At 53.0% G+C, this 115252-nt stretch overlaps 6 protein-coding genes and 2 long non-coding RNA genes across 16 annotated transcripts; 5 read left to right on the forward strand and 3 right to left on the reverse strand.

The window, feature by feature from the left end:
• The first annotated feature begins 1833 nt into the window (after window positions 1-1833).
• On the forward strand, window positions 1834-9533 carry HOMER3 (homer scaffold protein 3). 3 transcript variants are annotated; one of them, XM_038566783.1, is made up of 10 exons: window positions 1834-1969; window positions 3645-3726; window positions 3806-3962; window positions 4214-4345; window positions 5630-5737; window positions 6591-6712; window positions 7254-7410; window positions 7733-7846; window positions 7942-8028; window positions 9065-9533. In XM_038566783.1, the coding sequence occupies exons 2-10, from the start codon at window positions 3713-3715 to the stop codon at window positions 9254-9256; spliced, it is 1083 nt and encodes a 360-aa protein (XP_038422711.1). In that variant the 5' UTR covers window positions 1834-1969; window positions 3645-3712; the 3' UTR covers window positions 9257-9533. The 3 variants fall into 3 exon arrangements, with proteins under 3 accessions (XP_038422711.1, XP_038422712.1, XP_038422713.1); XM_038566784.1 differs by lacking the exon at window positions 1834-1969 and adding an exon at window positions 2076-2605; XM_038566785.1 differs by lacking the exon at window positions 1834-1969 and having other exon boundaries at window positions 2951-3726; window positions 3846-3962.
• A 592-nt stretch (window positions 9534-10125) lies between these two features.
• Window positions 10126-17797, reverse strand: DDX49 (DEAD-box helicase 49). 2 transcript variants are annotated; one of them, XM_038566781.1, is made up of 13 exons: window positions 17480-17790; window positions 16127-16250; window positions 14997-15082; window positions 14787-14908; window positions 14300-14487; window positions 14003-14143; window positions 13206-13281; window positions 12857-12933; window positions 12605-12702; window positions 11832-11906; window positions 10926-11014; window positions 10774-10845; window positions 10126-10676 (listed from the first exon to the last, which is right to left on the reverse strand). In XM_038566781.1, exons 1-13 carry the CDS (start codon window positions 17655-17657, stop codon window positions 10473-10475), a joined length of 1530 nt encoding a protein of 509 aa, XP_038422709.1. In that variant the 5' UTR covers window positions 17658-17790; the 3' UTR covers window positions 10126-10472. The 2 variants fall into 2 exon arrangements, with proteins under 2 accessions (XP_038422709.1, XP_038422710.1); XM_038566782.1 differs by lacking the exon at window positions 11832-11906 and having other exon boundaries at window positions 17480-17797.
• Window positions 17798-17907: 110 nt separating this feature from the next.
• On the forward strand, window positions 17908-34336 carry COPE (COPI coat complex subunit epsilon). 2 transcript variants are annotated; one of them, XM_038566786.1, is made up of 10 exons: window positions 17908-18085; window positions 23612-23674; window positions 24997-25097; window positions 27697-27849; window positions 29304-29357; window positions 29772-29853; window positions 30778-30933; window positions 32755-32823; window positions 33914-33988; window positions 34124-34336. In XM_038566786.1, exons 1-10 carry the CDS (start codon window positions 17960-17962, stop codon window positions 34169-34171), a joined length of 927 nt encoding a protein of 308 aa, XP_038422714.1. In that variant the 5' UTR covers window positions 17908-17959; the 3' UTR covers window positions 34172-34336. The 2 variants fall into 2 exon arrangements, with proteins under 2 accessions (XP_038422714.1, XP_038422715.1); XM_038566787.1 differs by lacking the exon at window positions 27697-27849.
• On the reverse strand, window positions 30323-37080 carry LOC119877327. 2 transcript variants are annotated; one of them, XR_005375000.1, is made up of 3 exons: window positions 36841-37080; window positions 31926-32455; window positions 30323-31700 (listed from the first exon to the last, which is right to left on the reverse strand). It is a non-coding gene; the product is annotated as an uncharacterized LOC119877327 (long non-coding RNA). The 2 variants fall into 2 exon arrangements; XR_005374999.1 differs by lacking the exon at window positions 36841-37080 and adding an exon at window positions 34076-35475.
• A 1659-nt stretch (window positions 37081-38739) lies between these two features.
• On the forward strand, window positions 38740-48056 carry CERS1 (ceramide synthase 1). The gene is made up of 7 exons (XM_038566791.1): window positions 38740-38912; window positions 39499-39550; window positions 39911-40070; window positions 44049-44229; window positions 45845-46006; window positions 46319-46466; window positions 46710-48056. Exons 1-7 carry the CDS (start codon window positions 38755-38757, stop codon window positions 46821-46823), a joined length of 975 nt encoding a protein of 324 aa, XP_038422719.1. The 5' UTR covers window positions 38740-38754; the 3' UTR covers window positions 46824-48056.
• Window positions 48057-54419: 6363 nt separating this feature from the next.
• Window positions 54420-56198, forward strand: GDF1 (growth differentiation factor 1). The gene is made up of 2 exons (XM_038566790.1): window positions 54420-54763; window positions 55370-56198. Exons 1-2 carry the CDS (start codon window positions 54439-54441, stop codon window positions 56152-56154), a joined length of 1110 nt encoding a protein of 369 aa, XP_038422718.1. The 5' UTR covers window positions 54420-54438; the 3' UTR covers window positions 56155-56198.
• Window positions 56199-56537: 339 nt separating this feature from the next.
• Window positions 56538-93157, reverse strand: UPF1 (UPF1 RNA helicase and ATPase). Of its 2 annotated transcripts, none has more exons than XM_038566788.1 (24): window positions 92812-93157; window positions 79187-79329; window positions 77472-77561; window positions 75084-75251; window positions 74545-74725; window positions 72796-72957; window positions 72024-72141; window positions 71774-71872; window positions 71176-71284; window positions 70849-71008; window positions 70615-70733; window positions 69963-70127; window positions 69747-69861; window positions 69159-69302; window positions 68131-68344; window positions 64915-65032; window positions 64372-64528; window positions 63517-63659; window positions 62188-62362; window positions 61540-61621; window positions 59791-59952; window positions 59439-59656; window positions 59021-59143; window positions 56538-58428 (listed from the first exon to the last, which is right to left on the reverse strand). In XM_038566788.1, the coding sequence occupies exons 1-23, from the start codon at window positions 93040-93042 to the stop codon at window positions 59024-59026; spliced, it is 3393 nt and encodes a 1130-aa protein (XP_038422716.1). In that variant the 5' UTR covers window positions 93043-93157; the 3' UTR covers window positions 56538-58428; window positions 59021-59023. The 2 variants fall into 2 exon arrangements, with proteins under 2 accessions (XP_038422716.1, XP_038422717.1); XM_038566789.1 differs by having other exon boundaries at window positions 72057-72141; window positions 92812-93140.
• A 332-nt stretch (window positions 93158-93489) lies between these two features.
• LOC111091353 lies at window positions 93490-114985 on the forward strand. Of its 3 annotated transcripts, XR_005375002.1 has the most exons (6): window positions 93490-94192; window positions 105759-106003; window positions 108605-108725; window positions 109102-109699; window positions 113210-113463; window positions 113948-114985. It is a non-coding gene; the product is annotated as an uncharacterized LOC111091353 (long non-coding RNA). The 3 variants fall into 3 exon arrangements; XR_005375003.1 differs by lacking the exon at window positions 108605-108725; XR_005375001.1 differs by lacking the exons at window positions 93490-94192; window positions 105759-106003 and having other exon boundaries at window positions 108048-108725.
• The last annotated feature ends 267 nt before the right edge of the window (window positions 114986-115252 follow it).

A 115252-nucleotide genomic window follows, 5' to 3' on the forward strand; every position in this document is an offset into this window, starting at 1 on the left:
GTTCCCCACAATGTTCAAAGCGTTTTGTGGCTTCAGGCCTGAAAGTGAAGCCAAATCCTTTGCTTGTGCAGATGCCTTGTGAAGTTAGAAGCAGCTGGGGAAACTGAGCCTGAGCCTCAGTTTCCCCAGCAGGGGTGAGCGGTTCCTCTCATACTGGGTGAGACTGGGGCTCCAGGATGGGCTAGTCCTCCAAAGACTGCTCAGACCTGGCCACGATGGAAGTAATACACAGATAATACACATCAGGGAAGGGACGCCTGGGTGGCTCAGTGGTTGAGTGTCTGCTTTTGGCTCAGGGCGTGATCCCGGGGTCCTGGGATTGGGCTCCCCATAGGGAGCCTGCTTCTCCTTCTGTCTGTCTCTGTCTTTCTTTCTGTGTCTCTCATGAATAAATAAAATCTTAAAAAAAAAATACGGATGAAGGGTCCCAGAGAAAGTGATGGGGTCCTGGTGCAGTACACAGCGAGATCCCTTCCAAGCCCCAGATAGAGTAGCTTCTAGGGCAAGAGGGGCCAGTGGAGCAGAGCCTGGAAGGACAAGGCCAAATATACACCAGCAGAAATGGCATTCCAGGTGTAGGGGAGAGTTTGGGCAAAGGCCTGAAGCAAGGTAAACTCCATCTTGGTCTGGAAATAAGTCTTCAGAAACGACGCGACCTGGAATTCACCTAAAGGTAATTAGAAGATAGCTACCAGCCCAGATGATTCTGGTCAGGGGAAAACAGAAATAAAAACAGGGAAATGAGACGGGGCGGAGAAGGCAAAAAGCAAAATCTCTGAGATTGTTGGAAAGCTCAAGCATGAGGTTTAGGGCTTTAGGGAACTGTAGGCCTCGGTTTGAGGGAGCTGCAGTGCCTCTGTCCACGAACCCGATGGCACTGTGTGACTTTGGAGGAGTCCAGAGAAAGGGCAGCCACTGGACTGCCAAGTAAGTGGGTCCCACAGGCAGACCCTGGCCTGGGGAGGCTGATCCTGGCTCATCTCCAGTTGGACCCTCTCCTGGCAAGTGCCTGAAGGGTTCCCCCTGACCAGTGATGGCAAACCCAGGCCTGAGGACCTCCAGGAGATTTGCACAATTGGTGGGAGCTGGGCCCCAATATTCGCTCTACCCTGGCTTCTGAGACCCTATAACATAGCAATACTGATAATTCGACCATGTTGGCATTGTTACCTTCCTCTCCTGGGAGACAAGGTGGATAGAAGCCTCTCCCCAACAGGGGATTGGAGCTGGGGGGGGAGTCAGGCAGGAACGATTCCTAACGGGGCACCCCTGATCAAGTCTCATTAAGTGCCTACTGTTTGCCTCTCTCAGCCTCTTCTAGCTTTCGCCCAGCCTGTGTCTGTTTCATTTCCAGGCTACACCCACTGAGCACCTACTGTGTGCAAGCACCCAGCTCCGTGCGATAGAGGAGCCCCGGCCTCTAGATCCCTGTCAGGTGGAGAGGGACTCCCATCAAAGGCAGAAGGTCATGACCTCAGGCAGTGCCCCGAGGGCCAGGGCCGCCCCGACAGGACGATCAAGCCCCATCCTCCATCTGTCTGCCTCCTGTGTCTCTCCCTCATGTCTCTGCCTCTGGGTCTGGGTCTCTGTCCCCATCCGCCCCGGCCCTCTTCCCCGCTCTTCACCCCGCCCCCCGCCCCCAGGGAGTCCCGTCCCGCCCCGCTCCCGGCTTCCGCCCCTCCCTTCCCCCCCCCGCCGCGGAGGGCCGGCAGGGGGCGCTGCGGGGCGGCCTCGGCGGCCCGGGGAGGCGGGGCGGGCGGCGGCCGCGTCGGGACCGGCCGCGATGGGACCGGAGGCGGCGCGGGCGGCGGCGGAGGCGCAGACAAAGGCGCGGGCGGCGCGGAGGGCGGCGCGGAGGGCGCGGGCCCCGGAGCCAGCGAGCGAGCGGGGCGCCCGGCTGCGGGGAGTCGGCGCCGCGGGGCAGCACCCGACTCGCGCCCGGACACTCGCGGGGCGCCGAGCCCGCAGGGTGAGCCCGGCTGTCCGAGCCTGCGCGGGGGACGCGGGGGCCCCCAGGTGCCAGGGCCGGGGCGAGGGCGCGGGGGTCCCCGAAGTTCCGGGCCGGGAGGCTGGGGGCGGCCGGGGAGCCCCGAAGTTCCAGGGCTTGAGAGGGCGCAGGGGCCCCGAAGTTCCGGAGCCGGGGTCGGAGAGGGCACGGGGCGAGGGGTTCCCAAAGTTCCGGACCCGGCGTTGGAGGAGGCTGCGCTGTCCCCGACGTTCCCGGCCTGGGGTTGGGAGGCGGCACGAGAGGATCCCGAAATCACCGACCCGGGGCTGGAGAGCTGGCAGGGAGTCCCCGGAATTTAGAAGTCGGAGGTGGTGCGAGGGATCCCCGAAGTTCTGGACCCGGAGTCGGGGGGCATCGCGCGAATCTCGGAAGTTCCCGGGTCGAGGGTGGCACTTCCCGAAGTCGGGGAGCGCACTGGGCGCCCCGATTCTGACGCGGATGGGAATTCTTTCCTTACTGAATACCAGGCCCCCCAGCCCGGGGCGCATGGGGTGGGGCTTCGCCCCCACACGCAACTGGGGATCCTGGCACCGGGCGGGGTCCGGGCCTCCTCCGGGAGCCCCGCGGCCGGCGGCGACCGAGGCACATGACTAGTTGGTGAGTAACTTTCCCCAAAGCTGCAAGTCGCGGCAGGACCGTCAGGGCCGGCAGGGCCTGGGTTTCTGGGACCCCTGCACCCTGGAACCCTGCTTCGACCCAGGACTTGCTCCCAACCCGGGCCAGCGCTGCCGCCCCTCCCCCACACAGGGGCTCCGGTTTCAGACCCTGTGACCCGGGCAGCAGCTGCCCAGGACAGGGTGGGGGGGCAACCCTCCTCTGACCAGGGAGGCCGCTCCGCGGGGGGCCTCCCTTCCCCCACTGGCCACCTCCCTTCCCCAGGTCCCTCCTGGTCCCCTGCAGATCCCCCAGATGCAGGTTTTGGAGGCACAGAGGTGAGGTTAAGGAATTCTCCAGGGCAGCCATTCCTGGTATCTGTGAGGTCGTGGCTGGAGGCAGCAAGAGGGGCTGGGGATCTCCCAATCCTTGATGCCACCCAGCCCTGCATGGTATTGGGATAGAGTGGTCATGGGCAATCGGTTAGTGGGTACCAGGGTAAATTTGTTTGACTACATCTTCTTAACTAGGCTGGCAGCTCCCTGGGGATTTGGACTCTGCCTCCAAGTGTGCCTCTGCCCTAGAGTGGAAGCTGAGGGGTCCCTCTGTGGGATCTAGGAGGAACTGGTCTCCCAGGAGGCATCTGGTGATGGCCACATTTTGATGGAGATCCTGGTTTGGGGAGTGATGAGTGAATGTGGCAGAAAATACCAAGTAGGAGTTCACCTTGGCCTTCTCTATCTAGCACCAGTATTGAGGGGGTGTCACTCTGGGTTCAGTAACCAGCATGCTGACAAGTTTATGCTGGGAGATCCAGGGCCACCTGGCTCCTCTCGGAGAGTCATCTCCTGCTCAGGGTGTGTGGGGGCTTCCTCCCAAAGGAGAGGGACAGGGTGTTTTTGCTGAATGATCTGCTGATTCCTTTACCTTTCTAATTGAGGTTCTATGAATGGTGTGGCTGGTGGTGGGTCCTGAGGTTGGACCCGCTTGGTTTCCTTAAGCCTGTCCTGGGGAGACACTCACAATCCCTCTCTCCCCCCAGAGGCTGAACCCGCAGCTCCTGCCATCCCTCTGGCTGCCTCTTGGAGCCCACCCAACCCAACCTGACCAATGTCCACAGCCAGGTGAGCCCCTGCCTCCCCAGCTTGGCCCTGAGCCCCCTGGGGGATGCCTAGCCCCACTGAGAACCGTCTCCCCACGCAGGGAGCAGCCCATCTTCAGCACACGGGCACATGTGTTCCAGATTGACCCGGCCACCAAGCGGAACTGGATCCCCGCGGGCAAGCACGCACTCACGGTCTCCTACTTCTATGATGCCACCCGAAATGTCTACCGAATCATCAGCATTGGGGGTGCCAAGGTCCTGGCAGGGCCTGGGTGGGGGTGGCAGGCTCCTGAGGTCTCAGAGGCAGGTTTGGGTCTAGTCATTACCCTGCTGTGTGCCTGGGGGCTGGGGGTTGGGAGGAGCCCTTAAATCAGTCTCTGTCTTGAGATGGCTCACACCTAGAACCTCCCAAGAGCTAATACAAAGTGACACCCTGGGGGTCTCATGTTCATTATTGTCAGTCTCATCAAGCTTGAATTGTGTTCCCCCCTCTTCCCTCTTCCCAGGCCATCATCAACAGCACCGTCACCCCCAACATGACCTTTACCAAAACCTCCCAGAAGTTTGGGCAGTGGGCAGACAGTCGTGCCAACACCGTCTATGGCCTTGGCTTTGCTTCTGAGCAGCATCTGACCCAGGTGGGCTTGCAGGATTACATGGCGGGAAGGACAGGGCTGGCCCTGGGGTTCCTCTTAGGGCCCTGGGGGCCTCTGGGCAGGTGCTGTAGAATAGGCATGAGAATTAGACAACCCTTCCTGGTTCCCTGGCTCATGTCTCAGCTCTGCTGGCCATCTGCTCCAATTTTGGACACACCCCGCCCTTCTCTGGGTGCCTGGGATGAGCTGGGAGTTCCCTCACACACCCTAGCACTACCTTCATCATTGCCTCCCTCCACCCTCTGCTGTCTTCAGACTTCAATATTGTCTCATCCCATTGTTCCCCTGGATGAGTAGTGCTTTCTGATTCCTAATGAGATCGTGAGGATTCTCTTTGCTTCTAGAAGCTTTCATTTTCCTTTCAAATTTAGGTCTTGAATTAATTTCTGTGGGTGGTATAAAGCAGGAGTATTTTTTCTCACTGAGTATTTAGTTGCTCTTCAACCGTTTTTTGAGATGATTTCCCTCCAACGACTTGCACTGGTCTCTTCCCCCCAATCGAGTGACCGTCTGTGTGTAAACATTTTCTTTAAAAAATTATTTTCAAACTAAAGAAGTTTATTTTAAAATGAAAACCAGTGTATCCTACCCTAACTGGAAAATCGGTATAGGTAGAGTAGGAATGAGAAGAGGGTGATTTACTTTTTCACTGAGTACAGGTGCCTCTCAGAGGCTCTGAGCCCAAGACCTGCTTTCTCTGTGTTATAAAAAGATATTCACAAGTGTCCGGGGCATTAAAGACAGCACCCACCTGAGGCTCTCCTTGCTGAAATAAGCCTGACTGAGAGGAAGGGGATCCCTTTCTTTCTTTCTTTTTTTTTTTTTTCAAGATTTTATTTATTTATTCATGAGAGACACACAGAGAAAGAGGCAGAGACATAGGCAGAGGGAGAAGCAGGCTCCACAAAGGAAGCCCGATTCAGGACTCGACCCCTGTACTCTGGGATCACACCCTGAGCCGAAGGCAAATGCCCAACCGCTGAGCCACTCAGGCGTTCCAGGGGATCCCTTTCTCAAGGTGGCTCCATGGAATTCACGTCCACCTAAATCCTACCTCCACCATGATACTCAGTCTGCTCACTGGAACAACTTATTCCAAGCCTCCTGACCACTCTTCCAGTTCATGAGACCAGAGGATATGCATGACTCCTAAAGTCCCTTTCAAAGTGACAAGGGTGGTGCTGGGTGGGGGTGACCAAGTGAGGCCCTGGGAGAGGGGGCTGGGTTGGCTTTGACTGTTTGTTCTGCTCCCCTCCCCACCCCCAGTTTGCTGAGAAGTTCCAGGAAGTAAAGGAAGCAGCGAGGCTGGCGAGGGAGAAATCTCAGGATGGGGGGGAGCTCACCAGTCCAGCCCTGGCGCTCGCTGCCCACCAGGTCAGTATTTCCTGTCCCATGCCTGCCAGTCACTCAGCTGATACTGAGGGTCCAGGTACTGTGCTGGTGCCCAGGACCAAATGCTCACAGATCCCATAAAACTCCACCTACAGCAGGAGCCTTGGAAGAAAAGGCTCAGGAGCACATCCTGGGGGTCCGGCCTAGCCTTGGATCACCGAAGGCCTGGAAACCAGCTTAGATGGCGGAGTAAAAACCCGGAGGTTGAAATAGCTAATGGGGGTGGTGGGGGGGGGGTGGCCAAGTGAGAAACTGTCCCGGGAGCTTTCCCCCACTAATTTATTCAGCATAATTTACTGACCACCTACTGTGTGCCAGGCCCAGGGCTGGGAAAGAGGGTGACAGAGATGAAAAAGCAGGCTGCTCCGGACCCTCAGAGCCCGCGGGCCAGGCAGTGAGGGGGATACATAATGAATTCGGCCTGGTGGAGGGCTTCCTGTCTGAATCTTAAAAGCAGGTGGAAATTTGGCCCCAGGGAAGGACATAGCTATGAAGGAATAGCACAGAGGTTTCACATTGCTCCCCCCACCTTTGCAGATTTTGAGTATCTCAGTGGTTTATTTAGACCAGCCTGAATCAGGTGTGCCTGGGGCCTTGGTGAGAGCCCAGGGAGGCTAAGTGGGGGCACAGTGCCTGGAACTCTGGCCCAGGGGCCATGGGGAGCCACAGAGGGTAGATGAGGAGAGGGGCGCGCTTGCATCCCAGGGCTGGAAAGGACCCTGGCCTTCAGTCACAATACCGGTGACATCAGCGCTGACCCCAACCATGACCTTACCGGTCCTTGGCCGAAGCCACACCCCAGTGTGACCCCTCTTCTGCCCACGCACGCCCTTAGGTGCCCCCAAGTCCCCTCGTCAGCGCCAATGGCCCCGGCGACGAGAAACTGTTCCGTAGCCAGAGCGCCGACGTCCCCGGCCCCGCCGAGCGCGAGCGGCTCAAGAAGATGCTGTCCGAGGGGTGAGGCGGGTAGGGCGAGCAGAGGGGGGTGGCAGGACGCCAGGCACCCGGAGTTGCTCCTCAGAAGCCCTTGGGGCGCGACGGGCCGCGGGATCGGACTGTACCCAAGGCCCGGGAAGGGGAGGAGACTGGCTCGCTTCCGCCCCTCCTGGAGCCGACCTCGCCCCTGCAACGCGCTCCTCCTTCGAGCACGCCTTCTCGGGCCGCCCCTGCCCGACCTCATCCTTCCCGGGGACTAACCCTGTCTCGGTCACGCCTCCCCGAGCGAATTCTAAACCCACGATGTCTCCAACCCGCGCCCGGTTCGGAGCACGCCCCGAGGGGCTGACGCCGCTGCCCCTTCCGTGCGTCTCCCTGGGCGGGCACCCGGCCCCTACTTTGACCCCGCCCCGGCCAAGGCCCCGCCCAGATGGCCCCGCCCCTGCCAAGGCCCCGCCCAGGTGGCCCCGCCCCTGCCAGGGCCCCGCCCACGGCCCCGCCCCGCCGCTGCCCCTACCCTTTGGGGCCGGGTCTCGCGCCGCCAACCCTTGCACCCCTGCAGCTCCGTGGGCGAGGTGCAGTGGGAGGCGGAATTCTTCGCGCTGCAGGACAGCAACAACAAGTTGGCGGGCGCCCTGCGAGAAGCCAACGCCGCCGCCGCCCAGTGGAGGCAGCAGCTGGAGGCCCAGCGTGCCGAGGCCGAGAGGCTGCGGCAGCGGGTGAGAGGATCCCTTCCTCCCAGAGACTCCGAGTGGCCCCAGCAGCTGGGGAGTCCGGGCCTCCGCAGGTCCTATCCGTCCTTGGGTTCACTGCCTGGCTGTGTGATCTCTGCAGGTCATTTCTCTGAGCCTCAGTTTCTTGTTCTGTATTATGGGTCTGAGATAATGCCAACCATTGTCAAACCCTAAAGTCCTACCTGCTGCATGTTGGTGGCCCCAATCAGAGGGGATGAGTGCCTAGTCATGGGTGTGACCGAGCAAGGGCAGATTCCCCAGGAGAGTTCAGGCTGGGTGTCAGGGGCTGACTTTCCTATCCACACAGGTGGCTGAGCTGGAGGCCCAGGCAGCGGTGGCGGAGCCACCCTCGGTCAGTGAGAAGGAAGGGCCAGGCCAGTCACTGGAGCAGCTGGAGGCTCTAGTGCAAACCAAGGACCAGGTGAGCACTGAGTGTGTGTCCCTGGGCTTCATCTTCCCTGACATCCCACAAGGGAGCCAGGACCCCCAGAATAGACCCTGGGAACTCTTCTCTAGGAGATCCAGACACTGAAGAGCCAAACTGGTGGAACCCGTGAGGCCCTGGATGCCACGGAGCGTGAGGAGGCACAGCAGAAAGTGCAGGTGTGTGTCGTGGGGTGGGGTGACAACACAGGGGCAGGCGGCTCCTGGTGTGGGACAGACCTGGGATCTTTCTTTCCTATTGGGTCCTGGGCAGCTGTGTGCGTATCCAAGCCTGTTTCTTAACCTGTAAGGGGTGAGGAAGAGATTTGCCTAAGGTTGTGAAGGATTGGGAAGACCGGGTACATGGAAAGCCTGAGTTGCAGCCAGTGTTTTGTAAAGGACAACTGTTATTAGGACAATGTTTCCTATTCTTTGATTCAAAAGCAATTAACAAATATTTTATTTATTTGAGATAGAGCTTGGGCGGGGAGGGGTAGAAGGAAAAAGAGAAGCAGGTTCCCCACTGAGCAGGGAGCCTGACACGGGGCTGGATCCCAGGACCCTGAGATCATGACTGAAGTCAAAGGCAGACGCTTAACTGACTGAGCCACCCAGGAGCCCCTCAACAATTTTTGAGTCCCTGCTGAATTCCCATCCTTAACCCCATCAAGTCCTCAGGTCAGGAGCCTGCATTTGAACCCAGGTCTGAGTGGCCTGGCTTTCACTGAAGACTTTATCGGAAAAATGTTGATGGGGTATGTCCCGTGAGTCCAGCAGGTGAAGATGTTAAAGGATCTGGGGACCCAAGAGAAGTTGGGGAGATGCTCCCTCTGGTCTCCTGCACAGCGTGCACAGCCTATGCAAAGGCCCTGAAGTGGAAAGAAACTCAACATTGTGGTTCAAAGAACCACAAGGAAGCTGGCAAGGCTGAGTTGGAAAGGACAAGGAGAGGAGGGAGTGATGTGGGTTTTGTTCCCAGCCTAATGGGTCACAGAAGGGTTTTGAGCAGAAGGGGGATGTGTGTTCTATGACCTTTAAATTGGCCAAGGGCTCAGGGAGTGTCTCTTATCCCTTCAAGGAGGATGAGACTAAAAGGCTTGGCAGGGCCCAGAGTGGAGTTTGATGGGATGGTACTCAGATGCTGAATGCCCCAAGCAGGGCTGGTGACCCTAGAGACTTGTTGGGGCTCCAAAACCTGCCTGCTCTCTCCCTGCAGGACCTGGAGACTCGCAATGCTGAGCTAGAGCATCAGCTGCGGGCAACGGAGCGCAGCCTGGAGGAGGCCCGGGCCGAGCGGGAACGGGCACGGGCTGAGGTGGGCCGAGCTGCACAGCTGCTGGACGTCAGGCTGTTTGAGCTGAGCGAGCTGCGAGAGGGCCTCGCCCGCCTGGCAGAGGGCACACCCTGAGCCTGGCTGCAGGGTCTGCGTGGGAGCCGGGGCCTGTGGCAGCTGGTTTTATACGCAGGATTCCCGCCTGGGGCACGAGCCGGGCTGCGGGCAGCACAATGGGCCATTCACCCTGGCAGGGACTGGGGGCCCAACCCAGCCTGGGGAGGGCCTGGCCGTAGTGCCCCAGCTGGCCCTGGCCGCTCACAGCTCAAGGGGTGTTCTGGGGCTTTTCATTGTGTAGATTTCTAGAATCCCCAGGGCGCGTGCTGGTGCCCAGATTACATTTCTAAGAGTGGCTGTGCCTGTGTGTGTGTTATGTGGGCACCCAGGCATCTGACCGCCGTCACTGCACCCCTCTTCCTGCTTCCTCTTCCATGTACCTCAGCTGCTCTGTCTTTGTAGGGCTTAGTAAACCACTTGCAGGTGAGAAGAATGAGTTTCAGAGCCTGAGAAGCACACCCAGGCCACACAGCCAGGAGCTCAGCTCTGTACAGCATAGCTCTGTCCACCCCCTGGGGCTCAACTCATGTGGTCTGGACCACTTTGCCTTTAGGTGGCCCTTGGTTAAGCATCCCCTCCCTCTACTCTGGCTACAAATCCCAAATTCCACCAGGCGTCATTTCACTGAACCTGATGGCCACGTTTGGAGGGTGATGCCCTTGCTGTGCCCATTTTTCAGACAAGGAAAGAGAGGCCCAGATGGGGCTTCTCAAACTCAAGGTCACTTGGCCAAAATGGCCAGCACTATAGTTCAAAGCTTTGGGCCTGGCCCGATGGAAATGAAGAATGAGTGGTGGGTGGGGGTGACATGATGTCCTGGGGGGCTTGGGAAGCACCAGTAGCTGAACCCTCCTCCCTTGCCCCTACTGCCACAGAGTCAGACCAAGGAAGCTGAGAGACCCATTTATTAAGTGACTCCTGGCAAGCAACATGCCTTTGCTCTGGGGCCCTGTAGCATCCCCCTGCCCTCCCAACCGAGGTGACCAGCGTCACTGTGTATGGAGTTGGGTCCAAACTTGTAGTCAGTGTTCTTTCCTTCTCTGTAGCCTGATGCTTGGCAGAGGCTCTGAGAAGGGGCCAGCTGGGAGCTGCAGGGTGGAAGAGCTGTGCAGTGCACAACATGGGTGTCTTGGGTCCCACTGACAGCGACTGTGCAGGTCCAGGGGAGTGGAGGGGCCCTCCGACTGTCCGTTCTGGGGAGGAATCCCAGGCTAGGCACATGACCATGTGGCGCTCAGGGCTGGCCGTGGATGGGCGCTGGGGCTGAGTGAGCTTCAGGTGGGGCCCTGGGTGGACGCCCCCCGGGTGGACGCCCCCCATGGCCAGCCCTGCTGGCTTTCTGCCGCTGTAGCGCCTGCTCCACCTTCTCCTTGAAGCGCCGGTTCTTCTGCTTGATCTTGGCCAGCTCAGCCTTGCGTTTGGCTTCTAGATCAGGGTCCTGGTGGGAGGACCCGCAGGTGGCCAAGCTGGGCAATCTGCCCCCTGGAAGCCCTCCCTTTACCCCCCACACCCCGACCAGCCCACTCAGCCCTCACCTTCCCCTCCAAGATCAGCTGCTTCCGCTTGTTGATCTCCTTCTTTTCGTCAAAGTTGGCCGCCTCCAGTTTCTGGGGAGAGAAGGAGAGGCTGTCATAGGGGCCCTCATCACAAATGGAGCACCCTGGGCCCCAAGGCCTCCCATACTCACAATTTCACACTCCCTCCGCACCACATTGACCTGCGTGAGGATCTGCAGCACCTTGGCCTCCTCCACTGAGAGCTCCTCCAGCTGCTTCTCTGAGAGAGGGCAGACAAGAGGAGGGATCCTGGCTTAGGAGTGAGCTCCCCATGCAGTGGGGTATACAAGCTTGGGGTCATATCATATAAAGGTCAGATGGGCAAGATCTGGAATTGTAGACCTGAAGAAGATAGGCTGTCCTTTTTTATTGCTATTAGCAATACTATGAATTTGACTGGAAGTTTGTTGTTGTTTTTATAAACTCCTTTAGAGGCACCTGGCTGACTCAGAAGAGTATGTGACTCTTGATCTCGGGACTCTTGACTCTTGAGCCCTACGTTGGGTGTAGAGATTATTTTAACACTCTCCTTTAGGGATGCCTGGCTGGCTTAGTCAGAACAGTGTGTGACTTTTGATCTTGGGGTCATGAGTTTGAGCCCCATGTTGCGTATAGAAATTACTCAAACACTGTCCTTTGAAGTCCAGAGGCTTCTGAATTTTAGGACAGTCTGTGCAATGATTACAGATTTTCCAGTAGTTCTTGGTCTGGGCACTTGCTAAACCACCCAAGGGGGGTTTTAAACACACCCAGACCCTGTCCCTGAGGCCTCTGACTTAACCACAGGGACCATCCATACATCCCTGTCTAAGAAACCAAAATCCCTTCCCATTGGATGTGGCTTTCAGTGGCTGAGGGCACTGTGGGAAGCTTGTTTTGCTAATTGGGCTAAAAGCCTTCATTTGGGATTGCACAGAAAGGAAAGTGGAGTTTAAGCCTGCTCGTGAGTAGCCCAGCAGGTGTCAGAGAGGGGTGAGTGGGCATCTTACCCAGAGGCATCCGGCTCCCCCCAGCCCCTCTCCCACCCTACCACTCACTGATCTGCTCCTCGATGGCATGTACAAGGTGGATGTCATACTGCGTTACCAGTGTGATGGCCTGTCCCTGCCGCCCTGCAAGGACACACCATAGTTACCTGCTGTGAGCTAGGGGCCAAATAGGCTGTGACCACTAGGCGGCTCAGGGCTCCTCCTGGTGGGAACAGTAAGGGCTCAGTGAACGGGGCTAGGGCAGGTCCATCCCAGAGGAGACACAGGACACCAGCAGCGGTGGCTCCGCTGCCAGGCCGGCATTACACGGTGCTGGTGATGTGGCTGATCTCCCTTTGGGGTCTGGCTATCAGCATTTTGTCAGTGATAAGGCTCAATGGGCCTCAGCCCAGATCTGCCACACTACTTTCTCCATTCCCTGTTTCCATGAGGGTGACTGGTGCATGACAGCCGCTGAGGCCCGTGACCTCTGGAGCAGCACCAAACAGGCATCGTTCTCATTACTTGTCCTTTGATGAGGAGATGGGCCCAGAGAGCTGATGGAACCTGCCCGAGGCCACAGGACAGGAGAGAAGGGCCAGGCCTGGTCTGGCTCCAGAATCCATGTTTCTCCCCACTGCTGGCATGAGAGGATCTCATAAACCAGAGCATTCACCGCCTCTGCTTTCAAAAGGATGATTCCCCAAACTTCTGGACACTCCTTCTCACCAGCAGGCTATACCCCCATATCTTCTCTCACCGACTCCTGACTTTGGTTCCTCATGGTGAGGGGAAGGCAGGAGGGACATGGGTCCAACGGCCATCCCGCCCTGTCCACTTACCTGCACGGGCTGTCCGGCCAACTCGGTGTATGTAGATCTTCGGCAGCCCAGGCGTGTTGTGGTTGATAACCACCTGCACTGTGGGAATGTCCAGGCCCCTAGAGGCAGAGGCCAGTCAGTGCTACTGTCCATGTGGGGAAACTGAGGCGGGGACTCATCCAAGGTCACTCAGCCACCCCAATTCTTGCCCTGGTCCCACTGTGGGGGTGCCACTGGGCAGCACAGAAGACGGAACACCCTGGGGCTGCTCACCGGGAGGCCACGTCTGTTGCAATCAGGATCCTGTAGATGCTGGACTTGAATTTGGCCAGGGCAGCAAAGCGTTCTTTCTGTTGCCAAGTTGGGGAGAGAATTGGGAAGATAGGGGTCAGGGAGCATCTCAGCAAACATTTGAGCACTTACTGTGTGAGGCCTGGGAACAGGGTAGAGTCTAGGATAGGCCCACCCTCACAGGGTTCATCCATGGAAAGGATGGACCAAGGCAAATGGGTGGCAGGAAGTGTTCAAGGCAGAGGAAAGAGCGTGGTCCTGAGGCTGGAATCAGTTGCCAGGGCAAGGCTAGGGATGGCAGGTGGGTTTCTGGGGCAGTTTCATCCCATACCTGTTTCATCATGGAATGCAGAGCCACAGTGGGGAAGTTGAATTTACGCAGCATCATGCACAGGATCTGGCAGGTCCTGGTGGGAAGGACACACTGTCAACCTCTCGTCAACCTCTCCAGGGCCAGGGTCTTGGGAAGGCACTCCCATCCCAGCACACCCCAAGATCGAAAGTAGGTGGCTCTGCACCACCGGTAAAGGAGAAGCAGGGGTGTGCAGTATCCTGCCTGCTGACCCCTTCCGTGGCTAGGCCAATGATAGTCAGACCTACATCCAGATTTTCTTCTGGAAGCCAATAAATTTTCGGAGGGCAAGAACCAGTTAGGGGGTCTCCTCCAGGGGATGTAGGCTGCATATCTACTCTGACTCATGCTACCGCTTCCTAATAATCTCCTCTAAGACCTTCAAAAGATTTTGAAGGCCCCTGGGACTATAGAGAGGACAGACCTGGGTCTTGGAGCTGATGTGCCGGGGCCTAGCAACACACTGAGACACAGTGAAAAGGCCTTCCCAGCTATTGCTGGGGAATTCTGGGTACAGCCAGAGGCCCCTGGACCTTCTGGGTAAGAGTGGGCCTGAGGAACCCCAAATCCTGGCTCTGCCTTCAGGAGGGGTAACCTCAGCAAACTGCTTGACCTCCCAGAGCTTCCTTGAATGAATCCTCTAGAACCTTTGGTCTGAGCAGAGGCCCTGGAGTGCAAAGACTGGCTGTGTGTCTCGTACCTTGGGCCTTCATAAAGGGTTATGGGGACAGGGGATTGGGGGATCTGAGGGAAGAGAGAGGCAGGCCCATGCTCACTTGCACGTGTTGGTAAAGATGATGATGGACCAGTCCTCGTGCTCATCCTGGAAGTTCTGAATCAGGTGGACCAGATAGGCGTCCTTGACCTTCTCAGGCACCAACAGGTAGCGCTGGTCCAGCTGCTCCACTGTACGCACCCTGGGGATGCGCAGGGCTCAGTTTCCCCCCGCTGAATGGAGCCAATGCCCCACACTGGCCACGGGCCTTAACTTCTTCTGGGTGTGTCTCCCCTCCCCTCACCCACACCACCCACCTGCCCCTGCCTTGCCCCTCTGCACCGGGCTGTGGACTCACGGGGCCTGAGCCTCCCAAAAGAAGGGCTGGTTGGTGGCCAGTCCCTGAAGCTCTTTGAGTGTGTCAGTCAGTGTGGCACTGAAGAGCAGTGTCTGCCTACGAGTGGGCACGGCTGCCAGGATGGCCTCCAGGTCCACGGTGAAATCCGTGCAGCCCTGCTCCAGCAGCCGGTCAGCCTCATCCATCACCTGCAGCACCAGGGGTAGGGGGTAGGAGGTCTGGGGTGAGAGCCCTGTCCAGGGCCTGAGCACATGCCCAGCCCAGCCTAGCTCAGCCAGTCTCCCTCACACACCTCCTGCCCAGCCTTGGACACATGCCCTGGAGCCTTCTCCCTCTAGGTCTCTGACATCTGCTCCTCAGAGAGGCCCTGCCCCCAACCTCCATTGATCTCTCAGCTGTCCTATCACTTCTCCTAATGCTCTCCTGGATGGCCTGTGGGACACGTGTCCTGAACGGATCAATCAATTGGTGCCCCAGGCTGACTCACCAGGAAACGGATCTTCTTTATGCTAAAAGTGTTGGAGCTCCGGAGGTGGTCAGCCAGGCGCCCTGGTGTGGCAATGACCACGTGTGGTTTCCGGGAGAGCTCCAGGGCCTGGGCCACCATATCTGTAGGTGGAGTGTGAGAGGTGGGTCTGGGTGGGTGGCCTGAGGCCACGGGGGAGCCCTACCCAGAGCCTCCCCGGGCCCCCTGTACCCATGCCGCCGACAATGATGCAGTCTTTCAGGCCCAAAGGCTTCCCCAGGACCCGGAACTGCTCTGCAATCTGGTAGGCCAGCTCCCTGTGGGTGTGAAGGGGCCAGGCTGGGTTAGATAGGGGTTCTGTGCCTGCCTCTCAATCCCATGCCCATCCCTCAGACCTCCCGACTGGCCCTCTCCTGCTTATACACACACCACAACTTCCAGTTCCCTCTGGATAAGGGCTCGGTCGGATACTGAGCACCGGAGCCCTGTTTTGGCCCCTGTCCCCTTACAAGGCTGGGATCCAGACATCCCACAGCCCCTCGCCCACCAGACCCACCCAAACTGGCCTCTCCTCCTCAGTTGTGACCTCAACACCATAGTCACCAAAGTCCAAGATCTAAGCCCACAGTCACCAAAGCTCAAGATCTAAGCCCCCTCCCTTGGGGCTGGTCAGTGTCCAAGCTCTGTCTTCCCTACCCTTCAGCCCCAGCTCTGCCCAGGCCTCTCCCTGGCCCATGTGTCCACTTCTTGTCCTCTTGTTTTGCCCTCTCCTGCTCACGTGCCCCCAGAATTGATCTAACTCTCTTCCTGGCATTCTAGGCTTTTCTCAAGTTGGCTCTAACCTGCCTGGCCCCAAGTACCCTTTCTGTGCCTTGCCTCTCTCTCACACCTCTGCTCAAATGCACTAGCAGTTCCCTCTGCCTAGAATAAATATCTTTCCCCAAATTTGTCCCTTTGAGAGATCCTTGTCATTCTTTAAGGAACCCCTTGAATGAAATATTCCCCAACTCCCTCCTCCCCAGGCCACACCCTCACAGCATACAGTGCCTACCTTTCCTCCTGCTGCTATAGGACTTACCATGTCAACTGCCATATTTGTCTGCCCAAGAACAGGAGATGTGTCTCTATCTTGGGCTACAAAACTCTTGATAGCTCCTGCCTAGCTGGAACTTGCCATGAGACAGACCCTGTGCTCAGCACTTCTCACACACTATCCTGGTTAATTTTCTACCTCCCTTAAGAGGCCGGAATGATTTTTGTCCCCATTTTAAAAAGAGGGAAAGTGAGCTTAGAGAGGTAAAGGTGCTTGCCTAAGAAAACACAGATGGTTAACTCACCCGGAAAGCCTGTGGGGAGCTCACCTGGTGGGTGTCAGGACAAGGCAGAAGATGCCATAGGGATCCTCAGACAGCTTCTGCAAGATGGGCAGGACAAATGCTGCTGTCTTGCCACTGCCTGTCTTGGCACAGCCCAAGCAGTCCCGACCTGGGCAGAGGGCAAAGGAGCATCAACACACTTCAAGTATACACAAGTGTTCTACTGAGCACAGTTTACAATAGCTAATGTTTAATGAGCAGTTACTATGTATCCAATACTGGCCTATGTCATTTACATCTGGGCACACTGACAAATTCTAGGAGTGTATGATCATTACTGTCTACACCCAACAAAAAGGGAAACTGAGTCTCAGAGATGTGCCCAGGACACACAGCCAGTGAGCAGCAGGCTGGAATGGAACCCACATCCATCTGACCCAAGATGTTACTACTCACTATCTCATTTTGAAGCCCTTACAGCACATCCCAGTGTGGGGAAACCTGAATGCCCCCCCCAATCTGCATCCTAGGATCCCTACTGATTTCTTCATCTTCATTTATTCAACCCTCAACCTGTTATTTCCTAGGTTTCCTAAGGGCATCTCTGCCTATCTTTTTTTTTTTTTTTTTTTAAGAGAGAGAGAGAGAGAGTGTGGGGAAGGGTTGGAGCAAAGAGAGAGGGAGAGAGAGAATTCCAAACAGGCTCTACACCCAGCGCGCAGCCCAATGCGGGGCTTGAGCTCAACCCTGAGATCATGATCTGAGCGGAAATCAAGAGTCACAAGCTCTGCGGACTAAGCCACCCAGGCGCCCCCAAGAGCATCTTTTTTTTTTTTTTAAGATTTATTTATTTATTTATTTATGATAGACAGAGAGAGGGAGAGAGAGAGGCAGAGACATAGGAGGTGGGAGAAGCAGGCCCCATGCACCGGGAGCCCGACGTGGAACTCGATCCCGGGACTCCAGGACCGCGCCCTGGGCCAAAGGCAGGCGCTAAACCGCTGAGCCACCCAGGGATCCCAAGAGCATCTTTTTAATGGCAAACCGGGTTGGGCCATTAGAGTAGAGAGTAGAGTCCTCTACTCTCGGGACCAGAGTCCTGCATTTACCAGTAATCCTGACAACTTCAGTTTCCATTTGTAAAATTCAGATAGTAGTGCTGTGCTCTGAGACCACGAGTTTCTCGGATTACATCACTTATGTGCGGACACACAGGGAGTCAGCTGTGAATCCCAAACGCCAACACTGCCCAGTCTACCTTTGGGACCCAGGCTCGTCCATAACGCCCAAGCGTACCCCTCGCCTCGCAGAAGTGGGTTAGGCAAAGGCTAAGGCGCGAAGGCAAGGGAGCCGACAGAGTGGGGAGGCTTCCTGGGGAAGAGGCCGGGCCACACTTACCCTCCAGGATGGCGGGGATGCAGCCGAGCTGTACAGGCGTGGGCTGCTTCAAACCCAGCTGCCGACATTGTTCCACAAGCCACGATGACAGCCCAAGCTCCGCGAAGCCGGCCATCCTCCCCGCCAGCTCCGGGCGTGCACCGTGTGAGCCCTGCTTTCCGGCGCACGCCGATGACATCACGGAAACCTCGGTTACTGGATCGCCTGCTGCGCGGTCCCACCCCGGTCTAGCTCACACTGCCATTCCCGGGTTCCACCGTATGCTGACCATGTTTCCCCGATTTCCATTGGCTCGCGCGATCAAATTAAACTACAATTCCCGAGATGCCCAGCGAGTCGCACTTGCGACTCCCGTCCAATTTGGCTCATCTTTAGGCAGGAACGAGTAAACTACAATTCCCAGCGTGCCTTGCGGCGACGGACTCCCAACTTCCGGCCGACGTGTCCCTCCGGAAGAGGAGCGACTGGGACCGTAGTGATATGGCGCCTCCGGCTCCCGGGCCGGCCTCCGGCGGCTCCGGGGAAGTGGACGAGCTGTTCGACGTGAAGAACGCCTTCTACATTGGCAGCTATCAGCAGTGCATTAACGAGGCGCAGCGAGTGAAGGTGCGGCCGCTCGGGGGCGAGGGGACAGTGGTGGTTCCGAAAGGCGTTTCTTCCTGGTGGCCACTGGTCGTGCTTTGATTTTTAAAATCTTCCTTCTCCTCGAGGTGTTTTTTCCCCAACGTATCTCTTCAGAGCGTTGTAAGGAGTTACCCTTGTCTTATGACCAAACTCAGAGCCGTGACAGTTTTTGTTATTTCTCACTCTAAGAGCTCGTTCTGCGCCGTGGAAGGCATTTGAGTAACGGATGCGTTTTACGCCACTATAGTGATAATAATAGTGATTTTCACTTGTGGAGGGCCCACGTGTGCCACCATACATACCCACAATACCCCTGAAGTAGGGATTTCATTTCATTTCATTCACTCCTCGTTGAGTTTCTCTTTGGGCCAGGCAGTGTATTCGTGCTGGGCTCAAAGCAGTGATAAAACAGACAAAACTCCGAACTCTTTTAGAAACTTCAAGCTCCCAAGGGAGACAGTCAAGCGGTTAATAAGAAGTCGGGGGTGGTGTGATGGATAGTGGTGGGAATGAGTTTGGCCATCTGAGAGTTAGAAATAACCCTGCTAGGCAGGGCCCAGCCAGTGGATGACGAGAGAGGGTGGCAGGTCCTTTAGCAGAAACTTTTAGGGAGGGACGTGGACGTACATTATAGACAATTTGGGAGTGAGAGAATCGTTAAGAGCAGTGAACCTGACAGGGTCTTGCCTGCCCTGGTTGTTAACCTTCAAAAAAAAAAACCTGTCAGTTATTTTACCAGCAAAATGGGTTTGCTGGGGATTAACGGATAATTGCAATCTGAGACATGTAACCTATGGCAAAACTGTAGGCAAGTCCAGAGAGCAGAGGAGAGGACTGCTGTCTTTCACAGGTGAAAGGGGGAGTTGAGAGGGCTCGTTATGAACAAAAAAATCCATTGAAGTAAACTGAGCTCCGAGTGTTGCGGCTTCTCATTACCTGAGCTGTGACAGTGTCTCCTTGGCTCCGCAATTGCCAGACAAGGAGAACATCTCTCATCTTCCTGTGGGGGTGGTAAAGTATAGGCTTCTTCCTCTGGGGAATGCGTGGTACCTCTCTTTTGTTGGGGTCTGCCACTAACCTGGAGTGTCAGGGCTTGAAAGCTCCCCCTTCTGGTCTCCTGACTCTCTTTTCTTTTTCTTTTTCTTTTTTTTTTAAGAGATTTTATTTATTTATTTATGATAGAGAGAGAGAAAGAGGCAGAGACACAGGCAGAGGGAGAAGTAGGCGCCATGCAAGGAGCCCAACACGGGACTCGATCCAGGATCTCCAGGATCACGCCCTGGGATGAAGGTGGCGCTAAACCGCTGAGCCACCCAGGCTGCCCCTGACTCTCTTTTCAACAGGCTGGTGTCCTAAAGAGATTAGACAAGTAGAGAAATGTGTGAATATATCATAACTTGACTGCTTAAGGGGACAAGGTGAGATAAAAAGTGCTGAGTTGGAGGGGCACCTGGATGGTCAGTCAGAAGAGCATAGGACTCTTGATCATGGTGGTGTGAGTTCGAGTCCCACGTTGGGTGTAGAGATGAGTAAAAATAAATATATCAACTTAAAAAAAAAAGACAACACACATACCACTCTTATTTTATCTTGTATATATTTTTTATTGGAGTTCGATTTGCCAACATATAGTCTAACAGCCAGTGCTCATCCCGTCAAGCACCCCCATCAGTACTAGTCACCCAGTGACCCCATCCCCCCACCCACCTCCCCTTCCACTACCCCTTGTTCGTTTCCCAGAGTTAGGAGTCTCTCATGTTCTGTCACCCTCTCTGATATTTCCCACTCTCTCTCTTTTTTTTTTTTATCACTATTAATAAAAAAGAAAAGATGCTGAGTTGGAGAATAGGCAGGGGGCAGGGAGGAGGGTGCTTCCTCTGGGAATGGTCAGGTAAGCCCCAGCCGCTCTATCACTTGAACCCAAGGCTGAATCTTAAGAAGCATCAAACCCCATAAATTGCTGCAAAGGTCCTAAGGCAGAGATGAGCTCCAGGGAGTCAGAGCATAAAAGACCAGTGTAGCAGAAGTGGGGTGAGTGGCCGGGTGTGTGTGTGTGTGTGTGTGTGTGTGTATGTGTGTAGGATGGAGAATGAAGTGGGCAGGGCCACAGGCAGGGCCTCACAGGAGCCACAGTAAGAGTTTGGATTTTATTCCTAAGATGTAGGGGGCCACTGGAGCACCAAGCAAAGGAAGAGCTAACTATTTCACCCGGGCAGCCAGAGGCTTGGGAGGACTTTGTACTCTGAAGTAGAGAAGGCTTACTTGTTCATGCTTCTGGCCTTTGACACTGTACCTGGTTTCCCTGAGCATCATGGGTATAAAGCCTAAAATGGACTTCAGGAGACTGTCACACTTGGAATAGTACTTGTGCAATTGTATTCGTTTTCTGATTCTCTTATGACAAACAACCACAAATGACAACTTGCAGCCACACAAATTTATTTTCTCTCAGTTTCTGTAGGTCAGAAGTCCTACATGGCTTGCACCAGGCTAAAATCAAGGTGTTGGGAAGGCTGTATCTCTTCTGGAAATTCTAAGGAAAAATATGCTTCCAGACTCAAATGGTTGATAGCTCTGAGCCAGGGGCCAGCCTTGCCTCCTAGAGGCTTCTCTCCAATCCTCAGTCTTGAATATGGTCTCTCCATGTCAGAACCAGCCACAGGGTGTCAGATTGAATATTCCTCTCTTGGGCTCACTTGGCTTTCTCCTGCTGGTACTTTATTTCTGACTATTCTCAGCTATAAAAACTCTTGCTATTAAGGGCTTCTGTGATTAGGGTGGGTCCTCTCCCATAACCGGGCACACCGTCCCCATTTTAGGATCCATAACCTTCATCACATCCTCGAGGCCCCTTTTGTGACAGAATGGAAGCTGTTCACAGATTCTAGGGCCTTGGATGGACATCGCAGGTTGAGTGCCTTATTCAGGTTGCCACCACAGTTGTGTGTGTCCTTCCTGGGTAACAGACGGTGAGAAGATCAAGACAGTCCTGTGGTCAGACTCTGGCTCTGTGATGGTCTTTCTGCAGCCAGGGCTGAGTCATTGTACTTCTGTGCGCCTGTCTTCCCTCTGGTCCAATGGGAACAGTGGTACCTGTTTCACCAAGGTCACTGTGAGATTCGGCGTCACACTCACACTCTGCCATCTGGCTTCTCTTGTCTGTCTTTTCTGCTTACATCATAGCGATATGTCTTTTGAGTCTTCTCTTGTCATAATGTGCAGACTTCCCGTCACTGCTGAAAGGGAGAACCATCATGACCTGCTGTACTTAGAGAGGGACGAGAAACATTCATGGAAGCCAGACTGGTGGTCCCTGTGGGTGGAGGCACACTGCAGCCTGGCCTCTGAGCTAGGGAACTGCTCCCTCTTTGGTGATGTGGAAACATACACTGGCACGAAATCTGACATTCTTCCTGATGCATCCAGAAGGGCATACTGTCCCCACTGAGCCACTTGATGTGCCTTAATTCTGGTCTTTGTGCTGCCTAAACCCTCTTGGGCAGCCTATACTGGGTTGAACGGTGTTTCCTAAAAGATATGTTTACCCAGAACCTGTGAATGTGACTTATTTGGGAAAAGAATCATCGCAGATATAATTCCATAAAGGATCTCTGGATGTGATCAGCTGGGATTTAGGATAGGCCCTAAATCCAATGACTGGTGCTCTTTTAAGAGAAAGGCAAAGAGAGGTTTGAAGCAGATGGAGGAGGAGAAGGAGGCAGAGATTGGGGTGATGGGGCCACAAGCCAAGGAGTTCTTGGAGAACCTGGAAGAGGCCAGGAAGGATCCTTCTAAAAATTTTTTTTTAATTTTTTATTTATTTATGATAGTCACACAGAGAGAGAGAGAGAGAGGCAGAGACATAGGCAGAGGGAGAAGCAGGCTCCATGCACCGGGAGCCCGACGTGGGATTCGATCCCGGCTCTCCAGGATCGCGCCCTGGGCCAAAGGCAGGCGCTAAACCACTGCGCCACCCAGGGATCCCCAGGAAGGATCCTTCTATAGAGCCTTTGATAGTATGGTCCTACTGACACTTTGATTTTGAACTCCTAATCTCCAGGACTGTGAGAGAATAATTTTTTTTTTAAGGTTTTATTTATTAGAGAGAATGCGAGCATGCGAGCAGGGGCAGGAACAGAGGGAGAAGGAGTCTGTTTCTCTTTGAGCAGGGAGCCTGAGCAGGACTTGATCCTGCGATGCTGGGATCATGACCTGAACCAAAGGCAGACACATAACTGAGCAACCCAGGTGCCCCAATTTTCTGTTCTTTCTAACCACCCAGTTTATGGCAATTCATTACAGTGGCCCCAGCAATCTCTGACAGGCATGATCTGAGGTGGCCCCAAGTGGAACACCTGGTACATCATTGCTTTTTATCAGATGTAGTGCTCTGTCACCATGTCATCATGATGTTTGTTTGTCAGACATTTCTTAAGTATCCACAAGATGGTAGGTACCACCCAAATGCTGGGGATAAAGCAGTGAAGAAAGCCTCAAGAAGCTGAAGGCCCAGCGTGGCCATCCTCACAGGGGCCCCCACCCCATCACTAGACCCACTTCTCCCCCCACAAAGGTACTCACTGTCCTCAGGACTGGCTGCACCTCTGAGCTGCCTAGGGGCAGTCAGAGGCCACTCTGGGATCGGCCATCATTGATGGGTATGAACCTCCTGGCTTTGTTCTCAGGTAATTCTGGTGAGCTATCCCCAAGCAGCAAATGGCTGAGAAGCATTTGTTCAGAAAGATGCCATTCCTGTTTACTTAGATCTGGAGATCTGCCTAGCACTCAGCACACAGCTTCTGCCCGAGGCCTTATGAGCCTTCTTCCGTTCTTGGCTCTGAGGCCCTCCCAGGGCCTTATGGCCTGGCCAGGGCTCAGGGGGCTTTCCCCACAGTCCCAGAGTGACCAGTGTGTGATGTCCCCTCTCCAGGGCTCCCCAGCTCTGTGGTGGCAGGCTTGAGCGGCACGGCCCAGGCTGGACACAGATGTCACTGAGCCAGGGCAGCCCAGCTGAGCTCTCTCAGAAAGGCCCTCTGAGTGGGCAACCTTCGTCTCTTCTTCCATGTTTAAAAAAGTGTTTTGGAACAAAAACAGGACAGGAACACATTGCATAGAAGTACAAAAAGTAAAGTCCCCTGCGCATGTCTCCTGGGTCCCATCTGTTCTGCAGAATTACCCATCCACCTTTGGATAGGAATGCTCCCAGGCCTGTTTTCTCTACTTTTACAAACCCAAGCACTGGGGTATTTTCCCTCAACAACTCGGACCACCTGTACCATTGAGAAGCTTCTGTTTTGACCCGCTGCACCCTGGGAGCCCCTGTCAGTATGAGTGGCCGCATGTCCAGTGGTGAGAGGCGTGGGCTCTACCCTGCTCCCTTCCCTGGGTAGTAGTAGTAGGGGACAAGGTCAGAGCTGGAACCCAGTCCTGGGGAAGCTGCTTGCTCCTGGTCTCTGCCAAGGACCTGCCTGTGGCTCCAAGTGTCCTTACGTGCTTCTGTCTCCACAGCCCTCAAGCCCGGAGAGAGACGTGGAAAGGGATGTCTTCCTGTACAGAGCGTACCTTGCACAGGTGAGTGTGGGCCTGTGACCTCCAGTGTTCCTGGGACAGGAGAGTAAGGAACAGAGTGCTGGGTGGCGACAGGGGCTGGGACAGCAGACAAAGGAGGTCAGAGTCCAGCAACTTCCCATGGCTGGTGTGGCCTCCACAAGTAGGTGGCCATGTCCCCAAGGTTGTGGACTCACCAGGCCCAAGGACCAGTATGGGGATTTCTCCCTTTTCTTCTGTCATCAGTAGATTGTGTTTGTTTAATACAGCTTCGGGTTTGCAGAATAGGATAGAGATAGATAGGAAAGAGAATCCCACCCCCAGTAGATAAGAAAGAGATAGGAAAGAGAATCCCACCCCCCACCCCTAGTCTGCAGGCAGGTTTTCTTCCTACTCACATCTGGGGTTGGTGGGATGCTTTCATTGGTGGATGTACCAGTGTTGGCACTGCTGTTAAGTCAAGGCCATAGTTTATTCCAGGCTCTAGGAACATTACCCTGGGAGTGCAAGCAGTCCAGATGGTGCTTGCATGGACAGGACTGAGTCGTGCCCTGCCCTGGTTTTCCCCGCCAGGGCCCACTGGCAGCCAGCCTCCCACCTGCCTTCTCCCCTCAGCCTCAGCCTTAGACTGTGGTCTGTCCTGGGCACTTGGCTCCACAGCTGCCCTCATCTCACCTCACCTCAGGCCTTGAGTGGCTTCCTGGTTCTGTTCACATCTTTCCCTCTGTGGAGTGTTCTGGAGCCTGATGGGACCCCACCCTCCCATTGACCAAGCCTCTCCTGCCCCCTTACCTTGAGGGTGAACAGTATGTGGGTGGCCTCTACAGAGGAGCTGCCCTGATGTATGTGGAATCTCCTTGCAATGTATACTTTTTTTTTTTAAGAACACCTATATATGGCAGTAAAAACATCAGAATCACTCCAGTTCCCTCCCAGCAGTTACCACCACCACCAGTTCTGAATGTCAGCAGGGAGGGGGTGAATGTCCTGATTTATAGAAGTGCATTCCCTGCCTGCCTGCCCCCTGCCCCTGAGCATTCCCCCCAGAGCTGGCAGGCCCCTCACCCTGTCACCTCAGCCCTGGGAACTGGACACTGAGCAGCTGGGGTCTCCATTGTGGCCTGACAGGTGACAAGTGACACTGTGCTGCCTCGCAGCAGGTTCTGTAGTAGAACTGGCAGCTGGCAGGCTGAGGGGTCCCTGGGGGTGGTGGGCCTGGTTCCAGGTGCTAGGGCTCTGCCAGGGTGATGCTAGAGCCCTAAAAAGCTCTCATGTATTCTGGGGTCTGAGGTATAAGCCCCACGGGGGAGAGCAGGTCAGTGACAGTGTGCTTGTCTTGACTGCAGAGGAAGTATGGTGTAGTCCTGGATGAGATCAAGCCCTCCTCAGCCCCCGAGCTCCAGGCCGTGCGCATGTTCGCTGAGTACCTGGCCAACGACAGCCAGAGGTGAGGATGGGAGGGTACGGGTGGGCATCTCTCCCCACCTTCTCACCTCCCTGAGCCTCAGTGAAAGCACATTCCATGGGATGCCTGAGTGGTTCAGTGGTTGAGCGTCTGCCTTCCGCTTAGGGCGTGATCCCGAAGTTTGAGGATCGAGTCCTACATCGAGCTTCTTGCATGGAGCCTGCTTCTCCTCTGTCTGCCTATGTCTCTGTCTCTCTCTGTCTCTCATGAATAAGTAAATAAAATCTTAAAAAAAAAAAGAAAGAAAGAAAGCACGTTCCTATCCTGCTTGGACATTTATGTAAGCCATTCATTCTGTTGCTGGCCAGGATACTTGCCCAGGTGCTTATGAGCTCTGCCTCTGCCTCTGCAGGTGGAAGCTGTGTGACCCTGCCTTGTCCGTGCATAGGGGACCAGCATGACCTGGCAGGCTCCATGGCTCCAGTGCACCTCAGTTCCCCCCACCCCAGGAATGGCTGGTTGTGAGGCCCCCTAGGATTAGGAACGTAAAATGTTCCCCACAGGGTACCTGGGATAGGGCAACAGCCTAGCCCATGACATGGAGACACTCTGCTCTGTAGATCTTCCCTTGCCCCCCTGCCCAGCCCTGAGATCCCACCACCACCCTGGAGCATCCCTCATAGTGGCAAGGAGCCTCACAGAAAGGCCTTCCCCAAGCTCTGCCTAGTGGAACTTCTTAGACCAGGACTTGATTGTGACTTGTTGATACTGTGCTACTCTTGTGGGCCACTGAGGTTGACTTTGGGTCCCAGGTGTGGGTGAGACCACCTGCTGTGATCCCTGCCACTGCTCTTATAGAGCACAGTGTTTTGTGCCCTGTCTGCTGACTGGGCTCCTTCACCTTTGAAGCTTGAGGCTCAGGGAGATTTACTTGTCAGCGATGACAGCTGAATGGGGACCCAGATTCTGACCCCCAGAACCCATGAATGCAATACCATTGGAAATGAGGTCTTTGCAGATGCAATTAGTTAAGGATCTTGAGATTGTCCTAGATATAGGATGGACCCTGGTATCCTCATAAGAGACCAAAGAAGAGAAGACAGAGAGGGTACAGAGGGGTGGGCTGTGTGAAGATGGAGGCAGAATTGGGATGAGACAGAAGCCAAGGGGTGCCGAGGACTGTGGGCAGCCAGCTGAAGCCAGGGGAGAGGCTTGGGATGGATTCACCCTCAGGAGCCTCAGAAGGTACTCACCCTGCCCATACTTGGATATCGAGCTTCTGTCTCCTAGAACTTCTTTTCTGTGAGTCTGTTCCTATTGCTTGCATCTTTCTGGTTTGTGATGCCTTGTGATGGCAGCCCCAGGGCACCAAGACAGGCAGCCTCCTGAGGCTATCATTTCTTCCTCTCCACGCTTCATGAGCCTTATTCTTTCAGAAGAAGACGGGCCCTGGGACCATCTAGGAGCAGGGGCTTAGGAAGGCAGAGTGGTTCGGGGTGCATCTGTCCTGCCAGCACAAACTGCTGCCCCCTAGCCAGCCCAGCAGGCTGGCTATGGAGAAAGTCCCAGGACCTGCAGGTAAACGATGATATGTTACAGTAACGGCATACGACACCGAGGTCACATTAGCAGCAGCATGTAGCATGTCTACTCTCAGTGTGGGGTGGCCCCAAGTGCTCCATGACAACTCTGTGTCACACCGTGTATATGGTCTAGGTGTGCAGAGTGGGAAATAGTATCAGATTTGAAGTCCTTTGTCCATCAGGCTCTTTGGTGGGCCTGAGGACAGTGACAGTTGTGTCCCCGTCCTCCAGGACCTTAAGACACAGATCCTTGGGCAACTTGGGGCCTGGCCTTTGCTTCCCTTCTCCTATCAGCTATTCAGCAGATCCCAGAGTGGCCTCTGACTGCCCCTAGGCAGCTCAGAGGTGCAGCCAGTCCTGAGGACAGTGAGTACCTTTGTGGGGGGAGAAGTGGGTCTAGTGATGGGGTGGGGGCCCCTGTCAGGATGGCCACGTTGGGCCTTCAGCTTCTTGAGGCTTTCTTCACTGCTTTATCAGCCTTTTGAAACAAGGGGTCTTGACTCTGTTTAGTTAAGCAGAGCTTGGTTCAGGTGTCCTGTGGCCCGTGGAGAAACTGATTGATCCTTGGTGGAGCCCTGACTTCAGCCTGGCCCCCAGCCCAGCATGTCACCCACCTGCCAGGAGCAGCCGGCCTCCTTGGCAAGGCAGCGACGTCACTGGTGTGAGATTCATCTGTGTAGCTTCCTGTCTCCAGAGAGGCACCCCTGGCGAGTCAGCTTGTACCTCTGTGTCCAGGGTGGTGTGGACACTATGGCCCCCTAGCTCTGAGGGCCAGGAGGTCTTTAAGCTTAGGCAATCATTTGTGCCACTTTATAGACATGGCCCCTCCTGCACCACATCTCCTCATGAGGCCTGAGACCACCCAGCCTCAGTTTCTCTGTGTAAGGGTGAGAAGTGCCACATGGGAAGGTGGTGGGACTTAACAGAGAGCCTCTTCTGACTGCAGCTGCTGTGTTCCCCTGGGGGCCCTCTCACCCTTTCCGGACCTGTCTGCTCCCACAAGGGTGAGGCTGGCTTCCCACTCCTGGCTGCAGGCCCCCAACAGCCTCGTCTTGCAGGGACTCGATCGTTGTCGAGCTGGACCGGGAGATGAGCAGGAGCGTGGACGTGACGAACACCACCTTCCTGCTGATGGCTGCCTCCATCTACTTCCACGACCAGAACCCAGATGCAGCCCTGCGTACTCTGCACCAGGGGGACAGCCTGGAGTGGTGGGTGTCCTCCCTGTTTCAGGGGGAAGGCCTGGAGGCCTGAGGTGCCCCTCTGGTCTCCAGGCTGCCCATGGCCCCATTGGCCATTGTCATGGGAACAGTGTGGGGCTGCCCAGAGAGACTGGTGGGGCCCAGGCTTTCCCATTCAGGCTGCAGCTCCCATTCTTGGGCCAGGAGACACTCCTTTCTGTTCGGCTGGGCTGCTGTTCCCAAGGACACGGCTCCCAGGGCTGGAAATCCTCTTTTCCCAGTGGCAGAGTTGAAAGCACCTTTGTTTCTGCCTGTGGTTTCTACACCCCCACCCCCACCACGGAGCTCTGTGTCCCTGGGCTCTGGTCTTTCCAAGGTCCTCCCCATGTTCCCCCAGGCCCTCCCTTGAGGCTAGCCCTCATTCATGGGACTCCAGGGCTGGGGTGCTGGAGCCCCTTGTGGCGCACCGTATGCTCTACGCACCACCTCAGGAAGTGACCCTGGGCCGGCGCTGCATTGAGGGCACTGTGTCCAGGGCTCCAACCCAGAGGGTGTGACAGCCCTGCCCTGTGAACTCTCTGGTGCATGCTGTGCCTTGGTGGGTGGGTCACCACAGATTCATTATTGTATCTGTTTACATTCCCCCTTCAGTCCAGAAAGGGATTTGTGGCAGCCTAGATATAGGTCTGGCAAACAGTTTACAAGACAATAGACTGTTTTTTTGTTTTGTTTTGTTTTTAAGATTTATTTATTTATTTATGATGGACATAGAGAGAGAGGGAGGCAGAGACACAGGCAGAGGGAGAAGCAGGCTCCATGCAGGAAGCCCGATGTGGGACTTGATCCCAGGACTCCAGGATCGCGCCCCGGGCCAAAGGCAGGCGCCAAACCACTGAGCCACCCAGGAATCCCCCGGCAGTAGACTGTTTTTCAGATTCCTACACAGGTTGATCTGGATGGGAAAATGTGGAAACTAGTGACTATATATATATCATTGGTGGTCACAGCTGTCAGGCAGAGAGGGAAGCCATGGGTGTGGGACCCACCTGTCCCATGGAGCACCCCTGTGACTGGAAGAGCCACCTTCTCTGGTGGCTGACCCTTTGCTTGGCTGCTCAGCTTGCTCCCTGGGCTCTTGGTACTGGGTGGTGGCTGGTGTCCCCCTCATACCAGGAGTGGGGTGCAGGTATGGTGCCTAGCCTTGGGGTAGTCAGTGGGATGACTTGAGAACCCATGAAAGCTCCAGCCCCAAGTGCTTAGTGGTGAAATGGGGGAGCCAGGGTCCCGGGAAGCAGTGGGAGGTTTGGCCCAGTGTACAGTGCCTGGGTCTGAGTCCAGTGCTGTTCAGCATTGCCCTCTACAAGGCAAGGCCGGCAGCCCCAGCTCTCCTAGGAATGTTCCTGGAGGTGGCACCCACACAGAGTGAGCCCTGATAGGCAGCAGGGTGATGAGGATGCCTGCTGACTGCCTGCTCTGTCCCGCAGCATGGCCATGACTGTGCAGATCCTACTGAAGCTGGACCGCCTGGATCTTGCTAGGTAAGTCTCTCCCATGCATGCCCACCTGTGGCTCCTGAGCTGGGACCCATGCGTCAGGGCTGTCTTTGCCCACTAGGGGGCACTCACCCTGGGGACCTTCCCTGAGCCCCTTCCAAAGCCTAGAGCATTAGTGGTACTATTGCTTCTCCGGTCACTTCATTCTAGCCCACTGGGATGACTCACTGTGGTTTACCTGCCCTTCCCTGCAGGGTGTTGCCTGGGATGAGGAATGGTGCTGTCCATGCCTTAGTTTCCTTCTGTGACTTGGGGGGTAGGGCCTGCAGAGTTAGGGTGGGCTTCCCAAGTGTGTGGTGGCAGCGGCTGGGCTGGGTCCATGAGCTGGCACCCGTGGCTACTTTGTGAGTAGGAATGGGGTGGGGGTGGGGGCTCCCTTCAACCCTTCTGTGTCCCCAGGAAGGAGCTGAAGAAAATGCAGGACCAGGACGAGGATGCGACCCTCACTCAGCTGGCCACTGCGTGGGTCAATCTGGCTGTGGTGAGCTCCTGGGCTGTGCTGAGGGAAGGAGGGAGCCCCTGCCTCCAGAGCTGGCCGGTCCTATGGGGAGAGTGCCAGTATGGGCTTCTGTGGACACATTGGACCTGCTTCTTCTTTGGGGCCAGGGCACATCCCCCAGGGGAGCCCCCAGCCTGGTGCGCCCTGGCACATTTCCTACTTTACTCAGAACCAACCCAATTCCTCCCTCCTCAGAGCTGAGCAGCTTGGCCAGAACCAGAGTGAATGAGCTGGGGGAGGGCTCTGGAACCATACTTGATGGACTGAGTGGGCCAGCCTGGCAGTGCAGCCTCCTCCCAGGGCTGACCCTGGACTTGGCTCCCACTCAGTTTGTTCCCTGGGCTTTTGGCACTGTGCAGTGGTCAGTGTCCTCCTAACACCTTCCCCTGCACCCAGCCCCTATCTCCCCCCTGCCTGGGCAGCGTCCCCCATCTTGGCAGTGGCCCCTTTTCTGGCTTTTGGCACTGGACTTTCTCTAAGCCTTTTTTTTTTTTTTTTTTTTTTTTGGTATGGGCTGCTTAAGATGTGTTCCCCGTCTGCGTGTGCCTACACTGCCCTTGGGGGGCTGAGGCCTCACACAAGCTTGTTTCTAGTGTCTAGTTTAGCCGATGAACCCTGCCCACACTTCACCAGCTCTGCATTTTCCCACAAGCTTTCACGTCTTGGTCTCGGGGTCCCCTGTAAGAGTGATGTTACTACATCTTTAGCAGGCAGACAGAACCTTTCATTCAGAACCCAGGTGGTCGAGGTCAGGACTGCTGGTGACAGGGGTGTCCAGGGACTGCCTGCCACGCGCTGGCCATGCCAGGATCACCTCAGCAAAGTGATCTGCTCTGTGAGGGAGCGGGCAGTGGCAGGGCTGGGAAGCAGGGTGACAAACTGGTGATGTTGGAACTGTCCCCGCAGGGTGGCGAGAAGCTGCAGGATGCCTACTACATCTTTCAGGAAATGGCTGACAAGTGCTCATCCACCCTGCTGCTGCTCAACGGGCAGGCGGCCTGCCACATGGCCCAGGGCCGATGGGAGGCTGCCGAAGGGGTGCTCCAGGAGGCTCTGGACAAGGTATGGCAGGCCCAGCCTGCACCGCGGCTCCCAGTGGGGGCAGCAGGTGATGCAGGGCTTGGGCTTGCTTCAGAAGGAGACCCCCACAGGCCTGATGTGTGATCACATGGGAATTTATATTAATACCAAACCAGCTAAGAATCAGGATTGCAAATAGAAATGTTGAGTGTAGTTTCTCTTAGAAGTAGGAGGATCCCATCAGCCTGGGCTTCTGTTGGCCTGAGCTGAGCAAAAGTTCTTGCCATCATGTTGGCTGGGGCCTCTTGATGTGATTCCTCACCTGAGTCCGCACTTGGAAGAGATGCCCGCTGTTCATCACCAAGGGGAGAGTGGGCTGCAAACGTGAGGTGTTGCCTGGGCCTGTCCTGGCCTAAAAGAGGGACCTTGAGTGAGGCCCTGTGGGGAAGCCCCAGCTGTTGTCTTCCCCGGACCAACATGTGAGGTCTTGTGTGTTATTTTTATAATCAGAGGACATGTCAAAGTTTCTTTCCATCTTTGGAAAACATTTCTTGATACAATGAGAAACAGACACCAGTAGGAAGCTTTCTCCCTGTATCTCTGTGAGGGGTCGAGTTACCATCAGAAGTTTGTTTGCAGATCAGGGGCGGGCCAGGGCCATTAGTCAGGTGCTCCTCAGGCTGCTTACTTGGAGCTGCCTTGCCCTGCCAGGCAGCCACCATGCCTCCTTGACAGGGTCTGACTCAACTGGACTGCTGTATGCCTGCAGGGCTGGTCAGGAAAGCCTGGCCTGGTGGGGTGTCTCTGCCCTAGAAGGAGAGGGCAGTGGGGTCCCCAGTTAAATAACACCCATCTGTCCTCATTCTCTGAGACACCACCTGGGCTGGCTTGCTGCCCTGTGGCCCTGTCCCTGCCACGCCATGCCCCCCCCCCCCCCCCCCGGCAGCCTGAGGCATGCCGTGGCCTCATTCATCCTGGTGCCTGCGTGCCACCCCATGCTTTTCACTGTCCTTCCCATTCCTTTTTGTGTTCACCTCGTTTTGCTTCTGTGAGTACATGCCACTGTGCCCTATGACAACAGCTGAGGAGACTAAGGTGGAGAGAAGTTGAGTTTCCCCAGAGAAGGGCAGCCCTGGCATGGAGCTGGGTCTGGGCAGGAGGCTGGGGTCCATACAGCTCCTTGAACCTGCAACACCACGAGTCTGGGTTGCTGTTCTCTGCTCCAGGTGCCCAGTTAGGGCTCCCTGCAGTGTCCCTGCTTCAGAGCCCTGTGTGGGTGGGTAGAGTGAGGTCATCCGCTTGGATGTTCTGGTAATTTCCCAGCAGTTTCTTGTCAAGGCCCCTGGAGAGCAGGAGGGGCAGGCGGGGTCTGCCCTGTGGTCTCAGACCTCATTTTTGCAGCAAGAGGGACAGCTTGCCAGCGATGGTATTCAGGCCATCTTGGGTTGGGCTCTGTTACTTTGAGGTTGGTATAATAAATACACCCCTCCCAAATCACAGCAAGCAAGGGGGCTCTTTTGCATCCTGGTCCGCAGATGAGACACTGGGCTTAGAGGGGAAGCAGCTGTTGGGGAAAAGAAAGGTAGTCAGAAGGTGGGTTGGGGTTGGGGCTGGGCTGGGGCCCCCTCGTCACTTAGGTAGAAAGGAGGGTCCTGAGGTCACCACCTCGCAGAATGGCCAGTAGGCACGTTTTGGGTCTTGCAGCCCCCACCTGCTCCACCTCTGAGGGTATGACCTTGTATGGGTCATGTCTTCACCTTGGGTCAGTGGGAGGCATTTTCCCACCTGAGATGGGGATGGGCAGGCCAAGTCGGGGGCCTAGGGGAGCTGACCCTGCTCGCCTGGTGTTCCCTGTGTTTCCAGGACAGTGGCCACCCAGAGACACTGATCAACCTCATCGTCCTGTCACAGCACCTGGGCAAGCCACCCGAGGTAGGGTCCCCTGGTGCAGGGGAAGTGTTCTGGCCCTCAGGGTGCCAGCGTGTGGTGGGCAGGGGTCTGTGATACGGCTCCAGCCCCAGATGAAGCTCAGCATCTTGAGCGGAAACGCATTCCTTTTGGGGGCAGGGGTGGTGGTGGTGGTGAGTGCAGTTGCATTGGCGCGAGGGGCCCTGGGAAGTTGGTGTTGCAGGTGATCCTCTAGGGCCCCACCCTGGCCCAGGCTGTAGGCCAGCTGCTCCATGGGCCCTATGAACTATGAGCTGTGTCTCAGAGGGCCAGCTGAGCTGGGATCCCCATCTGTGCCATCTCTTGGTGGAGAGAAAAGGGGCCCAGGGGAGCAATCTCTGTGAGCCCATGTTGTCTAAGGGTGGGGAGGGAGGGAGAACTCTGGGGCACCGCTCTCTGTAGGTGACTGACTGGCACAGTTGGCCAAGGACCGACCCCAGGACTTCCTGACAGTCGGTCACCCATCCCTTATAGAAGCCCCCCCCCCCCCCCCCGGCAGCTTCAGGGCTGGGGCAGAACAGCATAGACAGGACAGCTGTCCCACTCACCCCAGAAATAGCACTGGACCCCTAGTCTCAGGGAGACAGGTGCCCCACCCCCTGAGTCTGAGCTGGGCCTGGGGAGGTGAGGGGAGCTGGGAGCAAGGGCTCTTCCTGGGGTCCAGGTTCTAATACTGAGATCTCTGGGGTTTCTCTGTATAGTGTGCCCAGAACAAATTCACCTCCCCTCCCAACTCTCTTCCCCCTGACCTGCCCTCTGCTCCTCCTAGTCCTAGTCCTCTCCTAAGGTCCCTCCCAGCCTACTCCCCTGAATCCGGTGATGCATCCTCCAACCGTGCACTAGCATGGGCTCTGTGCCAGGTGCCCCCTCTTCCCTCCCCAGCCCTGGGGGTCCTCTGTCATCAGCCTGATTTCACAGTGGGGTGATGGACGTGATGGGAGACCAGGGCCCTTGCTTGGGAGACCAGGGTCATCTGGGCAGCCCTCACTTCACCCCTCCTCTCGCTCTGCATGTGCAAGCCACCTGGGTGCCCCCTATTCAACTAACCTGGCCTCTGGCCTCATTTCCCTTGCAGGTGACAAACCGCTACCTGTCCCAGCTGAAGGACGCACACAGGTCCCACCCCTTTATCAAGGAGTACCAGGCCAAGGTGAGCCTGAGCTGGCGATCTGTCCCACATCCCCAGACCCCCCATAGGCGGGGCCAGGGAAGGCCTGTGACTGAGGTCTTGACTCACGTTCTCTGTTTCTCTTTCTGCTCCCACTGTCCCCAATCCACATTGCAGGAGAACGACTTTGACCGGCTGGTGCTGCAGTATGCTCCCAGCGCCTGAGGCCGGCTGCAGGCTGGTTCCCAAGCCCGGGAACAGCGAGGCTGGGCATGCTGCCCCCACTGCCAGGCACCCATCCTCTTGTGCTCTTGGTTGCTCTGGCTAGAGGTGAAGGCTCGAGGCTCAGCCTGACCAGGGCCCCTTCTGTCAATAAATATCTCCACCTGATCCATGTCTGCCACTCTGGGAGGGACATGTGTGAACCACGACTCAGAAGGGAGGGTCCCAGGCACTGTCCCCCAGGGCTTTTCCTGGGAGGGAAGCCTTGGAGACCAGGGCCTGTGAACAGGAGCTGCACAGACTCCCCACCCCGGAAACAGCTGCCCCATGATGCTGAGCTACGGCGGCACTGCTATGTCTCCCAAGTCCACTTGACATCCAGAGAAACTGAGATAGTGACAGCCATCATGAGGAGCATCAGGACTCAAAACCAGTATCCTGGGGTGGCAAGGGAGGTAGGAAGTACTCAGGCCTCTCAGTTGAGTCACATGTGTGCAAGGAACACATGCACCCCCACCCCACCCCATCCGACCATCCCCTGCTCCTGGTTGTTGTGGCCGAGGCACTCAGCTCTCTACCTGGAGAGAGGAACCCATGGTGAGTGCCCTTCCATAAGAGAAAGCCAGGGCAGTAGCTGGCATCTGTTGTCTGGAGAGAGGGTGGTACCCAAGCAGTGGGGACTTGTTGGCTGGGCCTCTCAGATGAGGTCACCACTGATCTGTCTCCACCCAAATAACTAGAAGGATCTGCCAGGCCAGGTTCTGGGGGGGCGAGCAGTCATTCAAGGCAGCATGGACAGCCCATGCAAAGCGCCTGAGGCTCCGTGAGCAGGACAAGGCTTTGTGGCCTTTGGCCCTAGGTCGTCAGTGTCTGGGCCTCTTCCAGGAAGGAGGTAAGACCTGGGTTGCCAGAGTGTGGCCTCATCTGCCTGAACCTAGGGCTCGGTTGCCAGGACAGGATATAGAGCACAGGATTCCCAGCTGCAGGACCCACCTGTGTCCCCTCCCTGCCTGGTGAGGAGCTCAGCAAGGGGGAGAGGTGACGGAGGCATCTGTCAGGGGTGGGGATCAGGGATCTGGGGATGAGCTCCCCGGGTTCCTCAGGTGGAATGAGGAAGGGGCACCTTTTGACCTTTGCAGCCCCTTGCCAGGTCACTGGCAGCTGGCAGCACCAGGAACCACATTCCACTTCTGCGCTGCACCCACCCATTGGTGGCCTCCCAGCTGGCCCCATCAAGATGAAACTCAACACAGCTGGGGCCGGACTGGTGGGTGGGGGTGCCTCTCCCGTTACTGATGGCTGCCATGGCGACCAGATAGTGACAGATAGTGCTGGGTGGGAGGGTGGGGGTGGGGGAGTTGGAAAGTCCAGGGCTGCACCACATGCCTGGCCAGATCTCTGGGGGCATGGCTAGCCAGTTGAGGACCCTCAAGTCCCCCTCTGCCTGCTAGGCAAGCTGCATCAATCCTGTCTCTGGCCTCTGGTTGAGCCTTAATACTTGACCAGGCCAGGCAGCCAGGCCTCATACCCTGCAACATGCTGGGCCTGTCACTTATTGGCCTGGGTGGCCAGATGGACCCCTGCCCACAGAGTGCAGGTTCAAGAATAATGAGTAGGAGGTACGGTGAGCAGATGACAACAACAGCGAAGAAGACTAATGGGAAAGTCAGGGGTGCACTGAGCAGGTGATATTTGTAGATAAAGTCTGAAGGAAGTGAGCGAGGGTCCCCATTAGCACCTGGGAGAACAGCATTCTAGGCCAAAGGCCCTGAGGCAGGACTGTGCCAGGGTGCTAGAGGAACAGTGAGGTGGCCAGTGTGGCATATGGGGAGCAAGGTGGAGAGGAGAGCATGAGTAGGTCGTGAATCAGTGAGGAGTTGGCCTTTACTCTGCATGGTGGGAGCCATGGGGGGCTGTGAGCGAGGAAGGACAGCAAGCAGGCTCCCTCTGGCCTCTGGGATGAGGAGGAAGCCTGGGTACTAAGCAAGAGGCACTAGGGGGACCCAGGGGCCACAGGAGGCTGTATAGGTGCAGGGAAGTGGCTGAATTTGTGAACATTCCGAGCTAGGGCCAACTGAATGTGTTGCTCAACTGGATGAAGGAAGGGAAGGGCCGAGGTAGGGCCAACTGAATGTGTTGCTCAACTGGATGAAGGAAGGGAAGGATGTGTGACTCCTCAGTCTGCCTGCGGGTTTTCCCCCAAGCACCTGAAGGTCAGGAGAGGCCTCCTACAAGTCCCATACTGATTTTCATTCTGCATCTTAAAGGTTTTGGGATGATGCCCTAGGTGGGAGGAAGGAAGAACACAGGAATGTGGGAGTTCCTGGGAGAGGGGCTATCAGTGTCAGGGAAGGCACTATCCCCAACAGGTGACCACAGGCCTTGATCATGGCTGTTGGGGGCTTCAGACACAGGGCCTGGTCACTGGACTGTAGAGTATCACCCAGGGTGGTTGGTCCCAATGGAGCCAGCATCTTGATCCAGCCTCTGAGTCCCAGCAGGTGGGTCCCTGCTCAGTCCCTCTGCCTCAGCCCCCCACTCCCCCACCCCCGCAAGCCTGTGTTAACCTGGTGCAGAGGAGGCCTGCCAGGTGCTCAGGGTCACGGATAGCAGGTGGCCCTGAGGACAGGGAATGGTGAGGTCCGAGGGTGGAGGGCCGGGGAAAGAGTTACCGGTGTAGGGGAATGCCTGTTGGTGCTCACCAAGCCCCACGCCGCGGGGGGCTGGGGAAGCCCAGGTGGGCACGGCACTCCCGGCGCGGACGGGTGCAGACGACTGACAGATGCCATTCCCCGCTGCCTCGCGCCTCGATTTCCTCCACTGGAAAATGGGCAGGAGCGCGGGCCCGTCTCCTGGACGCGTCGCCGGGTCTCGTCCTCCCGCGGTCGCCGCCGCTGCCTCCGGGAGACCCAGCCCCCGCGCGCCCTCAGGGTCTCGGTCGCCGCGACCGGCCCCGAGTCCCCGCCGCCCGCGCCCCCGCCGGGGCGGAGCTTGCGCCGGTCCCGCCCCCCCGGCCCCAGCTCCCGCCGGCGCGCCCCCGGCCCAGCTGCGGCGCGTGACGCGGGGCGCGCGGCTCCGGAGGCCACCGCGGGCGGGCGCAAGCGGCGGCGGGGACGGCGAGCGGACGGCATGGCGGCGGCGGGGACGGCGGCGGGGACGGCGGCGGGGACGGCGGGGCCCGAGCCCATGCCGAGCTACGCGCAGCTGGTGCAGCGGGGCTGGGGCAGCGCGCTGGCGGCGGCGCGGGGCTGCGCGGACTGCGGCTGGGGGCTGGCGCGCCGCGGCCTGGCCGAGCACGCGCACCTGGCGCCGCCCGAGCTGCTGCTGCTGGCGCTCGGCGCGCTCGGCTGGACGGCGCTGCGCTCCGCGGCCACCGCGCGCCTCTTTCGGGTCAGTGCCGCGGGGGTCCGGGACGTGGGGCCGCGGGCTGGGGCGGGGGCTGGGGCTGGGGCGGGGGCCGGGCCGTCGGGAGGGCCCGGGACCCGGAGCCCGGCCCTCGCCTACCCCGTTCTGCCTCCCAGGGCCGGGTCGCTGGGACGTGGGGCCGCGGGCTGGAGGAGCTCGTCCCTCCCGGGCGGGGGGGGATGCGGGGGTGTGGCCGAGCTAGAGGAAGCCCGGGACGTGGGGTCCTCCCCGCGGATGGGGCGTGCGAGAGGTGGGGGAACCGGGCCGACTTGGCGGGTCAGGGCGGGACGAGGCGGCCCCGGCCGGTGGGAGGGCCCGGTCCGCCGCGCGCCCTCTCGGGCAGGCCGAGCCGGGCCCGGGGGGCGGAGGGCGCGGCGGGGTAGGCTCGGGCCACAGAAGCCGCCTGCGCCTCGCGCCTCAGGGCGCTGCGGGGCGCGCTCGGAACCGGAGCGGGGCCCGAGGTCCGTGCGGCTGCGGAGCCGACTTGTCCGCCGCTCCCGGGAAGAGGCGGGAGCTGCCCGGCCCCTGCCTGGCGCATGTCTGCAGTCAGCGCCACCCTCCGACCCGGGGAGGCAACGGCCTGGGCTCCCCGGCCACGCCGGTGGTCGCAGGCTTGGGAGGTGGCACGGCCTGGGCCTTCAGAACGGCTGCCTCCGAGTTGCCCAGTTTCTAGCGAGTCTGGGAGACTACCGCCCCGACTGGAGAGTGACCCTGGGAGTGACATTGGCGCCTGGCCTCCCTCCCATCCTTAGGGAGGGGTCGCTGCTATGGGAGCTGCTGGGAAGGCATTTGGGCCCCTAGCTTGGCCGCGACTCCCCCAGGGACTGACGGGGGTCACTCCGCCCAATCTGGCTGGAGGTGGCAGGGGCTGCAGGGACAGAGAGCCCAGCGTCAACAAAGGGGCCTTTCTCTGCTGGCCGGGAAGAGGCTGGCCCTTGTTAAGTCAAGGGTAGGGTGTTGTTTGGCGGCCGCTGTCCCCACCACCATCTCGTATCACCCACATGGCGAGGAGACGCCGGCCACCGCCCTGCTCCCAGGAGTGGGGAGGCAGGCACGAGGGCCCCTCCACAAGTCCGCCTTGGTCCCCATCAGGCTTTGTTGGTCCCCCCGACTCTCCCAGTTTCTGGCTGGGGAATGGGGGGCGGGGTCCAGGAGGCTGAGACTCCGAGCCTGGGAGGGGGATGTGGTCGCTCTGGGACAACCAGAGTGGAGCCGGCTGCCTCCTGGAGGAGGAGGCCTGGCGATGGGGGAGCCTGGCGGTGGTGGAGGTGGGGGGAACGGCAAGATCCTGTGCACCCTCCCTGTTGAAATCCACAGAGCTCTGGCCGGTCGGGGCGGGGTGAGAGCAGTTCGAGGCTCGCCCTTCCCAAGAAACGGGTGGAGGGGCTGCTTTTTCCTCCAAAGCTCATCTTCTTGGCAGCCGCCTGGTTGCCAGGGGTGACTGGAACTGGCTCTGGCTGTCTCCATGGCAACTCCTGGTGCTCCGGCCCCCTCAAGCCTCTCCTCCGCGGAAGGGGGCGGGCTTGACCCAGCAGCTCTTAGCCCCACCCCCAGGGAGAGGGAACCTGGGCTCCTGGAATCCAGGGGAGCTGTGCCCCTCAGATCCCTCCCTGACAGTTGCATGACCTCTCTTCCTTCCAGTGTCCCTGATGTGTCCCTAGGTGGCTGGGTTCATGTCTCCTATCATTGTACATCCTTTCCCTGCCCTGCCCCACTCTGTCCTCCATTGTCCCCCCACGTTCTCATGCTCTCTCTCACCTACTCACTCCCTGCTTCCCCACCCTCTCTGTCTAGCCAACCCCCAGTCTCCCTCTGAGGTACCCCTTCCCCAAGGTGCCATGATTCCCCATGGGGATCACTTGGGGTTCCAGCCTCTCCACATTCACCCCGATGCCCCCATACTCACCTCTGTGCTCTCTTCACAGGCTCACCCCTACGGGCCCCTCACATCTTCTCTTTAATCCTGCCTCCTCCATGGTATAGCCCCAGCTCCCTCTGGGACCCCCAAGCCCCCCAACTCCACTGAGCTGGCCCCATTGGTCTCCCTTGCTTGTACTCACGTGCCCCCTCCTCGGCGTCCCGGCTTCCCTTACGTTTCCCTCACGTCCTCCCCCCCATTCCCCTCCCCACACAGCACTGGACAGCTGGGCACTAAGTTTAGCCCTTGGCTGGCACATGTGGGCTCTGGTTACCCTCCAAGCGGCAGTGGGTACCAGGGCCCCCCCGCCCAACACAGCCCAGCCTGGAGAGCCCCTGAGCCTGGCTTTGCCCACCCTGGAGGAGTGGGCCCTGGCCCTTGGCCCCAGTATTGATGGCCACCCACCTTCTCACCCACAGCCCCTGGCCAAGCGGTGTCGCCTCCAGCCTAGAGATGCCGCCAAGATGCCTGAGAGCGCCTGGAAGTTTCTTTTCTATCTGGGCGCCTGGAGCTACAGTGCCTACCTGCTATTTGGCACCGACTACCCGTTCTTTCACGACCCACCCTCCGTCTTCTACGGTAGGGGCCCTACCAGACAGAGCTGGGTGGGGGAGAGTTCTGCTCTCCATGGGGGAGCTGGGCACTCATCACACATCTCATGCTGGATGTCCAGCTCCAACGTAGCTCCAGGACAAGGGTGCTCAAAGGGCTCTGAGGACAGGGAAGGGTCCTGTTTAGGACTTGTTGCTATCAGGGCTCAGGGAGGTATTATCCTGATGAGGTGATTTCCAAATTATGGTAAGAGCCCAAATGTCCTTGTGTGGACCCAGGTGGGCACTCCAGGTGTCTGGAACAGCATATGCAAAGGCCCTGGGGCCTGTATGTGCTTGGTGCGTGAGAATAAGAGGAAGGCAGGAGGAATCTGAGTTTGAGTTTCATTCTAAATGGGATGGGTTTGTGGATACTAAAAAGCTGCTTCTGGCTGCCATGTGCAGGTAGGAGAGATTTGGATAAGGAAGAAAGTGGCCCAGTGGGGAAGTGAGGGGCTACTGTGTCTTGGACCAGCTTGGCAAAGAGATAAAGATGGTGAGAAATGGCCGCATCCACTGATTGTGCTGGATATGGGGGCCGTCAAGGCCTGAGCCTGGTGGGATAGGCAGGAAGGTGACTGCAGTGTCCTTTATCACCTGCAGGCAGGCTGTTATAGAAAACCTGATCTGTGATGGGAGTGTCAGGATTTCTCTATTCCTGTGCTGAGCACCCAGGCTGTGTACCAGGGACACACATGGAAGTGTTTTCTGCCATGTGACGTAAACAGTTTCAGAAGGCTCTTGGTGGCACCAAGCCCCACGTCCCCATCTGAGGACTGGGCACAGAGCTTCTGTGTTTTGGTGTCCCAGTGACGAGCACTGCGTTTGCCGGGCACCTGTCTGTCTCTGTGGGACCATGTCGCCCACATGGCCCCTCTCCCCACGTGCATTGCCCTTGTTGTAAATCCTAGAGGGCAGGGTTTAGCTGTCATTCAGTTTCCCTTTGCGGGAATGAACCACGATGGATCTCTGTTCAGTTTCAGGTATGGAGTTGCTTCTGGTTTTTTCTTATTATAAGTTATGCTGTGATAACTTGCTTGCAGGTGAGCTGCTGCTTTGCATGTGCACTTACTGGGTACCTACTGTGTACCAGGCACTGCCCTGACACGGCTGAGTGCTTCAGAGAAAGCTCCCCCCACCTCGATCCCTTGTGGTGACAATGAAGTCTGGAATCTGTTAACAGCTATGAGAAAACTCTAGGGGGCGGGGAATGTTCTACGGAAATGGATGTTCACACCAGAAGTGACTTTTGCGTGTGGACCTGGAGGTGCCTGGAACAGATAGGAAATCCAAAGGCCACTGTGGGACAGGCACACTCAGTGCAGATCAGAGGCAGCGAGGAGCCCCTCCAGGATAGTGGGTATCTACTGGGGCACTGTGAGCAGAGGAGGAATGTTGCTGGGCCCAACTGAGTAGGGGGCTGAGGGCAGGAGCCAGGGCATGAGGGGGGCTCTTCCCAGGACGGAGCCCAGAACAGGAGAGAAGTGGCTGGTTTGAGAAATGTTTTGAAAGGAGAACTGATAGGATTCATTGCCAAGTCAGAAGCAGGGGTGAGCAGGGACCGTAGGGATGACACTGGGGGCTGGGATCCGGGGCTGGGGAGGAGGAGGTTTCGGGGAGAGCTGGAGCTGGGTTTGGGACACCTGGGCACTGATTCCAGAGGCCAGGGAGGGGGATGCAGTGGGGGTGACATGGAGCGTCCAGAGCAGCAGGTAGGTTGTGCATGTGGAGGGCAGGCCAGCGGTCCCTGGGTGGAGTCCAGCCTCCGCATGCAGGGAGGTACAGATGGAGTCCGAATGGTGAGCCCTATGTGGGCCACACTGCCCCTGTCCCACCCCAGATCTGGGGCCTGAGGCTGGAGGGGGACACTTGCCCAATGGTAAAAGACTTGTCAGTGCAATTGGTGGAAAATTCGGTGTCCTGTTTCCACAGCAGGTTCTGTGCATTGAGGTGCCTCTATGTCTCTTCCTTCTAAAGTGGGGTAGAAGCACTCAGCAGGAGTTGGAGGGGTGGCTCTACTGGCTACAGCATTCCCACCTAGCTGAGGACAGAACTCAGAGGAAGGGCCCTGCCAGAAGTGTGCGTTTTGCTGTCAAACTTCGGGGAGCCCATGGACCTGATAAAGTGGTGGGTGGAGATCTAATCCACTGGGGGGGATGCATTTTTTTTATTATTAATCAGGTAAAATATACTTAACATAAAGTTAACCATAATTTACCAGTCGCAGGTTCTGCATGAGTCCACTTGTGTCAGGTCCTTGGAATAGCCAGATTCATGGAGACAGGAGCCAGGGCTTGGGGTGGGGGTGGAGGGCCATGGGGAGCTGGTGTTTAATGGGCACAGAGTTTCAGCCATACAGCGTGAGAAGAGCTCTGGAGATGGCTGCACAACCATGTGAACATGATAATGCTCCTGAACGTATGGCTGAGATGACAGGGTGTGCGTGGTATGTGTTTTACTATAGTTTTTAAATATTCACTGTTCTAAAGTGAGTTCAGTGGCATGTAGCACATTCACAGTGACGTGCAACCATTACCTGTGCCTAGTTCCAGAACATCTCCATCCCCCCAGAAGGAGACCCCATCCCTACGAGCAGTGATGCCTTCTCCCCTAACCCCTGGCAGCCACAAATCTGCTTTCTGTCTCTACGGCTTTACCTGTCCTGGATGTTTCATATACTTGGGATCATGCAGCGTGTCACCTTTTGTGTCTGGCTTCTTTCGTTCAGCATCTTGTTTTTGAGCTTAATCCATGCGGAAGCGTGAACCAGCACAGCGCTCCTTTTCACGGCTGGGTAATATTCTGTTGTGTGGCTGGATCACATTTTCACCCACACACGAGTTGATGGGCACTCGGGCTGCTTTTGGTGATGGCCAGCAGTGCTGCTGGGGATGTGCGGGTACAAGGAGCCCTGGTTTTAGCTCCCTTGAGCACATTACTAGGAGTGGACTTGCTGGGTCATGGGCTCACGTGTTCTTGGCCATTGAGGCCACAGAGGGGAGAGTGGACAGTCGGGAACAGCTCTGGAAGGCCAGGAAGAGCTGGGACAAAACTGAGCGGGAGACAGTGGTGCCAGGACCCGGGTCAGGGTAGCGAGGGCAGGGGAAGTGAGCAGAGGCATGGATGGAGAGGAGCCCCCACATGGGGGTCCATGTGGATCCCTGTTGCATGAGGTGTCAAGGCGCAGATGAAGAATTGTCACTGAGGTGAGGCACTGGGGCTTTTGAGGGGATAGCCAGGCTCCAGGGGACATGGGGGTCTGGCTCCAGCTCTCTGAGGCTGGAGGTGGGAGGCCCTAGATGGAGCTCAGGGAGGCCATTCTTGGGGGCAAGCAGAGAAGGAGTGGCCAGAGAAGTCCAGGTTGATGCAGGCAGAGCCCTCTTGGTGATAGTCCTAAGAGAGGAAGCAGAGGCGACTGGGAGAGTTGGGGGTCTGTGTCGCCTGGAGGGGTTGAAGCCTGAATGTGGGTGGGCACAGGTGCCAAGAGGAACGTGGTGGCTGCAAGAGCAGGCGAAGGGGAGCCACACCCCACTTGGTGGGACAACCCATACCCAACAGCATTGGCAGGTTTGATTTCTGCCTCAGCTGCCCCACCCGGCACAGTGAGGCCAGTGGCAACCTCCATCCAGTGGAGGGACTAGCCGGGATGGGAGAGCCAGGACGAGGGCATCGAAGCTGCTTCCAGAGAGCCTGAGGAGTAAGACAAGAAGGGGAGCCAATCCAGAGTTGGAACGCCTGCAGGGGACAGATTACAGGGATAGGAGTACTTTTTTCTATAAATCTAGAACCATTCCAAAAAAGAACACCTATTCATAAAAAATAATGGGTAGAGAATGAGAACAGACAACCGGTGGCCAGTACACCTGCAGAAGTGGGTGGCACACCGTGGCTTGTGGAGGATGCATCCCAGCTTGAGGGGTCCTGGAGGCCCTGGCGGTCCCTGACAACACAGTCCTGCTCTCTCCAGACTGGACGCCGGGCATGGCGGTACCACGGGACATCGCAGCCGCCTACCTGCTGCAGGGAAGCTTTTATGGCCACTCCATCTACGCCACGTTGTACATGGACGCCTGGCGCAAGGACTCGGTGGTCATGCTCATCCACCATGTCGTCACCCTGGTCCTCATCGTCTCCTCCTATGCCTTCCGGTGAGTCTCGGAGAGGGCAGGAGGGTGTAGGGCACAGCATGAGCAAAGAAGGGACGCTGGCATGGGGCAGAGAGAGGGGGCCATGGTGGGTATCCAGGGAGGTAGGTTCTGGGGAGAGATCCCAGAGGGATGGGGTATATCAGGTGCAGAGAACCCCCACCACACTCATACCCCATCCATCCCCCTCTAAGCCCTCCAACCTTGTCACACAGCCTTGGTCGAGTCACGTAGCAGGTGTTTACTGCCCGGGTGCTGCGAGAGTGCAGCTAGGAACACCCACTGTGACATTCTAGAGCCCCCTACAGCCACCACACATGGCCCCTGACGGCCTCAGATGCAGCCTGTCCACCCCTCAGTGTGCCATATGTGTAAGATCCAGTCTGATTTCAGAGGCATTGGAGGGTGAATATGTCTTGCCAATCCTTTTGTTGCATCAACTACATGTTAAGATGACAATAAAGGACTTACTGAGTTGATTAGAATTAGAATATAACATTAAAATTAGCTGGACGTCTTTTTTACCTCTTTTTTTTAAAGTGACTGATAGAGAATCTAAAATATCATATGCAGTTCACAGTCTGCTTCTGCTGGACGGGCTGCCCTGGCTGCACCTCCAGTATAATAGCTGAGGGGCCACTGGTGCCTATTTCAGCTTTAGCTAAACTGAAGTAAAGTTGCATATTTGTTCTTCAGCCACACTGGCCACATTTTAGCTGCTCAGTGGTCACATGTGGCTGCTGGCTGTCATACTGGACAATGCAGGTTTAGAACATTCCTATCATTCTAGAAAGTTCTATAAGATAGCACTGTTCTAGTGTAGAATCAGATGACAAACCCAAACAAACAGACAAGAAAGATACTAATGGTTTGTTTGAAGGTGATAACTACGGAAAAAAATCAAGTGGGAGGATAAGGACTGTAGGGGTGGTGAGGTGTGGGTGGTTGGGTGATAAGAGCGAAGACTGAAAGGTGAGGGAAGGCTCCATGAACACTGGGGAGGTGCATGTTAGGCAATGGAAACAGCATGTGCAAAGGGCCTGTGGCACGTGAGCTGTCAGGAGTGCAGAGAGTGGTGTCCAGCCATGTCCAGGTTGAATTCAGGTCCAGTGGCCCAAGCAGCTGTTGGGTGTGAAATGCTGGGGAGGGATGGGGGGATGGCCTTCAGGCTGTAGAGCCTCATGGGGACTCGGCCTTTCCTAGGAGGGTCTGCAGATTGCAGCAATGTTTGGGTTAAATGAACTGAGCTAGGAGGGTCAGTGTGGCAATGATGTGCTGTTCAAGGGGACGGATAAACTTGTGGGGGATCTGGATACAAAATGGATACAATCTGGATACCAGGCCACTGAGGGTCAGGGGTCACAGAGACCAGGAGGGGCAGACAAGGAACTTCCAGGGAGGCTCCTGGGTCACCCGGGGAGAGTGAGGCAGGGAAGGGGAGGGTGCAGGTGGGGCTGCCCAGGGGGCCGTACAGCTCCCCCACTCGGCCTGGTGAGGAAATGGGCAGGTCACGTGGGCCCACAGGAAGCTTGGGGTACAGCCTTGGTGCAGGGTAAGGGTCCCCGGTGTAACTCGCCCTCTGTGCTCTCCTGTCCCACTCCTCCCCTGCCCCCACCAGGTATCACAACGTGGGCATCCTCGTGCTCTTCCTGCACGACATTAGCGACGTGCAGCTGGAGTTTACCAAGCTCAATGTCTACTTCAAGTCCCGCGGAGGATCCCACCACCGCCTCCACGCCCTGGCGGCGGACCTTGGCTGCCTCAGCTTCAGCGTCAGCTGGTGAGGGGGCAGGGAGGGAGCTGGGGCTGGGGCGGGGCACACTGAGGGGTGGGGCTTGAGGGGGCAGTGCCTGGGAGGACGGAAGAGCCCCAGGGGGGCAGAGGCAGGGTCCGGCAGGAAAGGACAGGCGGGAGACAGATGGACTGGGGTGAGCAAGGCTGGGGCAGGGGGACAGGGATGGGTGGGGATGTGCAGGACAAGATGGATGAGTCCAGATGAGACTGTCGGGGGGCGGGGGGAAGAGGGGGCAGCCCTCCCCCTTCCCCTCCCCCTGGCAGCTTCCTCAGCTCCCACTGTCCTACCTCCCCGCAGGTTCTGGTTCCGCCTCTACTGGTTTCCGCTCAAGGTTCTGTACGCCACGTGCCACTGCAGCCTGCGCTCAGTGCCCGACATCCCCTTCTACTTCTTCTTCAATGCACTCCTCCTGTTGCTCACCCTCATGAACCTCTACTGGTTTCTGGTGAGTTGGCAGCCCACAGCTCCTCGCCCCCGCCCCCATCCTCAGCTGGCAGTCCTGTCCTAGTTCCTGTCCTGAGCAGCGGTCCGGGGGCAGGGCCCCCTTCCCAGGCAGGCCCAGAGAGGGGCATGTTCACACCAGGAACAGCACGTGCAAAGGGCTGGTGGCAGGAGCACACAGCCATCTGGAGGGCGGCAGGGTCAGGGAAGTGGCACTTGCTCACCTGTGCCTCCCCGCCTCCCACAGTACATCGTGGCTTTTGCCGCCAAGGTGCTGACCGGCCAGGTGCGTGAACTGAAGGACGTGCGGGAATACGATGCAGCAGAGGCCCAGAGCCCCAAGCCCGGCAAAGCTGAGTGAGTGTGGAGGGGCCACCGCCCCGGTTCATTCCTTTAGCCACGCCTGGCCTGCCGCACGCACTCTGGGGGCCCTGGAGACGAGGCAGCGGATGACCCGCCCCGGACGCTGCCCCCTGGAGCCTCCATCCCAAAGAGACTGCAATAAAGCCGTGGAAGATTAGCCACAGAGTTAGATGCTGTCAGGCCAGACAGGACGTGGGTAGAGTGGCCTGGGGGTGGGGGCAGCCTGGTGGGGGCGGAGAATCGGTCTCCGTGGTAGGAGCAGTGAGGGCCAAGCTAGTAGCTGGTTCGGTGCACCAGCAGCTGGGAGCCAGGCCAGAGGGGAATCCGTAAGCAGGTGGCAGTGGGGGTGGGGAGGAGGGGGAGCGGGCAGCCCACTGGTCAGTTGAGCAGGAGGAGGGGCTGGGGGCTCAGACCCAGTCTGGCCCAGGTGGGAGTCCAGGGAAGGAGGGGAGAAGGCCCAACTGAGCACCGCAGAGGTAGGACACCCGGGACTCGCCAGCTCTAGGTTGTAAGCCAGATGATGTCCAATGCCCCCAGCCTGGAGGGGCCCCAGGAATGAATGGAGGCAGGTTTGGGTGACCAGTGGAGTCTAGGGTATCCAGTGCTCCAGAGACAACACGAGGAGTGTTTGAGCAGCAGCAAGGTGGGAGCCCGCTGATGGCTCACGAGGCACCGAGTCAGTAGAACCTATGATTTGGCTTCTGGGGGGCTCATCGGTGACCAGCCTGGGAAAGGTGGTCTCAGGGAAGCTTTGTGCTCAGAGCTCGATGAGGTGGGTCAGAATGGGCCATGAGGAGGAGGAGAGAAGCAGAGATTTTAAAAATCTTCTTGAAATACAGAAGAAGAGCAGGGAACTGGGGGTTGCCAGAGTGGAGAGCTGAGGGCTCTGTGGCCAGTTCGCATAAATAAAGGCACTTTATACCCTCCAAGCCTGGAACTACAGGTGAGGGGTGCTAAGACCAAAATCCAGCACCCAGGCCAGAGGGGGACCAGAGAGGTGAGCAGGGATCACTGATATGAGAGGGCTGGGCAGCAGGTGGGGTCTCCCCAGCTGGATCATATGTGGGCATGTTGGCCCAGGTGACTGATCACCACGAGGCCGTCACTGTCATCGGGGCATGAGGGCACAGGGGCCGTAGCCAGGAGGAATGTGGTCAGATCCCAACTCTGCTGTAGAACCAACCAGACTTGTTTTAGGTGAAACAAAAATAAAAGAAAAGACAATCCAAGACTTCTGGCTCAAGCTGCCATTTACCGAGATGGAAATTGGGGCTGAGTTGGGGTAGGGCTGTGCACACTGGCGGTGGCGGGGGGCGGTGGGGGTGGATCAGGCATCTGGTTTGGGGGCTATGAGATTGGCCGATGTCCAGGGAACGTGAGCTGGGAGTTCATGACATCAGTGAGGTCTCACCAAGGAAGTCTGACCAACCCTCAGAGGCTTCCAGCACAAGCAACGGCTAAAGCAGTGGGTGGGAGAGGGCAGTGCCTGCTTGGCCAAAACTAAAAATCTGAAAGATCTTCCTGCTGTACACCAGTGCATGCCCCACTCTGCACGCCTCCCTAGTCTGTCTGCCCTGAGAAGGCCTAGCCAGGATGTTGGTGGGGGGCTGGCACCTGGCCAGCATTTCTGGTAGGATGAAGGCGTGAACTCCAAATGTAAATGACAGGGCCTACACCAGGGAGCACACTGCCATGATCCACCTGTGCGGGCGTCACTGGTGGAACTCAGTTCCCCGCGGATGGCCAGAGTTAGTGCAGTTGGGTATAAAATGGGATAAAAAAGGAGAATGTGGATCAAGCTACACAAGAGTGGTCAGGATGCTTCCAAACCATCAGGTCATGGAAAACGAAGCAGCTGAGGAACTGTCCCCGATCAGAGGATACGAAGAAGACATGGTGACTGAATGCTGTGTGGGCTCATGGGCCAGAAAAAGGACATCCAGTGGAAAAACTGGTGAAGTCATATAAGGTCTCCGTTTCATTCAGAGCACTGTCCCAGAACCTTGGTTTCCTAGTTGTGACAAATGCACTAGGATTTGCAGAGATGTAAGATGATAACATTCGGGGAGGCCAACCGAGGGCTACACTGCAGCTCCCTGTACTGCCTTTGCAACATCTCTGCAAATCGACGATTACTCTCAAATAAAAGTCTTAATAAAAAAAAAAAAGCGAAAAGCATGAAAGACTGTCAGAAATGACACTGGATGTTATGCTGCATTGGGAGTTCTGAGTTCTGTTGTAACAAAGTATCATGAGTTGGGGGCCTTTAAAACAACAGAAATTTGTCTCTCCCAGTTCTGGAGACCAGGAATCTCACGTTGTCAGCAGGGCTGTGCTCCCTCCGAAGTCCCTAGCAAATGACACTTCCTTGTCTCTTCTAGCTTCTGGGGCTCCACACGTCCCTTAGCCTGTGGCTGTGTCACTCTGGCATCTGTTCTGTGTCTTCACATGGCCTTCTCCTCTCTGGCTCTACTCTCTTACAAGGACATTTGTCTTTGGATTTAGGGCCCACCCTAAATCCAGTCTGATCTCAGCCCAGATTCCTTCACTTTGTCACATCTGCAGAGACTTTTTTTTCCTAAAAAAGTCACATTCACAGTTGCAAGAGATTAGGAGGTGGACACACCTCTTTGGGGACCACCCTTCGTCCCGAGGTGGATGTTAAGGTCCAGACAGTTAGATGCTGCTGAAGAGAGAATCAGGAAGTTGAAAGCTGCGAAGAAGTGACCCAGATTACAGTGAATGCAGCTGGAAGCGATGATAGCTAGACTTCTAAGAATGACCTGGCTTCACTGAGTTCTGATAGGAGGCAGAGACAACATGAAGATGCAGTGCTCAGAATTTTCCAGATGTAAAGATGTAAATCATAAAGAGGATGAATAAAAAGGCATCCATACCCCAAACACGTAGCAAGAAATGTAAAACAGCCACAAGAATGATGGCCTACGCGACAATGACACTAACAGCAGCGAGGGACACTGGATAACTGTGGAGGGAGCTGTCCTGTGCTGAAAAGAAGGAACCAGCAACTGGGAATTTCATAGACAATTTTGAAAACATTTACCTGACGGCGCCTGGCTGGCTTAATCGGTAGAGCACCTCAACTCTCGATCTTGGGGTCCTGTGTTTGAGCCCCACATTGGGTGTAGAGTTTGTTTTAAAGAAATAAAATCTTTAAAACTAAACAAATGACTACTCAAGTGACAAGACACCCACAGAAACAAAAACTAGGAAAGTTTACCACCCACAGATCTCGACGGGTATATTTCAAAACACAGGAAAGCTATCCCAAGAGGTAGACCAGCAGGTGAAATGACACATATCTGGGTAAAAAAACTTAAATGCCTAGTTTGAGATTTTTTAAAAAATGACAAGTGAAGTAGTAAATACTGAAGTGGGATTGGCACTCGGCAGGAGGGTGGGGATTACATTTAGGCTACATTAGAGACCTCTATGACTGCTAGTGGGGTGTAGAGGGAAACCCGGAACAAAGAACAAAATAAGGGGCAGCCCCGGTGGCGCAGCGGTTTGGCGCCGCCTGCAGCCCAGGGCGTAATCCTGGAGACCTGGGATCGAGTCCCGCGTCGGGCTTCCTGCACGGAGCTTGCTTCTCCCTCTGCCTGTGTCTTTGCCTCTCTCTGTGTGTGTGTCTCTAAGAATAAATAAATAAATAAGTCTTAAAAAAAAAAAAAAACAAAGAACAAAATAAATGCAAAAAAGGAAGGTTAGTAAAGGTAGGATAAGTAATGCAAAACGAGAGGGTAGGTTCTCAAATATTACACATCCAAATAAGCATTCATGGAATAATCAGTTGCAGAATTGGTTTATTTAATTTATTTTTTATTTTTTATTTTTAAAAGATTTTATTTATTTATTCATGATAGTCACGCAGAGAGAGACAGAGAGGCAGAGACACAGGCAGAGGGAGAAGCAGGCTCCATGCACCGGGAGCCCGATGTGGGATTCGATCCCGGGTCTCCAGGATCGCGCCCCGGGCCAAAGGCAGGCGCCAAACCGCTGCGCCACCCAGGGATCCCTGGTTTATTTAATTTATTGTTTAAAGATTTTACTTATCTATTTAGAGAGAGTGCAGGGGGGAGGGGCAGAGGGAGAGAGGGAATCTCATGCAGACTCCCTGCTGTGTGGACCACCAACTCCCCCCCCCCCACACACACACACACACACACACGAGGCTGGACCCCAGAACCCTGAGATCATAACCTGAACCAACAAGAGTCGGTCGCTTAACCAACTGAGCCACCCAGCTGCCCCACAAGATTGTGTTTGTTTTTAAATCCACCTCTCTACTGGTTAAAAGACTTCAAGTCTAGGGTATGTGAAAGTTGCAAATAAAAGGACAAGACAAGAAATTCAGATGTAATCCTTGATCTGGAACGTTCCACATGATACAAGCCCTAAATCTCAGCTTGACGGAGCATCAAGCAGCTCAGAAGCAGCGTGAACAGATACTCTTTTTAAGCACAGGACGTTTCTCAAAATTGACCGAGCCTGGCCATGGGGGAAATCTCCGGGACTCAGAACCAGGATCCCGCAGGCCGTGTAGACGAAACTTCAGCGAGGTTTGAGGACAGTAAGGAAATGATGACTGAGACCCCTGGGACGTGATTCAGGAGCTGGGAGACAGAGTGTGTGACAAGTAAGCAGCACCCCTCTCTCCCTCCCAGAACAGACCACCCTCAGGGACTGCCCCCTGGAGGGACCCCCAGGACCTGACCCAGCCCCTCAGCCTGACCCAGCCCCTCAGGCTGGAGCCCCCCCCCTTGTCGCCTCAGGGGCTGCTGGTCCCAGCAGCCATCGAGGGCCCACACCTCACTCCGTCTGCTGACCTGCCCTGAGTTACCTGCCGCTTCCCCCCGGGGATCCTCTTCCCGCAGCCCCCTCATTTAACTCACCCAACTTCCAGCTTTCTCTCCCAGCTCCTGGGGCTCCCCAGCGTGCCGTTCTCCGTCTCCGGGTCTGCCTGATGTTTCTAGCATCTCTGAAAAATGCCTGGAATCGGCCCCCCTTCTCACCCCAAACTATCTCCCTGGAACATTTGCCCATTGCAATTGATGGAAACTCAGGGTGAAAACCGTGCCAAACTCTAGGGAGCCCCCTCGCTCCCTCTCCTTACGCCTGAGGAAACGTCCAGAATCCCCCTGAGACGCCGCCTGTCCTCATCTCCGTCCAGCTCCCACCCTCGTTCTGCTTCTCTTTACCCGTAGCAGTGCAATGGAACTGAGAAGCCACCTCCCCCCCACCCCAGATACTAACACGGGTTTTGAGCCCCACTGGGAGGGGCGCTTGGAGGCTTGTACAGAAAAATAAACCAGCATCATCGGGAAAGTTCTGATAAAAGGCTTGTGGTGAGGTATGAATCCTTGAATGTATTAAACCTACTAATGAAAGCACAGGAACGGAAACCTTGGAAGAGAGCCGAATCCATAAATAGTCCTAAAGATCACTGGGAGGGACGAGCTGTCAGAGTACTTGGTAATCATCTGGAGAAAAAGAGCAAACGTGTGTATCTCGAATCAGCCTGAGGGCAAACTCCCGATGGAGCAGATGTTGAGGCAGAAGCAGAAGCTGTGAAATGAAACCAGAGGCCAAAAGGGAAATGGTGGCATCTAGCAGCTGAACTCTAAGGGTCAGAAGCCAGGAGCCCCACCTAGGCTCCGTCTAGAGAACCAACGGGCGAAAACGGATGACAAAGGACCCACAGGAGGCCCCCATGGGGCTTATCTGTAACCTCACAGATCAAGGGCCCCTGCCGGTGGGAGAGAAAGAGCCACGGAAGAGGGGGCAGAGGATGCGATGCGCGCTCCCAGGAAGGGACACGCGTGGCTCCAGCCCAAGGGAAGAATGAATTGAAGTGACTGAGGTCATCTCCTGGGAAGTAGGTTCTTCTATGAAAGGGTCTCTGAGCCAGAGTGCTCCGCAAAGTGAGGGGACCCGGGGTGGGGGGATGGTAGCACCCCAAGTGCTAGGATCCGTGTGAGATACCAGCAAGATTTGTGTGAAATTCGACACAGAAGCAAGAAACCCAGGTTGATTTCCAGGAGTGGCTCAGGGAAATGGGAGTTCTCCGTGCTTTCTGAGGTCTAGACCGTGAGAATATAGTACCAGTCCAGGAAATACGTTTGTGCGGAAGCTAGACCATAGAACCCACTCCTGCAAAGGCACCGAAAGACCGATGTGCAAAGGCATGAGGGGCTCCCCGAAGCGGGAACGGGAATAGCCAGGGCCTTGGCCAGTAAGCCGCAGTAAGTAAGTAAGCAGGTGCTGACAAAGGCACCAAGGAGCAGGGGTGGAGCCCTTTGTCGGAGCTGGTGAGGTGGCCCCGGGCACACCCCCCAGTCAGAACCCGAGCGCCGCCACTGTTGCAGGCAGTGAAAATGGAATTTATGGAGAGTGGTAGTGCACACAGGAGCAAGGTCAGTGTTGCCTTTTTGGAACATTTGGGTGCAGAAGACGTGTGTGTGTGTATTATATATTGATTTTACTGGGGAGAGTGGGAGAGGGAGAAAACAGGGAGAAGAGAGAGGGAGAAGCAGACTCCCCACCCCTCCCCCCTGAGCAGGGGGCCCGACACCAGACGCTGGATCCCAGGACCCCAACATATGATCTGAGCCCAAGGCAGACGCCTAACCCACTGGACCACTCAGGCACCCCCAGAAGACATCTTTATGCAAACCATACGTTATCTAGAAATTAGGGGCCTTTCTCTGGACTTAACCTGGACACTATATTAGAGTTTTAAAACTGCTTAAGTTGTTTTAGGAACATGGAAAGAAAGTAGGGGCTGTGGCGGATGCAGAGGGCAGTGGCGGGAGAATCACAGGGCGACCAGAGCCAGGGGAGGAGCTCTCCCTGGCTGGAGGGTCAGGGAGCGCGGCCCCTTGTGCGCAGCGCCTGGAAGGGAGGAGTATGGAGTGCAGGGTTTATCCAGACCCAAGTGGCGGGGGGGCGGTTAGATCAGGCTTTTGCCCTCTACCGGCCGTGGGTAGCGCAGGAGGGAGGAGAGAGGAGGGTGTAATTGGGAGGGGCAGGGACGCCGAGCCCGCCAGGCGGGAGGCAAAGGTCTGATGGCCGTGCGGGTAGGAAGGAAGGAGCCAGGTCGGTCTCCGTCTGGCAGGAAAGAGGGATGTGGAGGGCGATGCAGGCGAGGCAGGGTGGCACGCGGGGCATGGGGCCCGGGGCTAACCTGGGCCCGGTTCTGGCCCCCAGGAAGCCGCTGCGGAACGGCCTGGTGAAGGACAAGCGCTTCTGAGCTCCCTGATCGCCCGCCCACCCCTCAGCACCCTCCCCGCCCGGCCCCGCCCCCTCGGAACCGACCCCGCCCCTCCCCGGGACTGCGGCTCTGTCCAGCTCCGCCCCGCCTGGGCCCGGCCACTCCCGGTCACCTCCCCCTGGACCCGCACCCCGAGACCCCGCCCCCGGGGTCTACCCCCGTCCGGCTTCTGGACCGCGGCCACGTCCCCTGGGGACCCTGACCCCGCCCAGCCCCAGCCCTCCGTCCTGGCCCCTCGGGGACCTCGGCCCCGCCCCCAGCCTGCAAGTCGAGGGTGCCCGGCGGCCCCTGAGCACTCGTCCGGCCGCCGCCAGCGAGGAAGATGCCCGCGCTGCGCCGCCCTCCTGGCCGCCGCGTCCTCTTCCTCCTCCTGGCCCTGCTGCTGCCCTCACCGCCCCCAGCCCGCGCCCCCGCGCCCCCGGGCCCCGCCGCCGCCCTGCTGCAGGCTCTCGGGCTGCCCGACGTGCACCGGGGCGCCCCCAAGCCCCGGCCCGTACCCCCCGTCATGTGGCGCCTCTTCCGCCACCGGGACCCCCAGGAGGCCAGGGTGGGCCCGCGGCGGACGCCCCAGGGGACCACCCTGAGACCGTGCCACGTGGAGGAGCTGGGGGTCGCCGGAAACATCGTGCGCCACATCCCGGACCGCGGTGAGTGGGGTCTGCGCTGGGGGCGTGTGTCGAGGAGGCGGAGACCCCGCTGTGCGCCCCTCCACGAGTGGGGGAGGCCAGAGCAGCTCCGAACGTCCCACCCGCCCAGTCCGGCCCACGAGCAACCGGAGCCTCCGCACTCCATCCGCTCCTCCCCGTGGGCACCTGCAGGGACCGGTCGGAGTGGCCCGAAGGCCAGGCTCCTTGCACCGGGCAAGGCCCCTAGCTTGCAGCCGAAGCCCTGCCCCCCTCTCCCCTCCGTCCCCCGCTGTTTCACGCCATTTGATGCCTTTCCTGCAGATACCACCTCTCCGGCATCACTTCCCCACGGGCCCCAGGCATCCGTTCATCTCTCACCCTGCCCGGGGCCCGCCGCAGGCCGCCGTGCCTGGCGCTGGGCCTCCTCTTCCTTGCAAGCGACGCCCTGCCCCCCACCCATCACTCCCCGCCCCCCGCGCGCCGCTTCACACCATTTGACGCCTTCTAGCGGCGCCCGCAGCCCCAGGCGCTCCACCTCTCCCTGGTCCGGTCCGCGATCGAGACCCTTGGCGGTTGGGGCAGGGCACGGGGCGCAGCGCGAGCCCAGCCCTCTCCCTGCCTCCCCAGGTGCGCCCACCCGGCCCCCGGAGCCCGCATGGGCCGCGGGACAGTGCCCTGAATGGACCGTCGTCTTCGATCTGTCGGCCGTGGAAGCCGCCGAGCGCCCGAGCCGGGCCCGCCTGGAGCTGCGCTTTGCGGCGGCGGAGACGGCGGCCGGCTGGGAGCTGAGCTTGGCGCGGGCGGCGGAGGGCGAGGCCGGCGGCGCCAGGCCGGTGCTGCTCCGCCAGGCGGTGCCCACCCTGGGAACGCCGGTGCGCGCCGAGCTGCTGGGCGCCGCCTGGGCCCGCAACGCGTCGGCGCCGCGCAGCCTCCGCCTGGCGCTGGCGCTGCGTCCCCGGGCCCCCGCCGCCTGCGCGCGCCTGGCCGAGGCCTCGCTGCTGCTGGTGACCCTTGACCCGCGCCTGTGCCACCCACTGGCCCGGCCGCGGCGCGAAGCCGAGCCCGCCCTGGGCGGCAGCCCCGGGGGCGCGTGTCGCACGAGGCGGCTCTACGTGAGCTTCCGCGAGGTGGGCTGGCACCGCTGGGTCATTGCGCCGCGCGGCTTCCTGGCCAACTACTGCCAGGGCCAGTGCTCGCTGCCCGCCACGCTGTCGGGACCCGGCGGGACGCCCCCGCTCAACCACGCCGTGCTGCGCGCACTCATGCACGCGGCTGCCCCCGGCGCCGCCGGCCTGCCCTGCTGCGTGCCCGCGCGCCTGTCGCCCATCTCAGTGCTCTTCTTTGACAACAGCGACAACGTGGTACTGCGGCACTACGAGGACATGGTGGTGGACGAGTGTGGCTGCCGCTGACGGAGCCAGGCGGGGCCCAAACAATAAACACTGCGTGGTCCGCTCCCCTGTCTCCAGTCTGGTGACCTGAGGGTGGGAGAGGAGGCAGTGGCATCCACTACGACCTGCTGCCAGGGTGATGGGACGACCCACAGTGACACCACCTACCCTGTGCTCCCAGGGCTGGGTTCCTAGATCCTCATCTCCAGGAAGCGGCATGTCTAACCTGCCCACGAGGGTGGGAGCTGCCCACAGCACCCCTAGGTACTACCCACCAGGGGCTGCCCGTCCCTGTGCTGGCACAGCTGGCCGTTCTAGCCTGGCCATCCAGGTGCCCCCAAAGCTCCCAACCAGCCAGACCCCAGATCAAGTGCTCTGCCATCTGCAGTTTATCTGCCGCAGTGTGAACACAACAGCTGTTTATTAAGATTTTATTGGTGACAATAGAGCTTAAAACAAATCGACCCAAAATCAAAAGTTACATTAAGCTGGTACAGATGCTCCATTTGGAAAACAGAATAACTGCTGCTATGAAGGTGGAGAACAAAGCGAACAGCACAAAGCAGAGGCAAAGCGTTCCAAGGAACAGAACAGGGCAGGCGGGTGGGCACAAGGTGTGGCCCACGGGGTGTGTCGCACAAGGGGTCATAGCGGAAACCTATCCAAACTCTATGCCTCTATGTGGCCTATCAAAAGAAGGGGGAAACCGAAAGCCCTACAGCAATGGTAATAAATAAGAGGCCTTGCCAGAAGGAAGGTGGCCTGTGTGTCCCCATCTCCCAAGTACAAGCTGGAATCTGGAGGCTTTGATAAGGGCGTCAGCCTCACAGGGACAGGGACACTGGGGAAGGGGATCAGGGTCACCAGGGCCCAGGTAGGCAAGGGATGGTCCCCAAAGAGGTGGTTGCCAGGGAGACTACCTCACCGTGGTGTGCAAGGAGCTGGGGGTGGCTCTCCCAGCTACAGCTCCTTCTTGAGTCGTGGCCCAGACCCAACCAGACAAAAGCCCCCTGTGCTAGCTGATGTGACAAGCCCCTCCCAGCCCCTTCGGCACAGAACCAACTTATTTTTGAAACTTACTCCTTTTCCCAAAAAAAAAAAAAAAAAAAAAAGCAGAAATCACCCCACCCCACCACAGCTGTACCCACAGGTAGAGGGGTTCCCAGCTTGGAGGGTGGGGTAGAGAACAAGGCAGGTGGGGCGCTCAGCATGTCTAAGCAGCCACAGGTACTGTGGGTGCCTCCCTGGGGATGGGTCCTCTCGGCTGCTGTCTTCCACCAAATCCTCAGGAAGGACCCCTGGGGAAGAAGCCACTGGCCGGGGAACAGCCACCTCCCCACCCTCTGGCCTCACAGCCAGTCCTGCCCAAGGCCCGTCCCGGGGTGGGTGGGCACTAGTCCACCGCATGTAGGAAGCACTTTGCTTCTCAGAGTCCAGCGGAGACTGTGGGGCTGCCTGGCCCGGGACGACACGGTGCTCTCTCACCACCCTGACGTGCAGGGAGAAGCCGCTGGAAGCTAAAACTGAAAACAAAAATCCTCCTCGTGATCCCGTCACAGGTGTTGATCTTAATCTTGAGATGTGTTGGTTTGTTTAAACTTCGTTTCTGGAAGCTTCTCGCATCTCCCAGGTCCGCCGCTAAGATTTGAGAGACAAACTCAGGAAAGTAGATTTTTCAGTACTCCTTTGAAAGAATCTTTTAAAAAACAAACAAAAACCCAAAACACCGTGTTTTCTTTAAATGAAACGCTCTTAGAACACAGGCAGCGTGACCAGGGCAGTTTCAGAGCTGGTGTGGACAGAACCCACACCTCCGCGGGGCTTTCCCGGCACGGCTGCCCCGCAAGGAGCCTGCTCGGCACAGAAATGCGAAGTTTTTCCTGCTAAAACGTAGTCCCCTTTCAATAAAAGAGAAACAGAAAGAAAAGAACAGAGGAAAGGGCTACTCTGAGATGAGGGTCTTCCTCCCTCCGCCCTGGTCGCAGACCCAGGTGTGGACGCGGCGAGCGCTGGGCCTCCTTGGCGAGCGGGGCTGGCAGGGCTCGCTGGCGGGCGGTCCTCCGAGGCCGCCCGCCTCCCGCTCTCCCTTCTCCTTCTCCTCGCCGCCGCGGGCCAGCAGTGGGCGCTCGCTCTGTCTCGGGCTCCTCCCTCGGGTGCTCCTCTCCCTCTCCTGTTGCTCACAGTGGTGCTTCAGTTTTAGCAGTGGAAAACAGGTATCCATTTATTTTTATTTTTTATTACCCAGAATAAGATGCTGATGGACTAAGCCACATAGCTTAGCTCTTCCGCTGCCACCTGCAGGGAGGGAGGGAGGGAGGACAAGGGGCCATCAGAGAAGGCAGAGGCCCACACAGCACCCACCACCAAGGGTACAGGGCTTTCCCCCCCACCCCACGGTGCGCCTGGGAAATGGGACCTCAGAGGCTGGCTGGGTGCCCAGACTAGTGCTCCCCAGCTGAAAAGGAAGCCGAGAGTTAAGGGGCTCCTTCTGCCAGTGGCACCAGCACCCCACTTAGCCAGCACACACCATGTGTGGGGAAGGGGACCCAGGCCCATGCTCATCCAACTCTGGCCACACTATGTTCAGGGGAACCAGAGGTGAGGGCCTGAACACCGCCCAGAAGTCCTCTTGCAGAGGTGCCCAGTGTATCTGGGGCCGGGACTCCCACATCCACCCTTCCTCACGGAGCTCTAGGACTCTTTCAGGGAAGGAGCACCATGCATGAAGCTCACATCCCCCTGCCACCATGAGCAGATGAACAGGGCGCTGAAATGACTGGCCACAGGAAGAGCTGGCTTCAGGGGACCTGAGACCCCTACTACACATTTCCCAAATTTCCCATCAAGTCCAGGTCCTGGTGAAGACCTCCTGCAGGGGTCAGCTTGCCTTCTAGTACTGGGACAGCCCTGTCACTCCGCCGTGCTGGTATGCCCGCTCCCCTTGGTACGTGGAGTCTTGCGACAGTGCCACATCAATCTGTGACTTAAACTCATCGCCAAGGTAACTGTCCTGAAAAACAAAGTTGGGAGCTAAGATGTGCATGTATTGTTCCAGCCTCAAGAACCTGCTCCAGAGAAGATTCTGGAAAACCTGGTGAAGCCTAAGTGGCAGGAGATCCACACTGGTTACCTCACCAAAGAACATACGTAACCCAGGCCAACTGCCTAAGACAGTGTAGAGAACGACAGGTTTTAGAGCTTACACCCACATGGTGTACCTACGGAGGGTGCTGTGCGGAGCCATGCTCAGGTCCTTGTGTGGAGGGCCCCCCCAGGCCATCCTGACTTCCCTGCTGCTGGCTCACCTGGGACAACTCGGGCTGGGAGAGGCCAGGCTGGCTCATCTGGGAGGGCTGGCTCATGGAGATGTAGCCCTGTGTCAGGGCGCCCTGGGAGAAGGGCTGCGATGCCACATCCTGGCTGGCCTGGCTGTTGGGGAGATTCGTCTGGCTGGGTCCAGGGAGCCCAAAGCGGTTCTTCTGGCGCCCCCCACGACCAGTCTTGCCTTTTGGGGTACCCCGGCCTGAAAGACAGAAGTCCAGGGTTCCTTGAAGGAGGTCAGCATCCAACCAACAAACCCAACTGTCCAAAGCCCAGATGTGCACAAACTCCAACACCAACGTGCTTTTTGCCTACATGCTGCCACCTGGCACTCACCTGCGGCTGGCCCATTTGCTTGTCCAAAATATCCTGGTGGTGGCATGGGGGGCATGACCAGGTTGAAGGGGATGGGAATGTTCATGGCAGCCACGTGGCTGGGGCCTGCACTAATCATGCCGATCTGGTCGTGGGTCTGGAAGTACATGTTTGAGGGCCGGCCTGCAAGACACAAGGTGGACAGCAGGTGTCACCCACCACATGCCAATGAGCCAATTGCCCACCCCACAAATGGCAGCTTGAACAGTTGGAATGTCAATCTCATCTTGTCACTGCTCTGAGTGCCATGGTGTTTCTTGGTGTACCCCTACAGCAAAGCCACCTGATAGAGAATCTCACAATTCAATCCCCACTCTTGACAGCCTCTCTGGGGCTGGCTCCTGGGAACAAGCCTTTTTTCCAAGGGGACTTAGGAGAATCACGGCCTACCAGCATCCAAAAGACTAAAGCTAAGTTGCATTTCCAACTGAAAAAATAAAAGGGAAAATTTTATATTCGTGTAACCTGCACCCCACTCTCCACCACCACCCAAAAGCAAGAAAAAACCCGAGTGAACAGACCAGTGAATGGCACTGAAGATGAAGGCCCCAAGGTAGCCCCAGAGCTAGGCATATCTCCATCTGCACGCAGCTGCTCCAGGGGCTGGGAAGCCAAAGGGAGCCAAGGCATGACAGCAAAGCCTTATGATCTGCTCCCCGCCACCCCCCACCACCCCCAAGGCTGAAAGTGCCTTATCTGGGCCCATGGTAAGCTCAAGGATGAAGGATGGGCCCAGAGCACCCTACCTAGCAACTCACTGGATGTAGCAATGACATCCGTCACTTGAGCTCAGCAACCAGAATACTAGGCAAGGAAAGGGGGTTTTCCTACTTCACACAAGAGAGGAAATGTTGGGGTGTACCTGGCCCCAGGATGGCCAGTGAGCCCAGGTGGAGATGAAGCTCAGTGTAAAATGCAGGCTGTGGCACCAAGCACCTGGGTGAGCCAGTCACCCTCTGTAGAGGCTAGGGCAGGGAAAGGCCTTAGGAGACAGGGACCTGGGAGATGAATGGGAACCGTCTAGACACTGGCTCAGGCAAGAGGAGGTGTTCCATACAGCAGGGGTTAAGGCTCAGCCTCAGGACAGAGACCCCACCCAGAAGTGTGGTCTCAGAGAGTACACAGAAACAAGAAGGACCATGCAACCAGAACTGAGGCTATGGGTGGCCTGGAGGAGCTGCAGGAGTGCCCACCCCCCCACTGAGTGGAGGCACAAAGGGCAAGGTAGGCAGGGAGCACTATGGCATGGGGCACAGGGGCAAACAGGCAGGGCTGCAGTATGTGCCTGCAAACCTCCATAAGCAGAGCTCTGGTATTAAAAAAAAAAAAAAAAAAAAGGTTTATGGGACACCTGGGTGGCTCAGCAGTTGAGAGGCTGCCTTTGGCCCAGTGTGTGATCCTCGAGACCTGGAACCGAGTCCCACATCGGGCCCCCTGCGTGGAGCCTGCTTCTCTGCCTATATCTCTGCCTCTCGTGAATAAATAAACTCTTAAAAAGAAAAAAATTTGTATTCAGAAACTGACAACCAATTCTCTGATTTCAGACAAGGGAAGGCAACAAAGAGCTTTGTGAGGCAGTTTCTGCGGACTGAGGCTTGGGAGGTCACCCCAGGAGTGATAGGGCCAAAAGCTGCAGGCGTGGGAATGATCAACATGCACAGGGCCAGTGTGGTCCCACCCCACCCACCCCTCCTCCTGCAGCAGACTCACCCTGGCTGCTCCGATCATAGACTGACCCTGGGATAATAGCCTCCCGGGCATCATACATGGCTGTCGTCATGAAGCGGGCTCCCTGCAGAGGGTTTAGATAGGTGAGGAATTTATCACCTTGACACAAGATGAACTCTCTTAAGATCTGAGGGCCCGGCCACCTCCCAGGCCATGCCTAGGCCAACCCTGAGGGGCTTGCTGACCAGTGGGCTCTGGGCCTCACCCACCCTACTCCACAGACCTGGCCTTTTTTTTTTTTTTTTTTTTACAGACCTGACCTTTGATGCTGAACATAGATACGTTCAGGCTTCACCTCAAGCAACATCATGGCTTCTAAGTCCCCTAGAGCACCCTGGGTTCACTATGTCCAACTCCTAAACACCACTCATGACTTTGTGTCCTAAAAGGCCAGGTCTGAGAGCGCCTTATAACACTTGAGAGACCTGGGGTGGGGGAGCTCTGTGACAACAGGCCAGCTCCATCACTCTCGTGCACATGGACATGCATGTCTAGCCTCAGCTCACACCGGTCGCTGGTTACACCTGCTACTGCTCACAGCCACGTGCTAGGAACACCAGTCTGAGGGAGAAGAGGGTTCCTGACCCTGTCTTCCTCCATGCCCCTCTGCCAGCCTACACTGGTACTCACCGGGTTGATGGTATTGACCAGCTTCCTGGGCTTGCTAAACTGCATAAGGCTCTCCCGCAGGTTGTTCAGGGGCCCCTCCACCAGCACCTTTTGCTCCTTGTAATAGTTCAGCAGGTGGTTCCAGAGGGGCTGCTTGGACAGGGCCTTTGGGTTGCCCACAATAATAACCCCATACCTGCAAGGTATGGGCATGAAAATATGGTGTTTAGGGCTCTACATGATGAGTGGAACACCACGTAGAACAATGAGGAAAGACTGAACAGACTCAAAATCCACATCCAAGGTGACAGAAGTTAAGCCCAGGCTGCTCTCCCGGCATCCTCTCCCTCCCTGCCTAGACACCTGGCCTGCTGGGGGCAGACAGGTACACTGCTGGTCACAGGGATGGAGCTGGCACTGAAGCCCACTGTGCGAACTGCCAACAGCACACCGGGTATATCTGAAAACAATTTCTGAGGAGCCCAGGTATCAAATGCTTCCATGAGCAGATGAGCTCAGAGGAGTCTCCTTGTTTTCAGCCATGAATCGGCCTCCTGGGAGATCATCACCAGTCCCAGCAGGCTCTGTGCCTCGGGAACCCCAAAAGCCCAGGGCACAGAACTCAATGACCAAGCTGGGGACTGGCTTCTCTGGTGGATGCTCACCCTACCCAGCTGTCTCAGGATCCCCATATGCCCCAGTATTGGCCACCAAACAAGAGAGCACCCTAGAAAGGGGTAGGAGGTAACAGATAACCACCAAAATGCCCTGAGAGGGGAAAAAACCAACGTGTGAAGTGAGCCTAACTTCCAGCTGATACAGGGCAGCTGAGGACTGGTTTTACTCAAGGTGACAAGGGGCCTCCTTATTTTCTGGGTCTCCTTTGCTATCATCATTATTTCAAGACAGGTTACATTCTAGGGTCAAAGAAGCATACAAGACCAAAAGATTAGATTCATGGATTCAATTCTCTGCAGGAACACAACCTGAACTATTGCATTTTGATCTTAGGTCAAAAGGGCCTAGATGACCCTTGCCGCAAAACTGAGGCCACAGAAACCCACCAGGACAGGAAACAAAGGTGTCTCATAGGAATGCATTCTTTCTAAATTGCTGCTTGGGAACATTCTACCCTCTGGTGCTGTCAAAGTCCAGTCCTGCCCTGTATGCAGCCCAAGGTTCAGCTGTGATGCAAGAACAACCAGACAAAGAGGAGAACCAGGCAGGGAAGCGGCTCCTGGGTGGACCCTCCCAGCTCCAGATTCTGAGGGAAAATCCCTCCAAGAACTCCTGTGTCAGGAGGGAGGCACCTGCCACCAGCAAAGCCTAATGGGACTCAGGCCTCCATACCTTGCTCTGGTCAGGGCCACATTAAGCCGCCTGGGGTCGTTTAAAAATCCAATGCCTTGGTGCTCGTTGGCTCGCACGCAGGAAAGAATGATGAAGTCCTTCTCTCGCCCCTGGAATGCGTCCACGCTGGCAATCTCTACCTCCTACAAGGGACACATGGTCACAGTCAGCCAGCTGGCTGCCTTCGAGGACCCTCTAACTGTGTGAACTGTGTTGAGATGCACTGTCCAATCCTACCAAAGAGCCTGGCACCTGAAGCCTGCAGAGCCCTGGCACCAGCCACCTGCTTGCTGTGCCTGTGAGGAAGCAAGGAGGGAACCCCTTTGACTGAGCCTGCTCCCACCGGGCCTTCATGGTCCCCCGACCCACTTTCCTGGCCTTCCTGGGTTCTGGTTGCTTTTTAACCTTGGCAATCTGTTTCCCAATGATAAACACATACATGCTTGGCACAAAAAACCTTAGACTGTACTCAAGTTAACAAAACAGAGACCAACTGCCATCGTCACTCAGTCATTACTTTACATTTTGGTCCATTTCTGCAGAGAGAAATAATTACGTTGTCCTGCATCCTGAAAGGATATACATCCTGGACATTTTATCCAGGTGTTGATACAGGAGTGAACAGCGTTTTCACAACTATGTAACATCCACTGTAAGGCCGGCACATAATCATGCCATATGTTTCAACTTGGAATTACTTTAAGTTTTGCTCTGAAAACTATCCTGAGAAAAACCTGAAGGAACATGCACCCCCCCGCCCCCCAAACTGTGCCGGTTCACAGGCCACAGGCCTGGAGGTCAGGTCAAGGTCCGCTTCTGTGGTGGGACCCAGCAGGCCCGATTGGGTGCGCGCACCTGGTAGAGCTTGGTGTGCAGAGAGCCGCTGAACTGCATGTACTGCACCAGGTAGGAGCGCTGGCCCTCGTAAGGTGTGATGATGCCAATCTGGTCAGGCTTGGCACCCGCCTTTAGCAGCTTCGTGGTGATCTTCTCCACATTTGCAGCTTCCGTCCTAAGAAAACCCGCCGTTCAGTTCCTAGGCGGCACCCGTGGGCTCCTGAGACTGAGGCTAGAGACCATGGGAGGTGTGGGGCCGGCTCCACCTCCAGGGCAGCCCTGTGAAGGCCCGCTGCACGGACAGCTGGGCTCCCCATCATTTACCAAGGGAGTCACGAGGGACAGAAAAGCTTCACACGTGGGCTTAGCAACTTTTGCTCAATAGAAAAACACACTGAAGATGGAAGGTGGAAATATGCTGTTGGTTTAGGTGTCCACAAAAAATGGGGATAAGGAAGTAAAGGAAAAGCTTCAGAAGAAAGAACACCTTAGTGGTGGTTAGTGGCTATCTGCCAAGCTGCCACTGAAGCCTGGAGATGTCAAGGGCGAGTCTCTGCTTACCTGTTCAGGTAGGAGGTGCCTGAGCTAGCAATCTCCTCTTGGCCCTGGGTCACGTAGAAGAACATCGGCTTATCAGGTTGGGGCCACTGGAAGTCAAATCCCTTCTTCACTCGATCAGCTGTCATGGGAGGGAAAAGAGGTAACACTTCACATTAGAGGAAAAAGCCACAGCATATTTTGACTGAGTACAGACGGAGCAATGCAGAGACCACACCATTACAAATAGAGGCACATGTGAGAGCAGCTGACAGCAGGCTCTGGGCAAGAGACCCTGGTCGATGGGGCCGTGAGGTGGCCATCCGGACAGGTCTATGGCCCCCAAACACCCTGGATGAAGTGAAACTCAGTTGCCTGGTGCACAATGCTGGCTCACTCACTGAACATCTCACTGGTTGATGCTTTCTCTGGCCTGTTTATGGAACCTTTCTCTGGCCTGCCTACCCTCGGGTCATGACGTCCCTACAATTGGCTTTTATGGATGACACTGTTGAGTCAATTTGATCCTGTCATAGACCAAAGACTATGGACAGATGGGTCTGCCTCTTAGGCACTGTCCCCAGAGTATCCTGGCAACTGCAGTTTTATAGTAACTCGTGACACCTGGTAGTGTAAGAGAACACCTCCATTGGGCTCTTCATGTTCACCTTGGCTACTGTGGGCCCTGTGCATTTCCTTATAACTTAAAAATCAGTTTGTCCATTCACACACCCCACTCACCCCTTTGGGAATTATGGAGTTGCACCTACTCAACAGAGCAGCCTGAGAAAAATGGCATTTTTGCCATCAAAACACAAAAATCGGGGCACCTGGGTGGCTCAGCTAAACATCTGCCTTTGGTTCAGGTCATGATCCCAGAGTCCTGGGATGGAGCCCCGTCAGGATCCCTACTCAGGGGTGAGCTGGTTTCTCCCTCTCCTCACTCATGTTCTCTCTTCCTATCTCTGTCCCTCTCTCAAATAAATAAAATTTTAGAAAACCCACAAAAATCAATGATCCATTTTATGTCAAGCTGAGAAAGAGGCCTTGTCCATTTCTATCCTTCTAGCAAAGGCAGAAGCCAAGGCTAGCTCTGTGGCGCATTAGCTCAGGGGTTTCTGGCAAATGTTTAGCCACTGGAGTAGTGGTGGCAGGGGCTGATCTATTAATGCCCGCCAATTTTTGTAGTGCAAATGCTCCTCCTACAGCTAAGGCCCAGCCACCCCAAGAGTGGGTCTGGGTGGGCACCAGCATTGCCTTGAACAGAGGTCACCTCAGGACACAAGGGGGCTCCTGTATGCTTGGTCAGGTTGTGTTTTGGAGTTCAGATACTAATTATACAGGTGTGTTTACTTAAAGAAGACTCGCTAAGCTGAACACTTAGGATTTGGGCACTTCTTTATACTCTGATGAAGAATTAAAAAAATATGTACTTGGGGTACCAGGGTGGTACCATTAGTTACGCATCCAACTCTTGGTTTTTGACTCAGGTCATGATCTCAGGGTCCTGAGATCGAGCCTGGAGTTGGGCTCTGCATTCGGCAGGGAAGTGCTTCAGATTCTTTCTTCTCTCTCCCTGTCTTACAGAGCAGGACCGGCAAAGGTGAGAATCAGTGCTAAGTGGTGGCTTTCCCAACTAGCATCCAATAGCAAACAAGTTCCCTGTGGCCTGGCTCTTCCTAGCCCTACCACCCAATGGACCAGCAATGTTCTAAGCATCACAGTGATGGTAACAGTCCCATCAACTCCCAGGACTGCACCACATGGCAGCTTCGTGGCCGGGCCGGGCACGCACTCTCAGCCTCCATCTCACCTAGACAGCAGGCCAGACAAGGCTGACATGGCAGGCTGCTGGCATGAACCAAACATTAAGAACGCCAGTCTCAGGACTCTTTCATACTCTGAAAAGTTGAGGAATCCCAATAGCTACCATTTCCATAATTTTACTCTACTGAAGTTTACTGTATTTAAAAACCTAGAAACACAAAATATGTATGAATTCCTCTAAAAATAAACATCAGCAAAATCCTTTTTTATGAAAAACAACATTTCCCACTAAAGTATATTATCTATTGAGTTTCTGCAACTCCGTTCCCGAACGGTGGACTCTGCTCCTGCAGCCAGTCTCTGTCAGCCCTGCCAGTAGCATGACCGGGACTCACAGATGCATGTGGCTGGAAAAGGGAAGAGTGTTTCATGACCTTCCCCACAATTATGAGATCCTGCCTGATTCCAGACCAACACTGGATAGAAGGTCACCCTGCAGGCTCGCGATGATGGTGGCCCTCCTCGGCCCTGCCCTGGAGACAGCCTCAGACTTTGTACCATCCTTGCTGGCCATCAGCATGGGAAGTACTTGCTCACCAAGTCAAGCAGAGCTTCCAGAGACTCCACACTCCACAGACATTTGTCCACCACAGATCTCATCAGAAAAGCCACTCAGCATTAGAAAGACTTGATCAGCTGAGTTTTCCAAAATTCTGATTTTCATCTGAATTCTCAAGGTTTTACCACTGGTGATAAATACTGTCAACTATTTTCCTTGAAGCCACAGGCTGGCTCTCTTTGATCATTTCTGGGAAAGCACCTGTTGAACACCCCAGGCTGAAGGACAGCCCACAAACGTATCCCTGTGTCCTTTTCCAAGCACCTACCACAACTGCCAAGTGTCTTAGTCACGCACAGGGTCCCAAGGATGTGCACCCAAGGGGTTAGTAAAGTGAGTACTCTTTGTTGATTGGGGCCTTGCCTGCTGCAAGCATGTGGCAATGAGAACACACGGGCACTCTAAAAGCACTGTCCCCACTCATGCCGCAGCAACAGCCAGCCTTCCAGGGACGCTTCTGCACCTTCAGCATAACCATACACATGGCAAAAGGGCACACGATGCCTCAGTGTTACTACAAGAGTAGTTCTGACCTCAGTTCTGTGAACCCCCAGGGCCTGGGCTCTGAGAACAACAGGGTCAGGAGTGGGAGGAACTGTCAATTCTGCCACCTCCTGCTCTGCATGCTGTGTGATATGCCCCTGCTGAGAATTCTCACGTACTGACTCTGCATTTTATAAGGATAAGCTCCCCTAGCCCACCCCACAGAGTGGACATTGCGTCCTGTACACCACTGGAGCTGAGGTGACCCCTACACATAAGTGATCGCCACGTGAGGCCGCCTGGGCAGCGACAGCAGGTTTCATTCCCAGGCTGCGTTCCCTCTAGGCCCCCCACTCTGGGTTAAGCACTACCTGCAGTGACGCCATTCTGAAGAGAGCCCTCGTAGAATATGTTGGATGGGAAGGCACTGAGCGCAGGGTGCATCCGATACTGGACCTGGAGGCGGATGGGACGGATGCCCAGCACCACCAGGCGCTCAAAGAGCGACTGAGATAGTCCAGCCTTGGCTGCTTTCTTGCACATCACCACAGGGCCCAGCTGGCAGTGGTCACCCACGAGGATGAGCTGTGGGGAGAGGCCCACACAGGTGAGGAACCTGAGTATGAAACGGCACAGACACCCGCTCATGGGGGCACTAACCCGGGTGCTATACGACCACCTGGCCATGTGGATTCAAGTAGTAAGCGTTGACCAGGCACAGGACCACCCACCACATACAAGTATCCTGATTTTCCTAACAAAGTTCACCTTATGGGCAGCCAGGGGGGCTCAGCGGTTTAAGCGCCTGCCTTTGGCCCAGGGCGTGATCCCGGAGTCCCAGGATCGAGTCTCACATCAGACTCCCTGCATGGAGCCTGCTCCTCTCTCTGCCTGTGTCTCTCTCTATCATGAATAAATAAAATCTTAAAAAAAAAAGTTCACCTTATGCCACTTCTCTTTTACAAAAGACCTGTATTAATATGCTTATGGCTTTCATCGTAAAAGCAAAAATCCCCTTCAGATTTCTTTCAGTTGTCAAGAACAGGTACTAATGTTGGCTTTTGCAAAAGCCAAGTGGCATGATGTGAACTTTCGGAAAGCACAGATATTCCTCACTTTATTTCATTTTGGCTTATGAGAGGTTTCAAAGCAATGTTTTACTTGTGGATAGCGGGGAAACCCACATATGAAACACACAGATGTGCACTCAGGACCCAAAAGAGGTGCTGGGTAGGGCACTCATCCTTCCAAGAACCCCTCAACTGTGCATCCCTCTGCTCTGTCAGGATATCATGGTACATAAAGCATTATCAAAAACAAACCCCAGCACTGAGAATCACACAGAACTGGAACAAGAGAACACACACATTTTCAAACAGGACTACAGTGAATGGCCCACCTGCTTGGCACCAAGGACCACAGGGACCATGCATTCTGGCTCAGTGGCCTGGGTGCTCTCGTCAATTAAAATGGAGCGGAACTGCATCTTGGCAAGCCTTGGGTCCCCTGCACCCACACATGTGCAGCAGATGACATCTGCATTCTGGAGACAAGAGTAGGTGAGGCATCAGGGCACCTGCATGGTAAATGTTACCAGGCCCCAAAGGGCAGACAGGACAGGACACAGATTCACACTCTCCCCGACACTTATGGAAACAGGCTGCTATCCCACCTGGACAACATCTACGTCCAGGCTCTAAGTGATCGTACTTTATCACAAAAATCTCTCAGCACAGACATGGTTCTGTGCCTAAAACAGCCTCTGAGAGGCAGTGTTGAGCTGAGGAAACCTTGGTTGGTTTGTTATAAAAGAGCAGGAGAGTGTTCCAGACCCACCTCCAGACCAAGATGTGCAACCACTGAGAAGACAAATATGGGAGGGATCGAAGTTCTTTCCCAAAAGCAAAATAAACTGATCTACAGCTCCACATACTGGGACAGTCCCACAGCCAAACAGAACAAAACAGTGCTGAGGCTAAGAGCTCACCATGAGCAGCTCCCTCTCAGCGGTACGCTTCAGAGCCCGGTACCGCTTCTCATCAGCAGATGACAGCTCCCCCGTCTCATCCTTCAGCTGCTGCAGCTTCTGTAGCTCTGGCATGCTGGAAGCATGGTGACATGTCAGCAGGCACGGGAGGCATGTGTCATCAGGGACCGCGCACGGGAGATGTGCTGTGCTTAAGGTGGGCTATCCAACACCCACCTGTCCATGTTCCTGATCTGGTTGTGCAGGGCCAAGAATGACACTGGGGAGTCGATGGCCTCACGGCTCTTGGCACAAAGCCGTACAACTTTCAGCCCAGTCTGGTGGATCTTCTCAGTCAGCTGATCCACAGCTATGTTACTCGGAGCACAGACGAGCACAGGCCTTCAACACAATGTGAATGAACGTCTCAGAGCTCACCCAGAGGAAATTCAGGAAATGCTAACTGCCAGGACTGTTGTTCTGAATCACAGGCAACAGAGCCCCACTCGTGATCTAAGACTAAAGCCAGGAATGAACAAAGCTGAAGGAGCTAAAACCCAACTGGTCTGGCGCTTCCTATTCCCACCTAGTTTTCACATTTCTCATGTGCAGCAATACTACTAACAGGATCCTGCATCCTCACCCTCCTGTCTGCACCCTAAAGACTTTCAAAGCTCTAAGGTGCACACAAGTACAAAAGTCAAGATGCGCTAACACACTGACCCACTGTGGCCTCTACCAGAGCAGCACGCTTGCTTATTAAAAGCAACCACAAAGATCAGAACTCACACAGATAATGTAAAACACAGAGTGCCAGGTAAGAGGGGCCCCCAGGCATCCCAGCAGACAGGTCTCCCCCACCCCCACCTTGGGTGGTGTTGAGCCCTACCCATTGCCCTGCCGAGCAAGGTGATAGACGATGGTGGCAGAGGTCACTGTCTTCCCTGTGCCTGGTGGTCCCTGGATCAGGCTCAGCGGTCTTTGCAGCACAGTCTTCACAGCATAAACCTTCAGATAACAGATAAGTGCTAGGCTGCACCCAACCCTGGGGAATGAGGGGGGCTGCCCATCCAAGCAGGCTCTGCCAGCCAGGCCCCTTCTAGTCCCCAGAATGGGTGAGAACCTGAGAATGGTTGAGGTCGGGGAGCCCCTGTGCCGTAAAGCGTTTTGGCAGCTGGCACTTAATGATCACATCCTCCACCTCATGCCCGAGCAGTTTGTGGTAGATGTAGCCCGACACAGAGGTCTCATCCACGGCGAACGTTTTCAACGCACTCTGCATCCTGGAAGGAAAACTCAGGGTCAGGGACCCGCACGACCATGGAGTGTTTGGTGTGAGGCCTGGCAACTGCAGATGAGAATCATCCAGATGGTGGAGGCGGCAGCTGTGCCACCAGCAGAGCACTGCAAAACAGATGCAGTAGTACCTGCAGGGGTAAGGTGGACATACCTATCAAAGGAGGTTGACTTCCATACGAAATCCACCTGGAAGTTATGAGTCACCTCCACAGGTGCACCCACACTGCTCCGAAGCTCAATGGCGATCTCATCGCCATAATCTGTGCCACTGAGTTAAGTTTCATCATTGTCAAAAGCTGGGTTTACCTTTCTGAGGAGCCTTCATTCAGCTACTGAGAAAAAAGACCCTCCCCTGTGCCCAGCACAGAAAACCCAGCCCACCTGGCCCATGTTCTCACTGACAGTCACCACCATGGTGTCTGCGCCCCCCTACTGCCAGCTCCTGCAATCCTGTGAGCACTGGGGCAGCACCCAGCATGGAGCAGGCCAGGATTCTGGTGGAGCCTCCAGAGCCCCAGGGCACAGAGCTGGGCAGGCCCTGGCCTCAGGCCAGGCAGCTCTTTGATCAGTTTGATACACATGGTGCACCCTCAGAGTACAACTGAAGAAAAGACTCAGTGGCAAACCCCATCACTCAGAGGGACTCCCACCGCCCCCAGCCACCCGCGGAGCCCTTTCCTCCCCGAGGCGACCCCCACACAGGCCACCTGTGCTCAGGATGAACTCGTCCTTCTTTACACAAAGGATACTATCAGGGACCTTGATGACGTGGCCGATCCCTTTCCAGAGGGGTGCCAGATCCCCTTTGTACCTCAGGCATATCTCATCCCCCTGCATGAGCCGCATGTCTTACAGAGAAAACACAGCAAGAAAGTTAGCGTTTTCAACATGTGCCAAGGCTGCCACCATGAAGAGTTCAAATTAAGGGACACTTTACAAGGGTGAAACTAGGAATTTTATGCTACTTATGGTCACAAATATTTTAAAACTTAAAATCACCTCTTAACCAAATTATGACTAAATCCTCATTACCAGAGTCAGTCTTGGGCAAAGTGAAGTAGGCGATTCTCTTCTTGTTAAGGCCCAGGTCCCACCTGACCGTGATGTTATCTTGAGTCTGAGCACATGAAAAATAAGAGCCCTGTTAGCCTGAGACACAGACACGGGCCTGGACTCCTCGTGTCTGGGTTTCCACAGGTGTGTGCCCTATGGCGACCTTACAAGCCATGATGTCAGGGTGCAGCACACAGCACCCAACAGCCTGCAACACCAACAAGGGCACATCCGGGAGAGAAGCCATTAGGACCCCCAGAACCCGCTCAAGATGACCAGGAGACCCCCACACGACGTCTGCTCTCAGAGGTGGCTTTTCTGTGAACCGTGGAGGGAGAAGGAAGCTGGTGGCCGATCCTCAGAGCTCCCGCTTCCTACATGTGTTCTTCAGGAGACTGGTACAAGGAGTGCCCTCAGCGTGCCATGGGCTCCTCAGCTCCGACTCTCATAGCCGTGGGCAAAGGCTGTGACCCCAACTGAGAGGGGGGATTTTTGTTGGATTTTAAATCAGAAAACACTCGGTGTTTAGCTCTGAGCAACCGGGCGTCTGCCCAAGGGTCACTCCCTTGCCTGCCCTCAATCCACCATTCCGTCTCTCAGAGCACTGCGCCTCTGCCCATGTCAGCGTCCGCAGTTTGCAGAGAAAACCGCCCTCCCCAGACCTTAGGAGAGACGCTGGGTTAAAATGACCGAAACCCTCCTGCACACACCACATCACCTGGGACTCTTTCAGTTTCTTATCGTAGTCGGCCTCCAGCTTGACCAGAGGGCCGAATATGTTCTGGTACTGGTAGGCATCCTCGTACCGCAGGAGGACATGCTGCGGCTCCTCGTCCACGCCTGGCTTCTCCAGGTCCTCCAAAGTGGCAGAAGGATTTTCCTAGAAGACAAGCACCACAACTGTTCTTCCCCATTTTCACCTACATACAAAAGGAAGTACACACGGGCTCACTAGTCATTAGAAGAACAGGCCATAGCCACCACCTATCAGAACAAGCCAATGTCAGCCTGTCATTCAGAGAGCACTGGTGGCTGGTGGTGTCCACCCCACGAAGAGAGCCCTCATGTGATAAAGTGTATGTGGCACAGGGAGGTGGACACGGGTCTGGGTCTTTGCTCCCCCTTCAGCTGTCACCCCTATTCTTCCCTTGCCCAGGGCTACACCAACAGGGTGAATACTAGCAAAGACACCCCAGGTACACAGCCTGACACACCTGTATCAGCAAGTGACTATATTCTCCAACAAATGCCTAGTCCCTGAACTGGGAGAGAGAATACCTCTTTTGGGCTGCCAGAAAGACCACTAGTCCTCTGGCTGTGTAAACAGAAGAGGAGGCCCAACTTTTCCCCCCACCCCAATTTCCTCCTGACCCTGATTAGGGGCGATACACTCGTCCCTGGCAGGGACAGAACAATATCTAGGCTGTGTGGCTATAAACAGAAAAGGTGAAATAGTTCTGGCCATCTGAAAACTGAAGTAGAAAGGTACCTTGCTAGATGACAGTTGAGAACTATTCTGACTTGCACTCAAAGTAAAAATAAATTCACATTTAAGATTTTGGATTATTGGGGGCAGCCCTAGTGGCTCAGCGGTTTAGCACCACCTTTGGCCCAGGGGCAGATCCTGGAGACCCGGGATCGAGTCCCACGTCGGGCTCTGTCTCTGCATGGAGCCTGCTTCTCCCCCTGCCTGTGTCTCTGCCTCTCTCTCTCTCTCTCTCTCTCTGTCTCTCATGAATAAAATCTTAAAAAAAAAAAAAAAAAAAAAAAGATTTTGGATTATATGGGCTCCTAATTAAAGTTTCTAGCCCAATTACAAAAACTTTATCACAAAAGCTGAACCAAAAAAACAAAACAAACAAACGAAACAAAACAAAACAAAAACAAAAAAACAAAAACAAAAACCCACCAAACCAAAAGCTGAACCAGAACCAGAGAAGGGCTTTCCTGGAGAACTAGGTCTGTCACATGGGGTTGGCACTGAACCACCCAAGCTGGAAGCCCCTCCTCTTCACTCATCCAGCTGCTGTGGGCCCTGCCTCTCTGACCTTTGTGACCTAGATCCCTTCTTCCCTGAACATTCACCCCTGGCTTCAGACACGTCACAGGGCCAACGAGATCTTAAAGAATCCTCACAGTCCTGTCTCCCCAGGACTACCTCCTCTTGCCATGTCCACCCACAGCCGCCCATAGCCGTCCACAGCCAGTTCTGGTCTTCCTCCTTCCCACCACCCACCCTCACCCTCTGCAACAAGAGAAAAATTCCAGCAACCGGAGCTATCCGTTCCCAGAGGCCTGGCAGGAGGTGCCTGTGGGATTCCACCACGGGGCCATTCCAGGTAGAGATGGCAGTCTCTCCCTGGAGTTCCTTCCAGAATCTCTCCCGTTGTGAAGCTAGTCACTCCCAGCAGCTCTCCTTGGACAAGAACAGTGCTGAGGCAGATTTGCATTCTCAGCAGGCCCTCACCTTCCAGAGCTCCTCCAGCTTGTTGATCTGCTGGGCGGTGATCTGCCGAGCCCGCAGCTGCTCCTGCTCAGAAGGGATCTTGACCAGCCAAGAGAGGAAGCAGCGGTCCTGGATGAGGGGCTGCCACTGGGAGCTATCCCAGTTGATGTCCTTCAGGCTGCTCTGACTGGCGCAGGGCTGCCTACAGAAACCAAGGGCAGGGGAAGCCAGGGTGAGGGTGATTGCCACCCCCAAGGCTTACCTTTTATCCCAAAGTGACGTTCCTTGCATTTTATTATGTGATCATATTACCTTTAAATTGCTAGTAATCACTGCCTCTCCCCATGCACTTGAGCTCTGAACTCTTAAAACTCCTTACACTGTTTTTACAGAATTCTTTTTATGATTTAACCAGAACACACCCCAAAAGTTATTCAACATTCCCAGTTCTCTTAACTAGCCCCAGCCCCCAAATATCCTCACACCTCTCTAATGGGCAGAACAGGGCCTACTGGGGCCAAGTGCCTCCACCCCCTCTGAATGGGGGGCTCCGCCCTCACCTGCACAGCAGCACCACTACTGAGTCAGCCTTGGCAGGGATGAAGCCAAGGAGGAAGACATTGCGGCAGCCACAGTTGTAACATTCCAGGACTGTCTCCCCCAGGGGCCCATCCTTGTGCAGAGTCACCTCTTTGCATTTTGCCCTCACGAGGTGATTTACAATGTGGCTGAAACCAGGAAATGATAAATAGTTAACACCCAAAGTTTGGCTTTTCACCACTTCCAATTTTCGAGCCCCCCGTTAAAAGTTCCGGTACCGTTCACAGTCCATTAGCAGGGGCGGTCACACCTCATCCATCTGGCATCCCAGGGGGCCAGCCCGCCCCTGAACTGGCTCCCCACTGAGCGCAAAAATCAATCCGACTTGAACAGCCTTTAAGGAAAACTTTCCTAACACGTTTCACATAGTTCCTGCTTCTTTTTTTTTTTTAGTTCCTGCTTTCTGAAATCCTACGTATGGGGCCTGAATGAACCTATCAGTGGGGCCAAGGCTGCTGTCCCGGAGAGGCAGGAGGCCTGCCCCTTCCTCTGCTCCTCTCTGCTTGCTGAGGCTTCTGGGCTGCTGCTGCTCTCAAAGAAGTTGCTTCTCCAGGCCCCTGTGCCTGCTTCCAGGAGCAACAGCCCCTCCTAATTTGCTGCAGGCCAGGAAACTTGATAACCAAACGTATTAGAAACCTGAGGACAGTAAAAAATATAGAGCAGCGGGGCTCAGGGCTACTCTCAGGAAGCACAGGGCCCGCTCTGAACTGTCTGAAACCCCACTGTCTCAGCTCTTTCCTTGCTGCTGGGCGGCCAGGACTCTACTGTCCTTCCCATTTCCGGGACACAGCTCACCTACACCTGGGGCTTGCGAACTCCACCCTAAGACAATCCAGCCGGGCATGTAGCCCACAGGTGGTGCTTGGCTCTGTCTTAGGCTCTCCCAGCTACCTACAGCCTTGCTGCGGGTTGGTCAGACACCAAGCACACCTGCCAGGCTTCCAGACTGCCCTGCTGCTGCCCTCCCTCACCTCGGGGAAACCCCTTCTGTGACAAGCTTTAGCTCAGATGCCACATTTTAACTCTCTCTAGCTTCATGAAGCCAGCTGTCACCACTGTGCACCCAGAGAACATCCACTCTTCTGAAGCTATCACAACCAGGCATTTTTACCAGACTGATTTCCTCTTGTCTTTTCTGCACCTGCCCCACCAGGTTACACTGGAAGCTCCCTGAAGGTTAAGTGCCCCATAATTTTTACAATCTGGTCTCATGCAAAAATGCAGTGTGGTTCACAGTCTGTTTTCTCTTAGAGGCCTTTTGCTCACTTCTCTGATCTTGGCTCTACTGACCGGAAGCTGGGGTTGCCAGCTAAGAAGTTTTAATTGCTTTTCCTGCAGGAGAGGAACTAATGCAAACACAGTAATGCTGAAATTACCCAGAACATTCTGAAAATGGGATATGAATCCGGTTACCCTGAAGATGCTTTTCCTTTCAAATCTTTAGAATTAAGTATTAGCCCACTTTCTTGCCTCACTCAGAACCCTACAATTCGCACTGCTAACTCTAAGATGACAAGAGATCTGACCACTGTGTCCTTAGGCAGCACGCATGAAATGGTGAAGCCTGGAAGACACAGGAAGGGTGGGGACTCTGTGCAAATATACCTGCCTATGGGGTTTTGTCACTGTATGTCTCTACAACATGACTCCCAGAAGATGCTCCTTTCTTGCTGACAACCTGGAGCCCTGTCTCACAAGACTGTTCCACTTCTCCAGAACAGTGGTGTGAGTTGTCACACATCACAGCAGCTCTGGAGAAGCCACCAGGACTGGACCCTCTCTTGGAATCCAAGCACCAGCACAAAACTGGTCTCACCCCAAACACGAAACAAGAGACCCAGTCACAGCTGCTGCTGATCAACAGCAGGAAGGGAAGCCCAGAGACGACGGTCAAGTGAACTTAATTTAATCCGATGATTCAGGATCTGGCCCGTATTAGCCTCAGGACTGCTCCGATGAGCTAAGGCCAGAGGGAGCCTTCTCAGGAAGTGGCTCCCATGGATGCCCATTACTGTCTTGGGAACATCCTCCCCAGGCACCCAGTAATGAAGATGAACGGGCGTGCCAGGAGCTCATCTTGCAGAAAAATATAAATAAAAACGGGGAAGGAGAATTAAGCCAACCCTACTTGCATAATAAAAAGAACCACAGAGAATAAATCAAGGGTAAATACATTAAGGCATTCACACACCACCATCTGTTTCAAGTTAAACCAGTCACAGAGGAGGGGAAAAACCAGGTTTGTTAGCGTGATTTTATATTGTGCTTTTGCTTCAACATTTCCATAATTTACACACAAATCTGAGCACAGCATTGATTAAAGACACATGCACGGTCTGATTATCTACCTGCCAGAAGTATTTCCACGCCCGTTACAGAACCACTTCTTGCTGGTGTTACAGTAAACCACGCAAGCAGGATCGTGTATTCCGCAGTAACTAAAAAAGTCAAAACATCAACAGTTAAATCTGGAAGGTCTCTCTCTGGTTTTAATTTGGCAAGATGTAAAATTCTTTCCTCTTACAACATTTTTAAATTTTTCATTAAACACATACTCAAACCCAACAATCCCACTAGCAAAATCCAATCAGTTAGCGGCAGAGACTTCCCAACCCCGACAAAGCAGGGAAGGGGTACAGGGGGCCGTGGAGGCTTCTGAGAGAAGCCCTAGGCAATAGCAAAGCCCCTGCCAGGTGAGGGGTGAGAGCTGTGGAAAATGCCAGGGGAACCCAATAACAAGGTCTGATACCCCAAAACAACCCCTAGCCACCCCGCTTTGGCCTTAAGTTTCAGGAACCATGACTTATAAGCAGGGAAATCAGCATCCCTGGCTCTGGACACACAAGTCGAGCGGTGCATTCACAAGGCACTCCACTCTCCAGCAGAGGGCGCCATGCTCCCGGGAACGCTTTGCTCATACCCAGCAGCAAAGGGTCTCTGGCTGACTTGAGCTCAAGCTTACAAGGAGCACCTCAAGAGAGCCCCCAGCCTCATTCTTCTGAAAATCAACATATCAAAAACAAAAAATGGCTAACAACGGAGTTCTTTATGTGTATAAAACCAAGACTGAGTCTCAAGAATGTGCTCCAGTCAAGAACCTTCCCCCTCCAACACCCCACACCATGGGGATAGCTTGGAGGGTGAGGGGTGTCAAACTTTAACCACCTGCAGCTTTACCAGAACCACTTCACCAGGATTTGTGCAGATAACAGGAATACTAACACATACGTAAAATCATTTGTAAAGGAGTGAAAAAAGAGCCAAAATAAAGTTAAAAACAAAAAGCCAAAATAAAGTTTAAAAAAAAAAAAAAAGAAAAGTCTGCCCACTGAGCAGGGGAAAGAGCAGCACTCTGTCCTGTGGCAGGCACAGACTTCAGAAGGTCAGCATGCCTGGGAGACAGGCAAGACAGTGCTGGAGCCCAGGCCCAAAATGGCACTGACTTGCCAGGTGCCCTGAACAAGACCAATCACCTCTTTTGGTCTCAATTTCCCTGTCTACGTGTAACAAAAAACACGAATAAGTCCATTCTTAAGGGTCCATCCAAATATAAGGGATAGGTCCTGCTACAAATGAGAATTCCAAACTTGGTCAACAAGTAGTTCTATCCACCGACTATTCAATTCTAATTTTTCAGAAGTTTTGAACAGATCAGAGAGGCAGATATGTTAAAGTATCCTATGATCATCTCTTCCTAAGAGAAATCTTAGCTGCTTTTTACCCTCTAAACCCAAGGTAAACCCTTTTTACCCTTACACCAAATATAAGTAGTTCATTTCAAATGAGTGAGTAGGACAGGTACTGGGAACCACGAGGACCTGACAGAAGGCAGAGAAGGGAAGCCTCTCCCCTACCCTCTGGGGGAATGAGGGTATGAGGGTGCTGATCCCATCCTCCTGCCCAGTAACAAGGACTATGTATATATAGGCCTGAAGAACCTCCTTATTTTTGTAATACCAAATGTCACAGTCTACAGTCTTAGATGGACTTCTAAAGCCAGCAAATCCACCTGGAATGCAAAAGCTCTGGGAGGTGAGTCTGTGCCTCTGCCATCCGCCCTTACCTGCAGGCATGTACAGGGAGATCCTTTGTGTAATAGGTATCTTCTTCATCTTCTTCAAAGTTCAACTCAGCCAACAACTGGCTGGTCTTGGCCACGCTGTCATCCACGGCCCCATTCTGCAGAATGCCCTCTGGTCCACCGACCTACAGCAGAATAGCAGCATCACCATGCAAGGCTGCAGCTCTCGGGCCTTAGCCCAGGCACATGGCTTCTCCCCAAATGTGCTCCCCACAAGCACCTTTCCATGAAGCACTGGCCTGCTCACTACTTTGAAACAGTTCAGCTTCTTCTGATTGGAGTTTTCCCACTCTCTACCTCCCTATTTAACCTACCTGGTCAAAAACAGGGTGCTGGTGGCCTAGGTCATCCACCATGCCTCTTGCATATCCAGGTCCAACCCCATCTGGTCACGGAGACATGACCCAACCAGGATGCTGAAGAAAACACTTCGTTCCCATGACTGAGGGCCACAAGGAGCAAGATGACTTTTTACAAAGCAGTTGCAATCCCCTCTGGGGACAGTTGCACATGTCAGGCCAGACAGCCTGGAATCCCATCACAGAGAAGGGTCCTGTCAAAGCCTAAGCCAGAAGTAAAGGTTGTGTACACTGGAGATGTGGGACAGCAGTTCTCTCATTAGTATTTCCTCCACTGCCAGTTTCCCTCTCTGGAGGGCAGCCCTTCTTCATTATGAATCAGAAGTTCAATGTTTAAGACAATCTTCCGAAATGAGGCTATAAACTTACTCCACATATTACCTTTTGTATGTTACAACAGCAAAAGCATAAAACAGGCGATTTTAACAGTAAGCCATGAATTTCACAGGCACTTCTCCTGAGCTCAAACGTCCATTCAGAGGCACATAGATTCAGTTTGCCAGAGAGTAACAGGCATTCCTAAAGCCACCTCCAGGAACCTCAGGTTGGCGGTCAACAGTCCTTGTCATCTCTCCCCACAGAAGGAGATGACACATCTCCCACACAAGGCTGGGTCAGGCAGCAGGAGAGTGGAGTGGTGATGAGGACAGGGAGGAATGACAGGACAACCCCAGGGCAGGCACCAGGTCTCTCTGTGAGACAAGATCTGACACTGGTCTCCTTCCCTCAAAAAGCCCCTGCCACCTGAGCTATGCCATGTGGGCCCGCTCAAGCCAGCAGCGCCTGTAGGGCCTTTTTCCCTGTCCACTGCTCCAGCCAAGGCACCTGTAAGATTCTAAAGACAGCAGCTCAGGGGCACCTGGGTGGCTCAGTCGGTTGAACGTTGGATTCTTGGTTTCAGCTCAGGTCATGATCTCAAGGTGGTGGGATTGTGCACCCCCCACCCCCCACATCGGGTTCTATGCTGCTCAGTTTGGTTAGGATTCTTTCCCTCCTCCTCTCCCTCCGCAGAGTGTTCTCTCTCAACAAAATAATATCTTTAAAAAAGAGATAAAGATAGCAGTTCTCTTGGGAATGCAGAAGTCCAGAATCAGGAGTGCTATGCCCCTCAGGGGGTGTTCCAAAAATTGCAGTGGTGCATTTGGGTTGTAAGTAGGAGGTCTAAACCTGTGTCTATAATGGTCTCAGCCCAGACCAGAACCCTATTTCACAGCCTCTTCCACTACTTTAATGTACTTTTTTCAGGTAGGCAACAACCAATTGAAATGCAAGAAAACCATGCTTTGTTCGAAAAAAGAAAAAGTTTTTTCAAAGAAAAATCAAAATTAACTTTTGGATTTTAATGCAGGTAAGTTAGTGCTATAACATAATCATTAGCATTTGTGAATCCCTGATATCTTTTTAAAATTATGGTAAAATACACACAATATAAACTGTACCATTGCAACCATTTTTAAGTGTACAGCTCAATGGCATTAAATACATTCGTATTATTCTGCAACCATCACCATCATCTATCTCCAGAACTTTTTCATCTTCCCAAACCGGAACTGTCCCTATTAAACACCAACTCCCCATTCCCCTCCCCCAGCCCCTGAAGCCCCCCATTCTAGTTTCTGTCTGTGAATCTGACTACCCTAGAGACCTCATATAAATAATCTCATAGCATTTGTCTTTTTGTGACCAGCTTATGTCACATAGCATAATGTCTTCAGATTCACTCATGTTGTAGTAGGTGTCAGAATGTCCTCTTTTAAAGCTGGTGCACCTGGGTGGCTCAGTCAGTTAAGCATCTGACTCTTGATTTCAGCTCAAATTATGATCTCAGGGTTGTGAGATCTACAGGTGTAGAGCCTGCTTGAGATTCTCTCTTTCCATCTGCTCCCTCACCCCCATCATCACCCACTCACATGTGTGCTCAAAGAAAAAAAAAAGTTGGGATCCCTGGGTGGCGCAGCGGTTTGGCGCCTGCCTTTGGGCCAGGGCGCGATCCTGGAGACCCGGGATCGAATCCCACATCAGGCTCCTGGTGCATGGAGCCTGCTTCTCCCTCTGCCTGTGTCTCTGCCTCTCTCTCTCTCTCTGTGACTATCATAAATAAATAAAAAATTAAAAAAAAAGAAAAAAAAAGTTCCTTTTTTAAGGCTGAATAACATTCCACTCTATGGATATACATTTTGCTTATCCATTAATTCTTCAGTGGGGACTTGGGTTTCTTCTACTTTTTAGCTGCTGTGAACATAGTATATATACAAATTATCAAATCCCTGCTTTCAATTCTTTTGGGGATATGCCCAGAAATGGGCTTGTTAGATCTTATGGTAATTCTGTGTGTCCTATTTTTGAGGAACTGCCATAGTATTTTCCACAGAGGCTACGCATTCTCCATTCCCACCTACAGCGCACAAGGGTTCCAACTTCTCCACAGACTCATTGATCTCATTATCATTCTTTTGTGTGTTTTTTTTTTAAATAGCCATCCTAATGAATGTGAGGTGATCTCATTGTGGTTTTCATCTGCATTTCTCTGATAGCTAATGAAGCTGAGCATCTGTTCACGTGCTTGTTGGTCACTTGTGTATCTTCTTTGGAGAAATGTCTACTGAAGTCCTTTGCCCATTTTTAATTGATTGTTAAGATTTTTTTGTTGTGTTGTCCTCTGAAATTCTGGTAGTTGGCTATCATTTCAAAAAGTCACCCCTGGGATCCCTGGGTGGCGCAGCGGTTTGGTGCCTGCCTTTGGCCCAGGGCGCGATCCTGGAGACGCGGGATCGAATCCCACGTCAGGCTCCCGGTGCATGGAGCCTGCTTCTCCCTCTGCCTGTGTCTCTGCCTCTCTCTCTCTCTCTCTCTCTGTGACTATCATAAGTAAATAAAATCTTAAAAAAAAAAAAAAAAAAAAAGTCACCCCTCTGGCTTCCCCTGACACATGCAGTGGCGATACTAAGTGTGAGGCTACTCACAGGGCCAGCGCTGCTCACTCACAAGGTCTCCTGGTATGATTGCCCCTAGGCACACACAGTGTATGTGACAAGTTATGGCACCTGGATTTAACCTTATGGCAGTGAAGGAAGTATACATATCACACTTCAGAAGGCAACAATTAGAAACCGACATCTGTGATCCCACTTCAACTCAATACACTGCTTTCCCAAATACTTGAGGTAACAAAGTTGTTTTTGTTTTTTTTTTTAAAGATTTATTTATTTATTCATGAGACACAGAGAGAGAGAGAGAGAGAGAGAGAGAGAGGCAGAGACACAGGCAGAGGGAGAAGCAGGCTCCATGCAGGGAGCCCGATGCAGGACTCGATCCCAGAACTCCAGGATCATGCCCTGGGTCAAAGGCAGGCGTTAAACCACTGAGCCACCCAGGGATCCCCGAGGTAACAAAGTTTTTAAGAATATTAAGAAACTCAAACTTCTTTTTACTTGATCTAAAAGTGTTCTTTCTATAGATCTGATAACCTGAACTTAGATAAATGGATACTGACACCTTTTATGACTTAACTTTGATCATCTTTCATCTTTCCAGAGAAACGTGGTACTTTTCTAATCTAATCTCAGCAGAAAAACACCTTAAAACCCAAGATCACCTAAGAAGGTGGTCTAGGAAGGAATCAGCATGTGGGCCCACCTCTCAAGTTCAGAACAGTACTTACATTTTTAAATGGCTGGATTAAGTGCCTAATAATATCCTCAATTTTTCTGCTTCTCCTGTAAAGTCTAGAATATTTACTCCTGTAAAGTCTAGAATATTTACTATCTAGTCCCTGAAGAAAATGTTTACAGAACAACTCCTAAATTTTTTTATCAGGTTGCATAAGCTTTTACATATAAATAAATGTCCTTGGTGATATCTGAATCTTTACTTTCCTGAAATATCAAACTTTGTACATAGAGTAATATAGAAAAGTGCATACTACCCAGGTGCTGCTCTCTTTCAACCCACTCTTGCCTTATCTGGGCCTCAGATCCCACAGTTCACCTCCCCTAACCAGGGAGAGAGGCGTGAACCAGCAAAGGATACATCTACCAGACATGTGGGGACCCTCCCTGTACCACACTTACCCCTTCAGGTAAGGGGCAGGAAATTTAGGTCTAATCTCAGAATTCCTGGGGGACAGTATGATACTGATACAAGGTCAGGTAGACTTTCCACACCTCCACTAAAGCCGGGGAAGCTGGAGAGAAGAGTTCAGATTTCCAAAGCCCCAGTAGTCCTCCAGCTTCCTGGTTGGGGAACATGTGCACGTGCACACACATGAGCGCATACACATATTCCCAGTTCCCATGCAGCCCCATTCCTGCCTAGCTATGATCTGGCCACAACACAAACTGGCTTCTATAGCTAGGTTGTTAGTTTCTCCCTCTACTCTCTGGAAAGCTTTAAGATAAACGTTAACTTCAAAAATATATTTGACCCCAGAAGCTATAATTAAATTAGTTAAAACAAAGCACTAGAGAGCACAGAGAGGTCTTACAACCCGTGCCAGGTGACCTGACAGGAGGACTGTAGGGTCCTGGTCTTTGGCCAGTACAGGATTGAGGTCCTCTGAGGTTATCAACCTCTCACTTCCAGCCAGGATCCCTGAGGCCTGCCAGGCTGAGGTGCAAGACACCCCTGTAATCACAGGCACACCAAGCCCACCCCCAGGAACCACGTCACTGGGGAAACAGTTCATTCCCTCACCTCTGCTCTGAGTTTGAAGTACACCTTCTCTGCTATTTGAAGTTTATCTATGAGCTGCTGAGCTGATCAAGGCTGCAGGCAGAAATTTCTGCCCAGGGACAGTTCCATACAACTAAGTACAGAACTCAAGATTGTGCACATCTTGAGGATAGCAGGAAGAGCAATCACTTCAGACCTACATTGACTCCTCAATGTCTGAAAAGTGTTATTTTTTTTAAAGATTTTATTTATTTATTCATGAGACACAGAGAGAGAGAGAGAGAGAGAGAGAGAGGCAGAGACCCAGGCAGAGGGAGAAGCAGACTCCATGCAGGGAACCCAACATGGGACTCGATCCCAGGACTCCAGGATCACGCCCTGAGCCCAAGGCAGATGCCCAACCTGTCAAGCCACCCAGGCATCCCTTAAGTATTTTTTTTTTTTTAATCTCAAAGTTTAAGTAAAAAGAGTGGGAAGTCCCCTTTCCCTCAGTGTGGCCCCAGGCAGAGGGGAGTGGCAGAATCTCTAAGCCTTACCTAAGGAAAAGGCTAATAACAGAAGTTCTGGCCTTCCCCCAGCTTTTGAGAAAGTTCCAAAACTACAGAGAATGAACAACACACACCCGTCACCTGAATCCACCAGCCACTCACATTTTGCCATGCTTGCTCTCCCCCTCTACACACACACACTTTTATTTTCCTGATCCATTTCAGAGTCACAGGCCCCAGGAAAAGCACTTTCTCCATATAATCATAATACAGCTTCCAACTGGAGAAAAATACTGATGAAATTGATAGAATATTGCTATCCAATGAGCATGGTCACAATTCCCCAACATCCTAATAATGTCCTTTGTAATTTTTTACATTCAAGACCTAGTTAACACATTACTTGTAATGTCTCTTTAGCCTTCTTTAACCCCTTAGTTTTAACCACATGTAAATGATGAGATTCAACCATTTCTGACCTATGAGGATGACGTCACACGGTCCAACTCAAGAGCCTGGTCCCCAGCTTCTGGACAGAAAGGATCCTCACCAGCCTCTTCTTTACAATGGACCCTTTTCCTGGTCAGCATGCTGAGTCTAGCCCTATGGTTCATTTCAATGCTGAGTATTCCTGACATGTCTGAGGCATCCCTAGCTAGCCTTGGGCTGCCCCTGTCTGCCCGGCCCTGGGATCGCCACTCTCAAATAAGCTCACTCCATACCTGCAGAGAGAAGGCAGTGTGTGACAAGGGGGTTCAGTCCAGAAGCGAGGACATCTCACAGGACAATAACCCCATCTAGACCCCAGCTCAGGGGCATGAAAAGGAGAGAGAGGGACTGCCCTGGAAAGCAGGAACAAAAGACAAGACAATCATATTAACGCTGGGCCTCACAGGGGCCCAGATCAAGCCAAGACATTTTCTGACAAGTGAAGAATCTGACTGTGGAGAAAGGGAAGCCCCGAGTACTAGATGATCCCAAAAACTATTGTCGGTGCTGTTCATCTGACAACAGCAGTACTATGACAAAAAAACCACCTTTTTGTTTCCAGAAATGCGCACTAAATAGGAAAGGTCAAAATGAGTGTGTATTGCTAGCTCATATGGCTCAATCTCAGAAGGAAGGGTAAAATGACATGCTGGATTCACTTTATAACTATTTGGCAATGAACAAAAAGGGGGAGAGGAAAATCTTCACAACTGCTGAATTGAGGAGATGGATGGTCAAGGTTTGTTTTACATAGAGAATTCATAACCAACATTTTTACATAATACAGATGGACAAGGTGGCCTCCTAAAAACTGGGTTATTAACTCTATAGAGCCATGCACTCAAAAAGACTAATGGAAAACAAGCACAGCTCCAACCAAATACCTTCCAGTCCAGGATAAAGAGAGCAACCTCCCCAGATTCACGGTCATCCCTGGCCGCTGAGCTCTGCAAGGAGCTAATAAGCAGAATGGAGGGTGCCATGCTCAGTTGTGACAAAGAGCTACCTGCAGAGCTCAGCAAGCAGCCTATGTCTAGAAGCCATCCTGGCAAAAGTCTGGAGGAATCCTAAGAAGCCTGGTTTGGCTCTGTAGTCCAGCTCACAAGCTGCTACCAGACCAAGGCATATTAAAAGCCAACAATGACCCTTTCTCAGCATCCCAGTGTTTTATCAGAGGAAGCAGCAGGATTCGGCTATCAAGGAAAGCTCCTCTGGCAAAAAGAGTTCAAAGACCCCCTGAGCATAAGACCCAGACACCTAGAAAAGGGAACACTGAAGATTCAGCCAGATTTGCTGCCCTTCTGCACCTTCCAGGCCACACTGTTCTGGGTCCCACTGAGCAGAGCTGGGTGTCAGGACCTTTTCTGTGGTCAGGACTATCCCATACCACTGAAAGACCACCCTGCCAGGGTGGCAACCCACAACTACCCACAATCTGCCCCCTCCAGCCTCTATGCATGCTGCTCTGATGGGCCTTTCTCTCCTGCAGGGCTTCTCACCCTTCCTCTCAGAGTAGTGCCTCCAAAGAGTCAGCTGACCAGCACCATTCTCACCCATACCTCCCACCAGTGTGGAGCCCTTCCTCACTCTTGGAGGATCATGGGCTCCGATGAAAATCACATACAGGAGCTAATGCCTGCTCTAGCCATAATTCCTTATGAGGACTCAGGGGCAACAGGTTATCCAGTGCAGTGAACACATCCCAGGAGGAGTGGCCACTCTGGCTGCCTGGTACTGTGATAGCTCACACACTCCCTGGTGCACACAGGCACATATCCAAGCACAATGCACTCTCCCTGAGCTCCCCTTCCAGCCTTGTCCACACTCTGCCAGGTCCACCCACCATCTTAGGGCCCTTCCTCTCAAGTGAGGTCATGGTACCCTTCAGCAGCTCTATGAGGCTCCAGGATCAAGCCCAAACCCCTTGGCATGGGATACCAGTCTGCACCCACTCTCCATCTAAACCAAGCCAAAAGTAGTGTCCCATGCCCACTCCTCTGCCTAGCAGGCATGCCTTCCTGAACAACTTAAGGACCACTATTCACAAAGGCTTTCCCTCTGCAGGGCAAACCACTCCCTCTTTTGGGCTGTCATAACCCCTAAGGTCAACTGCAGTCTGGGCATTTCTAACAAAACAACTACAGATAGCAATGGATTCACTTTGACACCCAGGCTTCACAGAGCACAGCAAGGCAAGGAAGCAGCAACTGCTGAGAGGGCAAGAGCCAAGGAGGACCAAGCTGAAGAGGTTGGCCTGACAACAGATATATGAGGGTTCCCAGGCTCATCGTGAAAGCAGTGTGGCCAGGCCACGGTTCCTGACTTTGAACTCAAGTGGAGGGCTTGGGTACACAGGGTGGTGAATCTCCCCAACATGTGACTGGGAGTGGCCGAACACAGGGTCACTCCATTTCCCTACATTAGAGCTATTGAAGAGAGACTACAAAGTTTAACAGGAGCAAAAATGAAGGAAAAGAAAAGAAAAAGAGGAGTGAAGGAAAATCAAAGACAATGAACAATGTGTGATTGAACTCTGCCAATTTACTAGAAAAACACTGAACTGCACACTTAGAAATAAGAGACTGTATAGTACGTGATCATACCTCAATAAAGCTATCAGAGAGATGTCTCCTTTTTTTGGTTGTGGGAGCTGGAGAACTTTTTTAGTTAATATTGACAGTGTACTAGCGTTAACTCTGCCCCCAATTCTACTGCATCTGGGTTAAGAAATTGGGATAAAGAAAGAGTCATTTCACTTATGTGACTGATACAGAAGCCCTTCCTCTCCCCAAATTGCCCATTGAGTCCGAACCCTTTGGAAACAAACCAGGGAAATCCAATAAGGGGAAAGTGCCAGACAAACACTTGCCAGAGCTCCTGCAAGGTTACCCGTGTCTTATCTCCAATTTTCTCAAGGTGTGCTTATATCACAGCTGAACTGAGTGTTCATGAAACCAGATGGAAAAAGTCCCAGATTTTAAACTCACCACTTTCAGGAACCCCTGAACTATACTGAACTCATTCCTCCTCTTCATAAGCTACAAGCCAGTAAGCAGATGATCTGTTTACCTGGCTGCTCAAGAATATGTCAGGACAGCCTTCCATGATGAATTCTGAAGGCAGCCAGGACTATGGTTTTAAAGACTAAGTTAGCAACTCTTTAGCCAAGTATCTTACTAGCCAAGTATCTTACCAGTTGAATAGGAAAAACAAGCCCAAGTGTATGTACTCAGCACTACAACTGATGGGGGAACCAAACTGGCACAGTTGGTAGAGAGACTCTTCATCTCAGGGTCATGAGTTCAAGCCCCATGTTGGGCAGAACCTACTTTAAAAAAAGAATGCCTGCGTGGGTCAGTGGTTGAGCATCTGCCTTCAGCTCAGGGTGTGATCCTGAGGTCCCGGAATCAAGTCCCACATCAGGTTCCCTGCATGGAGCCTGTTTCTCCCTCTGCCTCTGTCCCTGCCTCTCTCATGAATAAATAAATAAAATCTTTAAAAAAGAAAAAAAAGACAACTGATGAAGAGCCCCTGTTTACCTGCTGATGGTCACTGGGGTTGTCCCAGTCTGAGGCTCTCATAAACAAAGCAGGTATAAGTACTCAGAGCAGCCCCAGGTGTAGACAACTGTCTTTGTTTCTCTGCTGGGCCACAGAGGTGTAAACCATTCTACCAGCAAGGTATGACTGCTCCAAGTGGTTTTCCAGCCTTTTAAGGAATCTAAGCCACTCTTATGAGTGGGTAGTGATATCTCCACATGGTCTTGAGTTTCATTGAGGTATAACTGACATACAATCAACAGTGCATGTTTAAAGGATACAATTTTATAAATTGACATACATCCATGTATGTAAACACCCACAATCAAGATAATGAACATATCCATCACCGAGTCTTCTTATGCCCTTTGTCATCCTTCCCTTTTTTTCTCCCTCCCCCAACCACTAATCTGCCTTTTATTACTATTAGTTAGCACTTTCTAGAGCCTTATATGAACAGAATAAGAGTCACAGAGTATATACTCTTTGTCAGAATGCTTCTTTTACTCAGTGTAATTATTCTGAGATGCATCCACATCATTGTGTGTATTAACATTTCATTCTTTTTTTTTTTTTTTTAGCTGGGTAGTGTACCCAACTCTTAGATTTCTTTTTTTTTTAAGATTTATTTTTAAAAAATAATAAAGATTTATTTATTTATTTATTCACGATAGAGAGAGAGGCAGAGACACAGCAGAGGGAGAAGCAGGCTCCACACTGGGAGCCCGACGCGGGACTCGATCCCGGGACTCCAGGATCACGCCCTGGGCCAAAGGCAGGCGCTAAACCGCTGAGCCACCCAGGGATCCCCAGATTTCTACCATAATACCCATATTTGAAGAAAACTTGAGAGTACTGACCATCAAAAGGAAATATTCCAACGACTGTAACACCAGCTATTATGCAAAGCACTTCTGAAATTACCTTTCCCTGCCCTTTGAGGGGTGGGGGAATGGCCCAGCAAAGAGTCAGATAATCAAAAGAAAATGGTCCCTTGTGTCTTAAGGACACCTGACAGGGCTATGTCAGCCCTTGTCATCCTAGGATCTCAAAGGCTTTGAGAAATACCAGTTTTATTTCATAAACAAGAAAACAAGTGTTATTTGAGCTCAGCAGGAGTCACCCTTGCCTGCCATTCTCCTACTCTGGCACTGACACACATTCTGCCTCTAAACAAGCTTTCAGGTAAAACCAACTGAGCATCGGGCAGCCCAGGTGGCTCAGCAATTTAGCGACGCCTTCGGCCCAGGTTGTGATCCTGGAGACCCGGGATCGGGTCCCACGTCGGGCTCCCTGCATGGAGCCTGCTTCTCCCTCTGCCCGTGTCTCTGCCCCCCTCCCCCCGTGTCTCACATGAATAAATAAATAAAATCTTAAAAAAAAAAAATCCTGAGCAAAACTGGTATCAAATGTGGCTGCACGTTGGGAAACAATCTGGCAGCTCCTGGATGGGTTACCCACAGAGCTACCACACAACCCAGCAATTTCACCTACAGCCACACAGAAACTTGTACACAAGCGTTCACAGCAGCATTATTTATAATAGCTAAACGTGGAAACAACCCAAACATCCACCAACAGATGAATGAATAAATAAAATGTGGTCTGTTTATATTGTGAAATATTCAGTCACAGAAAGAAATGGGAGTAGACATGTGTTACAACATGGATGAACCTTGAAAACATGCCAGACACAGAAGACCATATATTGTCATTTCTATCAAATGTCCACAGTAGGTAAACCCAAGACATTAAGATTAGAGGTTGCCTGGGGTTGGAGAACGGAGGACCAACAGGCTAAGATCTGTGGGGTTTCTTTTTAGGGTGATGAAAAATGTCCAAAAATTGATTATGGAGATGGCTGCACAACTGGGGATATACTAAAAGGTACTGAACTGTATACTCTAAACTGGCAAACCATACGGTGTTATGAATTCTATCTCAGGAAAGCTGTGAAACAGAAGTGGCTGCACAGCATTTGATAAGTCACAGCCACTTATCCAATAAGATAAAATCAAAAGGCATTCAGAATGGGTTTTTTGAGTCTTTCTGGAAGCCCCATCGTACAGTTAGCTATACAGCCAACTCCTGAGGACAAATAAGGAAAATCCCAAATGTTGCAGGCAGCCAATGCCACCAACTGGCACAGGAAATAATCAACTTTTTTCCACTTTCCAATTCTATTCAGACTTTCCTGCCTCCAAACTTAGGGCCTTCTCTTGCAATAAAAAGGATATTCCCCAAACACAAAAGTTAAGCTACAGGTGAGTGGGTCAGAGTTAATTAAAGGCAAGGAAGGGTAAACCCTTTTGATGTCATGAGAACTCAAATGAGCTAAACTGCAACATTTACCTAATTTGGAGAGTTTAAGGCTCTTGTTTTACATAGATCAGTGTCCAGGTACAGAAAAATAGATCATTTCAACTTAAAGAGAAGGACACACCCTGCAATTAATCACACAGAACTGCAAGGACAACACTAGAAGTCAGAGCTGCTGCTTTATATTAGTTACAGTTTAAAAAGAATTTGCAATAAAACAATTACCTTTCCCAATCCTGAGCTGCCATGAATCCTGGCACATTGCTCAATGGAGAGATTTTTCTCCTTAGCCTTCTGGCCATGCTGGACACAAGTTATAGACAGTGCTAACCGGTCCACCCAAACATGAGGCCAGGTCTCACATATGTTTAAAAGTAACAAAACTCCTATACTCCCTTTTTACAGTTGTGGAAACAAGTCTACAGAACATGAAACTACAGGTGTTATGAGCTGCCAGCCGCTCAGGCAAACTCTCCTCTCTACCTTCCTCCACCATATGTAAACCAAACTGAAAAAACATACATACTTGCACACCTGTTCTCCCTGATGCTCCACCCAACAGGCATCTATTTTTAAGGAATCTGAGGTTAGAATGAGTCAAATGTTTTCTGCTTCTATTAGGGGCTAAAAGAAAATCCAAGTGGGTGGTCTACCCACGGGAGTGACTCAATCAACTAGAATGCAAGCCCTCCTCCCCCAAGGACAGTCTGAGCTCACACTGGATGAGATGGTGTGGCTCTCCCAGCCCTGACGGTGGGTCCTCATACCAAGGGACACCTGTGACAAGGTATCCCAGCCCAAGACCCCAGCCAGTGCCCTCTGCCACACCAGAGCAGGGACCTAGGTTCAGGAAGTGTGAGTGTGATACTTCCCATAACCCAAACTTAAAATATCCAAGTAGCTTTCCCCTAAACATTCACTAAAAGCATTCATTAAAAACAACATTTTCCAACGTGGCAGTACCATTTACGTAAAACCCACTAGCACTACCCCATTGGAGGAACAAACTCAAATCTAACTTTTCCAAGGCAGGGTTGTGGAGTTACATAACAGGTCGGTTTCAGCAACAGGCAATACAAGGAGGAAAAACAAAACGCAACCTGTCTCTTGAATAATCTTAATAGCCAACGAGTATGGGGGTCTCGATTGGTGGCAAAAAATCGGTTTCTGCTGCAGGAGCTTCGACCCTCTCCTCTCCAGCGTCCCAGGGCCTGGGGAAATTTGAACCCGCGGCTCAGTAAGCATGATTGGGGGGGAGGGGTGCTGGGACCACAGGTGGGGGGGGGGCAGGGAGGACGGATCGGCCAGTGGGGGAACCCAGGCAGATCACCCCGGCGCTGGCTTGAGCAGGGCACGAACGCAGCAGGAGGGAAACTCGGGGACAGGTCATCCCCAACCTGGCCAGGGACCGACCGACGGCAAGTCACCTCGGACACGCCCGGAAGGGACTTCGGGCAGGTGACCTAAGATGCGGCCTGAGGTAGATCCTGAGCAGATCACCCGGACCCAACCACAGCCGGACTCCAAACAGAACTACCCAGGCCCAGCTGGAGACGGGAACCCGGGGCAGGTTACTCCGGGCCCGGCCGGAATGGGAGACTCGGGGAAGGTCAGCCCGGGCCGGGCCTGAGTCGGGGACCCGAGACAGGTTACTCCGGACCCGGCCAGAGGGCAGGACCCCGAGCAGGCTCCCGGGCGCCGCGGCCCAGCCCGGGCTTCCGGCGCCGCCATGTGCCGCTCACCTGCGCGTCCAGCTGTCCGGCCGCAGCGCCCGCGCCAGCGCCGACCGGGCCGCCCGCGCCACCTCCTCCGGGGCCGCCGGGGCCACCCGGGGGCGTCTGCGTCTGACTGGGGAGGGTGAAGTCGGTGAACTCGAACTCCGAGCCCTGTGTGTCGGCGCCGAGCAGCTCGGCTTCCTCGGTGTCCAGGAAGGTGAGCGTCTGAGAACTGGGCCCGTACGCCTCCACGCTCATGGTGCCGCCGAGTAGGGCCCTCAGGCCGGCTCCGCGCCGCACTCGAGCCCGCCGCCGCGCTGAGGCCTAGGCCGCAGGCCTCGGGCCACCACCGCCGCCGCGCCCACGCTCCTGAACCAGACTGAAACGCCCTCCGCGGCGCGAGCTGGGCCAAGAGCCACGCGTGCCGAGCCTCCGCTGCTGTCGCCGAACCCCTCAGCGCCGCTGCTCCCCTCGGAGCCGCCCGCCGCTCGCAGCCCCCGGCAGGAACCGCCGCCGCTGCCGCTGCCGTGCGCGTGCGCGAGCCCGACGCCGGCGCAGGTGCGCGTGCGCGAGCCCGACGCCGGCGCAGGCGCGCGCGCTCCTCGCGGACGCCTCCAACCGCGCCCGGACGCCCGCAACTGAGCGCGCCGGCGGAACACTCAGAGCGCACGCGCAGGGGGCGGGTCTTCCAACCGCCGTCGCGGCGGCCGCACGAGGACGTGGTCCCGCCCCAACCGCTGTTCAGCGGCGCGGGGCGGCGAGACCCAGGTAGTTGCACCGGTGCGGGTGGCTGCAGTGCCTCACGTGAATTGAACACTACCAGGTTGCTTTACAAAGGTGGTCTCGGAACACCCAGTTGAGGATGCTTGGCAGGGACAGTGTACCTCCATCTCTGGGAGAAGCTCCCTGGGCCTCAATTTCCCCGTCTGTAAAATGGGGGTCCTGGCATAGCACAGATAGATGCTCAGTATTCGTTGTTTGAAAAAAAGAATGGGACAGTCCTTAGCATGGAGGTTGGCCACAGGGCAATGGTGGTTGCTGCTGCTTCGGACGATAATCATAATAACAATAATGTCAATTAATATAGTAATTATTACAATAGCTATAATAATATATTGTAATTATAGGTTACATTAATTATAATTGCATAATTAATAATTTTTAATCTTATTATTCAGAGGCTATACCAAAGTGATTGGGAAAAAAAAAAAAGTGATTGGGAGTGCTTGCTTTGGGGTGAAATCCTGACCTGGACACCTGCTAGCTGTGTGATTTTGTACAAGTGACTTCACTTCTCTGAGTCTAGAGTTTCCTCCCCTGGGAAAGGGAAATCCTATCCATTAAGATGGGATGAAGAAGCGCTTCTGGATGGCTCTCTGTGTGGAGCCTGTCACTTGATCTCTGGGTGGTGAGTTCGAGCTCCACGTTCCATGTAGAGATTGCTTAAAAATAAAATCTTTTTTAAAATGTTGGGGAAAAAAAGGTGAGATGAAGAATACATGCACTACTATTCACTTCCTGAAGTATTTATAAAAAAGCATTTCGACATGCACAGAAGTTGGCTTGTTCACATTACACAATCTTTCCCAAGGGGAGAATAATGCCCCGACACAGTAGGTGCTCAGTAAAAGTTTGTCCAAGTTCAGCTACTGGTTTATTAACTTCAAGCCTCAGCTTCCTTTTTTATATAGTGACTGGGAAAACCTCTCCACATCCACTTCCCTTTTTGTTGCAAGATTCTGGCGCCTTCTAAATAATTGAAGTCAGTTCACAGGGCTCCTGGTTTGCACAGCTACACTAAAAGTTCCTGATTCTGTATGGTTTCTCATTTTCCAATATTCCTGTCATTACATGATAAGAGATTCCTTTTTCTTTCTTTACATCTTTTCTGGCCTCCTACTATGCAGTAAAATGTGGGAATAGAGAAATTGAATAATTAGGTTCCCAGAAAAACAGAGTTTAAGAGGAAATTCCAACAAGCCAATGGATGGTTTCAATAAAACACAAAGTCCTCTTTGGAATAGTCAATTGAATTGATAGAAGCATTTAAGACCAATCTGGTAACACCTATCACAGATTTAAATGCCTTTTCCTCCCCTCCTTTGACTTAGCATTTCCACTTCTAAAGATTTCCTCTTTATTTTTTACGTACAGTCACATTTGCAAAATGACATTTTGGATGATATACTAAAACATTATTGAAAATGAAGGTGGTAGCGGAGGAATTGTGGGGGAGGGAGGAAGATAGACCCATATAGAAAACTAGTAGCAGCATGGCAAAAATAAGTCCTTATCTGGAATTACTTAAATGTAAATGGATTAGGGCCACCTGGGTGGCTCAGTGGTTGATTCTGGGGTTCTGGGATCGAGTTCCACTTCAGGATCCTTGCAGGGAGCCTGCTTGTCCCTCTGCCTATGTCTCTGCCTCTCCCTGTCTCTCATGAATACATAAAAATCTCTTTAAAAAAAAAAAAAAAAAAGGGATCCCTGGGTGGCGCAGCGGTTTGGCGCCTGCCTTTGGCCCAGGGCGCGATCCTGGAGACTCGGGATCGAATCCCACATCGGGCTTCCGGTGCATGGAGCCTGCTTCTCCCTCTGCCTATGTCTCTGCCTCTCTCTCTTTCTCTCTCTGTGACTATCATAAATAAATAAAAATTTTAAAAAATTAAAAAAAATAAAAATAAAAATAAAATAAAAAAAAAAAAAAAAAGAGGGACACCTGGGTGGCTCAATGGTTGAGCATTTGCCTTCGGGCTCGGGTCATGATCCCGGGGACCTGGGATTGAGTTCGGCAGCGGGCTCCCTGTGGGGAGCCTGCTTCTCCCTCTGCCTGTGTCTCTGCCTGTCTCTGTGTGTCTCTCATGAATAAATACGATCTTAAAAAAAAAGGGGGGGGTATCCCTGGGTGGCTCAGGGGTTTGGCGCCTGCCTGCCTTTGGCCTGGGGTGCGATCCTGGAGTCCCAGGATCCAGTCCCGCGTCGAGCTCCCGGCATGGAACCTGCTTCTCCCTCCTCCTGTGTCTCTGCCTCTTTCTCTCTCTCTGTGTGTCTATCATAAATAAATAAATCTTAAAAAAAAAAAAAGGCAGAGATTGTCAGATGGATTTAAACTAGGGGCACCTGGATGAAGAGTCTGACTTGTTTTGTTGTTGTTATTTTTGTTTGTTTGTTTAAAGATTTTTTTGTTGTTGTTTAAAGATTTTATTCATGAGAATAATGAGCCTTTGACTTTGGCTCAAGTCATGACCTCAGAGTCCTGGGAAAAAGCCCCAAGTCAGGCTCCCTGCTCAGCAGGAAGCCTGCTTCTCCCTCTCCCTTTGCCCCTCCCCTGGCTCATGTTCATTCTCTCTCTCTCTCTCTCTCTCTCTCTCTCTCTCAAATAAGTAAAATCTTTTTAAAAATGTAAATAAATAGGGACCCCTGGGCGGCTCAGCGGTTGAGTGTCTGCCTTTGGCTCAGGGCATGATCCCAGGATCTAGGATCAAGTCCCATATCAGGCTCCCTGCATGGAGCCTGCTTCTCCCCCTGCATATGTTTCTGTTTCTCTCTCTGTATGTCTCTCATAAAAATAAATAAATAAATAAATAAATAAATAAATAAATAAATAAAATCTTTAAAAAAATATAAATAAATAAAATGTTTATTTTTTAATTAACATTTTATTTTATTAAGATTTTATTTAGATTTCATCTATTAAGAAGATATAATAATTATAAAGATATATGCACCTAACAACAAAGTCCCAAAATACATAAAGCAAATTGGGATAAAATTGAAAGGAGAAATAAACAATTTAATAGTAATTGTGGTTTACAATAGAGAAAAGAAGTCAAAGACTTACCAGAGATTGAAATGTTTGAGTGGATTGTCATTTAAGACCTCCCTAAAAAAAAAAAAAAAAAAAAAAAAAAAGACCTCCCTCAGAGGGTCCAGATGACACACCTTTCAGCGTGACTGTGAGAAGTGAATTTGTGGGGGCAGGGGTAGAGGGGAGCCTCAGCATCCTTGAAGAGCTCTCTGATCACTCCCCTTTGTAGACCAGAGCTTACCGTGGCAACTGTTGCCATTGAATTGGGAAACCTAAATGTAGAGAGAGTAATTGGACTTTGGAGTGGTAGGAGCCCAGTAGTGGCATTCAACAACCAAAGGCAAGGTAGATGTGGTTACCAAAATGGATAGCAGAGGCAAAGGAGCCATCAGAATAGTCTGAGCAATAGACTATTCTGTATTTTGGACTAGTTGATCATGGTACTCCCAGAAGTAAAATCGATGGGAAGCTTACTAAATTCTTACTTGTTTTGTATAAGCAGAAGAGTTCTAGATCGAGTGAAAAAAAAAATCTTGAACCATCAAAACAGAGAGCCACAGACCCTCCATCTACTTCTGAACTTGAGCCAGTTCACAAACCCAAGTCCCTTGAATAAAAAGGGAAGGCTGAGGAAGGACTCCAGTACACTAGTGAAAACTACACTATTAATCTTTCAGTCTCTCCCATGGGACCCACGGCCCTTTACTAGCGTGACTGTGTGTTGGGGAAACTGCAATAATCAGGCCTTTCAGGGATTACTGGACACTGGCTCTGAATGACACTAATTCCAGGAGACCCAAAATGTCACTGCTGTACACCAGTCAGAGTAGGGCCTTCTGGAGGTGAGATATGGATCCACTGAGTTCCCAAACCCATCCTGTGCTTATTTCCCCGGTTCTAGAATGCACAATTGGAATAGATAAACTTAGCAGAATCTTCACATAAGTTCCCTGAGTAATTTTTTTTTTTTTTTAAGATTTATTCATTCATGAGAGACAGAGAGAGGCAGAGACACAGGCAGAGGGAGAAGCAGGCTCCATGCAGGGAGCCCAACGCGGGACTCAATCCCGGGACTCCAGGATCATTCCTTGGGCCAAAGGCAGGCACCAAACCGCTGAGCCACCCAGGGATCCCTCTGAGTAATGGTTTTTATGGGGGAAATAGCAAAGGGAAAGCCACTAGAATTGTCTCTACTAAGAAAATGGTAAAACTGAAGCAATCCTGCACTCGTGGGATTCCGGAGATTGGTGCCACCACCAATGACCTGAAAGATGCAGGAGTGGTAATTCTTACTACATTCCCATTCACCTCTCCTCTGTGGCTTGTGCAGAAGACAGATGGAGCTTGCAGAATGACAGTGGATTATTGCAAGCTTAACCAGGTTGTAACTCCAACTGCAGCTGTTCTATCAATGTGGTTTCATTGCTTAAGCAAATTAACACACCCCCTGGTACCTGGTGTGTAGCTATTGGGCTGGCAAATGTCTTTTCCTCCAATCCTATCCATAAGGCCCACCAGAAGTAGTTTGCTTTCAGCTGGCAAAGCCAGCAGTACACCTTCACTGTCCCATCTCGGGTATATCAACTCTCCAGCCTTATGTCATAATTTAGGTATTGGGAATCTTGATTGTCTTTCCCTTCCACGGGGTACCACACTAGGCCATTACATTGATAGCATTGTGTTGATTGAGCCTAGTGAGTAAGGAGAAAATCCTCTAGATTTATTGGTAAGATAGTCACATATCAGAAGATGGGAAGTAAATCTGACAAAATTTCAGAGACCCTCTACCTCAGTGAAATTTCTAGTGATCCAATGGCGTGAGAGATATAAGGTGAAGGATAAGTTGTCACATCTGGCTCCTACCACAACCAAAAAAGAGGCACAACACCTAGTGGGCCTCTTTGATCTTGGAGGCAAACAGATTCTTCATTTGGGTGTGCTCCTGTGGCCTGTTTACTGGGTGACTCAGAAAACTTAGTTTTAAGGGGAGGCCCGGAGCACATGAAGGCTTTGCAACAGGCCCAGGCTGCCTTGCAACTTGTTCTGCCACTTGAGCCATGAGATCCAGCAATTACAATGGTACTCTAAGTGGCAGTGGCTGATAGGGAAGCCATAAGTGAACCACAGTGCAGGCCCTTAGGATTTGGGAGCAAACCCCTGCCATCCTCTGCAGATAACTACCTTCCTTTTGTGAAACAACTTTAGGCCTGCTACTGGGCCTTAGTAAGAACTGAATACTTCACCATGGGCCACAAAGTTACCACGTGACCTGAGCTACCTATCATGAACTTGATATTGTCTGACACATCAACCTGTGAAGGTGGGTATGCACAGCAACACTCAATGGTAGTGGTAAATATATAAGATCTGGTCCAAGCAGATCCCAAAAGCACAAATAAGTAAGCTGCAAGAAGTAGCCCAAATGTCCATGGTCCCCACCTGTGCTATGTTGCCTTCTGTCTCCTATATCTGTGTCTATAGCTTCATGTGAAGTTTATTATGAACATCATCAGCTAACAGAGGAAGCTATCTTTTTTTTTTTTTCTTAAAGATTTTATAGGGATCCCTGGGTGGCTCAGTGGTTTAGTGCCTGCCTTCAGCCCAGGACATGATCCTGGAGTCCCCAGGGTTGAGTCCCACATCAGGCTCCCTACATGGAGCCTGCTTCTCCATCTGCCTGTGTCTCTGCCTCTCTCTCTGTGTCTCTCATGAATAAATAAATAAAATCGTTAAAAAAATAAAAAAGATTATTTATTTATTGGGATGCCTAGGTGCCTCAGAGGTTGAGAGTCTGCCTTCGGCTCAGGGCAGGATTCTGGAGTTCTGGCATCGAGTCTCACATTGGGCTCCCTGCATGGAGCCTGCTTCTCCCTCTGCCTATGTCTCTGCCTCTCTCTTTCTGTGTCTCTCATGAATAAATTTTTTAAAATAAAGATTTATTTTATTTATTTAAATAAATCTTAAAATGAATATTTATTTATTCATGAGAGGGAGAGACAGAGGCAGAGCATGGGCAGTGGGGAGGGGCAGAGAGAGAGGGAGAAGCAGACTACCCCCGCTAAGCAGGGAACCCTACTTGGGGCTCAATCCCAGGAGCCTGGGTTCATGATCCAGCCAAAGGCAGATGCTTAACCCACTGAGCCACCCAGACACCCCTAGAGGAAGATATCTTAGACCTGGATTATACAATATACAGGCCCCACCTAAAGGGGACAGCTGCAACACTACCATCCCTCTGGGACATCCCTGAAGGACAATGGTGAAGGGAAGTCCTCCCAGTGGGCAAAACTTCAAGCACTTAGTTGTTCATTTTGCTTGGAAGGAGAAATGGCCAAACATGCAATTTTATACTGATTTATGGGCTGTTGCAAATGGTTTGTTTGGATGGTCAGAGAATTGGAAGGAAGACGATCGGAAAATTCATGACAAAGAAATCTGGGAAAGAAGTATGTGACTAGACCTCACTGAATGGGAGGAAGTGTGAAGATATTTATGTGTCGTGTGAATGCTTACCAAAGAGTGACCTCAGCAGAGGAGGATTTTAATAGTCAAGTGGATAGGATAACCTGTACCATGGATTCCAGGCGGGCTCTTTCCCCAGCCACCCCTGCTATTGCCCACTGGGCTCATGAACCATGTGGCCGTGTGGCAGGAATGGAGGTTATGCATGGGCTCAGCATCATGAACTTTCTGACTCACCAAGGCCGATCTGGCTATGGCCACTTCTGAGTGCCCAACCTGCCAGGAGCAGAGACCAACCCTGAGCCCCCGGGATGGCAACATTCCCTGAGGTGATCAGCCAGATACCTAGTGGCAGGTTGAGTACAATTGTTCCATTATGGGAAAGAGCATTTTGTCCTACCAGACAGACACTTATTCTGCACATGGAATTGTCTTCCCCGCACGCAATGTTTCTGCCAAAACTACTGTCTGTGGACTTACTGAAGGCCTTATCCACCATCATGGTGTTCCTCATGGTGTTCCTTCTGACCAAGGAACTCACTTTTCAGGAAATAAAGCACAGCGATGGACCCATGCCAATGGAATTCACTGGTTTTCCCATGTGCCCCACCACCCTGAAGCAGCTGGTTTGGTAGCGCAGTGGGATAGACATTTGAAGACTTGGGCTCAGTGCCAACGAGGTAGCATTACATTGTAGGCTGGGGCACGGTTCTCCAGGAGTCTGCATATGCTCTGAATCAGTATCCAATCTATGGTGCTATTTTCCCCCCAACCAGGACTCAAGGATCCAGGAATCGAGAGGTGGTGATGGGAGTGGCACCACTCACTATCACCCCTAGTGACCCACTAGCAAAGTTTCTGCTTCCTGTCCCTATGACTTTATGCTTTTCTGGCCTACAGGTCTTCATTTTAAAGGGAGGAACACGGGGATCCCTGGGTGGCTCAGTGGTTTAGCACCTGCCTTTGGCTCAGGGCATGATCCTGAAGTCCCGGGATCGAGTCCCACGTTGGGCTCCCTGCATGGAGCCTGCTTCTGCTTCTGCCTGTGTCTCTGCCTCTCTTCTCTCTCATGAATAAATAAAAAAAAAAAAAAAAGGAGAAATGCTTAGACCAGGAGAAACAATGATCCCACTGAACTACAAGTTAAGATGACTACTTGGTCACTCTAGGTTCTTCATGCCTTGGAATTAACAGGTAAAGAAGGGAATTACTGGGGCACCTGGGTGGCTCAGTTGGTTAAGCTTCTGCCTTTGACTCAGGTTGTGATCTCAGGGTCCTGGGAAAGAGCTCCACATCAGGTTCTCTGCTCAATGGCAAGTCTGCTTCTCTCTCTCCTTCTCCCTCTCATTCTCTCAAATAAATATAAGAAAGAAAGAAAGAAAGAAAGAAAGAAAGAAAGAAAGAAAGAAAGAAAGAAAGAAAGTTCCTGTGCTGGCTAGAGTGATTGATCCTGACCATCAAGGGGAAATGGCCAGTGACTCTGCAGTGTAAGTAAGGAAGGAAGAGCATGTCTGGAATATAGGAGATCCCCGAAGTTATCTCTTGGTATTACCATGCCCTTAGTGTTACCATTAAGGTCAATGAAAATTACAACGCAATTTGGCCAGGATCACTCATGGCCCTTCAGGCATGAAGATTTGGCTCGCATGATCACTCAGGTGCTTGCCGAGGGCAAAGGGAATATGGAATGGGTGGTGCCCATTGGCTATGCCCACATGGTCAGTTACAGAAATGAGGACTGTAATTGTCATAAGTATTTGTTTCCTTCTTCTGTTATGAATGTGTGTGTATAATGTAGATAGCAAATATCTATGTTTTCTTCCTTCTCTTATCCCCTTCTCATGTGACATGACGTATTGACTTTATATCAGAGCATCTAAGAGTTGTTGTCTCTCATGAATGAATAAATGAAATATTAAAAAAAAAAGAGGTGGACTTATGACAGTTAATTTTCTGTGTCAACCTCATTAGGCCACGGTACCTAGATGTTTGGTCAAACATTGTTTTAGGTGTCTCCATGAAGGTATTTTTTTAGGTGAGATGAACAGATAAATCAGCAGACTTTGTGTAAAGCAGATTCCTCTTCATAGTATGGGTCGTCCTTATCCAATCAGTTGAAGGCCTTAATAGAAAAAGACTGGCCTCAAGAAAAAAGGAATTTTGCCAGGAAACTGCCTTTAGACTCAAAGTGCTAACTTTCCTAGGTGTCTAGCCTACTCAGCAGGTGTTGAATCGGCCAAGCTTCCATAATCAAGTGAGCCAGCTGTCTGAAATGAAGTCTCAATCTCCCTCTCCCTCTCCCTCATTCCATCTCCCTCTACCTCTTTTCCTCTCTCTCACTTTCTGTTTTGTTGGGTCTGTTTTTCTGGAGAATCTTGATTCATCCACCATTCAATGGGGAAATACATTCTTTACAACAAATGATGCTAGGACAACTGGATATCCACCGACAAAACAGAGAGCAAGATGGAGATTGTGGACTTCAGAACCCTTTCTCACATCATATACAAAAATTAACTCAAAATGGATCCAAGATCTAAATGAAGAGCTAAAACCATTAAACTCTTAGAAGAAAACACAGGGGCTAATCTGTGTGATCTTGAAATAGACTAAGATTTCTTAGACATTGACATTTAGTAAAAGCATCAGCAGCCAAAGAAAACTAGACCAATGAAGGGCTGGGCAGCCTGGGTAGCTCAGTGGTTAGTGCCGCCTTCAGCCCAGGGCTTGATCCTGGAGACCCGGGATCGAGTCCCATGTCGGGCTCCCTGCATGGAGCCTCCTTCTCCCTCTGCCTCTCTCTCTCTCTGTGTGTGTCTCTCATAAATAAATAAAATCTCAAACAAAAAAGAAAATTGCAAACTTTTTTGTACCAAAGGACACCATGAAGAAAGGGAAAAGATAATTCACAGAATGTGTTGAATCTCTCGCTAATCCCCAAAGCAATGGTATTAGGAGGGAATAGGAGGGAATTAAGGGGTAGATGAAGTCATGAGGGTGGGGCCCTGACGACAGAATTTGTGTCCTTATAAGAAGAGATGCCAGAGAGCGTCATCTTGATAAAGTCTACCTTATCTGTTTTTCCTTTTGTTGGTTGTGCTTTTGGCGTCATTTCTAAGAGATTATTGCCAAATCCAAGGTCTCAGAGATTTATATGGTGTATATATACCACTATATATATACGGTGGAGACCCAACTTCATTCTTTGCATGTGGGCATCCAGATGTCCCATCATCACCATCAGTTGAAGAAACTATCCTTTTCCCATTGAATTTCCTTGGCACTACCTTGTCCGTGTTTTTTAGTGTAAGTATGTGCCGTGCAATATTTGGAATATATATTTTTAGGTTAAAAAATCATTATATTTTTTCCTGTTTTTTTCATATTTATAGGGTTTTAAAATTTTTTCTTATTGGAGTTCAATTAGCCAACATATAGCATAACACCCAGTGCTCATCCCATCAAGTGCCCCCCTCAGTGCCCATCACCCAGTCACCCCAACCCCCTGCCCACTTCCCCTTCCACTAACCCTTGTTCATTTCCCAGAGTTAGGTGTCTCTCAAAATCATTATATGTTTATCTGAAATTCAAATTTACCCCGGGGAATCCCGCGTTTGTATTTGCTGAATCTGGCAACTCTATACTGGCATCTAGTGGGTAGAGGCCAGGGATGCTGCTACAAGTCCTACAACACACAGGGCAAACTCCTCCCCCAGCCCCCAGGGAAATCCGGCCCAAAATGTTGAAAGTGCTGAGGTTGAGAAACAAACCCCTGCTGCGAAACGAACAAGAGGAGGATAGAGGTTAGTGTCACCTGACAACCAGCACCACAGCAACTCTGAGAGTAGGTGGCATTGGCCCATTTTCTAGGAGTGGAAACTGAGGCGCAGAGCAGGAAACACACTGTCTTTGAATCCAACACTGGGGGATAGGAGGTTGGGATTCATCTGGATACTCTTAAAAAAGTTTGTCCAGGAGAAATTGTCCCGGAAGGAAGCCTAGGAGCTTTTCAGAGGGGCCTGGGATGTCCTGTATGATGCAGGCATCTCAGATTGGAGGGGCTCGATCTCCAAGGACCCCACCCCACCCCCCACCAGTTTCTCAGCTTGGGAAGGTCCTGGATGGTCCCAGGCATCTGCATTTTTTAAAGTTTTTTTTTTTTTTTCTAACTTATTCTTTGGGAGAGAGAGAAACTGCACGTTTGAGCAAGAGCAGGAGGAGGATGGGGGCAGGGAGGGGCAGAGGCAGAGGAAGAAGCAGATTCCTTGCTGAGCAGGGGCTCGATCCCAGGACCCTGGGATCATGACCTGAGCTGAAGGCAGATGCTCAACCAACTGAGCCACCCAGGTGCCCCAGGCATCTGCATTTCAACACTAACCGGGAGGGCTTTTTTAAGATATGACATGGAAAGGATGAGAAATAAATAATGCTTGGTCTAGGCCATATTCTCATCCCTAGAGGTTCTGTGACCACTTTTGTTTACTTGGTTACTAGTCATTTTTAAAAACCCAACAAGCAATAATTAACGTTGGCCTCCTATAATAAGTTGGATGGTGTTCCTCCAAAAAAAAAAAAAAAAAGAAAGAAAAAAAAACGGCTGAGTCCTGACCCCCAGAACCTATGGATGTGACCTCATTTGGAAAACGGAAACTTAAAAAAAAAAAAGAAAGAAAGAAAGAAAAAGAAAACAGAACCTTGCAGAAGTACCTAAGTGAAGGACCTCCAGATAAGATCATCTTGGATTTAGGGTAGGCCCTAAATCCAATGACAGGTGTCCTTATAAGAGACAGGAGAGGGACACTTGAGTGGCTCAGTGGTTGCACATCTGCCTTTGTCTCAGGACATGATTCCGGGATCTGGGATCAAGTCCTACATCGGGCTGTCTGCAGAGAGCCTGCTTCTCCCTCTGCCTGTGTCTCTGCCTCTCTGTGTCTCTCATGAATAAATAAATAAAATCTTAAAAAAGAGAGAGAGACAGGAGAGGAGACACATGCAGGGAGAAGGCCATGTGGACACAGAGGCAGAGATTGGAGTGATGTGGTTGCAAGTCTAAGAAGGTCTGGAGCCCCCACAGGCTGGGAGAGGCCAGTAAGTATCCCCCGTAGAGCCATTAGTGGGAGCATGGTCCCTCTGACACCTTGTTCCTGAGTATCTGGCCTCAAGAAAGAGGAGAACAGATTCCTGGGGTTAAAGCCACACAGTCTTTGGTGACTTGTTACAACAGCTCCATGGAACTAACACCCCCCACCGAGCACCCTTCGCCTTGAATCCTCCATTCAACCCTTGTGCTCTATTTTTTTATACCTCTATTTGTCACTAAAAATGCACATAGGACACCTGGGTGGCTCAGTCGGTTAAGTGTCTGACTCTTGATCTCAGCTTTTTTTTTTAAGATTGTATTTATTTATTCATGAGAGACACAGAGGGAGATGTAGAGACAGAGGCAGAGGGAGAAGCAGGCTCCATGCAGAGAGCCCGACTCGGAACTTGATTCCAGGACACCCTAGGCTGAAGGCAGGTGCCAAACCGCTGAGCCACCCAGGCATCCCTCAGCTCAGGTCTTGATCTCAGGATTATGAGTTCAAGCCCCACGTTGGGCTCCATTCGTATAAAAAAAGTGCGTGTATTTTTTAGTTGGATTGTGTTTAACTTTATAAAGGTCATCATGCTATCTGTGATCTTAGAGGGACTTACTCTTTTTCAGGTGGTGATTCTATTTCTGAGTTGAGGCCGCTTTGACATCCATCCCTCAGGGCATGCTTCTTGATGGCTTTTTGACCTCGTTCAGCATGGAGGTAGATTCCAGGTTTGCCCAGCTGTGGACACCTCCAACACATCCCTCAATTGCTCTTGGGCAAATTGCAGGGCACGTGAACATTCCACTGGCGGAGGAAGGACCAGCTGGTTTCAACACGGCCACCATAACACACCAGGACCATCACCCAGGAGGTGAGATTCCTCCCGGGAGCCCCATCCCGACCACCCTGGGCATCATCTCAGTTGGTCACTTCTCCTAAACAACCGGATGCAAAGTGGTAGATGACAGAGGTACTCGGGTTATTCTGATGCACCACTTTAAAAAATTAAATTTTTTTAAAAATTGAATTTAAAAAACTCACATAACATAAAATTTACCACTTCAGCAGCTCTAAGGTGGGCAATTCAGGGGTATTTAGTGCGTTCACAGTGTTGTGCAACCATCAACTCTATCTAGCTCCAGAATATTTCTATCACCTGAAAATGAAACCTGGTAACTTAAAAAAAAAATTTTTTTTTTTTAGATTTTATTTATTTATTCATGAGACACACACACACACACACACACACACACAGAGAGGCAGAGACACAGGCAGAGGGAGATGCAGGCTCCATGCAGGGAGCCTGATGTTGGACTCGATCCCTGGACCCTAGGATCATGCCCTGAGCTGAAGGCAAAGGCTCAACCACTGAGCTGCCTGGGCGTCCCGAAACCTGGTACCTTTAATGAGACTTCTGACCAAAACAAAGCTGCTGTCTAATGGGCATTTAATTTTTGTATGTTTTTCCTATTGGGGAGAAAACTGGAAGTTTTGTGTGTATGAGATGGAGGGTCCCCCACTGTAAAAGGAATATATTCTTTTTTTTTTAAGATTTATTTATTTATTTATCTATTTATTTATTTATTTATTTATTTATTTATTTGAGACACAGAGAGGCAGAGACACAGGCAGAGGGAGAAGCAGGCTCCAAGCAGGGAGCCTGACGTGGGACTCGATCCTGGGTCTCCAGGATCAGGCCCTGGGCTGAAGGTGTTACTTAAACCACTGAGCCACCCGGGCTGCCCAGGAATATATTCTTTATTGTTAGGAAAGAAAAAACAAATTGGACAGAACAGAAAAGTAGGATATAAGACCACTGTAACCTCACAACCCAGAACACAGTGTCAAGCGTGATCCCCTACTCCCATGCTCACAGGAAAAAAGCTGACACTAGCAAGTGCCGGCGAGGGTGGGAGGAACCAGAACTCACGTCCAGGCTGCTGGAAATGCAGAATGGTGCAGCCGCTTGGAAAGGCAGCTTGGCAGCTTCTGCAGGAGTTCATCATGGACCCACCACAGAGCCAGCCTTGCCCCTCCTTGGGGTTTCCTCGAGAGAAAGGAAAAGTAGGTCCATCGAGGGCCTGGTGCAACTGCTCACAGCAGCTTTATTTGTAATCATCCTGTACTGGAATAACCGAACCATCCGTCATCGGGGTGATGGGTGAACCCACGATGAAATACTTCTCAAAGATGACAAGGCGTGGACTAAGGAGACGTGCCACAACACGGATGTACCTCCATGGCATTAGCCGAGTGAAAGAAGCCAGACCCCAAAGGCGACACACTGCGAGATTCCATTTCTTTGCCATTGTAGCAAGTGTGAAGTACTGTAAACTGACAGGAAACAGATCAGAGGTTGCCCAGGAGAGGCGAGAGGGACGGATGAGATAGGGCAGGAGGGAACATTTGGGAGTGATGGCTGTGTTCACTATCTTAATCAAGGCGACAGTTTCATAGGTGTAGACATATGCCAGATGTATCAAACTGTATACTTTAGGGCCGCCTGGGTGGCTCGGTGAACTAAGCATCTGCCTTTAGCTCGGGTCATGATCTCAGGGTCCTGAAATCGAGCCCCGCATCAGGTTCCCTGCTCAGCAGCGACTTTGCTTCTCCCTCTTTCTCTGTGATCCCTTTCGATCTCACTCTCTCTCAAATAAATAAATAAAATATTTTTAAAAAATTCATCATTGAGGGATCCCTGGGTGGCGCAGCGGTTTGGCGCCTGCCTTTGGCCCAGGGCGCGATCCTGGAGACCCGGGATCGAATCCCACATCGGGCTCCCGGTGCATGGAGCCTGCTTCTCCCTCTGCCTATGTCTCTGCCTCTCTCTCTTTCTCTCTCTGTGACTATCATAAATAAATAAAATTTTTAAAAAATGTTAAAAAAAATTCATCATTGAAATTTAAAAGAAAAATCATTTTGGACCATGCCGAAGCCCCATGGAGCTTCCTGCCACAGGTGTGTGTCTCTCTTGGCCCAGGCAGGGTCCTGGGTAGGTCTTGGCCAATCCCAGGCCCATCCCACTTGGTGACTTTAGCAGAGCTGAGCTCGGGTTGCACTCCTGAATCCACCCGCCCAGGTCCTGACTTCACAGCTCTGCCCCACATCCTGGTCCGGCCCCTCCTCCGGTTCCCTGCCAGCCTTTGCGGCCAGGAAACTGGAATTCTTCTCTCGTACCAAGAGAGGTCCCTCAAGGGTAAGCAGCGGCAGTGGCTGCTGCAGGGAAGTTCCACGACTTTGGAAAAAAAGCATATTTCGGATCATGCAGCTGCTTCTCCCAGCCCAGCCAGCAGCATTTCTGAAAGCCCCTCTCTTGGGGTCCTGACTTCCGCACATGTGGCCCTCACCCTGCTCCTGCTGGGAGGGAGGCAGCTCCAGCAAACCTGGACCCCACTTAGGGACCCCCCCAAGAACAGTGGGCTCTTGTGGGTTTCTGTGGGCACCCCTCTACGGCCCCACTCTTGCTTCAAAGGAGCCCTTTGTGGAACATGGATGTGTGGCCAAGGCCCCAGCGACGCCGGTGGGGAACAGAAAAATAGGCATGTGTGTCTATTTTATAGCTCTTCTCTGCTCTCTGAACGGCCTCTTTGAAGGTAACGATGGGTCACAGCAGGCCTTGGGTGGGAGGACAGTGTGCGGCCACCTTGATTCTAATTTGACCATACGTTGCTTTTTTGGGGTATGCGCTGGGGTGTCTGGAGAGGTGGGTTTGGGCTTGGCCTCAAAGCTCTGGTTCCCACAGAGACTCAAGGCTCCCATTGTGGCCGGCCAGGCTCCAAGGAGGAAGGCAGCCCCTGGGGACCCCCTTCTATTCCCGCACCAGGCTGCACGCCGGGATATATTTTGGATGGAATTCCACTGTGGCTATTTTTGAAGGTGCTGGGGTGGGAAACTAAATCACCCCTTCTCGCAGGCCCCGACCCCATGTCACTGTCCCCAGTTCACAGCGAGCTGTGTGGCCTCTTCCAGCAGGGGGACGGACGGCCAGCAAAGTCATCCTGAATCAATAACTGGCGTAGCGTGTCAGGAGGTGACCAAAGAATCAGAAGGGGAACGGACCTCATCACACCCACGAGGACGATCGTCGTCCAAAGTGGAAAATAACAAGTGTTGTCAAGGATGTGGAGAGACTGGAAGCCTCGTGCACCGCCGGTGGGAATGCAAAACGGGGCAGCGGCCGTGGAAAGAAGTTTGGCGGGTCCTCAAAAAGTTAAACATAGAATTATTTTATGAGCCAGAAACTCTGCTTCTGGGTGTGTACCCAGAATAATTGAATGTCGGGTCTCAAAGAGATTCTTGTACATGTATGTTCACAGCAGCATCGCCCAAAGGTAGAAACACCCCAAGTGTCCAGGAACAGAGGACGTGGATAAACACTGGTCCATGCACGCGGAGGAATGTTTCTCAGCCATAAAGAGCACTGAAGCTCTGATACATGTCATATCATGGATGAACCTCGAAAACATCGTGCCGAGGGAAAAAAAGCCAGATACAAAAGGGCACATCGTGTGTGATTCCATGTGTATGGAATGTCCAGAACAGACAAACCCATGGACACAGAGAGCAGGTTAGTGGGTGTCAGGGGCTGGGGGAGGGGGAGCTGGATGACAGCTAATGGGGATGGGGCATTTGTGTGGGACCAATAACAATTATTCGAGGGGTATCTGGGTGGCTGCTCAGTCAGTTGAGTGGCCAACTCTTGATTTTGGCTCAGGTCATGATCTCAGGGTCATGAGATCGAGTCCTGAGCCAGGCTCCACACTGTAAGAGTCTGCTTGAGATTTTCTCTCTCTCTCTCCCTGTGCCCCTCCCCCTGCTTGGGTGCACTCTCTCTCTCTCTCTCTCTCTCTAAAATAAATAAATAAATCTTTTAAAAAATTATTTAAGGGGCAGCTGGGTGGCTCAGTCGGTTAAGCGTCTGCCTTTGGCTCAGGTCATGATCTCAGGGTCCTGGGATCGAGCCCCACATTGGGCTCCCTGCTCCGCAGGAAGTCTGCTTCTCTCTCCCTCCGCTCCTGTCCTCCACTTGCTCTCTCTCACTCTCAAATAAAATAATACATAAAAATCTTTAAAAAAGGGATCCCTGGGTGGCGCAGTGGTTTGGCGCCTGCCTTTGGCCCAGGGCGCAATCCTGGAGACCCAGGATCGAATCCCACATCGGGCTCCTGGTGCATAGAGCCTGCTTCTCCCTCTGCCTGTGTCTCTGCCTCTCTCTCTCTCTGTGACTATCATAAATAAATAAAAATTTAAAAAAAGATTAAAAAAAATCTTTAAAAAAATAAAAGAACACAAAAAAATAAGTGTTGGCAAGGATGTGGAGATGCTGGAACCGTTGTGCACTGCTGGTGGGAATGTGAAATGGTACAATCACTGTGGAAAACAATATGGCAGTTCCTTAAGAAAATTGAAAATAGAATAAATAATCCAGCAATTCCACTTCTGGGTAGATCTCCAAAGGAATTGAAAGCAGGGTCTCAAACAGATACTTGCACACCCATATTCACAGCAACATTATTGACAACAGCCAAAAGGCAGAAGCAACTCAAGTGTCCATTGACAGATCAATGGATAACCAAGATGTGGTGCATCCATACAGGGGAATATTATTCAGCCTTAAAAAGGAAGGCAATTCTGACCCAGGCTATAACATGATGAACCTCGAACATTACACTGAGTGAAATAAGCTGGTCACAAAAGAACAAATATGGGACACCTGGCTGGCTCAGCCTGTTGAGCATCTGCCTTTGGCTCAGGGCATGATCCTGGGTCTAGAGATCGAGTCCTGCACCGGGGTCCCTGTGAAGAGCCTGCTTCTCCCTCTGCCTGTGTCTCTGCCTCTCTCTGTGTGTCTCTCATGAATAAATAAATAAAATATTTTAAAAAAACCACAAATACTGTGTGGTTCCACTTACATGAGGTTGCTAGAACAATTGGATATATGGAGGCAGAAAGTAGAACAGTTGGGTGCCAAGGGCTGAAGTAGAAGGATAGGGAGTCAGTGTTTAGTGGGGTTTCATTTTGGAAGATGAAAAAGTTCTGGAGGTGGGCGCCAGGGTGGCTCAGTGGTTGAGCATCTGCCTTTGGCTCAGGTCATGATCCCAGGGTCCTGGGATCAAGTACTGCATCAGGCTCCTCAAAGGGAGCCTGCTTTTCCCTCTGCCTATGTCTCCGGCTCTCTCTCCGTGTGTCTCATGAACAAATAAAAATTAAAAATCTAAAAAAAAACCCAATCCCCAAAAACCTTTGTTTTCTGGGTGTGCATGTGTCTGTCTTGATAAATCTGGCACCCCTACACTCAGGACCGTGCTAACCCTCCAGCATGGGTCTTGGGAGTTGTGTGGCACATGAGGACAAGGCAGTGGTTGTGGTCCAGCCTCATGCAGGGGGGCCTGAAGGACAGTGGAGGGACATCCTTCCCCATAAGCAGAGCTGTGAGGGCACCCCTGGCCACCCACTTTGAGGGAGGGGGAGGTGACTCGGGATAAGAGTGTGCATGGATTCCTGGGCTGGGGCCACAAGGAAAAGGACAGAGGCAGGTCCTCCAGGACCTCAATGTCTTCCAGGAAGCATCTGCCACAAGGAACTTGGAACCACCACACAAGCCACAAGACTTGGCCAGGTGATGTTGGCTGCCTTGGTCATTTGTCAGGTGACAGGCTCATGAACAGAGGGGTCTTGGGTCAGAAAAAGAGTGGCACATAGGCCAGCAGCAGGCACCCTCACTTACGAGGTTGATCCAGCTACCACTGCTTCTGGAATAGCCCAGCTTATGAGCAACAGAGAGCAATGCTGACATGAGGCAGGGCCAGATGAGGACTCCTTCAACCTGGACCTTCTCACAGCTCCCATCCCTAAGGCTCTCCCCACCCCCCTTCCTCCTCTCCTTCTCGGGTGGCACCTGAGTGGTCTCATGGCCCTGTCAGCCTCCATCTGCCCCCTCAAACCTCTACCACCTCTAGTCCCTTCTAGGCGCCCCTGGACGTAAGGTCCCTCCCCAGACATCATCCATGCTCACAAAGACGTGTGTCTACCTCTTTGCAGGCATGGGGGTCAAGAGGGTACACTGCCTCTGCCCCAGCATGTGCTGTTTTTCCCACTTACAACGTATCCTCCAGGTAACACTTTATCGATTCTCACAGCACTATTTGTCCTCTTTTCTTTGAGGTGACATTTATATAACATAAAATTCACCCTTTTAAAGCGGACAATTCAGTTGGCATTTAGTACATTTGCAGTGATGTGTAACCATCACCTCTCTCCACTTTCTTTTTTTTTTTTAAAGATTTTATTTATTTATTCATGAGAGACAGAAAGAGAGGCAGAGACACAGGCAGAGGGAGAAGCAGGCTCTATGCAGGGAGCCCGATGGGGCACTCGATCCTGGGACTCCAGGATCAGGCCCTGGGCCGAAGGCAGACTCTCAACCACTGAGCCACCCAGGCATCCCTCTCCACTTTCAAATAATGTGTTTAAAGATTTTACCCCGATGTGGGGCTAGACACCAGGACCTTGAGATCATGACCTGAGCAGAAGGCAGACGCTTAACCGACTGAGCCACCCAGGCGTCCTTGTTTTGTTTTCTTGACAGCGGCCACCGGATGCAGATGTGGAAATATCTCATTGTGGTTTTGGTTTGCATTTCCCTAATAATTAGTCCTGTTCAGCAGCAAACACCTCTGGGACATACTGATCCTTTAAAAAAAAAATTCATTGTTGATCTGAATTCAAATTCAGTTGGGCTTCCTATATTTCTGTTTATTTTTTCGTTGCAGTGAAGTACACAGGATGTAAAATTTGCCATTTTAACTATTTTTAGGTGCACAAATCCATTGGCATTTAGTACGTTTACAATGTTGTATAAACACCACCACTATCTAGTTCCAGAACTTTTTCATCATCCCGCCACTCCCCCCCCAAACAGAATAGGCATCTGTATCTTATCTGGCAATCCTAGCCCCGGGGCAAAAAGTATAAATGCATATTCTTGTTTAGCTCATGGGAACGTGAACTATTTCTCATCCTTCTTTCTTTTCCTTTTTTTTTTTTTCTCCTTCATCCTTTTTTCTAATTGGAGTAGAAAAGAATGCGTTCACTAACCCAGTGGCCATGTGCCACGTGCAAGTGCCATGTACCAGTGATGAACTCCGGCGAAGCTCCTCCCCACAGCACAGCAGCTGGGTGAGGGCAGCGACTCGCTCGGGCCTGTGGGGGTCCACGCTCATTCCCCGGGGCCCACCTAGTGCCGAGAGAGGCCGAACTGGAAAAGTAAATGGAGATGTACAGGGAGCCACCCCTCCATTCTTCAGGCCTGTGGCGGTGGCCTCTCTGCAGGTGCAATACTGGGTACCTTTTAATGCTCTGGCTGGGGTGGGGGCAGCTTCAGAGGCCTCCTATGGCCTTCCCCACTCATCCCCCAGGCCAGGACCTCAGTGGTCAGAGGAAGGCCCACCAACTCTCATCAGTTCTAATCACACACTGGGAAACCAAGGAGCTGGTCCACTGTGAGCTGAACTTTGTCCAGGACACTGTCCATTACCAAGACGCCCCCTCTGCCAAGACCTCAGGCTCTAGATGGCCATGGTACCTTGTGGTCTCCAGGGATCAGTGTCAACTCAGTCTCTATGTCCGATAGTCCTTGAAATGTCTGGGTGCCCCCTTCTGCAGTGAACAGTGCCTCAAGGAAAGGACTGCAGGTCACTATGGGGAGGAACTGGGGCTGTCATAGCACCTGATACCCCTTCCATCTGGCTCAGGCCTGAGAACCATCCAAAGGGATTGTCCTCAGCGTCCTACTCCTCTCTTCTTCCTTTCTCAGGTTCTGGATGTTAATGAAGAGGCGCCTTCAATGACTGCCCATCCATCTCATCCAGAGAGACATTTGTTAACTCCATAACCATCTCCATGACTCAGTGGGGGCTTGAGCACCTTGCCTGGCATCCCAAGCATGTTCTCCCAAAGAGAGAACCAACAGGATATGGTATATCAAGAGGCTTATTGCATGGAGCTGGCTTATGCAACTGTGGGGACTGACCAGTCTGAAATTCGTAGGGCAGCGGGGCAGACTGGAGACACAGGGCGGCACTGATGCCACAATCCACAGGCTGCCCAAGACTCTCCATAACCGGGACGCCTGGGTGGCTCAGCGGTTGAGTGTCTGCCTTTGGCCCAGGGCATGATCCCAGGATCCGGGATCGATTCCCATATCAGGCTCCTTGCAGGGAGCCTGCTTCTCCCTCAGCCTATGTCTGCCTCTCTCACTGTGTTTCTCATGAATAAATAAATAAAAATCTTAGGAAAAAAAAAAAAACAACAACTCTCCATAACTAAACCCAAGCCAGGCTCCTCTGAACCCTCTTCTTGACTAGGCCCAAACCTTGACCTATAAAGATTTGAACAAAGCACAAACATGGTGTCTAAAGGCTCAAGGCCACATCCCTAGGATGACCCTAGCTCCCTTAAAGTACCTGCTTGAGAACACTCAAGGCTGCTCAAGGAACTGGCCATCTGATCCAGTGACACCTGAAGGTGGGCCCTGTCTCCCAGCCTCTGGGGTATGGGAGCCAAACTTCCAGAAGCACAGTTGGCAAACCCAGTTGGGTTTAACAAGGGCCAAGCACCTGCCCCTCCACTTCCAGTGTTTTGTACTGGTTCACTTCCTTGACTACAAAGCCCCCCTCACCTACCTTCCTGTCCCCCAACATCAAATGGGTGTTGAGTTTGCCTAGTGTAATAATTATGTTCCTGGGCAGCCCCGGTGGCTTAGTGGTTTAGCGCCGCCTTCAGCCCGGGGTGTGATCCTGGAGACCCGGGATCGAGTCCCACGTCGGGCTCCGTGCATGGAGCCTGCTTCTCCCTCTGCCTGTGTCTCTGTCTCTCTCTCTCTCTCTCATTCGCTGTGTCTCTAATAAATAAATAAATAAAATCTTTAAAAATAATAATAATTATGTTCCTAAGATCTGTCTCGACTTCAGCTAGGGTCTGGCTTTCTCTTGGACAAGGTGGAACTTGCTCCTCCCAAAGGAAACTTCAGTTTTGCTCTTGAGACCTTTGGGCTAACTGCCACCCTGATTACGTGGGGTCAAACAGCCTGGATGTTAATCCCATCTACAAAATACCTCCG

Source organism: Canis lupus, chromosome 20 (assembly GCF_011100685.1).
Source record: "Canis lupus familiaris isolate Mischka breed German Shepherd chromosome 20, alternate assembly UU_Cfam_GSD_1.0, whole genome shotgun sequence".
In the NCBI taxonomy this organism is placed as follows: domain Eukaryota; kingdom Metazoa; phylum Chordata; class Mammalia; order Carnivora; family Canidae; genus Canis; species Canis lupus.

What these genes read in the sequence shown, in the direction of transcription:
- CERS1 (XM_038566791.1), top strand. Translation starts at nt 38,755, where the DNA reads ATGTGGTCGCTCTGGGACAACCAGAGTGGAGCCGGCTGCCTCCTGGAG. An exon ending in CCCACCCTCCGTCTTCTACG is followed by an intron (nt 40,071 to 44,048) that starts GTAGGGGCCCTA and finishes TGCTCTCTCCAG; the next exon opens with ACTGGACGCCGGGCATGGCG. An exon ending in CTCAGCTTCAGCGTCAGCTG is followed by an intron (nt 46,007 to 46,318) that starts GTGAGGGGGCAG and finishes ACCTCCCCGCAG; the next exon opens with GTTCTGGTTCCGCCTCTACT.
- GDF1 (XM_038566790.1), top strand. Translation starts at nt 54,439, where the DNA reads ATGCCCGCGCTGCGCCGCCCTCCTGGCCGCCGCGTCCTCTTCCTCCTC. An exon ending in GCGCCACATCCCGGACCGCG is followed by an intron (nt 54,764 to 55,369) that starts GTGAGTGGGGTC and finishes CTGCCTCCCCAG; the next exon opens with GTGCGCCCACCCGGCCCCCG.
- COPE (XM_038566786.1), top strand. Translation starts at nt 17,960, where the DNA reads ATGGCGCCTCCGGCTCCCGGGCCGGCCTCCGGCGGCTCCGGGGAAGTG. An exon ending in GACCGCCTGGATCTTGCTAG is followed by an intron (nt 29,358 to 29,771) that starts GTAAGTCTCTCC and finishes CTGTGTCCCCAG; the next exon opens with GAAGGAGCTGAAGAAAATGC. An exon ending in TCCAGGAGGCTCTGGACAAG is followed by an intron (nt 30,934 to 32,754) that starts GTATGGCAGGCC and finishes CTGTGTTTCCAG; the next exon opens with GACAGTGGCCACCCAGAGAC.
- UPF1 (XM_038566788.1), bottom strand. Translation starts at nt 93,042, where the DNA reads ATGAGCGTGGAGGCGTACGGGCCCAGTTCTCAGACGCTCACCTTCCTG. An exon ending in CTGAGAGGGAGCTGCTCATG is followed by an intron (nt 69,303 to 69,746) that starts GTGAGCTCTTAG and finishes TCTTGTCTCCAG; the next exon opens with AATGCAGATGTCATCTGCTG. An exon ending in TGGTCCTTGGTGCCAAGCAG is followed by an intron (nt 68,345 to 69,158) that starts GTGGGCCATTCA and finishes CTCTCCCCACAG; the next exon opens with CTCATCCTCGTGGGTGACCA.
- DDX49 (XM_038566781.1), bottom strand. Translation starts at nt 17,657, where the DNA reads ATGTCATCGGCGTGCGCCGGAAAGCAGGGCTCACACGGTGCACGCCCG. An exon ending in ATCTTTACCAACACGTGCAA is followed by an intron (nt 13,282 to 14,002) that starts GTGAGCATGGGC and finishes CCTTCCCACCAG; the next exon opens with GACCTGCCAGATCCTGTGCA. An exon ending in AGCTGATCTTGGAGGGGAAG is followed by an intron (nt 10,677 to 10,773) that starts GTGAGGGCTGAG and finishes TCCTCCCACCAG; the next exon opens with GACCCTGATCTAGAAGCCAA.
- HOMER3 (XM_038566783.1), top strand. An exon ending in CTGAGCAGCATCTGACCCAG is followed by an intron (nt 4,346 to 5,629) that starts GTGGGCTTGCAG and finishes CCCCACCCCCAG; the next exon opens with TTTGCTGAGAAGTTCCAGGA. An exon ending in AGGCACAGCAGAAAGTGCAG is followed by an intron (nt 8,029 to 9,064) that starts GTGTGTGTCGTG and finishes CTCTCCCTGCAG; the next exon opens with GACCTGGAGACTCGCAATGC.